The 144179-nt window shown below is 37.5% G+C and overlaps 9 protein-coding genes, 1 long non-coding RNA gene and 2 pseudogenes across 15 annotated transcripts; 6 read left to right on the forward strand and 6 right to left on the reverse strand.

Annotated features, from left to right (window-relative positions):
* Positions 1-2351: 2351 nt before the first annotated feature.
* Positions 2352-6880, reverse strand: trappc6bl (trafficking protein particle complex subunit 6B, like). The gene is made up of 7 exons (XM_082179016.1): positions 6780-6880; positions 5952-6043; positions 5761-5828; positions 5294-5411; positions 3806-3889; positions 3588-3681; positions 2352-3368 (listed from the first exon to the last, which is right to left on the reverse strand). The coding sequence occupies exons 2-7, from the start codon at positions 6039-6041 to the stop codon at positions 3337-3339; spliced, it is 486 nt and encodes a 161-aa protein (XP_082035142.1). The 5' UTR covers positions 6042-6043; positions 6780-6880; the 3' UTR covers positions 2352-3336.
* A 772-nt stretch (positions 6881-7652) lies between these two features.
* On the reverse strand, positions 7653-13334 carry LOC309505631 (uncharacterized protein). Its single transcript, XM_082179043.1, has 4 exons — positions 13116-13334; positions 11398-11839; positions 9427-9705; positions 7653-8681 (listed from the first exon to the last, which is right to left on the reverse strand). The coding sequence occupies exons 2-4, from the start codon at positions 11798-11800 to the stop codon at positions 8212-8214; spliced, it is 1152 nt and encodes a 383-aa protein (XP_082035169.1). The 5' UTR covers positions 11801-11839; positions 13116-13334; the 3' UTR covers positions 7653-8211.
* Positions 13335-16987: 3653 nt separating this feature from the next.
* Positions 16988-27741, forward strand: LOC309505884 (calcium-activated chloride channel regulator 3A-1-like; annotated as a pseudogene). The gene is made up of 12 exons (XR_014211627.1): positions 16988-17556; positions 17785-17922; positions 18013-18154; positions 18373-18478; positions 18565-18733; positions 19487-19714; positions 20422-20562; positions 20671-20878; positions 24735-24999; positions 25103-25267; positions 27017-27241; positions 27380-27741. The product of XR_014211627.1 is annotated as a calcium-activated chloride channel regulator 3A-1-like (transcript).
* A 3109-nt stretch (positions 27742-30850) lies between these two features.
* Positions 30851-96466, forward strand: LOC309507064 (calcium-activated chloride channel regulator 3A-1-like). 2 transcript variants are annotated; one of them, XM_082181156.1, is made up of 14 exons: positions 30851-31134; positions 31370-31507; positions 31605-31746; positions 31968-32073; positions 32160-32328; positions 32940-33170; positions 33276-33500; positions 33629-33809; positions 33939-34045; positions 94460-94675; positions 94773-95037; positions 95122-95286; positions 95381-95605; positions 95758-96466. In XM_082181156.1, exons 1-14 carry the CDS (start codon positions 30982-30984, stop codon positions 95802-95804), a joined length of 2370 nt encoding a protein of 789 aa, XP_082037282.1. In that variant the 5' UTR covers positions 30851-30981; the 3' UTR covers positions 95805-96466. The 2 variants fall into 2 exon arrangements, with proteins under 2 accessions (XP_082037282.1, XP_082037281.1); XM_082181155.1 differs by lacking the exons at positions 94460-94675; positions 94773-95037; positions 95122-95286; positions 95381-95605; positions 95758-96466 and adding exons at positions 34152-34367; positions 34592-34856; positions 34948-35112; positions 38528-38752; positions 38899-39443 and having other exon boundaries at positions 30853-31134.
* Positions 44455-45889, forward strand: LOC309507116 (calcium-activated chloride channel regulator family member 3-like). Its single transcript, XM_082181252.1, has 5 exons — positions 44455-44654; positions 44875-45012; positions 45110-45254; positions 45348-45453; positions 45539-45889. Exons 1-5 carry the CDS (start codon positions 44505-44507, stop codon positions 45657-45659), a joined length of 660 nt encoding a protein of 219 aa, XP_082037378.1. The 5' UTR covers positions 44455-44504; the 3' UTR covers positions 45660-45889.
* LOC309507148 lies at positions 55676-57982 on the reverse strand. Its single transcript, XR_014209046.1, has 2 exons — positions 57759-57982; positions 55676-56346 (listed from the first exon to the last, which is right to left on the reverse strand). It is a non-coding gene; the product is annotated as an uncharacterized lncRNA (long non-coding RNA).
* On the reverse strand, positions 74616-77221 carry LOC309507123 (uncharacterized protein). Its single transcript, XM_082181260.1, has 3 exons — positions 77172-77221; positions 75515-75739; positions 74616-75362 (listed from the first exon to the last, which is right to left on the reverse strand). Exon 3 carries the CDS (start codon positions 75322-75324, stop codon positions 74923-74925), a length of 402 nt encoding a protein of 133 aa, XP_082037386.1. The 5' UTR covers positions 75325-75362; positions 75515-75739; positions 77172-77221; the 3' UTR covers positions 74616-74922.
* On the reverse strand, positions 79356-80981 carry LOC309505791 (uncharacterized protein; the record flags this gene model as incomplete). Its single annotated transcript, XM_082179249.1, has 5 exons — positions 79356-79634; positions 79751-79808; positions 79887-79966; positions 80181-80444; positions 80973-80981. 5 exons carry the CDS (start codon positions 80979-80981, stop codon positions 79416-79418), a joined length of 630 nt encoding a protein of 209 aa, XP_082035375.1. The 3' UTR covers positions 79356-79415.
* Positions 84050-88859, forward strand: LOC309507066 (TRPM8 channel-associated factor homolog). Its single transcript, XM_082181160.1, has 8 exons — positions 84050-84136; positions 84447-85180; positions 85257-86245; positions 86337-86431; positions 86577-86790; positions 87243-87482; positions 87603-87940; positions 88293-88859. The coding sequence occupies exons 2-8, from the start codon at positions 84564-84566 to the stop codon at positions 88533-88535; spliced, it is 2736 nt and encodes a 911-aa protein (XP_082037286.1). The 5' UTR covers positions 84050-84136; positions 84447-84563; the 3' UTR covers positions 88536-88859.
* A 9378-nt stretch (positions 96467-105844) lies between the features above and the next one.
* On the forward strand, positions 105845-123456 carry LOC309507068 (calcium-activated chloride channel regulator 1-like; annotated as a pseudogene). The gene is made up of 14 exons (XR_014211628.1): positions 105845-106059; positions 106302-106439; positions 106532-106683; positions 106777-106882; positions 106968-107124; positions 107235-107465; positions 107593-107818; positions 107908-108088; positions 108993-109100; positions 109189-109404; positions 109478-109742; positions 109827-109991; positions 110089-110313; positions 110397-123456. The product of XR_014211628.1 is annotated as a calcium-activated chloride channel regulator 1-like (transcript).
* A 2290-nt stretch (positions 123457-125746) lies between these two features.
* On the reverse strand, positions 125747-133210 carry pnkp (polynucleotide kinase 3'-phosphatase). The gene is made up of 17 exons (XM_082181180.1): positions 133071-133210; positions 132916-132962; positions 132443-132697; positions 131210-131473; positions 130940-131019; positions 130804-130861; positions 130580-130687; positions 129444-129515; positions 129257-129305; positions 128537-128607; positions 128178-128270; positions 127452-127548; positions 127293-127354; positions 127011-127120; positions 126839-126926; positions 126284-126351; positions 125747-126131 (listed from the first exon to the last, which is right to left on the reverse strand). The coding sequence occupies exons 1-17, from the start codon at positions 133195-133197 to the stop codon at positions 126011-126013; spliced, it is 1770 nt and encodes a 589-aa protein (XP_082037306.1). The 5' UTR covers positions 133198-133210; the 3' UTR covers positions 125747-126010.
* On the forward strand, positions 133107-141077 carry LOC309507065 (TRPM8 channel-associated factor homolog). Of its 3 annotated transcripts, none has more exons than XM_082181157.1 (8): positions 133107-133240; positions 137004-137739; positions 137815-138806; positions 138891-138985; positions 139130-139343; positions 139438-139677; positions 139795-140132; positions 140507-141077. In XM_082181157.1, the coding sequence occupies exons 2-8, from the start codon at positions 137123-137125 to the stop codon at positions 140747-140749; spliced, it is 2739 nt and encodes a 912-aa protein (XP_082037283.1). In that variant the 5' UTR covers positions 133107-133240; positions 137004-137122; the 3' UTR covers positions 140750-141077. The 3 variants fall into 3 exon arrangements, with proteins under 3 accessions (XP_082037283.1, XP_082037284.1, XP_082037285.1); XM_082181158.1 differs by lacking the exon at positions 133107-133240 and adding an exon at positions 134296-135990; XM_082181159.1 differs by lacking the exon at positions 133107-133240 and adding an exon at positions 136552-136687.
* Positions 141078-144179: the final 3102 nt, after the last annotated feature.

Raw genomic sequence — 144179 nt, forward strand, 5'->3', positions numbered from 1 at the left:
CACACACACACACACACACACACACACACACACACACACACACACACACACACACACACACACACACACACACACACACACACACACACACACACACACACACACACACACACACACAGGAGGCAGAGAGGAGTGGGTGGGTTGTATTGTCCTAGTCTAGTTTATCATTTATATGCTCTTCTGTGAGATATTAATGCAATAGCCAAAGAAATGCAGAACAGCTTTTTCATCAGGCATTTCAAAGCAGTATCCCACGCATCTGTTCATCCTAACAGGGGGATCTGCCTTCCATCAGGCACTGACTATATATATATACAGTAGGCAACATCTGAAGTGAATCAAAACCTTTTATTAAAGTTATACATGAATTTTGAACAATACCCGTTCTTGTCTTAGGACAACTTTGATTCACTTTTTTGATCCACTTCAAATGTTTACTACTGTATATAGCATTTTTATATATAGATTTTTAAGCCAAGCCCTTCATTTAAAACATACTCTCTTCACTGTAATACAGTACTGAAAAAAATGTGTTGGCCTGCATTACAACGATAAGAATTTTGGGGGAAATGTGCTTTATTTTTATTATACAAATAAATTAAAGTGAATTTACTTTAAATTAAAATTAAATGCAATTATAATGAAAATAATGCAAAGCCTTGCAAAGTATTTTAATGGTCTTAAAACAGACTTAATTTATGCAACATATAATTTTCTATATAGTTTAACTTATATTTATGTAATTTATTATTTTTATCCTGTTTTGTCCTTTAAATTTGGGGTGAACTCAGTGTTATTTTAGTTTGAATAATATTTTGAATTAGCTTTTATTTTTATATTTTTAGTTTTTATGTTAATTTTAGTGCATTTGTCTTTTATTTTTTATATTGCTATTAAGATAATCTTATATTTAATTAATCGATAATTTTAGTGCTTCTACAAACTAATTTCAGGTTATTGCCAAAGCAACATTTCTTTTTTTTTTTTTTATGTAAGTTTTATTTGTATTTTATTTTATTTCAATTATTAATAATAATAATAATAATAATAATAATGGGTGAAATATGATCCAGATATTATTTGACAGTTTTTTACTTTTTATCTTGCGATAAAGATTACGGAGCCCCACACAAGACATGCAGACAAAATATATATATATATATATATATATCATGGCCACAAATTAGGAATTCATTCCCACGACTTATTAATTCGTGCCTTCGTTTTGATTTAACTAAAACTAGGGAACGAATTATTATGTTGTGTGCACAATTTACTTAAAACAAGGAAACGAATAGTGAACATGCTGACGTAGTAAGTCTTAGGACCTAATTGTTCATTTGTGGCCACAATATACATTTTTTTCTCTGCATGTCATGTGGTGGGCTCCGTCAAAACCTGTAATGCAAAAATACTGCAGAGAGCAAGTCCATCCTAAACCACCAAAAGTAAAGTGAAGTGAAGATGTGTATGTGCTGGATGTTTGTTTGAATGTGCTGTGGGACAGAAGGTGTGTTTGAAGTTGTCCTGCAGACTCTCTTCCACTAACCCTTTCATGACATGGCAGGAGAAGTGAGACAGCTGGCGCTCAGGCTGAGGGCGTTTATTTACCTCCACCGGCAGCAAAGGAAAAGCGCTCCACAAAAGAGGGCTCATGAATGGCCTCTCACTGGGGAAGCCTTCCTAAAGTTCTTTATGTGGGTCTTCCATTTAAGCACGGCACTTTTTGTTTGTTTCTTATAACAGCAGAAGCTTTTGGGACATATAACCGAGAGCGCATGACCTTACACACTAGGTCTGACAGGAAAAGAGGGAAAAATGCAAACAAGCTGCAAAATAACAGACTGGCATTCATAAACAGAAAAAAAGAGCATTAGTTGTGTTTTGTGTTTCTGAGATATTGACATTATGGGATAGTTGTGCAACATAATAAATGACGTAACAGAGTCTTGTGACTGACATGTTTTTCTTCGATGATTCTTCTGCAACATGAGTGTCATCTAGATTCTTTGTTTCTATGCTGAATTCATCTTTAGTATTTGATTTCCTACTTCCATAGAAACCTTTTCTCTCAAATATATGTCAAAACAATTGTTCAGGATATTTAAACAGTTTAAAAATATATTTAATCTGTGCTAAGATCATTTGAAATGTTTTCTTATATGTTCTAGTACTTTTTCTACAGTTTCTGTGATGGTATTTTCTAAGAACATTTCTAAGTCATTTTCTTTACTATTATTTAAACGCAACATTGGTGGATTGAAGCATCAATCTCTTTTGAAAATGAACAAAAAACGAAATGTTTTGGGTAACTTTTGGGTAGTGCTAAGAAACAAAATACATATCAGATATTATAGGGTGTCAGACAAATGGGTGTATGTTTATTGTTATATTGCATTCATTCTTTTTGGACATTTATTAAAATCCGTCATTCATTCAAAAAGCACCCTTTTTTTTATCCTTCTTTTATTTGAATGCATATAAATTCATCCAGAATTGTGCAGTAAATAAACAAGGACGGTACACAGAAAGCTGTACCGACTTTTAAACACAAAACTTGGGTTAACTGAAGTACCAGCTGTAAAGAGTTCTCAGATTAATTTAAGTGGACAAGATCATTCAAATGAAACTTTTATGATGAAATATTTTTGAGCTTTCACTCTAAAAAACTGACAAAGGTTGCCCTCTTCTGGTGGAATCAAAAATATTTTCTTTTTTTTACTTCACCAGTAAGAGATAACTGTTACATTCCCAAACATTAAACATATTTCTAAACTAAAAAGAGCTGTTTTTCTTCAAATAAATAATCAGATGTGTCATTACTAAATAACAGATTTAGATCGCTTGTTTGAGGAAACTGTAAATATGAACTGTCCCAAATATGGAGAAATAATTTACATTTACAATAACAGTAGAAAAGCATCTATATATCTAACATTTTTACATCTAAGTTTTTTTAATGTCTTATCAAACCAAAGTAAAATGGCCAAAATATGTAAAGTGACCTGAATCTGATATACAGTATAATGTGTAATAATTCAGAAGTTACAAAATGTCACATTTATGAAAATATGCTTTCATGATTATCTGTTTCAGTAATTTAGTTTGCAATAAGAAGTGCTGAAGTATTCAGAATATTTCCAAACACGTCATGACTGTATTTAAAGTGAAAAAAATATGTATAGAAATGTGTGGGAACTGTCTCACTGAAATATAACTTGAAACTGCTTTATATCAAAAATAATGTTGTAAACATGTAGAATCTATGTCCATCTAATTCACACTGACAAAGTTTTAAATGAAGAAACATTCGTGTTCATGGCTCATTAGTCCACCCTAGAGTTTCTGAATTACAACTTGGAATTTACCTATAAAGAACAGAAAAATGATTTACAAAGGCAGTGAAGACAGTTGCAGTCTCAGTAACAGTGTCAAATCACACTTTATCAGTGGATACACATCCAAATAGTATAACCAAATGTATTATAATTATTTATCTGTTTGTTTAATCATTCATATATTTAGTTACTAAGAGTTCAAATGGTTAGGAATATATAAGGTTGATTATAAGGTTAGCATAGACTTACATGATGGCATTATAGAGACCTCTGCGGTCACTACACCCTCCAAGCCCAGGTTAGAGAGAGCGCCCCGAATCATCCCACAGGAAAAGGCCAAGTACTGCAGAGAGGACATATATAGATCTATTTATATTTCACTTCTTATGGTTTAAAATGATAGACTAAATAAAATAAATGTCAGAAGAATATGATATAGTATGAATGGGCCTAAATATCATTCTCACTTTTGGTGCCTCCTCAAGGTATTGCTTTCCACTGGAAAACTGAGTAAGTAGTGAAAATTTATTATCCTGCAAGACATATGTGCCCTAGAACAAAGCCAGAGAAAATAAATTACAATAACACTACATGTGTTGCCACGTATTAAAATGCCCCTATTATGCTATGTTAAAGGTTACCAATTTTGTTTTGGAGTCTCTTAAAATAGGTTTACATTCTTTCAAGGTCAAAAAACACTTTGATTTTCTCATAATATACATTGCAGCATCACCTCTTTTCTCACAGTGTCTGAAAGGCTTGATAAAGAATTAGTTCTTTCTAAACCCCGCCTTTTGGAGAGTCTACTCTGCTCTGATTGGTCAGATGGCTCAGTCTGTTGTGATTGGTCTACTCTGCTCTGATTGGTCAGATGGCCCGGTCTGTTGTGATTGGTCTACTCTGCTCTGATTGGTCAGATGGCTCAGTATGTTGTGATTGGTCTACTCTGCTCTGATTGGTCAGATGGCTCAGTATGTTGTGATTGGTCTACTCTGCTCTGATTAGTCAGATGGCTCAGTCTGTTGTGATTGGTCAACTCTGCTCTGATTGGTCAGATGGCTCAGTATGTTGTGATTGGTCTACTCTGCTCTGATTGGTCAGATGGCTCAGTCTGTTGTGATTGGTCAACTCTGCTCTGATTGGTCAGATGGCTCAGTCTGTTGTGATTGGTCAACTCTGCTCTGATTGGTCAGATGGCTCAGTATGTTGTGATTGGTCTACTCTGCTCTGATTGGTCAGATGGCTCAGTCTGTTGTGATTGGTCAACTCTGCTCTGATTGGTCAGATGGCTCAGTCTGTTGTGATTGGTCAACTCTGCTCTGATTGGTCAGATGGCTCAGTATGTTGTGATTGGTCTACTCTGCTCTGATTGGTCAGATGGCTCAGTCTGTTGTGATTGGTCTACCGGTCACAACCTGTGTCAGAAACAACACGCCCATTATCACATCTGAATTTCAGCTCTTCCTCAACACTTGATACAGTGATACGAACAGTAATGATGAAGTCGGTTTCACTGTATCAATTCGAGCCTGAATCCTTATCCTTTAGAAGTCCATGCAAAGTGGATTTGCTTTGGCAGCATTAAAAAACAGCATCTTCTCCACATGTTGACGACACAAACCAAACCCTTTCAGGCCTCAGCTAGAACTACAGTGTTTGAGGGAGGAGCAAAGTACTGTAGCATTGTTTACAGGCAGCCAATGAAGTCCATAGGCTGGCATTATGCAAATTTGTTACAAAACTACGTAGGTTTGTGCAGGAAGTAAGACTGGAATTACTGACGACTTGTTTCAGGCAGTTCTGAATCAATACTTTCTTTTTAGAGACAATGACCCCCCCTATCATGCTCTTTACAACTTTGCAGACCTTTTATCTTCACAAACAGCTATATTACACACTACATGAAAGGTAATATCATAATAGGGCACTTTAAATACATTATTGAACCTTCAGACCTGATGGTTAGTCCTCAAGTTGTCGATTTGTTTTTTGAAGACGGTGCTCCAGAAGTCTTTACAGAGGAACTTCATAACGTCCAGGTCATCTTTGAAACTGGGGCAGTCTTTTGTAAACCTTCTCAAAAACATATGCAAAATCATGCCATCATTAGATTTATAAACTCTGGATTCCCCCAAAAAATAAATAATAGATTGTAGTGCATGTAAAAACAACGTGGGTTGCACTTTATTTTACAGTATGTGCACTTACGTGTACTTACAGTGTACTTACCTAAGAAAGTACTGGGTAAACATGGGTTACGGTTAGGTTTAGGGGTTGGTTCAGGGTTAGTACCTAGTTATAGCACTATAATAAGTAGGCTACATTAATAAGTACATAGTATGTACATGGGGAACAGGACAGAAAATAAAGTGCTACCACAACGTGTATCTGTATAACATAGTAACTCTGTACATCAGAATACCTTTCAATCAGTCCTTGTCCAACTCTGAAGCCCATTGCCTCTAGAGTAGATACACACGTCACTCTCTCCTTAACAAAAACAAATCAGAACATGATACAAATACAAAAGACACAATGCTATAACAAATCATCATTAAAGCATAGGAAAAAAATATGACTGGACATTTTGTAGACAGCAATGTAAGATAGTACCCTATCAATGTCCTCCCGGGTCGCATGCTCCTTGTACACGTGAGAAACAATCTCCATGTGGAGGAATTCAAACAGAGCGTCATCTGCCATATCTGAAAGAGAACATCCATGGAAAGTTCCTCAAACATCTGGAAACACTCTTACAGAAAAACTGCCATTTCTGGGTTTAACCCATTCAGGGCCACAGGCAAACTGAAGTGGCTCTACCACTCTTTTTTCCACCGGAGAATTTTTTTTTAAACGACTAGAGATGTTTTAAAAACAACTGGCATAGAAGTATACAATCTGAGAAATTGTTTTTGACAACTTGCTGGATAATGTGTCACGTGTGGATGTTTAATGGGAGAAATAGGGGGTCTGTGGACGAAAAGAAACCCAGTAAAAATAAGATTAAACTAAATAAATAAATAGATCAAATACACAAATAATACATCTACTGTAACAGAACAGTACTATAGTGAGTAGAAAAAAGACTATAAAATAGATTTAACATTATATACATTTTTTATATATAAACTTGTATACATAACGTTATACATTAGACCTTTACAGAAGCTGTCTTCAATGCATGTGTTGTTTATGTGAATTAATTAAATGATGTATGTCATCAATACCGATGTCTGCAAGCTTACTGCTAAAAGTCTGCTTTATACATAAAGCAAAAAATCCTAAAAATGCATTAAAATGCTCATAATCTGTATGATTGAGGTAAAGACAGCTGCTCAGCTAATGTTACTGCACCTCAACAATAGAACTGTAAATGTGCTAAACCTATTGACGATAAATATGATATGGCATTAACATAAACACACGTTTTAAAGTACTTACTCCTTGCACGTTTCTTCAGTAATCAAATAAAAATACATTTATGAAAAACACCCCCAGATGCACAAAATCCGTCTTCACTTCTTCAGTATAGTATCGCTGATACTGACAACCAATACTGCCACCTGCTGTTATGGAGAACTCCGATCCGACATCCGCGCTCACTCATTTAACCTTCAAATTACAATTTAATACTATCTCACTACCGTTTCAATGTATTTTTCATTAAATAAATGCAGCCTTGGTGAGCATTAGATACTTCTATCAAAAACATCGTAATGAACAGCGTATATATATATATATATATATATATATATATATATATATATATATATATATATATATATATATATATATATATAGCCTATATATATTAGCATTTACCTATTTATGTAATAAATAGATCTTATAATATATCATTTTAAAGCAACCTAATGATACATTTGTTACATATTATTATTAGTTTATTATATAACTAATAAATAATATATAACAGATTTATCATTAGGTTGTTTTACTAAATAATGCCAAAATATCTGCCAATTATAGTCAATTTCAAAAGCTACGTAAAATAAGTTGCTCTACTTAAGTACATTTAAATGTGGATTTAAAAAAAAAAATGTAGGCTACTACCACTTTTGTATGTTTTTAGCCAGACACTGACTTTTGGGACATTTTTCTGGCACAAAACCCATACTTGAACGTAAATGTGACTTCTCAGTACCCTGATGTACACTAGTGAGAAAGTTCTGATTTCTTTGTTTCTAATTTCCAATATTTCATTAGAAATGTTTCTAATGTTTCATTTCTAATGCCAGTGCCATTACAACTAATCCAACCCTGATTTATTTTGCATGTGAAAAATATCATGACACATTTCAGTGAAATATTACTTTATAATAAGAGGCAAGCAGTTATTGAAATGAACAGACTTATAAGTTCATACTAAACCACATATGAGTTGACATTAGACATAACATACACTCTTTTGTTAAAATCAGTCTTAAAGCGTGTCCCAAACATAATTGGAAGAAATTCATACTTTTGCACATCTTTACGCTTACCACCAATGACCTTTTTTTTCTCGGATAATGCAAGATGATTACAGACATAAAGCTACCTTGGTCCGAACTGCAATTTCAAAAGTTACTTACCATCTAAGATTCACATTGAGTGTTAGTTCGCAAACAAACCAAAGTAAATAAATAATAGCAATAAGTCTATTGTTCTATTTCTCCAAAGTGTTACTGATTAAAACATCAGAGCACTGAATATAATACTTTCCTATGAAACTGAAAAAACAAAACAAAAAAATGCACATGTTGATGTTTCAGATATTGCATCAGACAAGCAACATCCTAAAACATCTACAGGACAAAAGACTTGTGGTGGTGTTCCTACCGAATGCATAACGTCCCAATTACATGAACATCACTCAATCGTGCTTACACAATCCATTCTGCACAACAGCGTTCTTGGTTGAGGATGAAATCTCTAAAGAAGGTGGGCTAGAAGTGCTTTCTTTACAGCCCTTCATGGTTTGAGAAGTCTCAATGTTACTGCCCGATTGAGAAGGTGACCTTTTGTGGACTTCCACGAGAGAGACCTTCCAAGGAGAAGCTGTTGGTTCAATTTTGGGCATGAGGAACATGGGACATGGCTCAAGAGTCTGCGTTTGAGCTTCATGCACGTTCGGACTAACTGAAGAGTCCGTCTCTGGGGAATCGAGCTTGGGTTGGTGGTTCCTGGTGAAATTGGAGAGCTGCTCCAGGACCTGGATCTGGCGGTCCATCATTCCCAGCATGCTGCAGTGGAAAGCTCTCTGCTCGGCCAGCTGTTCTCCAAGCCGGTGGTTCAGGATGGTGAGCTGCTGGAGGATGAGGCTGCTGGTCTCCTCAGAAGTTCCTGCTCAGATGAAACAAGAAAAACTGTGACTCATGAGGTCATTAGGGGTGTGTTCACACTTGGCATGTTTGGTTCGATTAAAACAAACCCTGGTGTGATTGCTCTGCTAGTGCTGCTCATTTGAATAAGTGTGAACGCTTCCATCCAAAAAGATGGGTCTCAGTCTGCTTCCAAACGAACTCTGGTGCGGTTCAACTGAAATATGAACGCAACACAGACCAAAGACACCTAAACGAACCAAAAACGGGACATGATGTCAAAAGATGCGACCCTAAGAAGGACAGAATGCTCAAGCATACCTGTCTTTTCTAGCCATAGTTCGGTACAGACATCAGAACCGCGTCTCCTCGAAGCAGATCTTCATTTGAGTGTGTGTGTGTGTGTGACGGAGGGATTCCTGCTGCTGTTTTGACTACTTTACACATTTTATATGCTCTTCACGAGTTCTCAGCTGGTCAAAATACCATTATATGCAGGCTACGTACATAAGACACGCAGATATCCCAGCACACAGCATTGTTTTGAATGTTCGGTAAGTTCCGTCACGAAATATACGTAATAAAAGCCGACCAATCAGGTTGTGAACATATCCCTATGCCTTTAGGTTCGGTGTTAAAATGCCAATGTGAATGCTAAGTGGACCAGGACTAAATGTTTTTTTTTGGTTAGGACCAAACGAACCAAACAACAAGTGTGAACACACCCTTAGTTTGTTGTACCACACAGAATTGAACCAGTATGTCACCTGGGAAATCGTCGTGGCCGCAGTCGGCGGCGTCTCTTGTACTTTCTGTACTGTTGGGAGTGCACAGGGATGGTGGTTCGGTCTTCACTGCATAGAGGTATTCTCCTGACAAGCCCAGGGTCATTACTTCATCTGGTCCTACAGCCCAGCTTGGAGGCTCAGAACCAGCCATGTCATCTGGATTCAGGCTCTCGTCAACATCAGGTTCAAGTTTAGACATGCTCTCAGGATCACAGTTCGGGATTATGCCTTCGGGGATTACGCCTTCGGGCCAAGGACCTGAAACAGGAGACAAACAGGACCAATCCTCATCTCGTACAGTGATCACAATTAAAATGGACACTAATATAAGGAGCAACTCTAGAGAGACTCCAATGACATTTAAAGCGATACGCCGCCCAAAAATGAATAAAGGTCTGGAACAACATGAAGGTGAGTAAGTAAAAATGTTTTGGTTGGAATATCAAAACTGTATCAAAGTCCGTGTGCAAACGGGAAGTCTAACCGATATGATACTGTTGCAAACTACAAAAACATGAATTTGTGAAAACGGTGACGTCACATGCATGCGTATTATGTGTTCAGTCTATAGGCACATAGTGTTTCTTTACAAAGTGACATCGCCATCTACTGGCCTGGTATGAATAATACAGTGTTTTTAGATGTTTTTGTGGATTCATTTGACAAATTTGTTGTCTGTATGCGAAACACGCAAAGGAAAAAAAAATATTTTTAGAACACCGATGACATGTAAACGTACCCTTGGTGTTATTCCAAAAACAGGGTTGGGAAATGCTGGTCTAATTATTGCCCTGAAAACAAGGCAATAATACCAAGAACCTGATCAAATTAAAGGAATAGTTCACCCAAAAATGAAAATTCTGTCATCATTGACTCTCCCTCATGTTGTTCCAAACCTGTATGACTTTCATTACTCTGCAGAACACAAAAGAAGATATTCTGAAGAATGTTGTCAACCAAACATGGTTACCACCAACTTCCATTATATGGACACAAAGACATTTCTCAAGATATCTTCTTTTATGTTCCGCATAAGAAAAAAAAGTCATGTGGATTTGTAATGAGGATGAATAACATGAGGATAAATAAATGATAACATCATTTTCTTTTTTGGGAGAACTCTCCCTTTAATATATTGTATAAGACCATAATTCTCAATTGGAAGGTCATGAAGTACAAATAATAAAATGTAACTAAACATATAATTGTGCAAAATTACTATAAATGATTAAGCATCAACTTATAATTGAGAGCATAAAACGGTTCTCATATCTTTTTTATGACGTCAAAGGATGCATGTTAAGGCTGTGAGGAGGTGTGACATGCCGCCATGCATAACAACTATGAACAAACCTGGATAAAGTAAGAAAATACGACTGGGTGGCCACATGTTCTAAGGTAAAAATGTAATAGTTTACCCAAAACTGAATATTCTGCCATCATTTATACACCAAAACACAGGTGGCTTTATTTCTCCTGTGAAACTCTTTTTGTGTTCCACATACAGGCTCTTTCGACTACAAAGAAAGTAAACTGGGAAATATGCTAATTTGATACCAATGATGTCAAACCTGGTGCAACAAGTCTTGATGGACCATATTTAAATATATGTGAACATGAATGGGATTATCAGTGAATAACAACTTGCACCTCACACAAAATGGCATGACTTTAGAAGATTTGGAATAGAGTGCACTAATCATAAGGACCACTTTTGTGGCGTTTACATTGAGCCTGACAGCATCCAATTACATCCTCACATTCACTGTAAGGAGAAGAGCAGCATCAACATTCAGCATCCCATTCTAACATTAGTGTTCCACAAAACACGAGGGTCTGGAATGACATGAGGGTGATTAAAGGACAGAATTTTCATTTTTGGATTAACTATTCCTTTGCATATAGACAAATAAACTGCAAGTCATGCAAAAAGGTAATGGGCAGCAGTACTGTCATCCAGGTCTGCGAGTGACTGTCCGAGAAGGTCGTGACCATCCGTGAGGTTGTCCTCCCTGCTTCCCGTCTTTGGTCTGCGCACCAACATGTGATCCAGCATATGAAAGTAGCGGAAAGACTCTACGGCAGAGAGGCGTGCAGCTGGACTTCGGTAGCTGGCCAGTTTGATCTTACGGTACTTATGTTTAAGGCTCTTCCAGCGGTTACGGATCTGGGTGACGGTGAAGTGGATGCCCCGCTTTGCCAGACTCAGACGGAGGCGTCGGAAGAGGGATTCGTTGCGCTGGCGCTTCTTGTCCAGCTCGTGGACCAGACCCATCTGCTCTATGAGGGCCAGCATGGCAAACGTGTCCGGTTCTGTCCACCACTTGTTGGGCTTCTTCTCATTCAGGTTCATGGTGTCCTTCCTGTTTGAGGCCCCTAAACATGCAACCCACTTCAGAAAGAGGGCAGATTAATAAACTCGTTCAGATGATCTAACTCTCATTAGAGAGTAAAATGTATTTAAAAAGTGTATCATAAATTGATCATATGTTACATATCAAATGTATCATAAATTTAAAATGTATTTAAAAAGCATCATCATGAAATCAAAATAGACAATTCTTTTTATTTATGGAATATTGTAGTATTTTTTTTATTTTTATAAATGATTTATTCCTTTGACATCATTTTTTTTTTTATTATTCATGTGCCCTCATAATCTTTAATCAAAAAAGATTAAATACTCCCTCATGCAACAACATCTCTTCTCTTCTCTGATGATGTGTTTACTGGCGCGAGGGCAAAATATAATTAAAAAATATTAAACAAGGAAATATTATGATGTAAAAGAATAAGAAATATTTTAATATAAGGGGAAGTTCACACATAATGCACTGAACTGCTTTTTTTCTATGTAAATGTTTCATTTATCATTGTGTTTTCCATTTCGCGTATGGTGTTCCAAAAACGTGGCACTTTAAATAAATAAATAAATAAATAAATAAAATAAAAAACGTGTCTAGAAACCTTGCGTTTTTCTTCATTTTACTGTTTTAATGTGAGAATGGCCCATAGTTAAAAAAAATTTACACTGACCATGTAAAGACTTTCGTAAAAAGTGGAGCGTACCAAATACTCAAATCGGCATGAAACAGAAATTGCAATCGCATTTTTTGGTCTATTGTGATGTATATCTGAGTGAAACGACTTCTCAAAAGAGAGACAAAAATGTAGAGCGGAACTTAATTGTATCTATTGAAAATGTATTCGATTGTCGTTTGAAAATTGCTACAATCTCATGTGAGTGACAGGATGCTGGAGGGGAGGGATTATAATTGTCCAGCCCTCATGCCGGTGCACACCTCATAGATTATGAGGGCACATGAATTTAAAAATAATGATAATAATAAAATAATGACGTGCACAAATAAGTCAATTATAATAAACTCGTGTGTTCCATAAACAAACAAGCATTGTCCATTTTTATTTCATAAGATATTATTACATTTGTTTAAATATATATTTTTCTATTAAAAACTTGTGTCAATCATAACATTTGTAAAGGAAAAAAACAAAACAATTATTCATTTTGACTAGTGGTCTCAGATATTTGGACCCCAATGCAAGTCATTATTGTACGTTATACATAATTAGGTCTAGTCATTATTAAAACAAGTGAAATTCAGTATAAACCTCAACAGCAATAAGCATTCCCAGTCTACACAGACCTGTTAAGTTGTAGGCCTCCTGCACATACTGTAATGCAGAAGGGATTCATCGAAAACGCCTCCGCATCGACCGAAACGCGGTAAATTGGCGAAATGACAGGCTGCGTAAAAACATTCAGACAGTTGTTGATTGTGAAATATTTTGAATGGTATCAAGACACTGAGAACATCTGTTTACTTCATACTGTGCCTTTTCCCTCTTGGTTTCACATAGAAATAGAACCAGTGGGTAGAATGACCATTAGCATGAAACATGAAATCTGACAGAGGCAGACATTAGCGGTCCGAATGATGTTTCCAATTAATCAGATACGATAGTTGTACAATTATTATGACTCTTCATTGTGTATTTTTAATTGAACGGCATTTAAAAATAACAATAGTCGTTTTTCTAATGTTAATTATTGTCCAGAACGGTACATGTTGGTCATCCAGCCGGTGTTGTCATGTGATAATTGTTACTTTTCACAGCGCTGATTTGGATGGACCAATGACAGTCGTTTGTGAATATTTGATAATGAGTTTTGTAAATACTCGAGTACAGATTATTATGGTGGATTCTTGTTTTGTCTTTCATATAGGAATCTGTGGACTGAATATAATTTCATGATTAACGTTATACATTTAGGTGTACAAATGTCCACCATAAGACATAACAAACCCTGAGATTTGGATGGGGCACAATGATCTATTCTGCTTTCTGGGCCATCAAGCGCCCCCTGTTGGAAGTATCCTACTTTGATAGAAAACAGTACCCGTTAGCTTTGCTTTGCAGTGCGATTTCTGCTGCTCCCGCTTGTGGTTGAAGAATATTACATTGTGACCTCGTTACTGCCACCTTGTGTATCGGAGTAGTGTTGATATTCTCATAGAGGTTCAACATAAAAAAATAAAAAAATAAAAAGGCAAAATTTACAAACCAGTCATTCTCTAATGACAATAAGTGGGAAAGTTACTGAATGGAAACATTTAAAAATTACTATACACCAACTGTTACCATACTACACATACTTTTATAAAGATCCATTACTTAAGGGATAGTTCACCCAAAAATTTTTAAATCTTTTATCTTTTAAAAATCTTTTAAATCTGTTATTTACTCACACCTCATGCTCTTCCAAACCTGTAAGACTTTTGTTCATCTTCAAAACATAAATGAGGATATTTTTAATCTGAGAGCTTTCTTTCCCTCCATTGACAGTCAACGCAACTACCACTTTAAAGATTCAAAAAAAAAAAAAAAAAAAAAAAAAAAACATCATAAAACTAATCCATATTAATTGAGCAGTTTAGTCCAAATTTTCTAAAGATACATGATCACTTCATGAACAGATTGAATTTAGGCTTTTATTCACATATACATTGATCAGCGAAACATAAACAGAAGCTCAACCGAACCAGCTTGAAGCGCAAGAACAACCTCATTGGTTCTTGCTGAAGCTCATATGTGCTGCGTAACACGAGAATGAACCTCATTGGTTCTTACGGAAGCTCAAACGTGCTGCATAACACACGAGAATTAACCTCACTGGTTCTTACGGAAGCTCAAACGTGCTGTGTAACACGAGAATGAACCTCACTGGTTCTTACGGACGCACAAATGTGCTGCGTAACACGAGAATGAACCTCATTGGTTCTTACGGAAGCTCAAACGTGCTGCATAACACGAGAATTAACCTCACTGGTTCTTACGGAAGCTCAAACGTGCTGTGTAACACGAGAATGAACCTCACTGGTTCTTACGGACGCACAAATGTGCTGCGTAACACGAGAATGAACCTCATTGGTTCTTACGGAAGCTCAAACGTGCTGCGTAACACACGAGAATGAACCTCATTGGTTCTTGCTGAAGCTCAAATGTGCTGCGTAACACGAGAATGAACCTCACTGGTTCTTACGGAAGCTCAAATGTGCTGCGTAACACGAGAATGAACCTCACTGGTTCTTACGGAAGATCAAACGTGCTGCGTAACATGAGAATGAACCTCACTGGTTCTTACGGAAGCTCAAACGTGCTGCGTAACACGAGAATGAACCTCACTGGTTCTTACGGAAGCACAAACTTTCTGCATAACACGAGAATGAACCTCATTGGTTCTTACGGAAGATCAAACGTGCTGCGTAACACGAGAATGAACCTCATTGGTTCTTACGGAAGCTCAAATGTGCTGCGTAACACGAGAATGAACCTCATTGGTTCTTGCTGAAGCTCAAATGTGCTGCGTAACACGAGAATGAACCTCATTGGTTCTTACGGAAGCTCAAATGTGCTGCGTAACACGAGAATGAACCTCATTGGTTCTTACGGAAGCTCAAACGTGCTGCATAACGCGAGAATGAACCTCATTGGTTATTTCTGAAGCTCAAATGTGCTGCGTAACACGAGAATGAACCTCATTGGTTCTTACGGAAGCTCAAATGTGCTGCATAACGCGAGAATGAACCTCATTGGTTCTTACGGAAGCTCAAATGTGCTGCGTACCACGAGAATGAACCTCATTGGTTCTTGCTGAAGCTCAAATGTGCTGCGTAACACGAGAATGAACCTCATTGGTTCTTACGGAAGCTCAAATGTGCTGCGTAACACGAGAATGAACCTCATTGGTTCTTGCTGAAGCTCAAATGTGCTGCGTAACACGAGAATGAACCTCATTGGTTCTTACGGAAGCTCAAACGTGCTGCGTAACACGAGAATGAACCTCATTGGTTCTCACACATCAAGCAAACATGCTTGAGCTTATGTTTACCACAACTGTTGATGAAAGTTTAAATGTGAATAAAATCCTAAATTCAATCTGTTCATCATAAGTGATTGTGTATCTTCAGAAAATTTGGACTAAACCGCTCAATTCATATGAATTAGTTTTATGATCTCTTTATGAATTTTCGTAGCTGTCAATGGAGGGACAGAAATCTCTCTGATTTTAATAAAAACATCTTACTTTGTTTTCTGAAGATGAATGAAAGACTTATGGGTTTGGAACGACATGAGGGTATGTCATGGAACGACAATTAATGACAGAATTTTCATTTTTGGGTGAACTAACCCTTACAGTACTGAGTATGTATGCTGTGCACTAGGGGCGTCCCTAGTCCCTTTTTAGGAGGCCTTCTTCAACCCACCTAAAAAATTGTGATTAGCTCCGTAATCTGTTCACAAGTTCGTGATCACCTCAGTCCCCTTTATTCTGCGGCTCCTCCCTGTCTTTTAGTCAGTGTGTCAGCATGTTCTTCAGTCTGCAGCGGCAGCAGATGACAAGGTGTGTACTTTTATTGATAGATTATCATGGCGCCTAACATCTCTGCAGTTTTTTGTCATAAATACAGTTTACATAATGTGATGCTGGAGCAATATAAAAAAAAAAAAAAATAAATAAAAAAAAAAGTTTCCCATCCACTGTAAAGGTTTCGCTGTGTTCACACCCCTCATCACACTACAGTTGTAAATGTAACATGAAGACACTTTAGACAAGTTTTTTTATTTTTTTTATTAACATTTTTAAATTAAAACGTGTTGTTGTGGATGTGGCATTAGATTATCGTGCACAGACATTATTAAAGACAGTCACACTGTAAATCTGAACAACATTTGTGAATCTAAGCTGATTTGACAAAAGATTTCAAGACAGTAAGACAATAAATCAGGAAAATATTTTTTTACAGTGCAGTGACAGACAGAACTCAGTCAATGCACTGATTTAAACTGCTAATCAGAGTGAATGACAGAGACAGAAAAACATCATGTGGAGTTATTTTGTGACCCAGAAGCTGATTGTGACATACATTTATTAAGAGTATTTGTGGTTTTTGATGTCACTTTGAATTACAGAAGTTAAGTGACAAATTGATAGGTTAATGTGCCACTATTTATTTATTTTTAAATTTTTTAAATCAGCTTTACAATCACAGGAATGAATTACATTTTAAATTATATTCAAATAGAAAACAGCTATTTTAAATTATAATAATATTTCACAATATTATAGTTTTTTTGTCTTCTTTTGTTGTCTGTGTGAAAGTACCACTGTAGGTGCTTTCCTATAACAGTCATGTAAAGTTAAATAAGCAGCTATTGATATCTGATGGATAACATGCTGCCCCATGGCACTGTAATAAATGTGTTGTTTATTGATATGACCCAGTCCCTTTATCATTCAGTTCATTCCAGTAAATGACATTCCATCTGTGATCAGGCCCTTCATGTGATCAGGCCCTTCAAGTTAATCTTTGATTTGACATTGTTCAAAACAGGGGTTCGGGAGTTGCTGTTCATCTAAACTCTACAGCTATGGACTCAAGAACGGTGTTTGTCCTATTATGGACGTTGCTGTCGTCCACCTCCACTGGAATCAAACTAGATGTAGATGGTGGTTATGTTGACATTATCATTGCGATCAGTTCAAAACTACCACAGGATAACACGCTCATTGATAAAATAAAGGTGAATGTGCTTATTTTTGTCTATTTAACAAACTTTATGTGCATTCATTGTTTTAGAGGATTTTGTGAAAGATGTTATAAAAGATTCTGTTTTTTTTTATCTTAGAAATATACAGTATTTAATCACAATTTGTTGACAGTATTTGTGAATGCACAAATTAAATAATAATTACTTTTGAATAAATACACTGAGCAGAGTTTTTTTCTCATTTCACTTTCCTTCTGACAGGACATGGTCACTGAAGGGTCGCTTCATCTTCATCAAGCATTGGATAAAAAGGTCTATTTTAAAGATGCTACAATACTGGTTCCATCTCACTGGAATAGTAAGGAGTTTACCAGAGCAAGCAAAGAGTCCTTTGAAAAGGTATTATGGCATTATATCTTGTAAAATATTAATTTCCATTCATTTCATTCACATATGATATTGCTGACCCGATCTCTATGTCAAACACAGGCCAAAATAAAAATCGATAACGCTGATTCAACTGAGCCATATACTCATCAGTATGGTGAATGTGGAATAGAGGGAGAGTACATTCTTTTCACTCCAAACTTCCTGCTAAACGACACTGTCATTCAGGTTTACGGATCAAGAGGTGACCATTGTCTATCCTCCTTCTACATTTATACGTTTATAGTCAAATAAGACTATATTTGTTACGTTTGGCATGTTTGAGTTTAATTTGAGTTGGACTTTAAGTTGGTTTTGCAGCTGTTTTCTGTTGTTTCTGGTGTTTTTGTCATTGCCTCAACTAACCGTGACAATATTAATATGGTAGTCTGTTTTACTAGCAGTTTATTTGTTTGTTTGCAGGAAGGGTGTTTGTGCATGAATGGGCTCATCTGAGATGGGGCGTTTATGATGAATACAGTAAAACAAAGCCATTCTACTACTCAAATGGCCGTATTGAAGCTACAAGGTCATAAACTGTTAATTAAAAGATGGAATATTTTTTTAAATGTCCTTGGAAATTACAATCACTATTGATTTCTTGCTTATTTTTAGGTGTAGCAAAAGCATTGAAGGACAGTATTATGAACGTACTGCTGATGGATCTCTTCAAGCGTGTCGCATTGATCCACAAACTTCCCTACCTGATGTGAATTGCACGTTTTTTCCAAACAAAAATCAAAACACAGACAGCTCCATAATGTACCTACCAAGCCTGGATTCTGTAAGTACAGATTTTCCACACATTCCAGTAAATTATTTTAGTAACTAATTAAACTTACAGCGTACAGAACCTGAGTTCTGTCCTGGGGCCTTTGAATGTTTTCTTCTGTTTGACAAGTCATTTGGACGTTACATCCCACAATTATTATCTACATATACATTTCAATTTGCAACATCTGCTTGACAAGTTACATTGTGAAACATACATTTTTAATTACTAGAAGCTAATATTAATTTTTAGTTTGTCAGACATTACAATGAGATATAAAGTTGAAATTATGTGACCCGAGGACACAGATAATTACCGAGCCCCTAAAGGGACCTTTGCAAAAAATAAAAATATACAGACTTTCTGGGCTGTATATGGGCTGAAATGGGCTGATGGCACAATACAGCTGTGTCCATTGTCCTATTCGCCAAGTTCAAGGGTTCATAAAAAAAAGGCTGGTACAGTAAAAAGTGTTCAAAATGTGTCTTTCGTTTGGGCAGTGCGTCATATTTCAGGTTATGTCCACTTTAACGAATTTAACTCTGTGATTTAACGATATTTTCTTGTAAGCATGAGATAGTTTCCCGTGAGCATGAGATAAAGTTTCTTTTCTCAAAATATTGTTGCAAAGGTCCCTTTGGGGGCTCCGTAGATATTTTTTTTTTTTTTTTTTTTGGCTAAAACAAGACATCTTATACTGATATGCTGAGTGAAACTGAATGTTTGGTGACATATTTTTGTTTAGTGACAAATTTTGTTTTTTAGGTGATCACATTTTGTCAAGCAAATGATCACAATTATGAAGCCCCTAACCTGCAAAATGAAAAATGTGGCAACAAACCAACGTGGGCCGTAATATTTGAGGATTCTGTGGATAAGGACGCACTTCGTTCTCTGAAACCACTGCTGTCTCCACCAGCACCATCTTTCAAAGTTGTGCAGCGAATGCAACGTGCCATTTGTCTCATCCTTGATGTCTCATCAAGCATGACAGTGCCTGCATTATTTTTACTTTTACACACTGAATACCAATAGTCTAAAAAATAAAATTAAAGTCCAAAAAAAACATGACATTTTTAGTTGTTTTTTTTAATGATTATTTCACCCATTGTCTAGGGCTCTAGAATCCTTTGAAAGCGGCAGGCTGCCACACATTTACTGCAGTATTATATTGAGGATCAAGCCAATGTTGGAATTGTGACCTTTAGTACTGATGCTTCTATTCTGAGCCACTTGACTACTATTGACAACGACTCCACGCGAGAGAAGCTCATCAAACGGTTGCCAGAAACAGCAAATGGATATACATACGTGTGCAAAGGCCTCAAACTAGGCTTACAGGTGCCATATTAATTTGTAATTTTATGTTTGTAATATGTGAAGTGTAGGCTACAGTATACTGTATATAGTTTATTCTAGGCAAATGCTTTCTATTTTCTAACCATCAGGTACTTAAAGAAGACAATGAGGATGTATTAGGAGATGAAAACAGATGGTGAGGCGACGGACAACATTGATAGTTGTAAACCGGAGGCAATAAACAGTGGTGCCATTATACACACAGTAGCTTTAGGTCCCAATGCAGTTACAGCACTGGAGGAAATGACAAAAAGTACTGGTCAGAAAAAAAAAATATATATATATATATATATGTCTATTATAAGTAAATAAGCATTAATAAGTATCTTATTACAGATTAGTATGTAATGCAAAATTGTTCCATGATTAAAATAGGGGGGATATTTTTCTATACCGGGGATAATTTCAACTCCAACCAGTTAATAGATGCGTTTGCGTCGCTTACATTATCAACTGGAGATTACACAAAAGAACCAGTTCAGGTTTGGCAAGTGATCGCTCATTGCCCATGATACAATTATTACTTTAAGAGTGTCATCGATATTGAGTATTTTAACTTTTTTTTATTATTTTTTTTTATCATTCTTTAGCTAGAGAGTGTTGGAAAAACAACATCAGACTGGTTCAATGGGACAGTGGATCAGACTGTTGGTAACAAAACCAGCTTTGTAATAATCTATGAAAAAAGTGTTCCTATCATTTCCATACAGTCAGCAAGTGGCTCAATCTACAGTGAGACACATGAGTCATGAAGGATCTCTGAAAACAGTCACCTTAAAACTTCCAGGAACTGCTGAGGTATGACAACTTTTATGAACCAGATATTCATTTTATAGTTCAGACCATAAAAATGTAGGCTAAACATGAACTATTATCATAAAATAAAAGACATCTGGGCCAAGAGTTTTAGATAAACGTTATCAAAATATGTTTAACAACAACTTCAGACCAGGGTGGGAATTATGTTATTTTAGGGGCAAGGCCATTTGGCCTCCACCTTTTCTTTTTTTTTAGGGGCACCAAGGCCATATGACAGGGCACAAAGGCCATTGAGTACAATTCGATGGTTTTCCCATTCAGATTGATACCATAACATCCTAATTTGGAATAAGACATGGATTATGACTTAAAAAAAAAATTATAATAATGAGAGAGAGAGAGAGAGAGAGAGAGAGAGAGAGAGAGAGAGAGAGAGAGAGAGAGAGAGAGAGCGCCATTACATCCAGAAGATATACACCCTCACACAACAATAGAAACAACATAAATGCCAATAAAAGCATTCAGAAACACCACAAATGCCAATAAAAGCATTCAGAAACAACACAAATGCCAATAAAAGCATTCAAAATATTCATTCAGTCCTCTATATCATGTGAGAATGTGAGTTATTAATTATGATTATCAAAGTTTACATTCAATATAGGCTATAAACAAATTTTGTGTAAACATGTTATAATTTGCCTATACACATACTTACATATATATATATACATAACATAAATTGTAAGAATATGACTAATAGTAAAGACTAGTACTAATAAATAAACATTAGGCCTATGCTAAAGTTATTAAATAGCAGTCCCAAACTAGTTTTTGTTAATACAATGTTGGTATGAGCCACTACAGTCATTTAAAAATATAAAAAATAGTGGCATTTTGGGGTTAATATGGAAAGGACAGTTACCATGGTGAATACACAATATTAACAATAACTGTTAATGAAACATGGAAACTGCTCCTGGTGAATAGAATAGAATGAAAATCATACCTGCATTACTTTTATTTCGTGTAATTTACAACGTAACGGCGTTGCATGCTCGTAGTTTCTTTTGCACTTGATCAGTGAGGCGATACAGTGCGCGCGCCGCCGCATTTGCTCGTGCAATTGAAGAGTGTGCGCTACGAGAACAGGATAACGGCTGACAGGACAAGTCAGTTTTTCTGAGGTGAAAAACTTTATCTCAGCGTACACTTATGTCACTGCCTGGTAGTTCCTATTGTGCTGGGTTTTCTGAAGTAGTCATGATTCGCCTCTCATAACATAACATGCTCTAAACACGCACGCAGAGTGGAAAAGGAGGCGCGGGGAGCAAGGATCACAGCGCAAATTTGAACTATATCGATATGCGATATGGTCTAATTCCATATCGCATTTCAAAAATATATCGATATATTTTTTATATCGATATATCGCCCAGCCCTACACTGCACCTGCGCGAATCCACGAACTAATTGAAGTTCAGAGACTACTTGGGTGGCTCGCTGTAATTCAAAGCAAGCCCACTATGCCGCACTGGCGCTTTATACATGGAACTTGGACAGGGCCAGGGCACACAGGCCACTGTGGCCGTACGAGGATTTTTTTTTTTCACGGGGCATGAAGGCCAAAGTGTAGGGCAACGGCGGCCATGGCCGCGTGGCCGCGGTATAATTCCCACCCTGCTTCAGACTAAGACAGAGTTTATTAAATATGGTCAACAACAACTTTGGATTTTGGACACGATTTGGCTGTCTGAGACAAATTTTGCAAATCCTAAAAGATTCCTCTGATCAGGCTAAAAGTCTTTAATTGTTAGTTTAACATGTTCACCGACAGCCGATTAATGACAGTTGCGGTCATTTGACTCACAGTCCAGCAGTGTGACTTCTTTTACGACGACCGTCAAATTGTCTTAGTTTTTCAAGCCATAATTTCAATCCTGCGTGTAATGCAGCCCACTGTCACCAAACATGTCATTGATTAATGATGTAAAACTCCGGACAAGTTTTCCTGTGTGCGTCTCTTTTTAACACATTTTGACTGTCGTAGTCTGACATTAATGAAAACTGAGATCTTACAGTGTGACATCGATTACAGTGATGATCATGTTCGTACTGTCTGACAAGCAACAATCGTAAAGGACTATTATAAATTGTAGCCTACAGTGTGCACCCGGCTTAATTGTGCGTTCACACCGGACGCGAATAGCGCGTCAAATTCGTGCCTGCCTCGTCTAGTTATACGCTTGACCACTTTGGGCCCTATTTTAACGATCTGAAACGCAAGTGTCAAGCGCAAAGCGCAAGTAACTTTGTGGGCGGGTCTTGGGCGCTGTTTCTATTTTCCCGGCGGGATAAATGCCTCTTGCGCCCGGCGCAAATCTAAAAGGGGTTGGTCTGAAGTAGCTTCATTATTCATAGGTGTGGTTTGGGCGTAACGTGAAATAAACCAATCAGAGCGACATCTCACATTCCCTTTAAGAGCAGGCGCGCTTGTTCTAAAGCGGATTCCTATTATAACGGTGGATTTGCCAGGCGCGCGCCAGGAGCGGTTCACAGCCAAGGGGAGCAACGTTCTCGTCAGGGACATTGGTGATGGAGAAAACCACCCAAATTAACTTCGGTTAAACAGGCGTATGATAATTTGGGTAAATGTGTAAGCTAGATGTATGCTTTTATAATAAATTGTCTGTCTATCTATCTATCTATCTATCTATCTATCTATCTATCTATCTATCTATCTATCTATCGTAATAATGTATGATTTGCAAAAATGAAAACTGCTGCTTCTGTGTAGATGAGAGAATCAAAGTGCGCGTTGTGCACACGCTACATTGATTATGGCCAAGCATGCACCCTTAAAATAGCATATGAATAACATGCGCAACGCGCCACTGACTTTAAACAATTTTTTCCTGGTTAGTGGCGCAATTGTTTTCTAAACCTGCAAAATAGCATGAAGGAACGTTTGCGCCGGAACACGCCTCCTCTTTGCGCTGAACCGCCCTGGGGAGCGCAAGTGTATTTCCTAACTTACCGACGTGCGTCTGTGGAGGGAAAAGTCCGCTTTGCTCGGGCGAATTCGCGTCAAACGCGTGAATACACAAAAAGCACAACATAATAATCATTCGCGCGTAACGCGCTTAACACGCCAGATGCTCAATTCGCGCCATTCGCGCGAACTTGACGCGCGAATGAGGCGTATTCGCGTAGCAGGAATTTTTTACGCGCGTGCATTGACTTAAAGCAGGGCTCAGTAGTTTCGGGATTTCTTCGCTGTATTCTCGCTTTTTGCTCGCAGGTTTCTCTCTAGAGCTCCCCCTACAGCTTCGGAATAGATATTTGACAACACTGTTGTAAAAACTCGTTGGCGATTCTTAGACACCAGAGGCTAGTAGATCAACAACATCAAAGCAGATGGGACATTCTTTAAAACGTCTTCTTCATTTGGGTTCAAACAGCGTTAAGGAGCGCCATAATGAAATGCATTTTAGCAGATTTCTTTTGGCCGTAAAGCAATTGTTTACATCGCGAGACCTGATATCACGCGATACTTCCTGGCGCGGCGGCCGGCGGCCCGCCGGCTCAAAGTTGCAAGTGCGTATTTTCCGCTCACGGGCACCAGGGGGGTGCGAAACGACCACCATTCAACCCGAAATAAGTAATATAACCATTCCAATGACTCCGAAGCTGTTCAGTTAAGGTAAAAAAGTTACTTAGAGCACCTTTAACATTGAAATCACTTGCGCCTGACGCGCTATTCGCGTCCGGTGTGAACGCACCATGAGTTTATCAAATATGTTCTACAACAACTTCAAACTAAGACTGATGATTCAGCTAATACACTTACAGCAAACCCTTATTTTTCTGCTTTTACTATCCATGTATTTGCCAGACTGGGGACTGGAAGTACAGCATCCAAAGTCCAACACTTCAGTCTCTGACTATAACAGTAACAAGTCAAGCGGCGCATGCTGATGTTCCCCCTATCATAGTCAAAGCCCGCATGAACCAGCAGTTCAGTGACGGCACTAAACCCATGATAGTGTTTGCTGAGGTCAGTCAGAATTACAAGCCTGTAATAAAGGCTGATGTGTGGGCTACGCTGGAGTCCCAATCTGGGTCCGTACAAACACTACAACTCCTGGACAATGGAGCAGGTAAATTACCCATCATTTTTGTTTCAAGTGTGCACTCAACTTAAAATATAAATAAATAAGGTACATTTCCAAATTATATAACTCAGAGATCCATCTTTTTCAGGAGCTGATGCTTTTCAAAATGATGGCATCTATTCCAGATATTTCACAAAGTTCAATGATGGGAGAAGCAGCTTGAAAGTGAGAGTGAAGAATCAAGATGGACAAGCCAGATTTACTTTCCAAAAAAGGGGTGGTGCCCCATACGTACCTGGATACGTGGTAAACGGTAAACCTTTGGTGATTTTGAAAATACATTTAAACTTGGATCATATCTGAAAAAAACATTTGCATTCAGACCAACAGCACAATCGCAAGTGTGATATTATTGTTATACAGCAGTTCAATAAATATTTTTACATTTAATTTTTGCCAGCAACAATAGTTCCAAATGAAGCTAAAGCAGAATTGTTTGTAAAGTCACTTGTTTCGCTTCTGAATAAATTGTTTTTTGAACGAGTGAATTCTAATCGACCGAACGTGCCCGGTGAAGTGTATTTCACAGGGTAAACCACCATCTTAAGTGAGACTCCATTCCAAAGGTACACTCCATGATCAGTTAGAAGGGCACTGCAAATGGCATCTACGGATTATAAGGGTTACACCGATACAATACTTTACAGGAAGTGAAAAACAAAATTGTCTCCACCAGTTATTGCGCATCTCTCCAGCACTTTAAAGTTTGTATAAAATAAAAAAAATAAAGGCCTGGTTTCACAGACAGGGTTTAGATAAAGCCAGGATTAGGCTTTAGTTCAATAAGGGCATTTATAGCTTTTATAAATGTGCCTTAAAAACAAAACAAAAAAACATTACTGGTGTGCATGAGACAAAGCAATGGCACTGACGTATTTTAAGAGATGTCAGTACAAGTTGCTTTCAGTTAAAACATCTCAAATATGCATTTTAGTCTGGGACTAGCTTAAAGGAACACACCGACTTTTTGGGACTTTAGCTTATTCACCGTATCCCCCAGAGTTAGATAAATATTGTATAGATTTGTATTTGTACATGCTGTGACTATACAAATCACAACATGTAAATAGGAAAATGTTGGTGTTATTTTGTCACTTATTGGGAGCAGTATGCTAGCTGGAGCCGTTTACCTCCAGTCTTTGTGCTAAGCTAGGCCAGCGGTGGGTGCGTCAGACAGAGTTATGGCACGCACGGAGATGAAAAGGGTATGTATGGACTTATCTAACTCTGGGGGATCCGGTGAATAAGCTAGAGTCCCAAAACGTCGGCGTGTTCCTTTAAGCCTTGTCTGTGAAACTGGGGGGAAAAGAAGTTGAGGATCTTATTGTTTTTAATTAATCCAATGTGTGTTTTGTAAACAGCCTTTCTCGGGTATAAAGTGTGCAAGACACAAAAATCACAATGCAACTTCCATGATTACTATCAATAAGATAAGACATATCCATGAAACCAAATTACATTATTTTATATATTAAACATTGCAACATATATTTTTCACATTCAAATATGACAATTTATAATCATTAAATTAATAATACATTTTTACAAATACATACGGATGTATTATATACACATGTAGGCTATGTTACAAAAACATATGGTCATTTATATTATAATTATTTACAGAAGTATTACTTGGCCATCATATCTCAAACTGTTTGATGACGTTGCATTTAGTCAAGTGAAGTGATCTTCAACAGGTATCCTGTGCTCAGTGAATAGAGATAAGTGGACACTGTGTAGGGACCTTGATTTTTGGAATGTAGCTTGACTCAAAGTTTAGTTCCTCAGTGAATGATTGTTTGGAACAAATCATTTAAGATGATGATTCAATTACTCACTTGTAAAAAATACTTGTATCTATGTAACCGGCAGAAATTAGTGTCAATGAATCCATGCACAAATTGGAACTAAGAATATAAATGTCAATATAGTTAGCTACACAGCTGCTTGAAGAAAAACTTCAGAATCAAGCAGATTCAGGTGGTTTCTCTAATTTCAGGTGTAGTGGAGCTGAACCCTCAAAAGCCTCCAGTTTCTGAGGAACCACTTGAGGTCGGAAGCTTTACCAGAACAGCCACTGGAGAGAGATTTACGGTGGATTTAATGGGCTCAACTCCACCAAATTTCCCTCCTAACAGAATCACAGATCTGAGTGCTGAGATCCAGGACGACTCTGTGCTTCTCAGCTGGACGGCTCCTGGTGAGGACCTCGACCAAGGGACAGGTAAAGCACACAATTACTATACCAGAATTTAAATACAAGGTTTTGAACATCTTCACTGACAACATAAAATAGTAGTCTCAAATTTTGATCATGAAATGTAAATTTTATTGTCTTCATGGCATGTTTCTTTCCTTTAAGCGAAATCCTATGAGATCAGGTGGAGCTATGACCTTCAAATGCTTCGAGAAAGCTTCAGCAATGGTCATGCAGTCAACACAACTGCCGTCTCACCGCACGAGGCTGGATCAGTTGAACAGCATTCATTCAATTTCAGTTTCACAATCCACAATGGCACAACAATGCTCTTTGCAGTTCAGTCTGAAGATGAAGAAAAAGCTAAATCTCAAACCTCCAACATTGCTCAAGCTTCAAAGATCCTCCCTGATCCAAAACCCCAACCTGATCCAGAACCCCAACCTGATCCAGAACCCCAACCTGATCCAAAACCCCAAGGAATATCAAACCCAGGCATGAATTTGACAGTTCTTGTCATTTCTTAGTGTGTGGTAACTATGGTCATATGTTTTGTTGTTGCTGTAACCACATGGGCAGTGAGACGCAGAAAACGCCTTGGTTAAAGCATTATCTGGAATTAACAATCTGATGCACACAATCAAATCAATCCTTATGTGTATATTGAATATTTCTTACAATAATCATCTCTATCAAACAGACTTTCTGACTTTCTGAATATTTTTGCATACATGTATTGCTCTCATTCAGAATTCTCATTTATAGTTGATTCTCAATCGATTTATCTTACTCTGAAATGTGAGCACCTTTAAATACAAATGAACAAAAACATTTAATAAAAGGCTTGTATTAAACTTTCATCATGATGATTTAAAGCACATTTTTAGTTGATTCATTCTTTGAATTTTAAATGGCGACCTATTATGCTATTTTTCAAAGTGGCCTCTACTAGACTAGGTTGTCATGCTTAAATTCTCAAAAAACACTTAATTTTTCCACATTATTTGACATTTTTGCAGCACCTCTCTTCCCAGACTGTCAGTAAGTCTCAGTTTAGTTCCTGTCTATATGAAGCCCCTCCTTTTGAAAACAGACTCTGTGCGTGATCCAATATGGTGGCTCCCGGCTGCTAGACTGCAACACTGTAAACAGCTCCAAGATTAAGTTTTCAGATATCATTTTCTCTCTCTTTTCACTCACTTTTTTCCCCATTTCACATTTTCGCCCGTTACAAAACTGGACTACAACATTATACAACCTGGATCATTCATTAAAGGTAGACTATCATTCACCAACACATGCAGACTTTTCAACTTAATGTATTACTCTTTAATTCAGACAAACCTCATTGGTTCCTGTGGAAGTTCAAACGTGCTGTATAACACACGAGAATGAACCTCACTGGTTCTTGCACGTCAAGCAAACATGCTTGAGCTTCTGCTTACCACAACTGATGTATGCGTGGATTTATGTTTATATGTGAATTAAAGCCTAATGACATCTCAGACTGTCTGATGGCAGATATGTAAAGATAAGGGTTTTTCCTACTTTTGAGCGATTTGTTACTGTTTTGTACATGTTGTCATATTAATTATAATTCAACTCGATTTTGTTACATCGATCACAATATTATTGTTGATAATTGTTCACAGGGGCACTTATGATTAATTTTGAACTAGGGCAGGGGCTTGAGAAGTTTACCAAGCTGTGAGGACTTACGCTTCTGAGAACCCTGGAAATGTGAAAAGAGTCCATTCAGAATCTAGACCATTTTTTGGAGGGTTGGTGCAATGTTTGAATTTATGACTGAATGGCAAGAAGAAGAAAAAAATGCAATATTTTATTATGTCCCTTGTAACACGATATCACAATGAAGCAGTATCTATTGAGATTATCAGAAAGAGCTTTATTGCCCAACATGTTTGCACACACAAGGACCGAACCAGCTTGAAGCGCGAGAACAACCTCATTGGTTCTTGCTGAAGCTTAAACGTGCTGCATAACGCGAGAATGAACCTCATTGGTTCTTGCTGAAGCTCAAATGTGCTGCGTAACACGAGAATGAACCTCATTGGTTCTTACGGAAGCTCAAACGTGCTGCGTAACACGAGAATGAACCTCATTGGTTCTTACGGAAGCTCAAACGTGCTGCGTAACACGAGAATGAACCTCATTGGTTCTCACACATCAAGCAAACATGCTTGAGCTTATGTTTACCACAACTGTTGATGAAAGTTTAAATGTGAATAAAATCCTAAATTCAATCTGTTCATCATAAGTGATTGTGTATCTTCAGAAAATTTGGACTAAACCGCTCAATTCATATGAATTAGTTTTATGATCTCTTTATGAATTTTCGTAGCTGTCAATGGAGGGACAGAAATCTCTCCGATTTTAATAAAAACATCTTACTTTGTTTTCTGAAGATGAATGAAAGACTTATGGGTTTGGAACGACATGAGGGTATGTCATGGAACGACAATTAATGACAGAATTTTCATTTTTGGGTGAACTAACCCTTTCAGTACTGAGTATGTATGCTGTGCACTAGGGGCGTCCCTAGTCCCTTTTTAGGAGGCCTTCTTCAACCCACCTAAAAAATTGTGATTAGCTCCGTAATCTGTTCACAAGTTCGTGATCACCTCAGTCCCCTTTATTCTGCGGCTCCTCCCTGTCTTTTAGTCAGTGTGTCAGCATGTTCTTCAGTCTGCAGCGGCAGCAGATGACAAGGTGTGTACTTTTATTGATAGATTATCATGGCACCTAACATCTCTGCAGTTTTTTGTCATAAATATAGTTTACATAATGTGATGCTGGAGCAATATAAAAAAAATAAAATAAAAAAAAATAATTAAAAAAAAGTTTCCCATCCACTGTAAAGTTTTCGCTGTGTTCACACCCCTCATCACACTACAGTTGTAAATGTAACATGAAGACACTTTAGACAAGTTTTTTTTTTTTTTTTTAAATTAACATTTTTAAATTAAAACGTGTTGTTGTGGATGTGGCATTAGATTATCGTGCACAGACATTATTAAAGACAGTCACACTGTAAATCTGAACAACATTTGTGAATCTAAGCTGATTTGACAAAAGATTTCAAGACAGTAAGACAATAAATCAGGAAAATATTTTTTTACAGTGCAGTGACAGACAGAACTCAGTCAATGCAGTGATTTAAACTGCTTATCAGAGTGAATGACAGAGACAGAAAAACATCATGTGGAGTTATTTTGTGACCCAGAAGCTGATTGTGACATACATTTATTAAGAGTATTTGTGGTTTTTGATGTCACTTTGAATTACAGAAGTTAAGTGACAAATTGATAGGTTAATGTGCCACTATTTATTTATTTTTAAATTTTTTAAATCAGCTTTACAATCACAGGAATGAATTACATTTTAAATTATATTCAAATAGAAAACAGCTATTTTAAATTATAATAATATTTCACAATATTATAGTTTTTTTGTCTTCTTTTGTTGTCTGTGTGAAAGTTCCACTGTAGGTGCTTTCCTATAACAGTCATGTAAAGTTAAATAAGCAGCTATTGATATCTGATGGATAACATGCTGCCCCATGGCACTGTAATAAATGTGTTGTTTATTGATATGACCCAGTCCCTTTATCATTCAGTTCATTCCAGTAAATGACATTCCATCTGTGATCAGGCCCTTCATGTGATCAGGCCCTTCAAGTTAATCTTTGATTTGACATTGTTCAAAACAGGGGTTCGGGAGTTGCTGTTCATCTAAACAATACAGCTATGGACTCAAGAACGGTGTTTGTCCTATTATGGACGTTGCTGTCGTCCACCTCCACTGGAATCAAACTAGATGTAGATGGTGGTTATGTTGACATTACCATTGCAATTGGTTCAAAAGTACCACAGGATAACACGCTCATTGATAAAATCAAGGTGAATGTGCTTATTTTTGTCTATTTAACAAACTTTATGTGCATTCATTGTTTTAGAGGATTTTGTGAAAGATGTTATAGAAGATTCTGTGTTTTAATTTTTTTTATCGTAGAAATATACAGTATATAATCACAATTTGTTGACAGTATTTGTGAATGCACAAATTAAATAATAATTACTTTTGAATAAATACACTGAGCAGAGTTTTTTTCTCATTTCACTTTCCTTCTGACAGGACATGGTCACTGAAGGGTCGCTTCATCTTCATCAAGCATTGGATAAAAAGGTCTATTTTAAAGATGCTACAATACTGGTTCCACCTCACTGGAAGAGTAAGGAGTTTACCAGAGCAAGAACAGAGTCCTTTGAAAAGGTACAGAGAATTATGGCATTATATCTTGCAAAATATTAATGTCCATTCATTTCATTCACATATGATATTGCTGACCCGATCTCTATGTCAAACACAGGCCAAAATAAAAATCGACAACGCTGATTCAACTGAGCCATATACTCATCAGTATGGTGAATGTGGAATAGAGGGAGAGTACATTCTTTTCACTCCAAACTTCCTGCTAAACGACACTGTCATTCAGGTTTACGGATCAAGAGGTGAACATTGTCTATCCTCCTTCTACATTTATACGTTTATAGTCAAATAAGACTATATTTGTTACGTTTGGCATGTTTGAGTTTAATTTGAGTTGGACTTTAAGTTGGTTTTGCACTGTTTTCTGTTGTTTATGGTGTTTTTGTCATTGCCTCAACTAACCGTGACAATATTAATATGGTAGTCTGTTTGTTTTACTAGCAGTTTGTTTGTTTGTTTGCAGGAAGGGTGTTTGTGCATGAATGGGCTCATCTGAGATGGGGCGTTTATGATGAATACAGTAAAACAAAGCCATTCTACTACTCAAATGGCCGTATTGAAGCTACAAGGTCATAAACTGTTAATTAAAAGATGGAATATTTTTTTAAATGTCCTTGGAAATTACAATCACTATTGATTTCTTGCTTATTTTTAGGTGTAGCAAAAGCATTGAAGGACAGTATTATGAACGTACTGCTGATGGATCTCTTCAAGCGTGTCGCATTGATCCACAAACTTCCCTACCTGATGTGAATTGCACGTTTTTTCCAAACAAAAATCAAAACACAGACAGCTCCATAATGTACCTACCAAGCCTGGATTCTGTAAGTACAGATTTTCCACACATTCCAGTAAATTATTTTAGTAACTAATTAAACTTACAGCGTACAGTACATGAGTTCTGTCCTGTTTTCTTCTGTTTGCCAAGTCATTTGGACGTTACATCCCACAATTATTATCTACATCTACATTTCAATTTGCAACATCTGCTTGACAGCATTTGCAAAATATTAAGTTTGAATTACAAGAAGCTAATATACTTTTTTAGTTTGTTAGACATTACAATGAGATACAAAGTTGAAATTCAGTGGCCTGAAGACACAAAGATAATTATAGAGCCTCGAAAGAGACCTTTGCAAAAAATAAAAATATACATACTTTCTGGGCTGATACAGTAAAAGGTGCTCAAAATGTGTCTTTCGTTAGGGCAGTGCGTCATATTTCAAGGCCTTATGTCCACTTTAAGGAATTTAACTCTGAAACCACAGAAATTGTAACACGTGAGCAAAAATAAATAAATAAAAATGTCCCGTGTGCATGCAAAAGTTTCTTGTGAGCACGTGAAAGTCTGTATATTAGGGTCTCCATAGAAAAAGAAAAAAAAACGAGACATCTTATGTTTGGTGACATTATTATTATTATTTTTTTTTTTTAGGTGATCACATTTTGTCAAGCAAACGATCACAATTATGAAGCCCACAACCTGCAAAATGACAAATGTGGCAAACCGGTGTGGACCGTAATATTTGAGGATTCTGTGGATAAAGACGCACTTCATTCTCTAGAACCAATGCAGTTTTCTCCACCAGCACCAACTTTCAAAATTGTGCAACGATTGCAACGGGTTGTTTGTCTCATTCTTGATATCTCAGGAAGCATGACCACAGTATGCAAACATTAAAAAAAACTTCATTTGAAACAAGAGTGTCTGCATTATTTTATCCTTTACACACTTGAGTACCATACCAATGAAATGAGTTCCGTTTTCTAGGACTCCAGAATCCTTCGACAGCAGCAGGCTGCCACATATTTCCTGCAGAACATCATTGATGATCAAGCCAGTGTTGGAATTGTAACCTTTAGTACTGATGCTAATACTGAGAGCCCCTTGACTACTATTGACGACTCCACACGAGAGAATCTCATCAAATCGTTGCCGGACCAATCAGACCTTGGATCAACAAACATGTGTAAAGGCCTCAATCTGGGCTTAGAGGTGCTATATTAATTGTTAATTTTATGTTTGTAATATGTGAAGTGTATATATATGTGTGTGTGTGTGTGTGTGTGTGTGTGTGTGTGTGTGTGTATAGTGACGAATGCTCTCTATTTTCTAAACATCAGGTACTTACAAAAGACAATATGGATGCATTAGGAGATGAAATCATTTTTCTGACAGACGGTGAGGCGACGGACGACATTGATGGTTGTAGTCCAATGGCAATAAACAGTGGTGCCATTATACACACAGTAGCTTTAGGTCCCAGTGCAGCTAAAGCACTGAGGGAAATGGCGGAACGCACTGGTAAGTAAAAAAATAAATGAATAAGTATCTGTATCTGAGTAAATGATAATACTAATATTGAGTACAAAAAAGAGTAAATGATAGTGCCAATTTAGTATGTAATGCAAAATTGTTCCATGATGAAAATAGGGGGAAAATTTATCATATCCACTGATGACATCACCTCCAACCAGTTAATGGATGCGTTTGCTTCGCTTACATTATCAACTGGAGATTACACAAAAGAACCAGTTCAGGTTTGCCAAGTGATCGCTCATTGATGAAATTATTACTTTAAGAGTGTCATTGATATTGAGTTTTTTTAATGTTTTTTTAATTTATTTTTTCATTTATATCCTTTAGCTAGAAAGTGTTGGAGAAAAAACATCAGGCTGGTTCAATGGGACAGTAACAGTGGATCAGACTGTTGGTAACAAAACCAACTTTGTAATAATCTATGAAAAAGATGTTCCAAGCATTTCCATACAGTCACCAAGTGGCTCAATCTACAGTCAGACACAAATGAGTCATGATATGTCTCTGAAAACATTCACCTTAAAAGTTCCAGGAACTGCAGAGGTATGACAACTTTTATGAATCAGTTATTTAAGTTTATAGTTCAGTCCATAAACATGTAGGCTAAACATGAACTATTATAATACAATAAAAAGACATCTGGGCCAAGAGTTTTAGATAAACATTATCAAAATATGTTCAACAACAACTTCAGACTAAGATGATTCAGCTAAAACACTTACAGCAAACCCTTATTTTTCTGCTTTTACTATCCATGTATTTGCCAGACTGGGGACTGGAAGTACAGCATCCAAAGTCCATCACTTCAGTCTCTGACTATAACAGTAACGAGTCAAGCGGCGCGTGCTGATGTTCCCCCTATCATAGTCAAAGCCCACATGAACCAGCAGTTCAGTGACGGCACTAAACCCATGATAGTGTTTGCTGAGGTCAGTCAGAATTACAAGCCTGTAATAAAGGCTGAAGTGTGGGCTACGCTGGAGTCTGAATCTGGGTCTGCACAAACATTACAACTCCTGGACAATGGAGCAGGTAAATTACCCATAATTCTTGTTCCAAGTGTGGACTCAACTTAAAAATATAAATAAATAAGGTACATTTCCAAATTATAACTCTCTTTCAGGGGCTGATGCTTTTCAAAATGATGGCATCTATTCCAGATATTTCACAAAGTTCGAAAAAGGGAGAAGCAGCTTGAAAGTAAGAGTGAAGAATCAAGATGGACAAGCCAGATTTACAAACAAAAAAAAGAGTGGTGCCCCATACGTACCTGGATATGTGGTAAACGGTAAACCCTTGGTCGTTTTGAAAATACATTTAAACTTGATCACATCTGAAAAGAAAAACTTACATTTAGACCAACAGCACAATCGCGAGTCTGATGTTATACAGTTCAATAAAAACTTGAGTAACTTGAGTTTTAGACACAATACTGCTAGTTACGTTCTATTTTTTCTAGCAACTATAGTTGCAACTAAAGCCAAAGCAGAATTGTTTGTAAAGTAACTTCTTAATTAATCAGTTTTTGAACAAGTGAATTCTGATCGACTAATCCAACATCTTAAGTGAGACTCAGTTCAAAGGGCACTGCAAATGGCATTAGGGATTATAAAGCTTACACCGATACAATACTTCACAGGAAGTGGAAAACAAAATGTGCCCACCAGTTATTGCGCATCACTCCAACACTTTAAAGTTTTTATAAAATAAAAAAATAAAGGCCCGGTTTCACAGACAGGGCTTAGATTAAGCCAGGATTAGGCTTTAGTTCAATTAGGGCATTTAAAGGTGCTCTAAGTGATGCCGGGAGTGTTGACATTCGAATTGTTGTCAAACAAAACGGAGGCTAGCTAGACCCTCCCTCCTCCTCAACCCGTCTCCTCCCTCCTCCCCTCCCTTCCGGCATAAAGGAAAGTCAAAGTAGTCACTAAAAACAAAGTTAAGTTTTACTGATACTTCATTCAATGTGTAATGTCACCAAGTTAGATAAATGCTTTTATATATTGCAGAACAGAATGCAGAAAAAGAGAAACATTGTCTTAAAATCGTTTCGCCACCTGAGGTTATAACTATAGCTCACATATACAAGGACGCAATAATAGCAAGATAACATTAGCTTCGCGTTTCCCAGTGAGCATAAACAACTGCAGCGGCGTAAACAAATTTTGTCAAAGTTGTCAATAGCCTATAAATGAACATTCAAATCCATAACAAACTGTGGGTGAAAACAATCATTCACACAAATTGTCGCCCTACTGTTAATTTGCTTGACCATTTACAATAGAGATTGATCGCTAGCTGAAACATATATGTTGTATTCACCAAAGCTAACGCTGACTGCATAGTTCTAGCTAATTACATCCTTGTGTTGGTTTGGCGAACATGAACGTCAATTTAGAAAGAAAAATGGATTTACCTTTTCTGCAAAAACAGAGCAACTGAATGTTGGATTGGAAGCCCTTCTGCCGGCGGAGTTCTCGCCATATTTCGAGGGTTTTTCCGATGTAAATTCGGGACTTCGCGCGTTCCTTATCCTTGTCCCTCTTCTTTACAATTTGTTCATCGGAACGTCGTCTCTTTGGTCGTGTGTCGGCCATAATTCAAACTTCCCTCTTCATGCTTCTCTCTCCTCCACACACCCCCTTCATGTGCACGCGCACTAACCCCCAAACCACACCCCTCAAATACTTCTTGTCGGTGATTGGCTGGAGCACTGTTTGTTGCCGTTTGTGGAGCCTGTGGTGTCTAGAGAGACCGCGTTTTCGCGTGACATCACTTAGAGCACCTTTAAGTAGCTTTTATAAATGTGCCTTTGAAAAAAATATTACGTGCACCTTGAGACAAAACAATTTCAGCTATTTTACGATTTGTCAGTGCAAGTTGCTTTCCGTTAAAACAGCTCAAACATGCATTCTATCTGGGACTAGCTTAAGCCTTGTCTGTGAAACCGGGGGAAAAAGAAGTTGAGCCTCTTATTGTTTTTAATTAATCCAATGTGTGTTTTGTACGCAGCTGTTTTTGGGTATAAAGTGTGCAAGACACAAAAATCATAATGCAACTATCTTGATTACGATCAAATAATATCATAGACATATCCATACAACCAAATTACATTATTTTCATATTAAACACCACAACAGATATTTATCACATTCAAATATGACAATTTATATTAATTAAATTAATAATACATTTTTATAAATACACCTGGATATTGTAGGCTATATTACTGGAATATAGGGTCAGGGTGAATTTAAAGTGAGTTTAATAAAAGGAATAAACATAATAACAAATCAAACATGGAGAACAGAGAACCAAGGAACCAGAGAATGAGTGCACCAAACATACATCCGTGTAGGACAAGACTTGACAAGGAACACAAGAAAAACTAGGGTTTAAATACACACGGGGTAATGGGCAAACAAGACACACCTGGAAAAAATCAAAAAACTAATCAACAAGAAAACTACAAAGGACTATAAAAAATGGTGCAGAAAACAAAATAACATAAAAGTCCACACAAGACCATGGCAAAACAGGCTGGGATCATGACAATTACACAAATGTATGGTTATTTATATTATAATTATTTACAGAAGTATTATTGGGCCATCAAATCTCAAAATGTATTGAAATGTTTGATGACATTGCATTTAGTCAAGTGAAATAATCTTCAACAGGTATCCTGTGCTCAGTGAATATGGAGAGCAAAGGGACTATTGGCGCTTTTCCACTGCATAGTACGGCTCGGTTCGGCTCGGTACAGTTCGACTCAGCGCGGAACGGTTCGGCTCGCTTCGCTTTTCCACTGCGTGGTACGACTCGGCTCGGTACGGCACGGTTCGGTTCGCTTTAGCTCGGTTGCTTTTCCACTGCAGTTAGTACCGCTTCAAAGTGGGTGGGACTGATCGTTATAGTTGCCGTCTCTACTGCCATGACATCATCATATTAAATGCGAATTTTTCATTCCGTGTTTCCCCATCCACTCCTCGGCAACCAACGAGAGGAGCGTCTGCACCTCGTCCACTGACCACGATTCAGCCATTTCTTTTTTTTAAAGTTTATACTCTCTTTTTTGAAGCAAATACTTTAAAAACAGGTGCTAAAGCGTTGGCTGTTGTCTACTGACTATTTAAATCTAGCGGGTTTAGTGTCTCGTGTCGTAAATACAATGACGCTGGTAGTGATGATTCTGTCTGACCAATCAGTGATCTGCAGTGTTTTCACGTCACATTTTAGTATCGGTACGGTACGCTTGGAACCTCAACAGAGGTGGTACCATTTAAAGCGAGCCGAAGCGAGCCGTAGCCTACCGTACCGTACCATGCAGTGGAAATGCGCCATAAGTGAGCCGAACCGAGCCGTACCGTAACATGCAGTGGAAAAGCGCCAAAGCGTGCCGTACCGAACCGAGCCGTACCGTACCATGCAGTGAAAAAGCGCCATATGTAGGGACCCTGATAATTGGAATGCAGTTTGACTCAAAGTTTAGTTCCTGAGTGAATGATTGTTTTGAACAAATCATTTTAGGTAAAGATTCAGTTACACACTCGTTCAGAAACTTGTAACCTGCAGAAAGAGTCCATAAATTCATGCACAAACTGAAACTAACAACATAAATGTCATTATATTTAACTACACAGCTGCTTGAAGAAGAACTTCAGACAGAATCAAGCAGATTCAGGTGGTTCCTCTAATTTCAGGTGTGGTGGAGCTGAACCCTCCAAAGCCTCCAGTTTCTGAGGAATCACTTGAGGTCGGAAGCTTTACTAGAACAGCCACTGGAGAGAGTTTTGAGGTGGCGCTTACAGGCTCAACTCCACCAAACTTCCCACCTAACAAAATCACAGATCTGAGTGCTGAGATCCAGGACAACTCTGTGCTTCTCAGCTGGACGGCTCCTGGTGAGGACCTCGACCAAGGGACAGGTAAAGCACACAATTACTATACCAGAATTTAAATACAAGGTTTTTAATTTCTTCACTGACAACATACAGTAAAATAGAAGTTTCAAATTTTGATCATGAAATAATGTAAATTTTATTCTCTTCATGGCATGTTTCTTTCCTTTAAGCGAAATCCTATGAGATCAGGTGGAGCTATGACCTTCAAATGCTTCGAGAAAGCTTCAGCAATGGTCATGCAGTCAACACAACTTCCGTCTCACCGCACGAGGCTGGATCAGTTGAACAGCATTCATTCAATTTCAGTTTCACAATCCACAATGGCACCACAATGTTCTTTGCAGTTCAGTCTGAAGATGAAGAAAAAGCGAAATCTGAAACCTCCAACATTGCTCAAGCTTCAAAGATCCTCCCTGATCCAGAACCCCAACCTGATCCAGAACCCCAACCTGATCCAGAACCCCAACCTGATCCAAAACCCCAAGGAATATCAAACCCAGGCATGAATTTGACAGTTCTTGTCATTTCTTTGTGTGTGGTAACTATGGTCATATGTTTTGTTGTTGCTGTAACCACATGGGCAGTGAGACGCAGAAAACGCCTTGGTTAAAGCATTATCTGGAATTAACAATCTGATACAAACAATCAAAATCAATCCTTATGAGTAAATTGAACATAACCATGCATCCAACTACTTAAGAATATTTCTTAAAATAATCATCTCTATCAAACAGACTTTCTAACTTTCTGAATATTTTGGCAAGTACATGTATAATAATTGCTCTCATTTAGAATTCTCATTTATAGTTGATTCTCAATCGATTTATCTTACTCTGAAATGTGAGCACCTTTAAATACAAATGAACAAAAACATTTCTGTACAATAAAAGGCTTGTATTAAACTTGTCATGATGATTTAAAACACATTTTTAGTTAATTAATTCTTTGAATTTTAAATGGCAACCTATTATGCTATTTTTCAAAGTAGGCTCTACTAGACTAGGTTGTCATGCTTAAATTCTCAAAAAACACTTTATTTTTCCACATTATTTGACATTTTTGCAGCACCTCTCTTCCCAGACTGTCAGTAACGCTCAGTTTAGTTCCTGTCTCTATGAAGCCCCTTATGAAGCTCACTTTTGAGCGATTTGTTACTGTTTTGTACATGTTGTCATATCAATTATAATTCAAATTGATTTTGTTATATTGATCACAATATTATTGTTGATAATTGTTGACAGGGACAATTTTGATTAATTTTGAACTAGGGCAGGGGCTTTAGAAGTTTACCAAGCTGTAATGACTTACGCTTCTGAGAACCCTGGAAATGTGAAAAGAGTCCATTCAAAATCTAGACCATTTTTTGGAGGGTTGGTGCAATGTTTTAATTTATGACTGACTGGCAAGAAAAAAAATTATGCAATATTTTATTGTGTCCCTTGTAACACGACAATATCACAATGAAGCAGTATCTATTGAGACTATCAGAAAGAGCTTTATTGCCACCAGAGCATGTGAGCGGAGTGGAGCGGAGAGAATCTCCGCTCATCGCTCACGGAACTGTTCACCCCTCCGCTCCCCCGCTCTAAGCTACATCAGACCGCTCCGCTCATTATCGCTCAGCGCTCAACGAGGTTTGTTTCGCGCTCCACTCAAATCGCCCCCCGCTCGCTCCGAAAAAGGAAAAAAAATCTACATGTATATCACTTTTAGCTTAGACCACAGCCTTACCTCCTAAACGACTAATGAGCAACAACAACATTTTTCAAATTGAAATGTTTTATTTCAAATTACAGGCCTATGTAAGAAGTAATATAGCCTAAACAAAAAGTCCTGTAAAATTAAACGAATAAATGGGCCTAATAATATAAATAAAAATTATATAAACAAAAATATACATAGGCCTATACATTTTTTAAAAGTAAATTAACTACAAGGCCAGAATTTTGATAAGTGAACACGATAAAAATTTTTATTGGCTTCCATACACAGAAACTGCTGTAAAATTAAACGAATAAATGGGCCTAATAATATAAATATTATTACGGACGACACAAATTCGGCTAAATAAAACGAACCATTAGGTCTACTTGAATGAAAAAACGAATTTGTTTGAATATTACGCTATATTTAATTTACACTTTGTTACAAGTTACCGTATTCAATTTGCTAACCTTTTGTTGCGTGTTCGCGTAGGTCACGTTCATGTTTTCGAGAGATGTGTCTTTTGAGATTCCAAAATGAATCTTTGCTGACTGAAACGATGTCTCCATATTCGTTTTCTTGTACCACATTATCATTGTTAGTTAGTTTTATATTAATAGTAGCCTACACCTGTATGACTTCTCATTTTCCTTTTTGAAGTAGCCTACTTTTTGAACTCCATTATTGAGCCGAGTTTTGACTGAAAATAGTCTACTGTTGATGACTGTGCAAGACAGATGGATCCTGGTTTAGGTTTGACTGAGCATGCTTCAGACTCGTGGTGTGAACTGAGCGAAATTGGAGCGAAATTGGAGCGGGAAAAAAGGCGACGCTCCGTCCTTTTAAAAATGCCGCTCTGCGCTCTGTCCAAGATCCGCCCGCTCCCGCTCCACTCCGCTCACATGCTCTGATTGCCACACATGTTTGCACACACAAGGAATTCTTTTATTTTTTTGGTGACAGAAGAAGCTTCCAGTACACAGAGACAACAACAGTACAGAGATAGTATACAGAATAAGAAGAAGTAGGGTATTTTCAAATAAATATAAGTGATATTGCATATTGTTGTCATTGCACAGTGGGGAGAGCATTTACTGTTCATGAAGCAGATTGCCTGGGGGAAGAAACTTTTCTTGTGCCTGGCTGTTCTGGTCTTTGCTGTAGTGCCAGACAGCAAAAGTTCAAGAGAAGGTGGTTTGGATGTGAGGGATCCAGAGTGATTTTCTGAACCCTTTTTCTCACTCTGGACGTATATAGTTGTTGGCGGGTGTACAGTTTTCTAGGGTTTATAGAATACTACTTTGCTTCCTGAGAAGTTGACCTAATCCTTGAGGCCGATACATTTATTTTTAAAAGCATCATTATATTTGCATCATCAGTCCATAAGCAGGGGCATGACTTGAGCTAATAATAGTCCCATGTTTTGTTTTTGTTTGTTTTCAATATGGTATTTTGTCATTTTTGAAAGTCTAGTGGCAATTGGGATGATTTAATGTGCAATCTAGAGTACACACATTACCTGTTGAGCTTGTATTTTAAAGCAGAACAACTTAATTATGAACTTTGAGCATTCGGATCATTTCCCCACTTTAATACTTGACAATAATGACAAGGTAAAAAAAATAAAAAATAATAATAGATGTAGAAAGTTAATTTTATAATTGTTTTCAAGTGTCTAGTTGAGTTTTTACTTAACACACACTCATTTAACCTGCTTCCTGTTTAACAGGAAACCTTATGTCCTGTTTTCTATGCACTCTTTTGAGCCCATATTGAAGGGGTGGATTCTTGAATCCACTGCTGCTTCATATCCTTTTGAGTGGTTTGTAATCAAGTTATTAATCAATATTTATCCTTCCTTCCAAATATTAAACGATTTGAATGAAGCTTATGAGATTTAAGTAGAATTACGTCTGTTCACTCTCTCCTTGTTTTTGAGAGAAGCACCCACCCAAAACGTCTAGCTGACAATGAAAGCCGGTCACTGGAGTCACTCAGGCATGTCTCGTATGGGACCAGTTCAAAGTCAAAGCATTAACTTTACTTTTCATCTTCAGTCACTATAAAGAATAAATTATTCTCAAATGTAATTTGAGAATAATGACAAATATTGTCTGAACCTCTTACTAAGAGAAAGTACATCTTAGTATGTTTTGGGAACATTTCCTGATCAGAGCTAGAGCTCGACCAGCTCCAACCTTGAAGAAGCTGTGTGTGTGTGTGTGTGTGTGTGTGTGTGTGTGTGTGTGTGTGTGTGTGTGTGTGTGTGTGTGTGTGTGTGTGTGTGTGTGTGTGTGTGTGTGTGTGTGTGTGTGTGTGTGTGTGTGTGTGTGTGTGTGTTAGTACCCTTTGTTACCTGACGTTCGTGAGGTGAGCAACTGGCACCCAGGGCAGATGAAATGACCACCTGATAGACAAACTGTCTAGAAACTAAGATTCGTGACCTCGGTCACTTTGTGCCTAAACCGGGATCCTGGTTGTCATCCTGATAATCAATGGAAATATGCTTCTGAATTGTGTGTGAAAATTTTGTACGTTACCTATGCCTTAAACAGTCAAAATCATTCAATTATTCATGTGATGGTTGTTTAGTGACCTTATGTGTACCATAAAGGCCTCATTATACTTCTGCGTCGGACCTACGCCGGAGCCTATACGCCGTAGGCAACGTGTTGGTTTTAATTTATACTTCTGCGTTGTTGTCCGCGTTGACGCGCACCTAGGGAGCATGTGAAACCCCGAGGGAGGGGTTCTGGCAGACCAATCACAGCACTTGCGTCCGCGTAGAATTGACGAAACAAACTATTCTTCTGTAAAATATTATTTAATTGATTGCATCTCTGACTCCAGGGGCCCTATTTTAACGATCTAAAACGCAAGTGTCAAGCGCAAAGCGCAAGTAACTTTGTGGGCGGGTCTTGGGCGCTGTTGCTATTTTCCCAGCGGGATAAATTACTCTTGCGCCCGGCGCAAATCTAAAAGGGGTTGGTCTGAAGTAGCTTCATTATTCATAGGTGTGGTTTGGGCGTAACGTGAAATAAACCAATCAGGGCGTCATCTCACATTCCCTTTAAGAGCAGACGTGCTTGTTCTAAAGCGGATTCCTATTATAACGGCGGATTTGCCAGGCGCGCGCCAGCAGCGGTTCACAGCCAAGGAGAGCAACGTTCTTGTCAGGGCCGTAAAACACAGAGAAGTGACATTGGGGATGGAGAAACACACCCAAATTAACTTCGGTTAAACAGGCGTATGATAATTTGGGTAAATGTGTAAGCTATATGTATGCTTTTATAATAAATTGTCTATCTATCTATCTATCTATCTATCTATCTATCTATCTATCTATCTATCTATCTATCTATCTATCGTAATAATGTATGATTTGCAAAAATGAAAACTGCTGCTTAGATGAGAGAATCAAAGTGTATGCGCGTTGTGCACACGCTACATTGATTATGGCCAAGCATGCGCCCTTAAAATAGCATAATGAACAACGTGCAACGCGCCACTGACTTTAGACTAGGTTGTTTCTGGTTAGTGGCGCAATTGTTTTATGGAACAGCAAAATAGCAAAAGGGATTGTTTGCGCCGGAACACACCTCCTTTTTTGCGCTGAACCTCCCAGGGAGCACAAGTTCATTCCCTAGTTTAGCGACGTGCTTCTGTGGAGGGAAAAGCGCGCTTTGCGCGGGTGCAAAATAGGAATGATACATGCGTCGGTGTACAAAGTCAATTGCGCAGGGTGCAAGATAGGGCCCCAGGTCTTCATTCATCATATCTGGTCCCTTAACTGTAAATTTCCCTACAGTATCAATGCACTACAACATTATATTGCACCAAGTAAACTAATTAAGAGTCAGCCAACATTTTACAAATGTACCAGCCTTGAGAGCAAATTTAGTATATGAAGTATATCCATATGTTTTAAATGGGCCATGATGTTGGCAGAATAGTCACACCCCTGCATGACACTGAAGCACACACCCACTTATCTCTGATCAGCATTAAGATCATTTGTGAAATTGTTCAAAACGGGGTTTCAGGAGTTGCTGTTCATCTAAACTCTACAGCTATGGACTCAAGAACGGTGTTTGTCTTATTATGGACGTTGCTGTCATCCACCTCCACTGGAATCAAACTAGATGGAAATGGTTATGTTGACATTACCATTGCGATCAGTTCAAGAGTACCACAGGATAACACGCTCATTGATAAAATCAAGGTGAATATATAGTTTATTTGTCTATTTAAAAAAGAATGCATTCATGGTTTTAGTGCCTTTAGTGAAAGATAATATTGTTTGCAGTTTTTAAAGAAACATTTAGAAAGAAATATATAATCAAGCTTCATTAACAGTATTTGAATAAACAAATTAACGTATAATTACTTTTTATAAATACTGTACACACATTTTGAGTTTTTCTCATTTTTCCTTCTGACAGGACATGGTCACTGAAGGGTCGTTTCATCTTCATCAAGCATTGGATAAAAAGGTCTATTTCAAAGAAGCTACAATACTAGTTCCACCCCACTGGAATAGTAAGGAGTTTACCAGAGCAAGAACAGAGTCCTATGAAAAGGCACAGAAAATTATGCCATTTTTATTTCGTGTCAAATATGAATCAATTCGATCATTTCATTAACATACTGCTGACGCAATTTCTATGTGAAATGCAGGCAAAAATAATAACTGACAATGCTAAATATGGTGATGAACCCTATACTCATCAGTATGGTGAATGTGGAGCTGAGGGTCAGTACATTCATTTCACCCCAAACTTTCTCAGAGACGACACACTCATTAAGTCTTATGGGTCAAGAGGTGAATGTCATTTGTTATCCTTCAACATTTATCCAGGTTAATGCAGTAATCTGTTTGTTGTATTAACAAGAATGTTTGTTTGTTTGTTTGCAGGAAGGGTCTTGGTTCATGAATGGGCTCATCTGAGATGGGGCGTGTTTGGTGAATACAGTGAAACAAAGCCATTCTACTACTCAAATGGCCGTATTGAAGCTACAAGGTCATAAAACTTTAACAAAAAGAAAGTATATTATTAAAATCTCCTCAGAAATTATTTCAACCATTGATTTCCTGCTTATCTTTAGGTGTAGCAACAACATTGAAGGTCAGTTGTATGATGAATCACTTCAACAGTGCCACATTGATCCAGAAACTTTACTACCGACTAAGGGGTGCAAGTTTTTTCCTAACAAATATTTTTTTTAAAACAACTCCATAATGTTCATGCCAAGCCTGGATTCTGTACAGATTTGACATGTTTCCAGACATGCAAAATTTATCTTTGGTCATTTGCAGTGCATTGCATGCAAACATATGGAATGAAGTAATTATTCAAAATATTTGGTTTCAGGTGATCTCATTTTGTCGTGAAAACGAGCAAAATTATGAAGCCCCAAACTTGCAAAATAAAAAATGTGGCAACAAAGTAACAATAGTTATATATTACTCAGTAGAGAATAGGAACACTATATATATATATATATATATATATATATATATATATTAACATATTATGATTTACTGTATGTCTGATATATCAGTTAAGATTTATCTTTTTTAACCTTTTTTTAATCATGAAGTGTTTCACCACCTTCCACTTGACAAGTCATGTTTGATGTCATTGAGAGCTGCTCAATATATTTCCTGAGACCCTGTGAGAGAGCTAATAAGACATCATGTAATGTACATTAGATATAAACACATCACTATGCCTTACAGCATCTTAACACTGTCATGTCTGAGGAGCTCTATGGGTTTGTAGGAATTTTCCTGTATGGCTTTATGGATGGGCTGATTGTGGCATTTGAAAAATCATAAGGGCCCTTTGGGTTCAGTCATGGCATTGTTTATGAGGATTTTATAGTGTCATTAGATCTCATTGTGATCATTCAACTGTTATCGTGCTTTCTTTTTGTGGTAATTATATGGCAACTATTCAGTCATATAGTTATATATGCAATGATGCTGTACAAGGAAAAATCATAGTCTAAATTAAAATGCAACTACTGGAAAATGAAAATAGATTTAGACACAATAAACCTCATGGTAGTATAACACAAGTTATGTAAAGGAAACATGATGAAGTCAGTGTGCACCATGGGCCTCATTTATAAAACATGTGTCCTATATGAGTGCGTGTACGCTAAAATCCAAGCCAACGTTCATATTTATAAAATCAGTCTTAACGTGCAAATGTACTTAGTGTAACCAGTCCTACTCCCCTCTAGAGCGCCTCTAGAAGCCAGGGTAGTGAGGTATACACACATGCAGCTCTTACTGGCCTGTTACACTCACCCTACAGTTTTTTGTGTGTACGGTCGGTCTCTGAATCACACGTATGCACATTTGAGAAAATATCAAATGTAGGACGGTTTCTACACAAAGTAGAATGTCCAAAATATTTAAAATCACAGATAACTATTATAGTATTATTATATACTTTCATGCCATATGTATCAAATTGTTATATGAATACATTTAACTTCTTATTATATATAGCCTATATTTCATTTACATGTATATATGTTTTTGAAAGAAGTCTCTTATGCTCACCAAGGCTGCATTTATACAAAACTACAGTAATATTGTTAAATATTATCACAACTTAAAATAACCGTATTCTATTTTACTATATATATTTTCAGTCACATAATCCTTCAGAAATCATTCTAATAAGCTAATTTGTCAATGTTGAAAACAGTTGTAGTTTAACATTTTTCAAGGATTCTTTAAAGAATACTGAGGTTTTAAAGAACAGCATTTATTTGAAATATATTCATGGATTTCATCAGGTCCCTTTCCACAGGTGTATTAATCAAGCACAATGCAGTCTGCATTCATAATCTAGGTGCTTGATTTTATACACCTGTGGAAAGGGACCTGATGAAACCCATGAATATATATATATATACGGTATGTAAAGTTAATTCTTACAGTGAAGAAGTTTCTGTCACTTTTCAAACTATTAAGCCACATTCAACTTGATGCTAACTCATTTCTGATGCTGTTGAGCCATAATTACTCAACAAAGTTTAAGAAACGTTGCAAGAGGGTTAAACTGATAAGGGCCTATTCTATTGCCACACTTTTTGTGGCAATCACAAAGCATGGAAGCATACCACGACTACTTCTAAACCTATTATTGTGATTTTTTTCTTGCCCGTCGTCACATCTTGGCTTTTCTCACACTATAGGAACAAAACTTTTAAATCTATGATTTTTTTTAATCAATATGTTTGTGGTCTCTTACATTTTGAAAATCTGATAAGATTTTAAAAGTCTTTTAGTGTGGGCCAGCCTTAAGCTGGGACTCCAGAGATTTATAGCGCACAAATACAACATTTAGAATATAAGTTTTCTGAGATTTAGAAAACAATCTAAGCTATAAATAAAGTCTTGTTTTACAGACAAGAAAACCCCCAAAACAAGATAAACAAGATATCTAGATAAACAGTTAAAACAAGATATCGTACACTTTTAAATCCTCCAAATCTTCTGAACCAAATTTGCTCAATCCTGCTCTTGGAGATCTACTTGTCTCTGGGTTCTCGGTTCTCTGTTGTGTTAGCAATGTAACAACTCACCCTGTTCACATATGCATAGCCCTTTGGAATGATGTGTGTCTGGAAGAATGTGGATTTGCCCACTGAAAAAAACAAAAACAAAAAAAAACAAGGGTTATCATAAAAATGGGTCATCTGTAAGGAGTAAGAGGAAAAAACAAACACTGAAAAAAGGCTCACATCCAGGGAATCCCAGTGGCGGTTCTAGAGGTGGGGCCGGGGGGGCCGGTGCCCCCGTGTCACCAAGCTTGGCCCCCCCTCTGGCCCCCCTAAATTTGGAATCGTAAAATCACACCAAACAACTGCGCATTTTATCAGTTGCGGTGCCTTCATCTAGGCTACACTGCAGCACGACGTATATTCACATCAAATGTTAACGCAGAGGAACGGGACACTGCAGTTCACAAAAGTTCATTATTTGCATGTGCTTTAAAGCCTTGCCGGTTAAACATGTCATTCGCTGCTGATGCGCTGTTCAAATATGCGTACACTCGACGCGCACATGCACTAAAAGCCTGTTACTGGACTAAGTTATCTTTTGAGTCTTATATTGCGCTAATACTGTCCAATACAGACAATGTTTACATAAACAAAGTTGGTTATGTCTAAAGTGAAAGCAAACAGAGAAAATTAATTAAAATCTGCTTGTCATATGCGTGTATATTAGACGCGTCGCGTGCAGTTCTTAAAGAGACAGTAGCCCTAATAATAAACATGCTGCCGCTTGTCCTTAAAGAGATAGTTCACCCAAAACCAAACAGTTGCTGGTCCCCATTGACTTCCATACATAGTAGGAAAAAAATATCCTATGGAAGTCACAGGGGTACATCAACTGTTTGGTTACTCACATTCTTTCAAATAACGTTTATTTTCAACAGAAGAAAGAAACTTTTTCAGGTTTAAAACAACTTAAGAGAGTAAATTATGACTTTTTGGGGGGAGAACTATCCCTTTAATGTTAATAAAATAACAAAACACACAGAGGAAATCATTCACTGCTCTTGACTGAGAACTTTAAGTCTGTTGTGTTTTATTTTCATATGTGTTCATTTAATTACTTTCTTCAATTCTACTGTTAAATACACCTATAGCTGAAAAAATAAAGCACTGTTTATTTCATTTGTATATTAAGTTGTGTATGTGTAATATGTATCTCTGTTCTTAATTTTTATAACAAAGAAAATAGTGACAAAGATTTTTATTTTCGCCACTTTGGCCTAAATGTCTGCCATTCTTTTTTATTTTATATTTTGTTACCTATATTTTGTTACCTATAAGGCTTTGCTTTTAAAATAGGGACATTAGTTTGGCTGTAATGCTCAGTCACATGCAAAATAGTAAAACCAACATGAAATAAGAATCGTGATAAAATCGTGATTTTCCTGAAAAAAAAAAAAATTGTGATATGATATTATTGCCAAATCACCCACCCCAGGGGTATAAAAGTGCCTAGATGTGCTTAGATGCTAAAAATTTGTTATTATTGATCATTATATCACTCTACAATTAAACATAATGAAACATTCATTTGAATTGAAATTGTTTTATTAGCTTTTTCTAGAGATTGCAGTCATACATGACATGGTGAAAAATGACTTGAAATAATACTGAAAATAGGTTAAGATGAATGTTAAAGGTGTGCCCCCTAAAAGCACAAGTGGCCCCTGCCTGGCCCCCCCAGTTACTGTGGTCTAGAACCGCCACTGCCCACTGCTACAATGACTTCCAGTTTGGTAGATGTGAGGGATGTATCAGGAGGATTGTAAAGATGCATTTTGGAGTCTAATTTCCTCTGGACAATGATAAAAAAAACACAAAACATTATTACAGATATTTAGTACAGTAATGTCCAAAAAGTTTGGGTATTTAAATATTTTTAAAACAGATGTGTTAAAAACAACACAACCTGTGTTATATCTTAACACACCTGTGTGTCTAGTTAAGGACAACACATTTTGTGTTACTTTTAACTCAACCAGTGTGTTATTGTTCTTAACACAGGGAGTGTGTTAAAATAATTAACACGCTAATGTGTCATAAATCACACAATTTGTGTCATAGATGTGCTATTTTTGACCAGTTAAAATGAACACAAAACAAACAAAAAAAGCATTTTAAGAAATATATTTATTAAGTCTTAACTGCTACATTTTATTTATTGCGAAAATGTCAAAACCGGTACCAAAAGTCGTTCACATGACGATGTGTTGCAGTCACAGTACTCTCTTTCAGTATATAATAGTTTTGAATGAGGTATAGAGCAGAATTTAAGTTATTAATCCATGAAAATGTTCATTTTCTCTGTGTGAAGGCGCGCGCGCTGTCGTAACGCTTCTTGAGGGCGCAATTTTTGAATTTGAATTCATCATCACGAGCGCGGGATTTGACAGTTACGGACTGCGCTGCTGTGATAGCCTGTGAAATGAAGATGAAGATCACTCACTGGATAAAGGGCTGAATTTGGATCTCTTTCTTGCAAACGTATGGATTCTAAAGATTTGGATTATATCAAGCTAATAAAATTGATGACTTTTGTGAATTTATGTTGGGTTTTGGTGTATTATTGTTTTATTGGAGAAAACGCATTTTGTGTCTCACTGTAAATAAACTAGCTGCTAAATATTACAAAATGGTTAAACGATTAAATAAGGTATTTTTAAGGTTTTATTCTTGTGTATTTTTTTTTGTGTATTCTTGTTTAACTGCATGTAAGTTAGACTAATCCTCCGAAACGAGTTTCCAGCAGAAAGCACGAACAGAGCGAAATGTTATTAGCCTATTTCTTGAGTAAACTGCATTTAATAAATGCGACTGAAAACGTAGGCTAATTGATAAGACATTTGAATGCAACAGAGTCAAAACATTAATGCCACGATTTTAATATGCATAAATAAGAATACGTTCAAATATGTAGGCCTACGTCGGTAGAGTTGTTCATACGTAAATAATTTACGTTTTTGTGCTTTTAATACGTAAATATTTTACGTTTTAGTGCTGTAAATACGTCAGTATTATACGTTTCTGTGTGTATATAACGTAAGTAAATGTAGTTATGGTAGAATTACACTTTACATAAAAATACACACGTATTCTCATGAGATCACGTTGCAATTTACCATCACTTTCGGTTGAATTCCCTTTTTTGTTATCCTACTAAAACGGAGCAAGAAAAACACTACCATGCCCTCTTGTGGCCAAACCAGAGAAAAGCTATTACACGTGATTTACATTTACAGTAATATAATTTATTGTAAAATGTGCACAGTAACTCTTAGTAACAGTAACAAATTCAATCAAATTCGGTTCAAAGGAGCCGTTCTATTGGCTGGTGCCTAGCAAATGAAATGGGACTTCTATTGTACATGATGATGAAACGAAACCCGCGTCCTCGGAACTCTATGATATTTATAACGAATTGGGTGTTTTTTTTTACATTTTTATAACTGTTGGTCCATTAAGCCTCATTAAGGGTTTTCTTGGTTTTCTATGCGTTCATATTCTGTGCTCGATTGCTTTTCTGTATGCTTTATTTGTATGGTGTTTACTGAGTTTAATAATATAATTGATTTATTTTAATATCAGTCTTATGCATTAAGCCATGTTAGCGTTTCAGAGCGTCCCCCAGGACTCGGGTTTCGTGACATCATCGCGTACAATAGAAGTCCCATTTCATTGGCTAGGCGCCAACCAATAGAATGGCTCCTTTGAACGCCCCGTCCCCCCCCCCCACTCCCGCCCCCTTTCTCTCTCTCCGCCACTGAGTTACAAGTGCACAAGTTAGTTTGGCACCTAATATATCGCGAAAAGAGTAGCAAAAGTCAAGGTGTGAAATTTGAAATTGCATTGACAGATTTGAGAAGTTGCAAGTGCCTAATTGAGGTTGTACTGCGAATGTGAATGTATATTAAATGCAAATATATATTATAAGTTTGTGTCTGTTATTGTATTTCTGTGAATGGCATTTTACTCATTACACATACAAGTACGAATATTTATTGTACAAGTTCTCAAATTCACCTCTACGTGCTCTCGAGTTTTGCTACTCTTTTACCTTCATACGTTTTCGACTACCTCTGGAAGTGGTCGAAAGTGGACAAGCTCAAAACGTTTTAGACCCTGTTTACACCTCTATTTAGCGCCATCCACTTGTGATCTGATCTACCAAAATGCATCTTAAGAGAAATACATCTACTACACAATTTTCAAATGCTGCCATTCAAAGGTTTGGGGTCAGTAAGGTAATAAATTAATAATTGTATTTAGCAAGGATGCAATAATTGATCAAATTGTAAAGACATTTATAATATTACAAAATATTTCTATTCCAAATAAATGGTGTTTTTTTGTTGTTGTTTTTTACTTTTTTTATTCCTGAAAAAATTGTATCACGGTTTCCACAAAGCTTCCACAACTTTTTCAACATTGATAATAATAAGTAAAAAAAAAGTTTCTTGAGCAGCAACTCAGCATATTAGAATGATTTCTGAAGGATCATGTGACACTGAAGACTGGAGTAATGATGCTGAAAATTCAGCTTTGAAAATGGTTCTTTTAAATGATAATAATCATTCACAATATTACTGTTTTGACTGTATTTTTGATCAAATAAATGCAGCCTTGGTGAGCATGAGATTTCTTTCATAAACACTAAAATAATTTGTTACATTTATATAGCGCTTTTCTGGGTGCTCAAAGCGCTTTACGTAGAATGGGGGAATCTCCTCAACCACCACCATTGTGCAGCACTACCTGGATGATGCGATTGCAACCATATTGCGCCAGAATGCCCACCACACACCAGCTTATTGGTGGAGAGGAGACAGAGTTATGAAGCCAATGAGTATATATGGGGATTCCATGATGATGGACAGAGGCCACTGGGCAAATTTGGACAGGATGCCAGGGTTAAACCCCTACTCTTTTTCGAAGGACAATCTGGGATTTTTAATGATCAGAGAGTCAGGACCTCGGTTTAACCTCTCATCCAAAGGACGGTAGTAGTTATAACCCTACACCATGTGTCAAAATGATTGATGGCTTCCGGTTGTCATTGACCTTCCGGTTGACCTTCCGGTTGACCTTCCGGTCCCTATTGTTATGGATTGACCTATTGACCCTTCCTATCCGTCGATCATGTGGTTTTGACAGTTAGTTTTGACCTATTGCCCCTTCCTATCCCTTCGATCATGTGTTTTGACAGGTTGACCTTCCGGTATCTATCCGGCATATGTTGTTATGGTTTGCCGTATTGACCTAGCTATTCTTTAATCATGTGGTTTTGACAGAAAGTTTTGCCCTATTTGAACCTTTTTAGCCCTAGATCATGTGATTTTGACAGAAGCTTTTGCCATTTAACCTTTTTAACCCTAGATCATGTGTATGACAGAAAGTTTGAAGGCGCTGTTAGGATATGTGTCAGCATCTCCTCCGCATTCCAGAGCACATTGTGAGCCCCTTTGGAAAAGTGAGATGAAAAAGACTGTTTTTCCTGAATACCTCACCAGCCAGAGTAGTGTGTGTGTGTGTGTGTGTGTGTGTGTGTGTGTGTGTGTGTGTGTGTGTGTGTGTGTGTGTGTGTGTGTGTGTGTGTGTTTGCGCGCGCGTCCTCTGACATGATCCCCTCCACATTCCTGAGGTAACAGTGAAAGTGAGAAAAAGAGAGTTGCCCTAATCATGTTTTATATTTCACACAAATAATATACAATAATATCTTACTAAAAATCTACTGAAACCATTTAATTCAGTTTTAGATAAACAAAACAATAAAAATCATATTACATAAAACATCCCGTTCTTTATAAGTGTATAAAATAAAATGGTTATCTTGGTAATTTAACTAAAGTTGAAAACCATTCAGTTCTTTATAAAAGTATAAAATGAAATGCTTATAAAATAAATATCTTATTGATCCAATTGTTTTAGATAAACAAAAGAATAAAAATTATATTACATAAAACATTCCGTTCTTTATAAATTAAAATAATTATATTGCTAATTTAACTAAAGTTGAAAAACATTCTGTTCTTTAAAAGTATATAAATAAATTGCTTATAATATAATATAAAATCACAGAGTGGTTCTCTCTCTCCTCTCTCTCTCTCTCTCTCTCTCTCTCTCTCTCTCTCTCTCTCTCTCTCTCTCTCTCTCTCTCTCTCTCTCTCTCTCTCTCTCTCTCTCTCTCTCTCTCTCTCTCTCTCTCTCTCTCTCTCGTCTCTCTCTCTCTCTCTCCTCTCTCTCTCTCTCTCTCTCTCTCTCTCTCTCTCTCTCTCTCTCTCTCTCAGCTCCGTCTATCGTTCTCTGACTCAGAGGGGCCTCTGTTTAAATTAAATCTTTAAAGTTTGAATACATACGCATCTTCTATTTATCTTTTAGAAGATTACTGTAATGATTTTGTTTAACGGTAACCTAAAGTATCATTGTTATTAAACAATGTCTGTTCAAAAACTTTAGATGGTTGAAAAACTGTACTTAGTCAATCATAATTTTTTGTCCATGCGGGGGTTTCAATTTTTATGTTGGGGGCTTTCCATAGAATCCATAGAATATTGCATATTCTATCCCGTAAACCTAAACACGACCATCGCAGAAAACTATAAAATAAATAATTTAATATCATTTCTAAGCTGTGTTGTGTGCGCACACACGCGGTTCAAAAAAATCTCTATTTTAAATTAAATTATTAATAAATATATAACCAATGAATAATAACATGTTACTAAAATGTATTTAAAAAATGTAAACAAAGTTTTAGCTAAATAAATATATAAATAAAAACACCTTACATTTCCAGAGAGGCGAAGTAGTTCTTTATGCAACGATAAAAAACAATCCAAAAAGCAAATAGTTGACCAGATGAGCCTCGGGGGGACAATGTCACAGTAAATCTAGTCTGCGTTCCAGAGTACATCCAGAGTTTTATACTAAATTCATTTAAAAGCATAACCTTATAAATTAGATATTTTAAAATTAAAAGACTGTTTAAATCAAATCTTTAAGTTTTATTAAAATCATATCTTCTATTTATCTTCTTAGAAGACTTATGTTTTTTTTTTTGTTTTTTTTTACTAAACAGCGTCTGTTCAAAAACTTTAGATTTAAATAAAAGCAAAAATTATGCTTAGATCTTATTTATACAAAAATATTTCAAACAGTATTTTTGTCCATACAACATGAAACATGTTGTCAAAGTTTGTCACAATGTTTTTGTTGTTGTTGTTGTTGTTGTTATGTTGTTTTTAAGAAATCCGAGGACTCCACGTTACTCTTATTTAGACTAAGTTTGTATCATTTGGAAAATCACCACACAATTTCAGAAATGCGATGATGTGTGATAAGTAAAGTTTGTCTTGAGCGAATATTTAATTTGACTCGTCTTGATTCAAAGCATGATCTTACTGGTAGCTATGATCTATTACACGTATAAGATCATTTTTACTTGTATCTCCCGAACTATCCTTAATCAGTGTGGAAACACACAAGGTGAAACCCTTTACTGAGAATATACTATCGGTTATCTACTCAAAATATATGTAGAAGTTTAAATCCGGTGTTTAAAATCTGTCTGGTGGCCGCATGAACAGACTTTGGGTAGAGCTATAGCAGGAAGCATCCCCTTTGACCTCCTCAGTTGTGGAGTTTTTTTATATTTTTTTATTAAAGACCCTACTACAAGTTAGTTCTCCCAAAAGAATTTCTCCCATCTAGCGGTGAAATTGTATTCTGCATTTAAACAAATAGTGCTCTCTAGCGCCTCGCTTTTTGCAACTGCGTGTTGCAACTGCGGTAGCCGTTATGTGTCAAGAATCTATGACAACATGTCTTCCAATAGCACTTCATCGAGTTTAATTGTACATGTTCTACTGTTATGCTGCCAATATAATGATTTACACAAGCAAGCAATGAAAAAAAGCTTGTAATTCAGACCGTAACTTTGACTCACCCGTCGAGAAGAAAGCAGACAACTTCCCTTTCAAAGTCTTTCTCCTTCATTAGCTCTTTCCACCTGGGAGAAGCTATCCCGATATTTATTTACATACCGATAAATACAATTTTTGCTTTTTGGCCACGAGGATTCCTTCTCCTGTGGCTCGGCATAAGTATGATCCAGCATTATATTGTACCGTGCAGTGCAGCCTTTTCAAATTTGCCGGGGGCAGTATCAATGCCTCTCATATGGTCTAGCGGTTAGGATTCCTGGTTTTCACCCAGGTGGCCCGGGTTCGACTCCCGGTATGGGAAGACAATTTTTTTATATTGCCAACAAAATTCAAGTTATTCAAGTTCATCAATAATAATTTTTAGTCATTCATAGTCTTAGAGGCCTACACGAACTGCAGAAACAAGAAGAAGATATGTAAAAACTCATAAATGCTGTTTCAGTACTGAATCATTTTCACAAATACAATTATATTGAATTCAGAAAATTTCACTATGGAATATTTACTTTATCTATCATAATTTCAATTTAGTATGTCATCATTTAAATTTTTCATCTCATAATTATGGCGCATAGTCATAATTTAAATTTCAACTTTTTTAAGTCATAATTATTACTTAATTCAGAATTACAATTTTTGTCAATTACGCCTTTTTTTCTTTTTTTTTATGTAATACTTAAAACGTTTTTTAAGTCATGTGCTGCTGACTATAGTAGTGTTGCACCTGCATGTCCACTAACTCGCTTGTGAGAGTCAGACTGTGTAAAGTAAACTCTCATTAGTGTTAGTAGAGTATTAGTGGACTGGTAGGGTTAGAATAAGTTGAGATATAGTTGAGTTACTTATAGTCAGTACTAGAATATCTGTTGGGGAGCATCACAATAAAGAGTTAGCAGATATTGAGCACAGTCTATTTTTTCAGATATTTAAATGACAAAATAAAATGTTTCAACCGATTGAATCTAGGCCTTCAGAAGTCATAACTTCAGGGGTAGGCCAGTTGGCGAAAACACTGCGTGTGTAAAAATCAAATACTGTATTACACTTTTCAAAGGATAATCTAGCTAGAATAAAAAGTTAAGTGTCACAAAGTCTGACACAAGGCCATTAGCTGGTTCTTTTTGTTTTATAAATGTATTTTGCTTATTTCTACAAACATCAACCTAATATATATGGACTTACATGATTAAACAAGATAATCATGCTACCCAATACGTCTGACACAACATTTGTAAGAAAAAATTGTGAAATACAATCAAAAATACAAAATTAAAATATTGAAAAAATTTTGACAGTCCTACATAAATGCATGTTGATTACTAAGCTTCAGACGTAGCGCAACCACGCAATGTTAGATTTCTCTAACACTGCGATGTCTCACTCACAACGCACAACATTGTAAATAAAATAAAATATTATGGAAGTCATTTCCAAACTGTAATTGTAATTCTACCATATTTTATTAATATTATGTTGATTTAAAGTTTTTGTTTGTTTGTTATTAACTAATACCTTCATCTTTTAACTAACATCCAGCACAAAATTAAAGAGATGTATGAGCTGAGGGTGTTCTCTGACCCCAAATAAACAGATAATGGAATGTTCACAATATACAGTTAGATATCTCCTACTTAGTATCTTTGGGTGTATCTTTGGGTGTATTTTTAGACACCAGAGTGATGCAAAGTTCCACACCCTATGGACCAACTTTTTAAAAAACAAAAAATACCCATACATAAATATATATAACATACACCAATCATTTCTTAACCAAGCAACTGTTTCTTAAATTATCAGACACTCACCGCACCGATGTTAACATCACCATATATTGTTTTTTCTACCATGATTGTAGCAACTATTGTCCCACCATTCATCTGGTCAATTGTTAAGTTAAGCCGATTAGGGTTCTGAATTAATGGCCGTCCGAATGATGTAGAATTATTATTATTAGTATTATTATGCTGTCGTTGTGGAAGGTTGTTAGGCTGTTGATTTGTCATGTTTCCAGAATGTGTTTGAACGCTCAGCGTTTTGTCACCATCTGTTAAAAAAATTTACAATTAATTACACAACCAAAACCATGCAAACATTATAGTTATTGAAGATTGAGAAACATACTGACTACTAACAAAGTAAATTATAAATCTTTTCCTACGTTTGATATTCTTTTTTCTGATTTTTTTCACTATGGACTTGATCCTTTTTAATGCTGTTTTCTCTCCATATTTATTCTGTAGTTCCTCTACTGTGTCTTCCAACCTCCCTGACTGTTGTTCTTCTCCAGCTGTGTTAACCAAAGACAAACAGTTAGAAGAATAAAATGTATGTACAATAGCAAAAATCATTTTGGTCATTAGTTGTTAGGGTTAGATACACCTGCAGACACATTCATACACCAGTTCAAAGTCAATGAACCGGCTGATGCTGCAGGTGTTAGAGCACATGATGGACAGTGAACAGACGCACAGCAGGTTAAACCAGAGTTAAAACAATAGTCTATGTTAGGACAATAACAATAATAGTCTATGTTAGGACAATAGTATGTTCACAGGAGCCACTGAGAGCGAGTTCCAGCTGATAATGGTCATAAAGTGCGAAATAATGTGCAAGAATATAAACTAAACATTTCATATTTGACAGCTGTTTTGAGAAATGTTAAACAACGACAAAAATAATCAGGCAAACTAATCAACTTTTTTCCTAATTTCACCATTTTGAACTTAAAATAGGCCTAGATAATACATGTGATTTAATGTGATAGGAGAAGAAACAAATAACAGCCATTTTCATCATATTAGGCATAAGATTAATAATGAATCTGTAGTAATGAACCTTCAGTAAATTAAGACTAGACAAAGTTCCTTTTTAACTCTTATGGTGAACAATTCACCCATGTTTAATCAGATTTTGTCACTGGATTGAGTGAAAATAATAAACTTCTCCTTTGTTTTTATTCATCAAGTTAAATGTAAAACCTGTTGTTACTTGGATGATAAATATCTTCGTTTTATGATAGGAAAGTACGGACAGCGCCTTTGACCAAGCCTCTACATATGGGGCACTTGCTCAGAGAAGGCGCACATTCTTTGCACACAACAAGGTGACCACAGGGGATGAAGACAATGTTCACTTCCTTATCCATGCAAACTTTGCATGTGCGCTCCTCTTGAAGTCTTCTTAACTGTTCCTCCATAGACAAGTCTGAAAGATCTTGACTCGGGGATGCTGCTTCATTTGTCTGGGCCGTCAGGCCACACTCAAATTCCATCTCTAAAGCAGACTTCACCACAGGATTGTTCTCTTGTTCTCTCACAAATTCTCTTGAGTCGCTGTCTCCATTAGTCAATAGCTGTTCAAATAGTCTTGGAAATCTCGCTTGAATCTGATGAACAAACTCTTGGCCCTTTTCTTGCAAGAGGTATTCACATCTTGGAAACCACTTGGCATGTTCTACCCATGGATCATCACCAGACTCCCAACATCTGAGTCCACCATCGCAACAAAAGCACTTCACGTCATCATTACGACCAACATAGTAAAAACCAGCCATAGCCAATTGGTCTGGTCGAACAGTTATTCTTGAGGGCCAGTAGACAAATGTGAGCAACCTTTCTTCACACTGTTGCATTGCCGATACATTGAAAAGGCTAGATAAAGGTACATTATCTGCACGGTCACCTCGAACGAAGCGGCAGTTGGGGTAATGCCTCTGGTGTTCTGATACTGCCCGATCTCCCGGTTCCCAGTTGCTAAGCTGGCCTCCACAACTGAAGCAAGCCACTCTGTCGCCCTGGCCAAGGTAGTAGAAACCAGCTTTGGCAAGCTCGGCTGGAGTTACTGTAGCAAGAGGCCAATTCTGAAAGGTGTCAAGGCGTTCCTGTTCCTGACGCATGCCAGGATTGTGACAAGCCAAAGGTCGCTGGTGAGACATATCCTCAACTCCACGGGAGGAAATGGGACTGGAGAGGGTCAGGTTGCTGAATGCCATGTTTAAGTAAACTCCTCCGTTTGGCCTGAAACGAATGCCGTGGTGGTCGATGTTACGGCTGTCACAGGGGCGGAAAGAGGATGGCTACGTTGCGAAGCGGGGGAAAAGGCAGAGTGAGAGGACGACAGGAGGTTTGCGGTGGCGGGTAAACTCTGGATGAAGACATAAAAATGTGACCACTCAAGCCCTTCTCTCTGTCGGACATCCCATGACTAGTGTCTAGTCGTCCTCTCACATAATCTTATTAAAAAATTAAATGAACCTCCTGAACAGATAGAAGGTCGACGTAGGGGGTATGAGCTTCCATGAAGCAGGAACCGATGCTAAGAACAAAATCGAATTTTGTTCAACACCACAAAATGTCCTTTTTCTGTTCTGTACACAGAGGGCAAATTAGTTGTATCATTTGAAAAATCACCACACAATTTCAGGTATTCACATCTTGGAAATGGTTGCCACTTCGGGAATACAGTAATTCAAATGCAGAAAACAAATATTGGAATATTTAATCTTTTAAATCATGTAGTATTTTTAATTATTCTAAATATTATAATACTATTTTTGTATTTTTTAATTTTTATTTCAACATTATACTTTCATATATTGAAGTAGTGAAAAAAATGACCGACATTACGTACATAAAGTAAAACAACATTTACAGATGGTCTAACCAGAATAGAAAATCTCTGCAGGCTATCATGTCTTGCTCTAGGCTATAGTTGACCAGACTTTCAACTATTTCACCAACGTCTGTTTTTGCATTTTTTGACACCAGTGACACACAGAGTTCCGTTACAAAAGTACATATACAGAGAATTTCGTCAATTTCGAATTCGTCACTACATGCACTCAACACATCAAGAACTTTTCTGAGGATCACGCCGATCTGCTCTTTGCCGTTAAAAAACATGGGGGTTACATCAGTCCATGACTTTATCAAGCCTCTTACGACATCCATTTCATTTTTGAGATTTGTCACACGTTTGCTATCCTGCGCACAATCGTTTTTCATACCACATGCAGCGTCGATAATCCTGTGCATCAAGCCAACCATCTGGCCTCTAAAATGATCTTTAAACATACAGTCCAACGCCTCTCTTAAAGGACACTCTTTGCCCGTGGCGCACTCACACGCCGGATGATACTTGTGCCCAGCATCGTCAGAACTCAACGGGGCACCGCTCTCCATCAGGTTTTGCGTCGCCATTTTAGAAGTTTTCAGCTTTTCGTTCCTGGAATGTTCCTGGAATCTCCTGAGTGAGTCCTTGCGGCACAGTCGTCCAGGGTTTGTGCGCTAATACTCGGAAGTTTTTGGGTCAGAAGCGTGACTTGTAGAAGCGTAGTTTGCGTCAGGTTCAGGCAAACAGGACTTTCAACTTTTGTTGCAGTAGCGCAGCAGTCCGCGGCTAGTAGAGCTAGAGTAGAGCTAGAGCGTGCGATGTCCTGAAATATTTATCAGGACAACAGCTCAGCCCGCCCCACTGTTGTGTAGAATGTACGGGGGTACAGGAAAGCCATAAATAACTAGTTCCTGCATAACCAACAAGTCCTACATGTCGCCAGAGAGAAGTTTATTATTTTCACTCAATCCAGTGACAAAATCTGATTAAACATGGGTGAATTGTTCACCATAAGTTCTGTAACAAACATTTAGAAATTATTTCATTTTGCGCATGCTTTAAGTTAATTTGACTATGAAGATGTTAAAGTTCATAGACCTTAAGAGCATTGAGTTAAAATTAAAATCAATATCGCATTAAACGCATCATTACCGAATTCAGGGGAGTTTAATAACTTCAATAGTTATCAAGCACCAGCTGATTTAAGTTTTTCTTCAAACAAAAGTAATTTTCGGATAAATCATCGTACACATACATGTGTTTTGTTGTATGCACAGATTTTGAGGGTCGCTTATAGAAAGAGGTGTCCTTGTCTTTGTTTCGCGGTCTTTTTAAAACATAGAACCAGAGAACAGAGAACCTTGTGCGGCATTCTATATCCGCATAAAGGGTTGAAATATAAAATATACATTTTAGCGCTATTTAAAACTAGGACGGTATAATAATATAATGTAAATGTCTCACATGAAGATGATGGTTTAAACCATCATTTTATCAAATCAAGCCAATTCATGCGAATACTGTCGTATATGAACAAAGAGAAGACCTAGAGTTCACTAACATTACAGCTAACTGTAGTAACATATATCCGGGGGAAAGTGTAAAGACCTCATACATGCCAAACTATCTAAAATGGAGTTGATAAAAATAACTATATAGAGTTCCAAATGACAGTTATTTTTGAGCCCGACACTTTTAAGCGCTCCAAAGTTCTAACTAGAGCGGGGGGGGGGGGGGGGGGGGGTTAAAAGGGAACTTTGTCTAGTCTTAATTTACTGAAGGCTATGGATGTTAGGTAAATGTTTATTAAATTAATTCACAATATGTACAGATTCATTATTAATCTTATGCCTAATATGATGAAAATGGCTGTTATTTGTTTCTTCTCCTATCACATTAAATCACATGTATTATCTAGGCCTATTTTAAGTTCAAAATGGTGAAATTAGGAAAAAAGTTGATTAATTTGCCTGATTATTTTTGTCGTTGTTTAACATTTCTCAAAACAGCTGTCAAATATGAAATGTTTAGTTTAGATTCTTGCACATTATTTCGCACTTTATGACCATTATCAGCTGGAACTCGCTCTCAGTGGCTCCTGTGAACATACTATTGTCCTAACATAGACTATTATTGTTATTGTCCTAACATAGACTATTGTTTTAACTCTGGTTTAACCTGCTGTGCGTCTGTTCACTGTCCATCATGTGCTCTAACACCTGCAGCATCAGCCGGTTCATTGACTTTGAACTGGTGTATGAATGTGTCTGCAGGTGTATCTAACCCTAACAACTAATGACCAAAATGATTTTTGCTATTGTACATACATTTTATTCTTCTAACTGTTTGTCTTTGGTTAACACAGCTGGAGAAGAACAACAGGGAGGTTGGAAGACACAGTAGAGGAACTACAGAATAAATATGGAGAGAAAACAGCATTAAAAAGGATCAAGTCCATAGTGAAAAAAATCAGAAAAAAGAATATCAAACGTAGGAAAAGATTTATAATTTACTTTGTTAGTAGTCAGTATGTTTCTCAATCTTCAATAACTATAATGTTTGCATGGTTTTGGTTGTGTAATTAATTGTAAATTTTTTTAACAGATGGTGACGGTCAAATGCTGAGCGTTCAAACACATTCTGGAAACATGACAAATCAACAGCCTAACAACCTTCCACAACGACAGCATAATAATACTAATAATAATAATTCTACATCATTCGGACGGCCATTAATTCAGAACCCTAATCGGCTTAACTTAACAATTGACCAGATGAATGGTGGGACAATAGTTGCTACAATCATGGTAGAAAAAACAATATATGGTGATGTTAACATCGGTGCGGTGAGTGTCTGATAATTTAAGAAACAGTTGCTTGGTTAAGAAATGATTGGTGTATGTTATATATATTTATGTATGGGTATTTTTTGTTTTTTAAAAAGTTGGTCCATAGGGTGTGGAACTTTGCATCACTCTGGTGTCTAAAAATACACCCAAAGATACACCCAAAGATACTAAGTAGGAGATATCTAACTGTATATTGTGAACATTCCATTATCTGTTTATTTGGGGTCAGAGAACACCCTCAGCTCATACATCTCTTTAATTTTGTGCTGGATGTTAGTTAAAAGACGAAGGTATTAGTTAATAACAAACAAACAAAAACTTTAAATCAACATAATATTAATAAAATATGGTAGAATTACAATTACAGTTTGGAAATGACTTCCATAATATTTTATTTTATTTACAATGTTGTGCGTTGTGAGTGAGACATCGCAGTGTTAGAGAAATCTAACATTGCGTGGTTGCGCTACGTCTGAAGCTTAGTAATCAACATGCATTTATGTAGGACTGTCAATTTTTTTTTAATATTTTAATTTTGTATTTTTGATTGTATTTCACAATTTTTTCTTACAAATGTTGTGTCAGACGTATTGGGTAGCATGCAAGGCCGCATTAATGCACGGGCTTACCTGGGCTGAAGCCCATGGGCCTCCCAAGTTCAGGGGCCTCCCATGTTCAGGTTCATGATGAGCTGAAAAGGTCAAATTTTTTTTTAACTTGTCAGATTTTGTCGCTGTATGTCGCTAGTCGCTTGTGGGCGTTGGTAGTGCTGTCGCTCTAATGTTGTTGTTATGGTGCGTTCACACCAAGCGCGAATAGAGCTTCTGGCGCGAGTGATTTCATGTCAATGCAAACACGCGTTTACGCGCGTCTAGATGTCCCGCGGCGCGAATGAGGCGGCCACATCTATACAAAACACCATCACAAGTGATATTATACAAATATATAATTTTAATTTGACTAGGAATTAGGCTCAAAAGAAACAGTATGCTGTTGGGAGAGTGTTTTTATATTACCACACAGCAGTGTTCAGGGATTAAATCATTTACTAGATTAACGATCGATCAATCTACAAATTAAACTCACTCATACTGTCATAAATTACTAAAACGTCATCCGAATTTGACAAATAATAAATTGTCTTGTCCCTAATAGTCAACATAATGCAGGGGAAACTGTAAAATGAACTGCATCATAAAACTACAACACTCGAACTATAAATGTATGAATTAAACTCACTGAGACTGTCGACAGTTTCTTTTCCATGCATTATTTTATTATATCCATGTTTGTGGTTAGTTACAGTCAAATCATATAAAACAGTGAAATCGCCCTCGAACACTTCTGTCTTGCCTGCACTGCACTCGAGACGGTGACGGGAGCTGAGCTCCACTGAAAGGCTTCTTTCCTATTGGTTGGGAAAATCGCTTCTCATTTGCATAAAGTTGAAATTTAGTTGCTGTGTGTGGTTGTTAAATAAAGTGTCTTGTGTTTATGTGCTCAGTGATATGTTAATAACAATATTAAAATTAAAAACAATATTAAAAAAACTCACTGTTGTAGTTCTCGAAAGAAACTAATGCATTTTGTGATGTAGATTACCTAGATAGGCTTTTACACTTTTTTTAAATGAGACTCTATAAATCGAGGGGATGGGGGGCCTACAAAACCTCTCAGCCCCGGGGCCTAACATTAGGTTAAGGCGGCTCTGGTAGCATGATTATCTTGTTTAATCATGTAAGTCCATATATATCAGGTTGATGTTTGTAGAAATAAGCAAAATACATTTATAAAACAAAAAGAACCAGCTAATGGCCTTGTGTCAGACTTTGTGACACTTAACTTTTTATTCTAGCTAGATTATCCTTTGAAAAGTGTAATACAGTATTTGATTTTTACACACGCAGTGTTTTCGCCAACTGGCCTACCCCTGAAGTTATGACTTCTGAAGGCCTAGATTCAATCGGTTGAAACATTTTATTTTGTCATTTAAATATCTGAAAAAATAGACTGTGCTCAATATCTGCTAACTCTTTATTGTGATGCTCCCCAACAGATATTCTAGTACTGACTATAAGTAACTCAACTATATCTCAACTTATTCTAACCCTACCAGTCCACTAATACTCTACTAACACTAATGAGAGTTTACTTTACACAGTCTGACTCTCACAAGCGAGTTAGTGGACATGCAGGTGCAACACTACTATAGTCAGCAGCACATGACTTAAAAAACGTTTTAAGTATTACATAAAAAAAAAAAAAAAAGGTGTAATTGACAAAAAATTGTAATTCTGAATTAAGTAATAATTATGACTTAAAAAGTTGAAATTTAATTATGACTATGCGCCATAATTATGAGATGAAAAATTTAAATTATGACATACTAAATTGAAATTATGATAGATAAAGTAAATATTCCATAGTGAAATTTTCTGAATTCAATATAATTGTATTTGTGAAAATGATTCAGTACTGAAACAGCATTTACGAGTTTTTACATATCTTCTTCTTGTTTCTGCAGTTCGTGTAGGCCTCTAAGACTATGAATGACTAAAAATGATTATTGATGAACTTGAATAACTTGAATTTTGTTGGCAATATAAAAAAAATTGTCTTCCCATACCGGGAGTCGAACCGGGCCACCTGGGTGAAAACCAGGAATCCTAACCGCTAGACCATATGAGAGGCATTGATACTGCCCCCGGCAAATTTGAAAAGGCTGCACTGCACGGTACAATATAATGCTGGATCATACTTATGCCGAGCCACAGGAGAAGGAATCCTCGTGGCCAAAAAGCAAAATTGTATTTATCGGTATGTAAATAAATATCGGGATAGCTTCTCCCAGGTGAAAGAGCTAATGAAGGAGAAAGACTTTTGAAAGGGAAGTTGTCTGCTTTCTTCTCGACGGGTGAGTCAAAGTTACGGTCTGAATTACAAGCTTTTTTTCATTGCTTGCTTGTGTAAATCATTATATAGGCAGCATAACAGTAGAAACATGTACAATTAAACTCGATGAAGTGCTATTGTAAGACATGTTGTCATAGATTCTTGACACATAACGGCTACCGCAGTTGCAACACGCAGTTGCAAAAAGCGAGGCGCTAGAGAGCACTATTTGTTTAAATGCAGAATACAATTTCACCGCTAGATGGGAGAAATTCTTTTGGGAGAACTAACTTGTAGTAGGGTCTTTAACAAAAAAAAAAAAAAAAAAAACTCCACAACTGAGGAGGTCAAAGGGGATGCTTCCTGCTATAGCTCTACCCAAAGTCTGTTCATGCGGCCACCAGACAGATTTTAAACACCGGATTTAAACTTCTACATATATTTTGAGTAGATAACCGATAGTATATTCTCAGTAAAGGGTTTCACCTTGTGTGTTTCCACACTGATTAAGGATAGTTCGGGAGATACAAGTAAAAATTATCTTATACGTGTAATAGATCATAGCTACCAGTAAGATCATGCTTTGAATCAAGACGAGTCAAATTAAATATTCGCTCAAGACAAACTTTACTTATCACACATCGCATTTCTGAAATTGTGTGTGATTTTCCAAATGATACAAACTTAGTCTAAATAAGAGTAACGTGGAGTCCTCGGATTTCTTAAAAACAACATAACAACAACAACAACAACAACAAAAACATTGTGACAAACTTTGACAACATGTTTCATGTTGTATGGACAAAAATACTGTTTGAAATATTTTTGTATAAATAAGATCTAAGCATAATTTTTGCTTTTATTTAAATCTAAAGTTTTTGAACAGACGCTGTTTAGTAAAAAAAACAAAAAAACAAAACATAAGTCTTCTAAGAAGATAAATAGAAGATATGATTTTAATAAAACTTAAAGATTTGATTTAAACAGTCTTTTAATTTTAAAATATCTAATTTATAAGGTTATGCTTTTAAATGAATTTAGTATAAAACTCTGGATGTACTCTGGAACGCAGACTAGATTTACTGTGACATTGTCCCCCCGAGGCTCATCTGGTCAACTATTTGCTTTTTGGATTGTTTTTATCGTTGCATAAAGAACTACTTCGCCTCTCTGGAAATGTAAGGTGTTTTTATTTATATATTTATTTAGCTAAAACTTTGTTTACATTTTTTAAATACATTTTAGTAACATGTTATTATTCATTGGTTATATATTTATTAATAATTTAATTTAAAATAGAGATTTTTTTGAACCGCGTGTGTGCGCACACAACACAGCTTAGAAATGATATTAAATTATTTATTTTATAGTTTTCTGCGATGGTCGTGTTAGTTTAGGTTACGGGATAGAATATGCAATATTCTATGGATTCTATGGAAAGCCCCCAACATAAAAATTGAAACCCCCGCATGGACAAAAAATTATGATTGACTATAAGTACAGTTTTTCAACCATCTAAAGTTTTTGAACAGACATTGTTTAATAACAATTATACTTTAGGTTACCGTTAAACAAAATCATTACAGTAATCTTCTAAAAGATAAATAGAAGATGCGTATGTATTCAAACTTTAAAGATTTAATTTAAACAGAGGCCCCTCTGAGTCAGAGAACGATAGACGGAGCTGAGAGAGAGAGAGAGAGAGAGAGAGAGAGAGAGAGAGAGAGAGAGAGAGAGAGAGAGAGAGAGAGAGAGAGAGAGAGAGAGCGAGAGAGAGAGAGAGAGAGAGAGAGAGAGAGAGAGAGAGAGAGAGAGAACCACTCTGTGATTTTATATTATATTATAAGCAATTTATTTATATACTTTTAAAGAACAGAATGTTCAAAGGAGCCATTCTATTGGTTGGCGCCTAGCCAATGAAATGGGACTTCTATTGTACGCGATGATGTCACAAAACCCGAGTCCTGGGGGACGCTCTGAAACGCTAACATGGCTTAATGCATAAGACTGATATTAAAATAAATCAATTATATTATTAAACTCAGTAAACACCATACAAATAAAGCATACAGAAAAGCAATCGAGCACAGAATATGAACGCAACGTGTTTAATTGTACGTTAAGCATTTTCCTCCCATAGAAAACCAAGAAAACCCTTAATGAGGCTTAATGGACCAACAGTTATAAAAATGTAAAAAAAAAACACCCAATTCGTTATAAATATCAGTCTAATAGAGTTCCGAGGACGCGGGTTTCGTTTCATCATCATGTACAATAGAAGTCCCATTTCATTTGCTAGGCACCAGCCAATAGAACGGCTCCTTTGAACCGAATTTGATTGAATTTGTTACTGTTACTAAGAGTTACTGTGCACATTTTACAATAAATTATATTACTGTAAATGTAAATCACGTGTAATAGCTTTTCTCTGGTTTGGCCACAAGAGGGCATGGTAGTGTTTTTCTTGCTCCGTTTTAGTAGGATAACAAAAAAGGGAATTCAACCGAAAGTGATGGTAAATTGCAACGTGATCTCATGAGAATACGTGTGTATTTTTACGTAAAGTGTAATTCTACCATACCTACATTTACTTACGTTATATACACACAGAAACGTATAATACTGACGTATTTACAGCACTAAAACGTAAAATATTTACGTATTAAAAGCACAAAAACGTAAATTATTTACGTATGAACAACTCTACCGACGTAGGCCTACATATTTGAACGTATTCTTATTTATGCATATTAAAATCGTGGCATTAATGTTTTGACTCTGTTGCATTCAAATGTCTTATCAATTAGCCTACGTTTTCAGTCGCATTTATTAAATGCAGTTTACTCAAGAAATAGGCTAATAACATTTCGCTCTGTTCGTGCTTTCTGCTGGAAACTCGTTTCGGAGGATTAGTCTAACTTACATGCAGTTAAACAAGAATACACACAAAAAAATACACAAGAATAAAACCTTAAAAATACCTTATTTAATCGTTTAACCATTTTGTAATATTTAGCAGCTAGTTTATTTACAGTGAGACACAAAATGCGTTTTCTCCAATAAAACAATAATACACCAAAACCCAACATAAATTCACAAAAGTCATCAATTTTATTAGCTTGATATAATCCAAATCTTTAGAATCCATACGTTTGCAAGAAAGAGATCCAAATTAAAGGAGAAGTTCACTTTTAAAATGAAAATTCTGTCATCATATACTCACCCTCATGTTGTTTCAAACCTGTATGAATTCCTTTCTTCTGCTGAACACAAAGGAAGATATTTAGAAGAATGTCAGTAACCAGACAGTTTTTGGGTCCCATTGACTTCCATAGTAGGAAAAAAATATACTATGGAAGTCAATGGGACCCAAAAACTGTCTGGTTACTGACATTCTTCTAAATATCTTCCTTTGTGTTCAGCAGAAGAAAGAAATTTATACAGGTTTGAAACAACATGAGGGTGAGTATATGATGACAGAATTTTCATTTTAAAAGTGAACTTCTCCTTTAAGCCCTTTATCCAGTGAGTGATCTTCATCTTCATTTCACAGGCTATCACAGCAGCGCAGTCCGTAACTGTCAAATCCCGCGCTCGTGATGATGAATTCAAATTCAAAAATTGCGCCCTCAAGAAGCGTTACGACAGCGCGCGCGCCTTCACACAGAGAAAATGAACATTTTCATGGATTAATAACTTAAATTCTGCTCTATACCTCATTCAAAACTATTATATACTGAAAGAGAGTACTGTGACTGCAACACATCGTCATGTGAACGACTTTTGGTACCGGTTTTGACATTTTCGCAATAAATAAATTATTGTGATTACACGAATGTTGTTTTTCTTCATAATTGTAGCCTATGTAGTTTTAAGAAATTGTTATGGGTAGGTTTAGGGGTAGGAGTAGGATTAGCTGCTAAAAAAATCTTTTAATGCTATATTGTTAATACAATTGCCATTTCCCTACACATCTCTGTACGTTTTATCCTTTTTATATTCTGTATAAAATGGGTAACGTTATGTTTAGGTTTGGGAGGGTTAAGGGATCTTCCATTTATCTATAAAACGGTAAAAGGTAAATTATACAGATATCTTAATGATATGAAAGATTCGTAAATATTTAACGTTTTGTAGCTGTAAAAACGTAATAATGTTACGTTTAATTGTTGCAGATACGTCCATATCATACGTTTCAGCATCTATCCAAACATATAAAACGTACGTTTTCTATCTTTGAAAATTACGTATTAATACTACGTATTAACAATGAGACCAGGCTGCAAATTGCGTGACTACTGTGGTGGCTCACATTTTAAAAATTACAAATTGTACTGTTCATGTTTCTCACTCTGTTAGTGTGTCAAGTCAGACTTTTCAAACTGGTTGTGTACTTGCTTTAAACTGTGACTTAAGAGAAGAGCGTCTCTTTGGTGAAGTTTTACACATAGTTCCACAATGTGAAAAAGAAATTGTTTTAGTTTTTCTTAGAGTATATCACAAATGTACTTTCACCCACACTTGTATGCAGTCCAAAGAACAAATTAATACAAAGTGATTAATTTGAGAAATGCTACTGATGTAAAACCTCTTCACATGATTTCCAAAGAAAACCTTTTTGTAAATCCAAGATATAAAATTGTTTAAAAATGTCTTTATGAAATTCAAATGACATATGAATGCTGACTTTGTGAAAATGTAGCAGTTAAGACTTAATAAATATATTTCTTAAAATGCTTTTTTTGTTTGTTTTGTGTTCATTTTAACTGGTCAAAAATAGCACATCTATGACACAAATTGTGTGATTTATGACACATTAGCGTGTTAATTATTTTAACACACTCCCTGTGTTAAGAACAATAACACACTGGTTGAGTTAAAAGTAACACAAAATGTGTTGTCCTTAACTAGACACACAGGTGTGTTAAGATATAACACAGGTTGTGTTGTTTTTAACACATCTGTTTTAAAAATATTTAAATACCCAAACTTTTTGGACATTACTGTACTAAATATCTGTAATAATGTTTTGTGTTTTTTTTTATCATTGTCCAGAGGAAATTAGACTCCAAAATGCATCTTTACAATCCTCCTGATACATCCCTCACATCTACCAAACTGGAAGTCATTGTAGCAGTGGGATTCCCTGGATGTGAGCCTTTTTTCAGTGTTTGTTTTTTCCTCTTACTCCTTACAGATGACCCATTTTTATGATAACCCTTGTTTTTTTTTTGTTTTTTTTTTCAGTGGGCAAATCCACATTCTTCCAGACACACATCATTCCAAAGGGCTATGCATATGTGAACAGGGTGAGTTGTTACATTGCTAACACAACAGAGAACCGAGAACCCAGAGACAAGAAGTAGATCTCCAAGAGCAGGATTGAGCAAATTTGGTTCAGAAGATTTGGAGGATTTAAAAGTGTACGATATCTTGTTTTAACTGTTTATCTAGATATCTTGTTTATCTTGTTTTGGGGTTTTTCTTGTCTGTAAAACAAGACTTTATTTACAGCTTAGATTGTTTTCTAAATCTCAGAAAACTTATATTCTAAATGTTGTATTTGTGCACTATAAATCTCTGGAGTCCCAGCTTAAGGCTGGCCCACACTAAAAGACTTTTAAAATCTTATCAGATTTTCAAAATGTAAGAGACCACAAACATATTGATAAAAAAATCATAGATTTAAAAGTTTTGTTCCTATAGTGTGAGAAAAGCCAAGATGTGACGACGGGCAAGAAAAAATAATAATAGGTTTAGAAGTAGTCGTGGTATGCTTCCATGCTTTGTGATCGCCACAAAAAGTGTGGCAATAGAATAGGCCCTTATCAGTTTAACCCTCTTGTAACGTTTCTTAAACTTTGTTGAGTAATTATGGCTCAACAGCATCAGAAATGAGTTAGCATCAAGTTGAATGTGGCTTAATAGTTTGAAAACGGACAGAAACTTCTTCACTGTAAGAATGAACTTTTTATATATATATTTATATATATTTCAAATAAATGCTGTTCTTTAAAACCTCAGTATTCTTTAAAGAATCCGTGAAAAATGTTAAACTACAACTGTTTTCAACACTGATAAAATGGTTCTTGAGCAGCAAATTAGCTTATTACAATGATTTCTGAAGGATTATGTGACTGAAAATAGAAAATAGTCAAATAGAATACGGTTATTTTAAGTTGTGATAATATTTAACAATATTACTGTAGTTTTGTATAAATGCAGCCTTTGTGAGCATAAGAGACTTCTTTCAAAAACATATATACATGTAAATAAAATATAGGCTATATATAATAAGAAGTTAAATGTATTCATATAACATTTGAAACATGGCATAAAAGTATAGTTATCTGTGATTTTAAATATTTTGGACATAAGGGGCCTCATTTATAAAACTTTGTGTAGAAACCGTCCTACATTTGATAATTTCTCAAATGTGCAAACGTGTGATTCAGAGACCGACCGTACACACAAAAAACTGTAGGGTGAGTGTAACAGGCCAGTAAGAGCTGCGTGTGTGTATACCTCACTACCCTGACTTCTAGAGGCGCTCTAGAGGGGAGTAGGACTGGTTACACTGAGTACATTTGCACGTTAAGACTGATTTTATAAATATGAACGTTGGCTTGGATTTTAGCGTACACGCACTCATAGGACACGTTTTATAAATGAGGCCCATGGTGCACACTGACTTCATCACGTTTCCTTTACATAACTTGTGTTATACTACCATGAGGTTTATTGTGTCTAATGACTTAATGGCTGAAAATCTATTGTCATTTTCCAGTAGTTGCATTTTAATTTAGACTATGATTTTCCTTGTACAGCATCATTGCCCCCTCATATAACTATATGACTGCATAGTTGAATTACCACAAAAAGAAAGCACGATAACAGTTGAATGATCACAATGAGATCTAATGACACTATAAAATCCTCATAAACAATGCCATCACTGAACCCAAAGGGCCCTTATGATTTTTCAAATGAGAAAAACTCAAAATGTGTGTACAGTATTTATAAAAAGTAATTATATGTTAATTTGTTCATTCAAATACTGTTTATGACACTTATATATTTCTTTCAAAATTTTTCTTGAAAAACTGCAAAAAATATTATCTTTCACTAAAGGCACTAAAACCATGAATGCCCCTGCTTATAGACTGATAATGCAAATATAATGATGCTTTTTAAATAAATTGATTGGGCTCAAGGATTATGTCAACTTCTCAGGAAGCAAAGTAGTATTCTATAAACCCTAGAGAACTGAAGAAAAGTTTCTTCCCCCAGGCAATCTACCTCATGAACTGTTCTCCTTACTGTGCAATGGCAACAATAAAGCATTATCACTTTTTTATATTTATTTGACAATACCCTACTTCTTCTTATTCTCTCTCTCTCTCTCTCTCTCTCTCTCTCTCTCTCTCTCTCTCTCTCTCTCTCTCTCTAAATATATATATATATATATATATATATACACTCTCTCTGTTGTCTCTGTGTACTGGAATCTTCTTCTGTCACCAAAAAAAGTAAAGAATTCCTTGTGTGTGCAAACATGTTGGGCAATAAAGCTCTTTCTGATAATCTCAATAGATACTGCTTCATTGTGATATCGTGTTACAAGGGACATAATAAAATATTGCATTTTTTTCTTCTTCTTGCCAGTCAGTCATAAATTCAAACATTGCACCAACCCTCCAAAAAATGGTCTAGATTTTGAATGGACTCTTTTCACATTTCCAGGGTTCTCAGAAGCGTAAGTCATTACAGCTTGGTAAACTTCTCAAGCCCCTGCCCTAGTTCAAAATTAATCAAAAGTGCCCCTGTCAACAATTATCAACAATAATATTGTGATCGATATAACAAAATCGAGTTGAATTATAATTAATATGACAACATGTACAAAACAGTAACAAATCGCTCAAAAGTCGGAAAAAAACCTTATCTTTACATATCTGCCATCAGACAGTATGAGACATCATTAGGCTTTAATTCACATATAAACTGAAAACTTGATCTTGGAGCTGTTTACAGTGTTGCAGTCTAGCAGCCGGGAGCCACCATATTGGATCACGCACAGAGTCTGTTTTCAAAAGGAGGGGCTTCATATAGACAGGAACTAAACTGAGCGTTACTGACAGTCTGGGAAGAGAGGTGCTGCAACAATGTCAAATAATGTGGAAAAATTAAGTGTTTTTTGAGCATTCAAGCATGACGACCTAGTCTAGTAGAGCCCAAAAACAAGTTCACTTTGAAAAATAGCATAATAGGTCGCCATTTAAAATTCAAAGAATGGATCAACTAAAAATGTGTTTTAAATCATCATGACAAGTTTAATACAAGCCTTTTATTGTACAGAAATGTTTTTGTTCATTTGTATTTGAAGGTGCTCACATTTCAGAGGAAGATAAATTGATTGAGAATCAACTATAAATGGGAATTCTAAATGAGATAGCAATACATGTATGCAACAATATTCAGAAAGTTAGAAAGTCTGTTTGATAGAGATGATTATTGTAAGAAATATTCTTAAGTAATTGGATGCATGGTTATGTTCAATTTACACATAAGGATTGATTTGATTGTGTGCATCAGATTGTTAATTCCAGATAATGCTTTAACCAAGGCGTTTTCTGCGTCTCACTGCCCATGTGGTTACAGCAACAACAAAACATATGACCATAGTTACCACACACAAAGAAATGACAAGAACTGTCAAATTCATGCCTGGGTTTGATATTCCTTGGGGTTTTGGATCAGGTTGGGGTTCTGGATCAGGTTGGGGTTCTGGATCAGGTTGGGGTTTTGGATCAGGGAGGATCTTTGAAGCTTGGGCAATGTTGGAGGTTTGAGATTTCGCTTTTTCTTCGTCTTCAGACTGAACTGCAAAGAACATTGTGGTGCCATTGTGGATTGTGAAACTGAAATTGAATGAATGCTGTTCAACTGATCCAGCCTCATGCGGTGAGACGGCAGTTGTGTTGACTGCATGACCATTGCTGAAGCTTTCTCGAAGCATTTGAAGGTCATAGCTCCACCTGATCTCATAGGATTTCGCTTAAAGGAAAAGAAACATGCCACGAAGACAATACAATTTATATTATTTCATGATCTAAATTTGAAACTACTATTTTATGTTGTCAGTGAAGATGTTAAAGAAATGAAAAACCTTTTATTTTAAATTCTGGTATAGTAATTGTGTGCTTTACCTGTCCCTTGGTCGAGGTCCTCACCAGGAGCCGTCCAGCTGAGAAGCACAGAGTCCTCCTGGATCTCAGCACTCAGATCTGTGATTTTGTTAGGAGGGAAGTTTGGTGGGGTTGAGCCTGTAAGCGTCACCTCAAAACTCTCTCCAGTGGCTGTTCTGGTAAAACTTCCGACCTCAAGTGATTCCTCAGAAACTTGAGGCTCGGGAGGGTTCAACTCCACCACACCTGCAATTAGAGAAACCACCTGAATCTGCTTGATTCTGAAGTTTTTCTTTAAGCAGCTGTGTAGCTAACTATATTGACATTTATATTCTTAGTTCCAGTTTGTGCATGGATTCATTGACACTTTCTGCCGGTTACATAGATACAAGTATTTTTACAAGTGAGTAATTGAATCATCATCTTATGATTTGTTCCAAACAATCATTCACTCAGGAACTAAACTTTGAGTCAAGCTACATTCCAATAATCAGGGTCCCTACACAGTGTCCACTTATCTCTATTCACTGAGCACAGGATACCTGTTGAAGATCACTTCACTTGACTATGCAACGTCATCAAACAGTTTGAGGTATGATGGCCAAGTAATACGTCTAAGTATATGGTAATATAAATTACCATACGTTTGTGTAATATAGCCTACAGTACATGTGTATATAATACATCCATATGTATTTGTAAAAATTTATTATTCATTTAATGAATATAAATTGTCATATTTGACTGTGAAAAAATATCTGTTGCGATGTTTAATATGAAAATAATGTCATTTGGTTTTATGGATATGTCTTATCTTATTTGATCATAATCATGGAAGTTGCATTGTGATTTTTGTGCTTTGCACACTTTAAACCCGGGAACAGCTGTGTACAAAACACTCATTGGATTAATTAAACACAATAATAAGATCCTCAACTTCTTTTTCCCACGGTTTCGCAGACAAGGCTTAAGTAAGTCCCAGAATAAAATAAATATTTGAGTTGTTTAAACTGAAAGCAACTTTCACTGGCATATCTTAAAATACGTCAGTGCCATTGCTTTGTCTCAAGATGCTCACCAGTAATGTTTTTTTTCTTCTTTTTCTAAGGCATGTTTATAAAAGCTACTTAAATGCCCTAATTGAACTAAAGCCTAATCTTGGCTTTATCTAAACCCTGTCTGTGAAACCAGGTCTTTATTTTATATTTTATACAAACTTTAAAGTGCTGGAGAGATGCGCAATAACTGGTGGGCACATTTTGTTTTCCACTTCCTGTAAACAAAGTATTGTATCGGTGTAACCCTTATAATCCGTAGATGCCATTTGCAGTGCCCTTCTAACTCATCATGGAGCGTCCCTTTGGAACGGAGTCTCACTTAAGATGGTGGATTAACCTGTGAAATACACTTCACAGGGCACTTTCGGTCGATTAGAATTCACACTTTCAAAAAACGATTTATTCAGACGTGAAACAAGTGACTTTACAAACAATTCTGCTTTAGCTTCATTTTGAACTATTGTTGCTGGCAAAAAATTAAATGTAAAAATTTGTATAGAACTGCTGTATAACAATAATATCACACTTGCGATTGTGCTGTTGGTCTGACTGTAAGTTTTTTTTTCAGATGTGATCCAAGTTTAAAAGTATTTTCAAAACAACCTTTAAAAAGTGTTTACCGTTTACCACATATCCAGGTACGTATGGGGCACCACCCCTTTTTTGGAAAGTAAATACTGTTTGAAATATTTTTGTATAAATAAGATCTAAGCATAATTTTTGCTTTTATTTAAATCTAAAGTTTTTGAACAGACGCTGTTTAGTAAAAAAAACAAAAAAACAAAACATAAGTCTTCTAAGAAGATAAATAGAAGATATGATTTTAATAAAACTTAAAGATTTGATTTAAACAGTCTTTTAATTTTAAAATATCTAATTTATAAGGTTATGCTTTTAAATGAATTTAGTATAAAACTCTGGATGTACTCTGGAACGCAGACTAGATTTACTGTGACATTGTCCCCCCGAGGCTCATCTGGTCAACTATTTGCTTTTTGGATTGTTTTTTATCGTTGCATAAAGAACTACTTCGCCTCTCTGGAAATGTAAGGTGTTTTTATTTATATATTTATTTAGCTAAAACTTTGTTTACATTTTTTAAATACATTTTAGTAACATGTTATTATTCATTGGTTATATATTTATTAATAATTTAATTTAAAATAGAGATTTTTTTGAACCGCGTGTGTGCGCACACAACACAGCTTAGAAATGATATTAAATTATTTATTTTATAGTTTTCTGCGATGGTCGTGTTTAGGTTTACGGGATAGAATATGCAATATTCTATGGATTCTATGGAAAGCCCCCAACATAAAAATTGAAACCCCCGCATGGACAAAAAATGATGATTGACTAAGTACAGTTTTTCAACCATCTAAAGTTTTTGAACAGACATTGTTTAATAACAATGATACTTTAGGTTACCGTTAAACAAAATCATTACAGTAATCTTCTAAAAGATAAATAGAAGATGCGTATGTATTCAAACTTTAAAGATTTAATTTAAACAGAGGCCCCTCTGAGTCAGAGAACGATAGACGGAGCTGAGAGAGAGAGAGAGAGAGAGAGAGAGAGAGAGAGAGAGAGAGAGAGAGAGAGAGAGCGAGAGAGAGAGCGAGAGAGAGAGCGAGAGAGAGAGAGAGAGAGAGAACCACTCTGTGATTTTATATTATATTATAAGCAATTTATTTATATACTTTTAAAGAACAGAATGTTTTTCAACTTTAGTTAAATTAGCAATATAATTATTTTAATTTATAAAGAACGGAATGTTTTATGTAATATAATTTTTATTCTTTTGTTTATCTAAAACAATTGGATCAATAAGATATTTATTTTATAAGCATTTAATTTTATACTTTTATAAAGAACTGAATGGTTTTCAACTTTAGTTAAATTACCAAGATAACCATTTTATTTTATACACTTATAAAGAACGGGATGTTTTATGTAATATGATTTTTATTGTTTTGTTTATCTAAAACTGAATTAAATGGTTTCAGTAGATTTTTAGTAAGATATTATTGTATATTATTTGTGTGAAATATAAAACATGATTAGGGCAACTCTCTTTTTCTCACTTTCACTGTTACCTCAGGAATGTGGAGGGGATCATGTCAGAGGACGCGCGCGCAAACACAAACAAACACACACACACACACACACACACACACACACACACACACACACACACACACACACACACACACACACACACACACTACTCTGGCTGGTGAGGTATTCAGGAAAAACAGTCTTTTTCATCTCACTTTTCCAAAGGGGCTCACAATGTGCTCTGGAATGCGGAGGAGATGCTGACACATATCCTAACAGCGCCTTCAAACTTTCTGTCATACACATGATCTAGGGTTAAAAAGGTTAAATGGCAAAAGCTTCTGTCAAAATCACATGATCTAGGGCTAAAAAGGTTCAAATAGGGCAAAACTTTCTGTCAAAACCACATGATTAAAGAATAGCTAGGTCAATAGGGCAAACCATAACAACATATGCCGGATAGATACCGGAAGGTCAACCTGTCAAAACACATGATCGAAGGGATAGGAAGGGGCAATAGGTCAAAACTAACTGTCAAAACCACATGATCGACGGATAGGAAGGGTCAATAGGTCAATCCATAACAATAGGGACCGGAAGGGCAACCGGAAGGTCAACCGGAAGGTCAATGACAACCGGAAGCCATCAATCATTTTGACACATGGTGTAGGGTTATAACTACTGACGGTGCTTTTTGACAGTATAGTGTCCCCATCACTATACCGGGGTGTTAGGACCCACACAGACCACAGTTTTCACAGGAGGTCTCCCATCCAGGTATTGACCAGGCTCAGCCCTGCTTATCTTCAGTGGGCAACCAGTCTTGGGCTACAGGTTGATATGGCTGCTGGTAATAATCTTACAGACCCCAGACTTCTGAACAGTAGTGTATGTAGAAGGGTGAGCGTGTCATTAACCTGAATGGGCAACTGAAGTGTCTGTAGAATATCCTCAGCTTTGGACTTGAACACCTCCGGTCTGAGTTTTCCTCGAGATATTCCCATCTGATTGGTGAAAAATACCACCTAAACAGAGCAAAGCAAAGTAAAACCAACTGGACATTTATTGATGCTCTAACTTCCGTTATGAAACATTATCTTATACTGACAACATCAACAAGTGATAGTGGATTAGGAAGCACCTTGTATCCTTTCTTCAACAGACTGGCCAGTCTGGGCTGAATCTCTGGGAAGAGAATCCTAAACAAGAGTAAAACATCATCAAGTGAGAGACAACAAACAGCTGCAGGGTAAAGCAAGTTCTTCAACTAGACTCACTTCCAGTCATCTGGACTTGTGGGAAATACTTTCCCAGACTTTGTAGTGATAATGCAGCCGTCAATGTCAAAACCTGCAACCTGAATCACACACAACAGCATGAAACATTCTAGAAGCATAATGGTTTTGATGGTTAAACACTGTGTGCTGAACAAACACAGTGTGCTGAATAAACACTGTGCTATGTGCTGAATAAACACTACATGCTGAATAAACACTATATGCTGAATAAACACTATATGCTGAATAAACACTATATGCTGAATAAACACTATGTGAAAGTTCATGTCTTACTTTGGAGCTTTCTGGAATCCCTGCTGCAGTGAACAGCATAAGGCTGCCGATTTGTTGCCAGTGACTCTGAGAGCAAGTGGAAGACGGAGAGCTGGGTTTGATAGTTGGTGAGTCCAGGTTTTTATCACTCTCTCTCTCAGCAAATGCTTGTAACTGCTTAAGCTTTTTCTCAGATGAGGTCTGTTCATCTTCATCATCCTCATCGTCACGCCCTCGTTTCATGCGAGGGACGTCCTTCTCTGGGCTACGAGGTCGTTTTGTTGCCTGAGAAAAAAGAGCCAAGGTTTTATGGGATATTTCATTTGATTTTATGTCATAAAATAACAATAATAATAATAATAATAATAATAATAATTTAAAAGAAAAAAATGGGTTGAAAGTGTTTGAAAATGTCTGTACCACAGAAATGAAAAATGTAAATTTCCCACTAATATAAAATAAAATTTTCTTTTATGAATTTATACACTCCTGCAGACTTGAATTAACTAACCTTTTATCTTTATTAATGTATTCTTCAATATTGTTTCTAAAGCATAAATACAATATTATTATAAACACTTCCAAAAAAATAAATAACTGCAGAAATACAATTAATGACATCTATATAAATTCAGAATGAGGAAATGCATTATAGCCATTCAATTGTGATACAGATTTGCCATGTGCCAACATTTATATTTCCTTCTGTAAAACTATGTTAGATAAAGTTTATCTATTATTATCAAAATATATTTAAAGGTGCTGTAAGCGATGCCACGCGTTTTTTAGGCCCAAACATTTTTTGTCACATACAGCAAACATCTTGGGGGTTAGTGCGCGTGCACATGAAGGGGGTGTGGAGGAGAGAGAAGCATGAAGAGGGAAGTTTGAATTATGGCCGACACACGACCAAAGAGACGACGTTCCGATGAACAAATTGCAAAGAAGAGGGACAAGGATAAGGGACGAGGATAAGGAACGCGCGAAATACCGAATTTACATCGGAAAAAACTTCGAAAGGTGGCGAGAACTCCGCCGGCAGAAGGGCTTCCGATCCACATTCAGTTGCTCTGTTTTTGCAGAACAGGTAAATCCATATTTCTTTCTAAACTGACGTTCATGTTCGCCAAACCAACACAAGGATGTAATTAGCTAGAACTATGCAGTCAGCGTTAACTTTGGTGAATACAACATATAACGTTATGTTTCTAGCAGCTAGCGATCAATCTCTATTGTAAATGATCAAGCAAATTCACAGTAGGGCGACAATTTGTGTGAATGATTGTTTTCATCCACTCTTTGTTATGAATTTGAATGTTCATTTATAGGCTGTTGACAACTTTGACTAAATTTGTTTACGACGCCGCCGTTGTTTATGCTGACTGGGAAACGCGAAGCTACGTTATCTTGCTATTATTGCGTCCTTGTATGCAGAGCTCGAATTGAGTCAAGTCTTATGGGGGGTCCCCAAGTTTTTTTTGGGCGGGGGGTTGGTTAGTCTCGCAATATACACTTTATACAAAATATACAGTATATTTGATCATAATATGCGTATATATACTATTTATTAAAAACGCTGGATAAAGAATTGTGTATATATATATAATTCTTCTTTTAAATTACTTACTAAAGTAATATGGATTTAGAGGGTGAAAATTTCTAACCTCCCAAACTCAAAATTTTCTAGTGACTGATAACATCTAAATTTTGCAATTGGCCCAAGTGAAATTCTGTAAATTAAATTTTATAATTTACAGATTTTCACTTGGGCCAATTGAAAAATTTAGATGTTATCAGTCACTAGAAAATTTTGAGTTAGGGAGGTTAGAATTTTTTTACAGTGTACTTAGTGTATATATATATATATAAACTCAGTCTCTTTTGCCACAACTGAAATGGAGAACTGAACATAACTATATATAATGTGTTACATAGAAATGTAGAAAACACGTTTCGGCCCAGATCCGGCCCACATCTGGCACTTGTGGAATGCGGATCTGACCCACATGCAGCGTGGAATGATGACAGTTGGGCGGCTCACTCCTGTTTGCCAGATCTGGGCCACAAGCAGGCCATAGCAATGCCACATGTCAGCCAAGAGCAAAGAAATAAACCAGAACTGGACCTTATCTGAGCCGCAAAACCTGTGTATATTAAATATGGAGTCATTTCAGCCTTAATAAGCCTGTTAACAAGCAGAATCACTGAAGGAAAGAAGAGAACAGAAAAAGAGTCGAGCAGAAACACAAGAACTACAACTGACTTCAGCCACAGTCTAAGATGAACTGAAGCGAAAAGGAGACATTAAATCTGTGAAGATCTCAGCAGAGGAGGATTAAACAACTCCACAAACAGCATCTTAGACTGTGGCTGAAGTCAGTTGTAGTTCTTGTGTTTCTGCTCGTCTCTTTTTCTGTCCTCTTCTTTCCTTCAGTGATTCTGCTTGTTAACAGGCTTATTAAGGCTGAAATGACTCTATATTTAATATCAGACTTTGTGGCTCAGATAAGGTCCGTTTATCAATGACAGCCTTTAGATTTCGATTGTAAAACTAATTAAAATATAAACTAATGGTTTAAAAATGTGTTATTTGTTAAGTGACCATGGTATAAGCGGGTTAATGCCCTGCGAGGTGTCCATTGTCAGGTATTAATGGACTTCGGCGGAGGCAACCGTCCGACGCGCATTAATACCTGACAATGGACACCTCGTCGGGCATTAACCCTTACTTATCCATCTTCATCGAGATCTCTAGCACTCCTGTAGAACCAGGAGGACTATTAATAATGAAAAATTAGTAACTTAAGCCTAAGTGTTTCCAATTTATGCAAGGAATACAAAAGCCCCGGCATGGAGTGGACAGATATAAAGTAGAAAGATATACAGAGAGAAACAATTACCCCTCAAAAAAGTCAGTAAGAAGCTTTCTTTTCCCGACTGGGAGTGGAGGTTTATTTTTCTCCATTTTTTAAAAAGCTAAAATTAGCTTCACCGGAGCGGCGCCAAACAAACAATCCTGTCAGTCAACGATGTCATGCGCGCGCACAGCGCTCTTTAGATGTGGGGCGGGGCGTTTACATTTTAAAGAGACAACTAGCTATAAACAAACTTAAAATAAATTATTGTAAATAATCAATTCACGAAATGTACTGTATCCATTGCATGCATTTAATCAGATTTGTCATTATTATTTTTACTAAAATAAAAATATCTGAGGGACCCCCCTAATTCTATTTTTTATTTCTTATGGGGGGTCCCTAATACCTTATGGGGGGTCCCGGATCCCCCCAGCCCCCCCTCAATTCGAGCACTGCTTGTATGGGAGCTATAGTTATAGCTTCAGGTGGCGAAACGATTTTAAAATAATGTTTCTCTTTTTCTGCATTCTGTTCTGCAATATATAAAACCCTTTATCTAACTTGGCGACATTACACATTGAATTAAGTATTCAATGTAAACTTGTAAACAATGTAAACTCAGTAAAACTTAACTTTGTTTGTAGTGACTAGACTTTCCTTTATGCCGGAAGGGAGGGGAGGAGGGAGGAGACGGGATGAGGAGGAGGGAGGGTCTAGCTAGCCTCCGTTTTGTTTGAAAACAATTCGAATGTCAACAAGAAGTTACGACTCCCAGCATCGCTTACAGCACCTTTAACTTATTAAAATGCAGCAAAAATACTGTTGTCGAAGAAATGTGCAGAAATGTGTTTACAAGAGCAATTTGGGAGGATGACTGCACAAAAAACCAAACAAAAAAACAGAAAGAAATAATAATAATTACAATTTATTGGCTTTTTTAAACACTGTCCTTTTAATTTCAACAATGCAATTTGTTGTAGTTTTACTTCTTTTTTTTTTATCATACTGAGAGATGGAAAATAATATGTTGATAATAGCCACAAAAACATTCGCACAGTAGTTAGGCTACACAAAGCTAGAAGGAAAGTCATTTGAGCTTGCTTGTATCTACAGATAAAGGTGAGTGTGTGCAATTTAATATCAAGTTGCAATTTTTACATCTGTAGTCACAATTGGGATTGGATGGGAAGTAAAGTTTCAATTGTGTGTTTATTTCAGATTTGTGTATACTACTGTATATTAAATGTAATTCATAAAAAAAAAAAAAACATTTACAAAATTACATTTCCATTTGTTTTTAAATAATGAAACTTGATTTTTTCTCTCTCTCTCTCTCTCTCTCTCTCTCTCTCTCTCTCTCTCTCTCTCTCTCTCTCTCTCTCTCTCTCTCTCTCTCTCTCTCTCTCTCTCATTTTCTGTCTTTGTGTAGGACTGAAAACCAATCGGTATAATTTTTCTGCATGCACTCTGGTTGAACAGACCCAGTGTTCAGACCCTTTAAAACTGTGTGTGTTTTGAATTGACTTACTAAAACAACTAATTCACCATGGCACGTGAAAAGGACTACTACAGTCTCATGTATGGGCTGCAGGAGCTTGATTTCCAAGGAAAAGCAGTGCCCAGTGATCTTGTACTTATAGGTGAACATGCCTTTCCACTTGCCATGAATCCAAGAGGTCAGGTGTTAATGGCTGCATCTCTTTACGGTCAGGGACGTATAGTGGTGTTGGGACATGAGGAATACCTAACACGCTTTCCTGGCCTCATAGAGAATGCTTTAATGTGGCTTATGCCATGTACTGGTGATGCCGGCATTGTAGGAATTCAAAGGAGTTTACGTTCAGTAGTTGAAAACTTGAACTATTGCCCTATCAAGACAGAGCTAGGAGGCTTCCGTAATGAATTAGCTATATATATCACAGATGCTTACTGTGTCGAGACCTGTGCAAAGGATCTGGTTGCTTTCCTCAAAGCTGGAGGTGGTTTGATCATTGCTGGCCAAGCATGGAGTTGGTCTCATGATCATCCACAAGAAAACACTTTAAAGAACTTTCCAGGAAACAAGGTGTGCAGTGTTGCAGGAATTTATTTCTCTGAACTCCCAGGAGAAGTTGGCAACTTTCCTGTTCCAAGAAACATCCCTTCTAGTTGGCTTTCTGTATCGTAAGTTCATCACACATTTTTGCTTTTTACCCATTCTTTAAAAAACCATTCACTATTTGTCTTGTCTTTTTTTCAGAATAGGCAAAGACTTCAAAGATGATCTAGAGTTCCTGCTACAAGGTGTGTCCGAGTTTGACACCCAAGGAGGGGCTATAGCATCTGAAGTGATGGTGCATGGACCATTAGCATTCCCCATTGCAGTCACTCCTGCTGGAAAAGCATTCATTGCTGGTGCTTATTATGGACAAGGTCGAGTAATTCTGGTATCCCATGAAGGCTACCTGGGCCGGGACTCTCTGTCCACATTCATGATCAATGCTATCAAGTGGCTTGATGGTCGGAAGGGTGTTATTGGGATCCTACCCAGCCTCAAAGCAGCCCATGGGGTCCTAAGCAAATCAGGTTTAGATTGCCAGTTGACTGGCTTCAGAGAAGATCTAAGCGTCTACGTCTGCACTTCCTACAGTGATGCCCAATGTGCAGAGATCCAAGAATTTGTTGCTGAAGGTGGAGGACTTCTGATTGGGGGTCATGTCTGGTATTGGGCTCAGACCCACCGTGGCTGCAATGTGATGACCGAATACCCAGGAAATCATATTCTTAACAAGATGGGATTGTGTCTCTTAGGCAATACCTTGGGTGGAGGGTTATATAAGGCCCTAGATATAGAGCATAGTTGTAGAGAGGGGTACCACTTTCGTAGAATGCTGCAGCGGTTTGCTGAACATGTAAACCTGGGGAAAGAATTGACTGCTCATGAACAGGGCTGCTTGAAGCAGCTGGGCAGTGACTGTGCCAGCTACCTTCGTATGTGTTCTCATGACAGTGCCGCCTACACCTCAGTAGTAGCAATTCTTAGTGACATAGTGAAGGAGGTAGGTGTTCCACAGGTGTGCAGTAATTGTCCTGTCGAATGTGCTAAAGACCACCTGATGCTCCAAATTGGATCTGAGGTATACAAAGTGTCACCTAATCCTGATGCCCTTTTTCCATACATCATCAAGGACAGACCCAACTTGCCCACTGTGTCTAATGCAAGAGTTCGGATCAGTGCTAACACTGCGGGTATGAAAGATTTCTTGCCAAATGCAGGAGGAAAAATGTTATTCCTTGTTTAGTTTGACTATTTTAAGCGCTATAAAATGACTTGTTTCAGGTTGTGAAGAATGGATAAGCACAGGCTTATATCTTTCTCATGGAATGAAGACGTACATATCAGTACCTCCAGAGATTGTTGGGAAAAATTGGCAGGTAATCAATAAAGTCTACTCTTATACATGTTTCCAATCAAGGAATGGTCCTGTATGTAATAGCTAAATTTGTCATTCTTGATAAAACCATATTACACATAGGGCTTGGAGAGCATTTTATTAACATGAGGAGATACTCTATGTAGGTGCAGCTTGGTTGCCAGACAGATAACATTGGTGGAGCAAACATCCTGAAACGGGCTCCTGTGGTCCATGAGCGATTCCCTTTGGACACAGGAAAGGTCCAGGTCTGGAATTTGTGGGGAGGGCTCATCTACCTAATAGCACCTCCCCAGAGCAAAGTGGATGGGGTGGAAATTGTCGTGCAGGTCTCAGTACAGGCTCCATACTTCAAATCTGGTAAGAATTCTGAATTAATATTCATTGAGCATCACAGTGAGGTTTCTATTCAGAACATTTAAAGGTGCTCTAAGCGATGTCACACGTTTTTTAGGCCAAAACATTTTTTGTCACATACAGCAAACATCTCCTCACTATCCGCTAGCTGCCTGTCCCCTGAACACGCTGTAAAAAAACGCAATCTCTGTAGACAGCCCAGGCTCCACAAACGGCAAGAAAAACAATCTGGGCTAACCCGCACCACAAAACATAACAAACTGTTCCAGCCAATAACCAACAAGAAGGATTTGGGGGTGAGGTTTGGGGGGTTAGTGCGCGGATGAGGAGGAGGGAGGGTCTAGCTAGCCTCCGTTTTGTTTGACAATACTTTGAACGTCAACAAGAAGTGACGTCACCCAACATCACTTAGATCACCTTAAAAGGTACATGGTAAAACTCGTTCTATCCCTCAGGAGAGACTAGTGTAGCTGACTGGGTGAGCGGGATCCGTTCGGCACCTGCCCCCTGGGCAGAACTTGAGTTTGAGAACATCATCATCACATTAGAATCAACATTTATAAGGAATCTGGACTGCCCTGATGAGGTGGCTACACTCTGGGATACCATAATGAGAAGCATAACTGACCTGGCAGCAAGGCCTGCCAAGTTGCCCCGCAAGGAGCGATTTGTTGCAGATGTTCAGATCTCTCACGGTCAGTGGTACTATTGCTGGGATGAAAAAAAACATCACTATTACAACAGAATCATGCCATTATTACCTATTATATTCTCACAATTCTGATGATAACACGTCCCCCCTTTCACCCCTTCAGGTTTCATGCATGCTGGATATCCCATCATGATGCAAACCAACTCTGCCCCAGCACTAATAAACGTAAAGGAAGCCTATAAAAGTGGTCTTTGGGGAGCCATTCATGAGTTGGGTCATAACCAGCAGCGTGGAGTTTGGGAGTTCCCTCCACACACCACTGAGTGCACCTGCAACCTGTGGTCCTTGTACGTACATGAGGAAGTTCTGCAAATGAATAGCGCTAATGCTCATCCAGCCATCACTCTAGAAAACCGTCAGGCTCGTGCCAAGATGTATCACAGTGGCGGAAAGGATTTAAAAAGCTGGAGAATGTGGACGGCACTCGAGACTTATATGCAGGTAAGAACAGACTGTGTATAATATTTTAACAGTTTGTTTAATCAGTTAAATGCATGTGTTTTTAAAACATTGTTTGATAATGTACATTTTTGGTTACATCATCATTGCCAGTATTGTAATTTTTTAAAGAGAGATTAAAGCAATAATGGATTATTTGTGAGCCCTAGAAATAATAATTCATTATTTTAAGGTTAATTTTTAAAAACAAAACAAAATCTTATGCAGAATAAAAAAATAAAAAAACGTAATTGTAATTGTTTATGTAATTATTATAAAAATATAGTTATATAAATATAAATCATATATATTTATACCCATTTTTGTGTGTAATCTTTCTTTTATTTTTTTCAAGCTTCAGGAAAAATTTGGCTGGGATGCTTTTAAGAAAGTTTTTGCTGCCTACCATACTATGAGTGGAGTGCCAAATGACAATGCAGGCAAGATGAATCTGTATGCTGAGACCTTCTCCAAGGTGGTCAACATGAATTTGTCCCCCTTCTTCAAAGCGTGGGGTTGGCCCATCCAGCCCAGCACAGAAGAGAAGATCTCTCATCTCCCTGAGTGGAATGACCATCCAATGAGCCAGTACGCATAATAACATCTCAGTTTTAATATAATTGAGGGGTTAGATTAAGTATACGAGATGATATATGCTTATCTGGAGATTCATGGACATTACTATATTCATGTCTCTCATTTGAATGAATTGTGTGTAGTGAAGTGTGTAGATGAGCAATTGATTCATATCAATATATAAGGCACAAACTTATACATATAATTTAAATATTCTGAATGGCTATTGAGCAAGTGGGCTAAGGTTTTATATCCTGAACATGCATGTTAAAAACACAACATATACACAAATACCAAAAACTACATGTATGTACTACAATTAAAAAACTGTCAGTATGGCATGGCATTTTGTATTGGTGTACTTTCCTTTCTTATGCAAGATAATTAATCAAAAATATTATTTTAAAAGATACTGAATGGTGCGTAATGTTGATGTGATTTGAAAATACAGAATTAAGCCTTATTGCTAAAGTTTATTTGAAAGTGTTAATCTAAGCTATGCATTGGCCGCTGAACAGCTCATTCACTGGTGCATCAGAGAATGGCTGAAGGAAGTTGACCATCTCATCTAGGCTGCGTTCCACAACAACATTCAGCTCTGTGTTGAGGACAGTGCACCCTGGCCTGGTAGACCTGGAGGATGGCCATAGCATGTAGTGAGGAGGCAACCTGCCCCACAGCTCTATAGTTCTTTGCCACCAGAGTAGAAGAAAACCTACAGGCTTTGGAGGGGGGCTTAGGGTCTCCACGCCAGGTGGAGGCGCTCTGGGGACACAGTAGCATTGCCACAGAATGCTCCACCGGGGGGAGCCCAGCGGCCAGCGCACCCTTTGGCCGTGGCCTCATCGAGGGCAGAGAAGGCGGAAGAGGCCGTCAGGTTGTTCCACACCGTCAGCCTCAAATCACCCTCCCTTACGAAAAAAAAGTATACTTCAAGTTTATTTTATGAAGTATACTTGAGTAATGTTCAAGTACATTTTTAAGTATACTTTATGTAGTAAGTATACTAATGTCAATATGTACTAGTAGTAAACTTGTAAGTGTACTATTTGAATACCGCTTGGGACTAAATTGGCCCACTTGAAGTATATAAAAGTATATGTTTAAGTGTACTATAAGTGTAACAGTAGTAAACTTTAAGTGCACAACTAGTTCATAATTATGTTTCTCATTTGTACTGCAAGTGAACTTATGAGTATACTAGTAGTTTACTATTTTAATACTTGTAGCAACTTTGAAGTATACTCTCAGTAAACTACTAGTTTAGTAGTTTTATACTACAAGTTTTATTTTAATGTACTCTCAGTAAACTACTAGTTTTCTTTAAGTGAACTTAACATTATACTTATAGTTTACTATTTATATACAATTTTTGCAGTTGCAGTAGGCCTATACTACTATGTTCAAATGTAATTTTTTTATACTTGAAAAATACCTTTAACTCTACTTTAATTTTAAAAACATTGTTTTAGCTTCATGCATCCTTTTTTATCAACACTTGAATGTCAGTAAGTTTCATAAAGGCAACATTTTAAACAAAATAGTTGAGAAAATCACATTTTTGTCAAAGACTACGCCTTGATCAGATCCAGAACGATGATCAAAACACAGGTGGAGTAGATCGAGTCCAACACCCCCAAAGCTTCACAGTCGTTTTCTCTTCATGGGTTAGGCCTACGCTTCATTTCATTTGGAAACATTAAGCAGTTTTGATTTACAAGCTGTTTAATGTTTGATATTACATTATTTTACATTTGAGTGAGAAATCTTCTATCACTTGTTTCAGCTTCTTCTTCTCCTGTGTTTTGATCCAGATATTCTGTACTAGAAGACAGTGTTGCCAGATTGGGACGGTGTTTTCCAGCCCAAAAGCTCACCAAAACCCGCCCACTACAAGAAAAAACCGCCCAAAATTTTACTGCCAAAATAATGTGATATAATGTCATTACCATGTCATTTAAGGTTGATAAGCACAATTTGTATCTCCTTAAAAAATAACGATTATAAAATAAAATAAAAAATAATAAAAAATTCCTGGAAAACAGATCAAAACAGGGCAATAATTAAGGAGAATTCGCCAATATGACTAAAATGTCCAGGTGGACACTGTCAAAACGGCAATCAAGAAATGAACCGATGACTTTAACTTAACCCTCGGTACACATTGCAGAACATAACGCAGAATTTAGCAGTCAAAACAGATTCATCGTTGATTCAAACCTTTTTCAGCAGCTGTCAGGGACAAGTAGAGTGCAGTCTGGATAGTGTAAAAGTTGCAGATGTCTGGTTAGGCTAGTGTGCACATGACCATGGACAGAAGTCATCCCATATTTGATTTCAATTCAAGTCATTCAACTGTGCTCTCCTTTATATTCACCATCGAGTGATCTCCCTCCACATGTGTACGTTTTTAGAGTTGCTCACTATCTCACTCTTCACTGTAGATACAACTTACTGTAAAGTAGGCTATGTCACTTTGCCTTAGCGATCACTTGAATATACAGCTACAACTTCTCGCGCTCAATCGCGTCTGCCAGCGGATCGCTGATTGGCTAAAAGTGCGTGCTCGTCGGTGATGTCAACACTAACGCCAGCTGACTCTACATGGGCGTGTGTGTACAGTAATGTCATGATGACTGATTTTATGGACTACATGCACACTTTAGTTTCGTTTTTTAACCAATTAGACTTTAAAATGTAGATGTTTGAAAACCGCCTAACTAACCCCAAACCAGCCCAAATTTTGACCACCCGCCCAAACCCTTTTTTACCCGCACAATCAAATTCAAAACCGCCCAATTGGGCGGGAACCCGCCCAATCTGGCAACACTGCTAGAAGATGTGTCATAGCGCCCCCTACCGTATACCAGTGAAAACATGGATAGCTGGAAAATTCCATAGACAGTATATAAACTGGACACAGCGACCCCATTGGATTCAACGGAGACAAGTGAAGTCAAATAGAAGCACTAACTTCCTGATGGTCGAGCGTACTGCGCAGACTCAAACTGAGCTCGACGACGTAGATGTGACGTGAGCAACCCGTTTATCTACTACTAGCTGTGCCGAGAGAAATCTGAATCATTCCCTTCCGAAACTTGCAGAGACGGAGAATGTGAGTAGGAGGTGTCCATGAGCTAGAAGCAGGAGAAACTTTTGCCAAGTATTCTGATTAATTACTTTGTCATTTTGCCTCCACGTCCCCCCGATTGCGCGCGAGCTTCTCCTCCTGTCCATACGGTAATCTCTCTACTGTGCGACAGAGAGTCGAGTGGTTATGACGCAATCGTTAGCCTATTTTTACAAAAACTGCTTCTACGGGGCCATAACGTAAGATACAAGGTAATGGAGCCTTTTATACATTTTCGTGTTTCTTTAGAAATAAATAATGGACAAATGGAGTCTTTAAACGCCTCAGATGTAAAGTTATTCGCTGTCAAAGTGACGCCAGAGCCCGTCTACGGAGAGCCTGTCCACTCCCTATTAAGCCCTATTGTACCGAATTTTGGTTGTAGTACCACCAGAGTTCCACTGGGGGCGCTCGCCATGAGTGCAAAATGAATGGGAGTCAATGGGGCTAGACGGCTAAATTTGTCTCTTTCACCCGATTGCCGTTGAGAAATCTCAGATGTGATTGTAGATTTTGCAAGTTCAACATGGGTTTTAGGTCGAAAGTTGAATGAACGAGTACTTATGTCGTTTTGATTTCTTACAGGTTGAGTTGTTGTTGCCCATAACACGCTAGCATTCTGCTAATGACGTCAGCATTCTGACGTCATTGACATTTTGAAAGACTTTTTTAAATCAAATAAGTGACTCTAAAAAATCTAACACCCAGCAATGTGTAATTTCTTTGCATCTCCTTTCGAATACAACATTCAAATTACTAGACAAAAAATTATATCCTGAGAAAAGTGGATTTTGAGGGGTATACCGCCATTGACCTCCATTCATTCTGCACTCGTCCTGTGAGCGCCCTCATATGGAATCAGAGTGGAACTGCAACCAGTTCAGAAGCCGGAAGTGTAGTGAGAGTGAAACTTCTCGCCATATTAGACATTCTCTGGTGACGCCAAAATGAATGGGAGTCAATGGGATGCTAACAGCAGGTGATGGTCCGCTAGCCAATGGCGGCGCCCGGGGCTACTTCAAAATAATATGAAACCCTGCCCCCCTGGAAAATTCAGTCAATGGTGGGGAAAAGTTAAATTAAAGTAAATATGTACACTACCAGTGGACTAGCCTACACAAAAATTCAGATACGCAGAATTAGAAACATATCTGTTTTATATCAATATTTTAATCAATATTTTCAAACAAAGTTTCATAAGACTGTATATGAAAAAACTATGCAAAAAAAAAAGTATATTTAATAGGCTACTCAATCAAAAGAGTTAACACAACTACAAGCCAAGTATACTTTGAATAATTATAGTACAAGTACAAGTATAGGACAAATATACTTGGACTTTTCTCTCAGTATAAGTCAAGTACACTTAAGTGTAATTAAGTATATTTTTGAGAAGTATATAAAATGTAGACTGAAAGTATGCTTTCATCTTTTTAGTTGAAAAGAAGAATACTAATAGAACACTTGAATAAACTTATTTTCCATGCTTATTTTATTTACTCTATAAGCTATTCCACCCAAAAGTTTGTTACTATATAAAGCTGAACATGTTAGTTTATAAGACGGTGTGTAATATTATGTTTTTTAAAAAGTATTTAATAAGCTACTCAATCAAAATAGTAAACACAAGTACAAGCCAAGAATACTTAGAATACTTAATTATACTTTTAAGTATATCTCGATCAACAAGTATAGGCCAAATATACTTAGACTTTTCTGTCAGTATAGTCAAGTATACTTAAGTGCAATTTGAAGTATATTTCTGAGAAGTACATACAGTATATTTCTGAGAAGTATATAAAAAGTAGACTGAAAGTATACTTTCTTATTTTTAGTTTAAAAGAAGTATACTAATAGAACACTTGATTAAACTTCTTTTTCGTAAGGGCTGGCCACCAGCCAAAGTATCCCCTCTCATGGAGGGAATAGATTGGGGTGTGGCAGAAGGGGACTCTACCTCTACGAAGGTCATTGAATCTCGAACGCAACATTGAGATGGTCATGTTTTTGCAATGAGTACATGACGCATCCACGAATGCTGCCTGAGTGTGATTTAAGCCCAAACACGCTAAGCAGCGTTCGTGCCCATCAGCAGAATTAATCTGTCTACCGCACCTAGAAATACACGGATGAGACATCTTTAAAAAGACGCACCGCCGCGTACAGCTCTTTTAGAGAGGATAAAACTCAACAGCAGTGCTGAAGCACCCAGGGAGAAAACACACACTGTTGGCAGATCACTGCACAGACCAACAGCAGGAATGAAATCTTGCTGGAACACGCCGTAATACCAACACCGCTGAAGATAATCTTGTATCTCAGAACTCGTAGACAGCTTGCAGTGAAAGTTGCGCTATGCAAATTCCTCAGACCCATGGGATTGTTTTGCCATTGGCTCGTTTTTTTAAGAACTTGAAAGGTGATAGGCTTCTAAACGAAACCCCCATTCGTCAGTCACTGACGTGACTCGAAGTGACTGAACAAAACGGAACTAATGTTACTTTTCTGAGAATTAGTAACTTGTAACAAATTGATTTGTCACATAATATAGTAGGCCTAAATCATATTATGAATGCTTGTTTATCCAGTGCATTTTTCTTATGTTCTATGTTGTAATTATGGTTGTAAATTTATCACAGCCAGTGATGACATTCTCTCTAATCAGCTACTGAATGGATTTTCTTCACTTACAATACCAACAGGAGATCAAACAAAAGACCCAGTTCAGGTTTGACAAGTGATCACACTTTGCCCATGGAAAATTATTTTAATATTATTATAAATATGCTCATATTTAATTTGTATCACCACTTTAGATAGACAGTGTGGGAATAAAAACATCAGACTGGTTCAATGGGACAATATCAGTGGATCAGACCATTGGTACCAAAACCAGCTTTACAATAATCTATGAAAAAAGTTTACCTCACATTTCCATACAGTCACCAAGTGGCTCAACCTACAATCAAGAACAGATGCGTCATGATGAATCAACAAAAACAGTCAATTTAAAAGTTCCAGGAACTGCACAGGTATGACAAAGTAATTATTACAAAGTACAATTTCATTAACTTTCCTAAAACTTTTTCATTAATTATTCATCTAATAATACTATTGTGTGTTTGGTAGACTGGGGACTGGAAGTACAGCATCCAAAGTCCAACACTTCAGTCTCTGACTGTAACAGTAACAAGTCAAGTGGCGCGTGCTGATGTTCCCCCTATCATAGTCAAAGCCCACATGAACCAGCAGTTCAGTGACGGCACTAAATCCATGATAGTGTTTGCTGAGGTCAGTCAGAATTACAAGCCTGTAATAAAGGCTGAAGTGTGGGCTACGCTGGAGTCTGAATCTGGGTCTGCACAAGAATTACAACTCCTAGACAATGGAGCAGGTAAATTACCCATCATTTTTGTTTGAAGTGTGCACTCAACCCAGATTTACACTTTTTATCCAAAAGTGCTTTATTGTTTTACAGGAGCTGATGCTTTCAAAGATGATGGTGTCTATTCCAGATATTTCACACAGATGAAAAATGGGAGAAGCAGCTTGAAAGTAAGAGTGAAGAATCAAGATGGACAAGCCAGATTTACTTTCCAAAAAATGGGTGGTGCCCCATACGTACCTGGATATGTGGTAAACGGTAAACCGTGAGATTGAGACTCCTAAAGGAAACTGTTCAAACTTTTCTCAATTTTCCTCAACTAATTTTTTTCATGTTGTTCCTCTAATTTCAGGTGTGGTGGAGCTGAACCCTCCAAATCTTCCAGTTTCTGAGGAATCACTTGAGGTCGGAAGTTTTACCAGAACAGCCACTGGAGAGAGTTTTGAGGTGACGCTTACAGGCTCAACCCCACCAAACTTCCCACCTAACAAAATCACAGATCTGAGTGCTGAGATCCAGGACAACTCTGTGCTTCTCAACTGGACGGCTCCTGGTGAGGACCTCGACCAAGGGACAGGTAAAGCACACAATTACTATACCAGAATTTAAAATACAAGGTTTTTCATTTCTTTAACATCTTCACTGACAACATAAAATAGTAGTTTCAAATTTAGATCATGAAATAATGTACATTTTATTGTCTTCGTGGCATGTTTCTTTTCCTTTAAGCGAAATCCTATGAGATCAGGTGGAGCTATGACCTTCAAATGCTTTGAGAACGCAATGGTCATGCAGTCAACACAACTGCCGTCTCACCGCACAAGGCTGGATCAGTTGAACAGCATTCATTCAATTTCAGTTTCACAATCCACAATGGCACCACAATGTTCTTTGCAGTTCAGTCTGAAGACGAAGAAAAAGCGAAATCTGAAACCTCCAACATTGCTCAAGCTTCAAAGATCCTCCCTGATCCAAAACCCCAACCTGATCCAAAACCCCAAGGAATATCAAACCCAGGCATGAATTTGACAGTTCTTGTCATTTCTTTTTGTGTGGTAACTATGGTCATATGTTTTGTTGTTGCTGTAACCACATGGGCAGTGAGACGCAGAAAACGCCTTGGTTAAAGCATTATCTGGAATTAACAATCTGATGCACACAATCAAATCAATCCTTATGTGTAAATTTAACATAACTATGTACATCCAGCAACTTTAGAACATTTCTTAAAATAATCATCTCTATCAAACAGACTTTCTAACTTTCTGAATATTGTTGCATACATGTATTGCTATCTCATTTAGAATTCCCATTTATAGTTGATTCTCAATCGATTTATCTTACTCTGAAATGTGAGTACCTTTAAATACAAATGAACAAAAACATTTCTGTACAATAAAAGGCTTGTATTAAACTTTCATCATGATGATTTAAAGCACATTTTTAGTTAATTCATTCTTTGAATTTTAAATGGCGACCTATTATGCTATTTTTTAAAGTGAACTTGTTTTTGGGCTCTACTAGACTACTGTAGGTCGTCATGCTTGAATGCTCAAAAAATACTTAATTTTTCCACATTATTTGGTATTGTTCCAGCACCTCTCTTCCCAGACTGTCAGTAAGGCTCAGTTTAGTTCCTGTTTATATGAAGCCCCTCCTTTTGAAAACAGACTCTGTGCGTGATCCAATATGGTGGCTCCCGGCTGCTAGACTGCAACACTGTAAACAGCTCCAAGATCTTCAAAGTTTTCAGATAACATTTTCTCTCTCTTTTCGCTCACTTTTTTCCCCATTTCTCATTTTCTCCCATTACAAAACTGGACTATAACATTATACAACCTGGATCATTCATTAAAGGTAGACTATCTGTCACGGTTCACGAATGCATTGTTTCCTGCTTGTCTCGTGGTTATGTTGTTACACGTGTGTGGGTGTGTGAATGGGTGTGACCGGCCATCATTGTTCATCAGCGATCAGATGTCATCACTCACGGCGCCAGCTGCAGTCAATCTCATCATCCTTAAATACTCACGCAACTCTCATCTCCTTTGTCAGATCGTTGTCGATGTCTCCCGTGCTGTGTGTGTTCCCGGTCCTGTGATCTCGTCTCCAGTTTATGCCTCCTTGTTCCTGTTCGGTGTTTCCCGTGGATTTCACCAACGCACCCGAGTCACGTCACCTCATCTGCACCACTGTTGACCATCGAAGTCCCTGCGCCACCCACCAGCTGGTTCACTTCTACACTGTTTGAACTATTCTCTTCAATAAACGAGTTACTCGCAATTTGCTTCCTGTCTTCAGTTATGACAGAACGATCTGACCACGCAATGGAAGCAGCGAGTGATTCACCCCCTTCCCTGGAGGAATTCCTTGCCGACAGTGTTCATCGAATGGATGCCCAAGAGCAGAATCTCAACGACACGGGTCGGGCAGTTCAGGCTTTGGTGGCGCAGGTGTCCGAGCTCACCCAGCAAATCCAACGTCTGCAAGCTCCCACTGCTCCGCCCACGCCGCCCGTTCCCCCCACACCACCAGAAAGCCCCTCCCAGTCGGAGCCCCGTCTTCCAGTCCCAGAATCCTACTCTGGTGAGCCCAGTTACTGCAGAGCTTTTCTAACACGATGCTCCATGCATTTTTCTCTTCAACCCAGGACTTTCAGCAGTGAGCGAGCCAAGGTCGCTTTCGTCCTGACGCTGCTGACTGGGAGAGCGGCGCTATGGGGAACGGCGGTGTGGGAGAACCAAGACCCATGCTGCGCCTCGTTCCAGACACTCGCCGCTGAAATGAAACAGGTTTTTGATCGGGCCGTCGCCGGGAGAGAGGTGGCCAGAGTACTGGCCGATCTGCGTCAGGGAGAGAGATCAGTTTCTGACTTTTCCATTGAGTTTCGTACGCTAGCGGCTGAGTGTCAATGGAACGAGGAGGCGCAGTGGGACATGTTCCTGCATGGGTTGGCTGACCGCGTCCAGAAGGAGATCTACGCCCTGGACCTGCCTACATCGCTCAATGGACTGATCGAGCTGGCGCTGAGAGTAGACGCACGACTATCCCGCGTCGAGAGACGGGTTCTGCCCAGTCGCATCTCGGGAGGAGCTGAGAGCACACGGTCCAGCGGCGGGGACGCGGTCAGCCCTGTCTACGATCACGAGCCCATGCAGGTAGGGCGAGCTCGGCTTTCCCGGGAGGAGAAGGAAAGGCGGAGATCCCAGGGCCTCTGCCTATACTGCGGTGGAGCAGGCCATTTTGCATTCAGTTGTCCGTTAAAAGGTCAAGCCCGGTAGTAAGTATGAGGCTACTATCGGGTGGGATCTCCGCCGAGAAGACCTCATCAACATCTACTCTCCTTCCGGTAAGACTGAGATGGTCAACCAACACTCACGACTGTCAGGCACTTCTGGATTCCGGGGCAGAAGGTAATTTCATGGACTACACATTTGCGCTTCAGTTTCAGATCCCTCTCAAGCCCCTCACACACAAGATTGCTGTACACGCCCTCAATGGTCAAGAACTGCCCACCATTTCGCTCATCACTGAAGATATCACTCTCATCACGTCAGGCAACCACTCCGAGACTATTTCTTTTCATATATTGGACTCACCTCTCGCACCCATTGTTCTTGGACATCCATGGCTCATCCGTCACAACCCCCGAGTGGACTGGCTACTGAAATCTGTTTTAACCTGGAGTACTAAATGTCATGAGTCTTGTCTTGTGTCTGCCTGTCCGTCTGTCCCTGTTTCTGTGTTTCAGGGGGAAGCAGTGGATTTGTCTAACGTGCCCGCGGAGTACCTCGACCTGAAGGAAGTGTTCAGTAAGTCTCGAGCTGCTTCTCTTTCTCCGCACCGTCCCTATGACTGTGCCATAGATTTACTGCCAGGTAAGTTTCCGCCTAACGGGCAAGTTGTATTCGCTTTCTGCTCCAGAAAGGGAGGCTATGGAGAAATATATTTCTGATTCTCTAGCAACGGGGTTCATCCGCCCTTCCTCTTCTCCAGCGGGGGCGGGGTTCTTTTTTGTGGGGAAGAAGGACGGAACTCTGCGACCTTGTATTGATTACCGGGGGTTGAACAGCATCACGGTAAAGAATACTTATCCTTTGCCGTTGATGTCTTCAGCTTTCGAGAGGTTGCAGGGAGCGTCGATCTTCACGAAATTGGATTTACGTAATGCTTATCATTTGGTTCGCATTAGGGAGGGGGATGAATGGAAGACCGCTTTTAACACCCCCAGGGGGCACTTTGAATATTTGGTCATGCCTTTCGGGTTGTCCAACTCCCCAGCGGTCTTCCAGGCACTCGTCAACGACGTGCTGCGAGATATGGTCGATCAATTCATATATGTTTACCTGGACGACATATTGATTTTTTTCATCTTCTCTCCAGGAACACGTGCAGCACGTTCGACGAGTGCTTCAGAGGTTGCTAGAGAATGGGCTTTTTGTCAAGGCGGAGAAATGCGCTTTTCATGCACAGTCTGTTCCTTTTTTAGGGTACATCGTTTCGACTGAGGGAATGCGTATGGACCCTGAGAAGATTAAGGCTGTGGTAGAATGGCCAAGTCCAGATTCCCGTAAGGCCCTGCAGAGGTTTCTGGGGTTTGCCAACTTCTACCGGCGTTTTATTCGCAATTTCAGCCAACTAGCCGCGCCTCTGACCGCCTTGACCTCCCCCAGAACTACGTTCAGGTGGTCAGACACAGCCGAGGCTGTGTTTGCCAAACTAAAAGGTTGCTTTTTTTCAGCCCCCATCCTAATTGCCCCTGATCTATCACGTCAGTTCGTGGTGGAGGTCGACGCGTCAGAGGTGGGGGTAGGTGCTGTGTTGTCTCAACGTTCCCCCTCAGACGACAAGATGCATCCTTGCGCGTTTTTGTCCCATCGTTTATCTCCTGCCGAACGTAATTATGATATTGGTAACAGAGAGTTGTTGGCAGTCAAGTTAGCATTGGAAGAATGGCGCCACTGGTTAGAAGGTTCGGGGGTACCTTTTATCGTCTGGACTGATCACAAGAACCTGGAATACATTAGAACCGCCAAAAGATTGAACTCCAGGCAGGCTCGGTGGGCACTTTTTTTCGGTCGTTTTGACTTTACTCTCTCGTACCGCCCGGGTTCCAAGAACATCAAACCTGACTCTTTATCGCGCATTTTTGTCCGTTCCGAACGCCCGTCTACTCCCGAGTGCATTTTACCTGAGACCTTATTTGTCTCCACACTCACATGGGAGATCGAATCGAAGGTCAAGAAGGCCTTAGAAGGGGTAACGCCTCCGCCCGGTTGCCCACCGAGTCGGTTATTTGTGCCGGAGGGATTACGGTCCGACGTCATTCAGTGGGGGCATTGTTCCAATGTGGCTTGTCATCCAGGAGTTAATCGCACTAAGTTTTTAGTCAAGCAACGATTTTGGTGGCCACTTATGGCTCGCGACATTCACAGTTTTGTTTTGGCTTGCTCGGTTTGTGCCACTGGTAAGACTTCCAATCGACCTCCTGATGGGTTACTTCAACCGCTGCCGGTCCCTTCGAGACCCTGGTCCCATATTGCGCTATATTTTATCACCGCCCTCCCGCCCTCCCAGGGCAACACGGTAGTTTTGACCGTGGTGGACCGGTTCTCGAAGGCGGATCATTTTATTCCCTTGCCCAAATTACCCTCAGCCAAGGAGACAGCGTTGACCGTCGTAGATCACGTCTTTCGCTTACATGGCCTCCCGACAGACGTGGTTTCCGACAGGGGACCCCAGTTTGTGTCCAAATTTTGGCGAGAGTTTTGTAGATTATTAGGAGCGACTGTCAGTCTGTCCTCAGGGTTTCATCCCCAGAGCAATGGTCAAACCGAGAGAGCCAACCAAGATTTGGAAAGAGTGTTGCGATGTTTGGTCTCCAAGAATCCTTCCTCATGGAGCCAACATCTGTCAATGGTGGAGTACGCCCACAATACGTTACCAGTTTCATCTACGGGCCTATCTCCGTTCGAGTGTAGTTTAGGATACCAGCCACCTATTTTTCCCAGTCTGGAAACCGAAGTCGCGGTCCCCTCTGCTCACGCATTCATCCAGAGGTGTCACCGCACATGGACTAGAGCCCGGGAGACTCTACTCCAAGTGGGTGCGCGCACCAAGGCTAAGGCCGATCGCCACCGGTCTAAGCCTCCCGAATACGTCGTTGGTCAAAAGGTGTGGCTTTCTACCAAGAACATTCCTCTCCGCTCCGTCTCTAATAAACTTGCTCCTAAATTCATTGGCCCGTTTACTGTCACCAAGATCATTAGTCCGGTGACAGTCCGCCTTAATCTTCCTCCAGCGTAAAGGAGAATTCATCCTGCCTTTCATGTATCAAAGATTAAACCTGTGTTTCGTTCTCATATTAATCCGCCTGCCCCGGTTCCCCCCCCGCCGCGACTCGTAGATGGGGAGCCTACTTATTCGGTTAATCGTATTCTGGATTCAAGACGGAGGGGACGCGGTTTTCAGTACTTGGTGGACTGGGAAGGTTACGGTCCGGAGGAGAGAAGTTGGGTACCTGCGAGAGACATCCTGGATCACTCTCTTATCGATGATTACAATCGACAGGTAAGGGAGTCTGGGGACGCCAGGAGGCGTTCCTAGGAGGGAGGGTACTGTCACGGTTCACGAATGCATTGTTTCCTGCTTGTCTCGTGGTTATGTTGTTACACGTGTGTGGGTGTGTGAATGGGTGTGACCGGCCATCATTGTTCATCAGCGATCAGATGTCATCACTCACGGCGCCAGCTGCAGTCAATCTCATCATCCTTAAATATTCACGCAACTCTCATCTCCTTTGTCAGATCGTTGTCGATGTCTCCCGTGCTGTGTGTGTTCCCGGTCCTGTGATCTCGTCTCCAGTTTATGCCTCCTTGTTCCTGTTCAGTGTTTCTCGTGGATTTCGTTCTATGTCTGGATTACTCACCACCACCAACGCACCCGAGTCACGTCACCTCATCTGCACCACTGTTGACCATCGAAGTCCCTGCGCCACCCACCAGCTGGTTCACTTCTACACTGTTTGAACTTTTCTCTTCAATAAACGAGTTACTCGCAATTTGCTTCCTGTCTTCAGTTATGACACTATCATTCACCAACACATGCAGACTTTTCAACTTAATGTATTATTCTTTGATTCAAACAAACCTCATTGGTTCCTGTGGTTTCAAACTTTATACCACACGAGAATGAACCTCACTGGTTCTTGCACGTCAAGCAAACATGCTTGAGCTTCTGTTTACCACAACTGATGTCTGCGTGGATTTATGTTTATATGTGAATTAAAAGATAAGGGTTTTTCCTACTTTTGAGCGATTCCTACTTTGAGTGTTGTCATATTAATTATAATTCAAATGGATTTTGTTTTATTGACCACAATATTATTGTTGATAATGTTGACGGGCATTTTGATTAATTTTGAACTAGGTTTACCTAACTGTGATGACTTACGCTTCTGAGAACCCTGGAAATGTGAAAAGAGTCCATTCAAAATCTAGACCATTTTTTGGAGGGTTGGTGCAATATTTTAATTTATTTAAAAAAATTATGCAATATTTTATTGCGTACCTTGTAACACCATTTTACAATGAAGCAGTATTTATTGAGATTATCAGAAAGCTTTATTGCCAAACATGTTTGCACATTTTTTTTTATTATTTTTTTGGTTATAGTACACAGAGACAACAACAGTACAGAGCAACAGTACAGAGATAGTAAATCCAAAAATGCAGATATATGTGAATAAGGTACACACACACACACACACACACACACACACACACACACACACACACACACACACACACATATATATATATATATATATATATATATATATATATATATATATATATAGAAGAAGAAGAAGAAGTAGGGTATTGTCAAATAAATATAAGTGATATTGCATATTGTTGTCATTGCACAGTGGGGAGAGCATTTACTGTTCATGAGGCAGATTGCCTGGTGGAAGAAACTTTTCTTGTGTTTACTGCTCTGTAGTGCCAGACAGCAAAAGTTCAAGAGAAGGTGGTTTGGATGTGAGGGATTCAGAGTGATTTTCTGAACCCTTTTTCCTCACTCTGGACGTATATAGTTGTTGGCGGGTGTACAGTTCTCTAGGGTTTATAGAATACTACTTTGCTTCCTGAGAAGTTGTTATAATCCTTGAGGCCAATACATTTATTTAAAAACATCATTATATTTGCATCATCAGTCTATAAGCAGGGGCATGACTTGGGCTAATAATAGTCCCTAATGTATTGTTTTTGTTTGTTTTCAATATGGTATTTTGTCATTTTTGAAAGTCTAGTGGCAATTGGGTTGATTTAATGTGCAATCGAGAGTACACATATTACCTGTTGAGCTTGTATTTTAAAGCAGTTCAACTTAATTATGATTTTTGAGCATTTGCATCATTTTCCCACTTTAATACTTGACAATAATGACAAGGTAAAAAATAAAACAATAATAATAGATGTAGAAAGTTAATTTTATAATTGTTTTCAGGTCTCTAGTTGAGTTTTTACTTAACACACACTCATTTAACCTGCTTCCTGTTTAACAGGAAACCTTATTTCCTGTTTTCTATGCACTCTTTTGAGCCCATATTGAAGTGGTGGATTCTTGAATCCACTGCTGCTTCAATATATATCCTTTTGAGTGGTTTGTAATCAAGTTATTAATCAATATTTATCCTTCCAAATATTAAACGATTTGAATGAAGCTTATGAGATTTAAGTAGAATTACGTCTGTTCACTGTAACATGCTCTCTCCTTGTTTTGAGAGAAGCACCCACCCAAAACGTCTAGCTGACAATAAAAGCCGGTCACTGGAGTCACTCAGGCATGTCTCGTATGGGACCAGTTCAAAGTCAAAGCATTAACTTTACTTTTCATCTTCAGTCAGAGAATAATGACAAATACTGTCTGAACCTCTTACTAAGAGAAAGTACATCTTATCAGTATGTTTTGGGAACGTTTCTTGATCAGAGCTAGAGCTCGACCAACTCCAACCTTGATGAAGCTGTGTGTGTGTGTGTGTGTGTGTGTGTGTGTGTGTGTGTGTGTGTGTGTGTGTGTGTGTGTGTGTGTGTGTGTGTGTGTGTGTGTGTGTGTGTGTGTGTGTGTGTGTGTGTGTGTGTGTGTGTGTGTGTGTGTGTGCGCGCGCGTTACCCTTTGTTACAGGACCTGACGTTCGTGAGGTGAGCAACTGACACCCAGGGGAGATGAAATGACCACCTGATAGACAAACTGGTGTCTAGAAAATACGTTTCGTGACCTCGGTCACTTTGTGCCTAAACCGGGATCCTGGTTGTCATCCTGATAATCAATGAAAATATGCTTCTGAATTGTGTGTGAAAATTTTGTACGTTACCTATGCCTTAAACAATCAAAATCATTCAATTATTCAAGTGATGGTTGTTCAGTGACCTGTGTTAGAGTGTAATTGCTATTGTATTGTGTGTGTACGCAGAGGCAAGGCAAGGCAAGTTTATTTATATAGCACATTTCATACACAATGGCAATTCAAAGTGCTTTACATAGAAGAAATTAAAATAATAAAAAGAAACAAGAATAATTAAAACAGTTTAGAAAAATCAAATGAAATACAATACAGTACAGTCGGACGAACAGCGGCACAGTGCTCATTCAGTAAATGCATAGCTAAACAGAAGTGTTTTGAGTCTGGATTTGAATGTGACCACTGTAGGAGCACATCTGATCTCTTCTGGAAGCTGGTTCCAGCTGCGGCTGGCATAATAGCTAAAAGCAGACTCACCATGCTTAGAGTGAACCCTTGGTATTTCTAGCTGATATGATCCTAATGATCTGAGTGATCTGTTGGGTTTATATTCAGTGAGCATATCTGCAATGTATTGAGGTCCTAGGCCATTGAATGATTTATATACCAGTAATAATACTTTGAAATCAATCCTAAATCTAACTGGGAGCCAGTGTAAAGACCTGAGGACTGGTGTGATATGTTCATATTTTCTGGTTCTGCTCAGAATCCTGGCGGCAGCGTTCTGTATGAGCTGCAACTGTCTTATGGTCTTTTTGGGAAGGCCAGTGAGGAGTCCATTACAATAATCCACCCTGCTGGTGATGAAAGCATGCACAAGTTTCTCTAAGTCTTGTCTGGAAACAAAGCATCTAATTCTTGCAATATTTTTCAGATGATAGTATGCTGATTTAGTTATTTCTTTGACATGACTACTGAAACTAAGGTCTGACTCTAGTGTCACGCCAAGATTCCTGACTTGATTTTTAGTTGTTTGACCCCTAGAGAGAAGGTATGCGTTCACCTTGAGAACTTCATCTTTGTTTCCAAACGCAATAACTTCAGTTTTGTCTTTGTTTAATTGAAGAAAGTTTTGACACATCCAACTGTTGACCTCATCAATGCATTGGCACAGGGAGTCAATGGGGCTGTAATCATTAGGCGATAGGGCGGCCTATACGAACTAGACCTACGCCTATGAGTGTTGAAGCTAACTTCTGCTGATAAAACTGCAAACTATTCTTCTGTAAAATATTCTTCAGTTGATTGCATCTCTGACTCCTGGTCTTCATTCATCATATCTGGTCCCTTAACTGTAAATTTCCCTATAATATCAATGCACTACAAGATTATATTGCACCAAGTAAACTAATTAAGAGTCAGCCAACATTTTACAAATGTACCATCCTTGAGAGCAAATTTAGTATATGAAGTATATCCATCTTATGTTTTAAATGGGCCATGATGTTGGCAGAATAGTCACACCCCTGCATGACACTGAAGCACACACCCACTTATCTCTGATCAGCATTAAGATCATTTGTGAAATTGTTCAAAACGGGGTTTCAGGAGTTGCTGTTCATCTAAACTCTACAGCTATGGACTCAAGAACGGTGTTTGTCTTATTATGGACGTTGCTGTCGTCCACCTCCACTGGAATCAAACTAGATGGCAATGGTTATGTTGACATTACCATTGCGATCAGTTCAAAAGTACCACAGGATAACACGCTCATTGATAAAATCAAGGTGAATGTATACTTTTTTGTCTATTTAACAAAACATGCATTCATGGTTTTAGTGCCTTTAGTGAAAGATAATATTTTTTTGCAGTTTTTAAAGAAAATTTAGAAAGAAATATATAATCAAGTTTCATTAACAGTATTTGAATGAACAAATTAACGTATAATTACTTTTTATAAAAACTGTGTTTTTAATTTTTATAAAAAAATACACACATTTAGAGTTTTTCTCGTTTTTCCTTCTGACAGGACATGGTCACTGAAGGGTCGTTTCATCTTCATCAAGCATTGGATAAAAAGGTCTATTTCAAAGAAGCTACAATACTAGTTCCACCCCACTGGAATAGTAAGGAGTTTACCAGAGCAAGAACAGAGTCCCATGAAAAGGTACAGAGAATTATGCCATATACGTGTTAAATATTAATCAATTCGATCATTTCATTAACATACTGCTGATGCTATTTCTATGTGAAATGCAGGCAAAAATAATAATTGATAATGCTAAACCAGCATAATGGTGATGAACCCTATACTCATCAGTATGATCAATGTGGAGCTGAGGGTCAGTACATTCATTTCACCCCAAACTTTCTCAGAGACGACACACTCATTAAGTCTTATGGGTCAAGAGGTGAATGTCATTTGTTATCCTTCAACATTTATCCAGATTAATGCAGTAATCTGTTTGTTGTTTTAACAAGAATGTTTGTTTGTTTGTTTGCAGGAAGGGTCTTGGTTCATGAATGGGCTCATCTGAGATGGGGCGTGTTTGATGAATACAGTGAAACAAAGCCATTCTACTACTCAAATGGCCGTATTGAAGCTACAAGGTCATAAAACTTTAACAAAAAGAAAGCGTATTATTAAAATCTCCTCAGAAATAATTTCAACCATTGATTTCCTGCTTATCTTTAGGTGTAGCATCAACATTGAAGGTCAGTTGTATGATGAATCACTTCAACCGTGCCACACTGATCCAGAAACTTTACTACCGACTAAGGGGTGCAAGTTTTTTCCTAACAAATATCAAAAAACAGAAAACTCCATAATGTTCATGCCAAGCCTGGATTCTGTAAGTATAGATTTGACATGTTTCCAGACATGCAAAATGTATCTTTGGTCATTTGCAGTGCATTGCATGCAAACATATGGAATGAAGTTATTTGAAATATTTGGTTTCAGGTGATCTCATTTTGTCGTGAAAACGAGCACAATTATGAAGCCCCAAACTTGCAAAATAAAAAATGTGGCAACAAAGCAACATGGACTGTTATATTTGAGGATTCTGTGGATAAAGACGCACTTCGTTCTCTGAAACCACTGCCGTCCTCTCCACCAGCACCATCTTTCAAAGTTGTGCAGCGAATGTATCGGGTTGTTTGTCTCATCCTTGATGTCTCAGGAAGCATGAAAGTATGCAAAAACATTAATTTCACTTGAAAACAAAGATGCTTCCATTATTATAACCTTCAATTCTCTGATATGAGCTTAATCATTTTGAAACCTGAGAAAGCATAAAAACTGGTATCATATTTTCTAGGGCTCCAGAATCCTTCGACTTACAGCAGGCTGCCACATATTTCCTGAGGAACATCATTGATGATCAAGCCAGTGTTGGAATTGTGACCTTTAGTTCTGATGCCTCAACTCTGAGCCCCTTGACTATTATTGACAACGAGTCCACACGAGAGAATCTCATCAAACTGTTGCCAAACGCAGCAGATGGAGGGACGTACATGTGTAAAGGCCTCAATCAAGGCTTACAGGTACCATATTAATTATATGTATGATGTGTTAAATAAAGCCTACAGTTTGTTTTACGCTAATGTTCTGTATTTGTCTTTAAAACTTAAAGGTACTCAAAAAAGACAATGGGGATGTGATCGGAGATGAAATAATTTTTCTGACAGATGGTGAAGCGTCGGACAACCCTACTAGTTGTGTTCCGTCCGCAATTGAAAGTGGCGCCATTATACACACAATAGCTTTGGGTGATAAAGCAGATAAAGCACTGAGGGATATGGCTGACAAAACTGGTGAGTGACATTGTCACATAATGACGTGCAATGTTCCAGAAAAAGTCACAATTAAAAAATTCACGATGCCTACTTAGACAATTGCTGTTTTCAAACTGCAGGTCGCGCAAGTGTGACAATTGTGTTGCGTTAACGCTGTGTCAGAAATACGAAAAATATAAGTTCTGAAATTCAATCAACACTGATATCAGTTTGCAAAACTTACATATTTCTAATATCGACCCACAAGCTCGTTGGGGATATTTTGGGGATATTTAATTTAATTTTATCAATCAATAAATTCCTCTTGAAACAAATTTTGTTGTATTATTTTAATTTAATACTGTGAAGCTGCTTTGATACAATCTGTATTGTGAAAAGCGCTATACAAATATACTTGACTTGACTTGACTTGACTTGACTTGACTTGACAAGCATTTCGTTTCTGCACAATCTACACAGCATCCAAAAATAAACATCCATTACAGTTAGTTTCACTCTTATGAACCCGGTTCTTCTAATGAAATAATTTTTTTAAAAACTCACAAGCTCAATCCTTGAATCCTCACCGAATCCGACAGAGCAGCTGAATGAATCAACGTATGATTCACTCAATTGAACTCCAAGTTCCATGTAAATGATTTTTTTGGGTGGTTTCGAGTTTTATTAGAGCAGGTCTACTTCTAGGTGGATCTTAACATGAATAAGTTTGGGAACTAACAAAGCATCAAAGCAATGACAAATCTACAAACATATGATGCTAGTACAATAACAAATGAGCTCAGAACTAATGTTACTTTTCTGAGAATTAGTAACTTGTAACTAATTTATCCGTCACATGGTATAGTAGGCCTAAATCATATTATTCATATTATGAATGCTTGTTTATCCAGTGCATATTTCTTATGTTATATGTTGTAATTAGGGGGGAAATTTATCACAGCCATGTGATGACATTCTCTCTAATCAGCTACTGAATGGATTTTCTTCACTTACAATACCAACAGGAGATCAAACAAAAGACCCAGTTCAGGTTTGACAAGTGATCACACTTTGCCCATGGAAAATGACTTTAAGATTATTATGAATATTCTAATATTTAATTTTTATCACCGCTTTAGATAGACAGTGTGGGAATAAAAACATCAGACTGGTTCAATGGGACAATATCAGTGGATCAGACCATTGGTACCAAAACCAGCTTTACAATAATCTATGAAAAAAGTTTACCTCACATTTCCATACAGTCACCAAGTGGCTCAACCTACAATCAAGTACAGATGCGTCATGATGAATCAACAAAAACAGTCAATTTAAAAGTTCCAGGAACTGCACAGGTATTACAAAGATTTCATTAACTTTCCTAAAGCTTTTCATTAATTATTCATCTAATAATACTGTGTTTGGTAGACTGGGGACTGGAAGTACAGCATCCAAAGTCCAACACTTCAGTCTCTGACTGTAACAGTAACAAGTCAAGTGGCGCGTGCTGATGTTCCCCCTATCATAGTCAAAGCCCACATGAACCAGCAGTTCAGTGACGGCACTAAACACATGATAGTGTTTGCTGAGGTCAGTCAGAATTACAAGCCTGTAATAAAGGCTGAAGTGTGGGCTACGCTGGAGTCTGAATCTGGGTCTGTACAAGAGTTACAACTCCTAGACAATGGAGCAGGTAAATTACCCATCATTTTTGTTTGAAGTGTGCACTCAACCCAGATTTACACTATTTATCCAAAAGTGCTTTATTGTTTTATAGGAGCTGATGCTTTCAAAGATGATGGCGTCTATTCCAGATTTTTCACAGAGATGAAAAATGGGAGAAGCAGCTTGAAAGTGAGAGTGAAGAATCAAGATGGAGAAGCCAGATTTACTTTCCAAAAAAGGGGTGGTGCCCCATACGTACCTGGATATGTGGTAAACGGTAAACCGCGAGATTGAGACTCCTAAAGGAAACTGTTCAAACTTTTCTCAATTTTCATCAACTACTAAATTTTTTCATGTTGTTCCTCTAATTTCAGTTGTGGTAGAGCTGAACCCTCCAAAGCCTCCAGTTTCTGAGGAATCACTTGAGGTCGGAAGCTTTACCAGAACAGCCACTGGAGAGAGTTTTGAGGTGACGCTTACAGGCTCAACCCCACCAAACTTCCCACCTAACAAAATCACAGATCTGAGTGCTGAGATCCAGGACAACTCTGTGCTTCTCAGCTGGACGGCTCCTGGTGAGGACCTCGACCGAGGGACAGGTAAAGCATACAATCAATACAAAATAAATGTCGGGATCACAAAATACTGTATAGGCCTCACAAGGTGTTTCTTTCCTTTTAAGCGAAATCCTATGAGATCAGGTGGAGCTTTGACCTCAAAGTGCTTCGATTCAACTTCAGCAATGCTCATGTATTCAACACAACTGCCGTCTCACCGCAGGAGTTTGGATCAGTGGAACAGCATTCATTCAGTTTCAGTTTCACAATCCAAAATGGCACCAACATTTTTTTTGCAGTTCAGTCTGAGGACAAAGTAAATCTGAAATCTGAAATCTCCAACATTGCTCAAGCTTCAAAGGTCCTCCCTGGTCCAAAACCCAAAGAAATGTCATATCTAGACCTGAAGTTTATGTTTATTGCAATTTCTGTTTGTCTGGCAACTGTGGTGATTATTGGTATTGTTGCGGTAACATCATGGGCATTGAAACAAAGAAAACTTTCTGTTTCTTAGACTACAACCAACATTAATAACTGAAGGAAAGAAAATCATTCTGTTGTACAATTACTTTACTGAATTTAGTTGTACACCACATGCTTGGCAAAAATATAAAATTCAAAATACAGTTTGGTAAATTTTGTTTAGATTTGTTCATATTGGAAATGATTGTCTAACCTGATTAAAAACATTATGATTCCCACAAGTTTAAATTATGTCCATATGAACAAAATGATCTGTGCACTCCCATGATAAATGAATAAATAAAAATGAATAAATAGTGATATATTACTCAGTAGAGAATTTTACTGAGTAAAATTATTTCGCTTACGAGGATTTCGCTTACTTATATATATATATATATATATATATATATATATATATTGTGGTGAGATCTGGTATTACTCTCACTTTCCTGAATAACCCCTGGTATCTCTGTGTCTAGGTGGTCTTTTGCTGTCAGGTCAGAATAGATATAACTCCCTCATTAGCTCGTTATAATTTATACCAGTAAATCTAGGTGTAGTCCCTACACTCCCAAGGAAACAATAATAGACATTACTAACCAGACATATGAATTAAATTCATGCTTACCTTCCAGCTGAATCGCTCTTGGAACCCTTGTATATCTTCGATGATAAAGGATTAATGTATTGCTCTGTCTATTGCTATTAGAACTGTTTGTAAAAGCTGAAGTAAGACTTCACAGTGATTGTCTTTAGAAATAAAAATTTATTTATACAAAAGATTAAAACACTGTTAATACAAAAATCAATACTTGTAGCAAATCAAAAAGAAAATGTTACAGGATATAAAACTTCAGCTTATTCAATCTCAACAGGGCAGTCCTGTATGAGTGAATATTACAAAAACTAATTACCTTATCAGCAGTTCAAGCAATTCGAGTAAATATGAACTTGTTCTCATCCGAGGTTTACCAAGTTACATCAATACGGCAGAGCAGTTCAAACCAAAAAGAAATTCAGCCAGGATAATACTAGAAGAGGTTTGATTCCTCTCTAGGTATGCATTCGACATCAAAATCAAAAATGCAGCCACGTACAGTCAAAATGCAGTCATATTTATACGGAACTGGGTTACATTGTTCTAATACAGTTTCTTGGGTTTTTTCCAGAGGAACTCAGTCTCATGACTGAGCCTTGCAACATCAATCGTCTCTTGCTTCAGACGGGGGTTTTCGCTGATATCTCTGTTTCCCATATATGGGTATTCTTGCGTCCTTTCCGTCCTCTGCGCTTTGGACTTCTATGTATGTGTGTGTGCGTGCATATGTGTCTGGGAGTGTGTATGTACGTTCGGAACACCTATTAGAATTCACAAATCCCACAACACCCCCTCTCGGACGTACAAGGGCACTGCCATATACATTGCTCTCATCATCTCCATCTCGTTGCTCTCTAACAAAGTTCCTAGGGTAAATCACATCCAAATTATCAATTTTAATTCTGTAAACAAACTGAGAAGGCATAATGAAGTCCACACAGCACTCATAGGATCTATACATTAACTCATTTTCCCGATGGAAGAAGCCCATCGTAACTTTTCCGTGCTGGGTCAACAGACTCTCGATGCTCCTGCGGAACCACCGCTGGGACACAGGTTTCCACCTGAACGAGTCCCGATGTCTCGGGGCCTGATCCAATTTTACCAGATCCTCTGGGTAAAGAGCCAGCTCGGAACCACTGTCCGCCAAGCTCTCGTCCAACACCCTCAGCTCCCACCGGGCTTGTGTCAGGCGCCACAGACAGATTTAGTAGATCAATAATAATAAGTACATAAACAATCTGGCCGTTATAACGCGCCTGTTTAGTACAAAACCCCGAAACAACCTTCTTTTTCCAAAGGTAGGTTTTAATGTCAACACAGCACGTAGTCTTGGTCACACTGTTCCCAATCAGTAATTCAGTTGCTTCATCTAAATCGATGATCAGCCATTTCATCGCAATGATAAATTTCATTGCTTCATAGGTTAAGTAATGAGTGCAGCCTGGATCCGTAAAATTAGCCCCTCGATCATAAAAAGCAAAAAGTCTTCATTTCGGCCATGTAATAACCCTTGGAAAGTATACATGATTGACAGAAGTTTGTAAACTCAAAGCAACCCCGTTTTTGTATGCTTCAATTTTCAACGGGTAACACTTAACCTTCAGACAGTCATCACACATTTTATATATTCCCTGTCCGTTGGCAATTCTCCGCCCATCCGGACCCTATTACAATAACACATCAACACATCAACTTATAGGCTATGATTATTATCGTGATAATAACACATCAACTTATGTTATAACAGGCAAATACAGTAACCCAAAGTTCCCAAAAACAAAAATTGCCATCAACTGTAATTCCTAAGTCAAATCTCATTTTCTTGTTATTCAAAAAGAAATAAAAGAAAATAAACTATAATAAATCAAAACATTAAAAATTATCATCAATTTCATACTAGCAGCAGTTTGTTGTTTCCTTTCCTTCCAAATATATATATATATATATATATATTTTAAACAAATCAAAAAGATAGTAAGATAGAGAAAGGGAACATAAAACAATAATTATCAAACCTTCTATGTCCTCCCATAGGAAGGCTGTGTCTGTCATTTAGACAATTGTTGGAAGCCAGGGGGCCCTCCTGACTTACAACAATGTCATTGACTTTGACACATCAAATCTCATGCCGAAAGATCGTTTATAAAAACTTGGTTGTTAACTTGGGTTTAAAAATTTGTAATTAAATCAACATTAAACAAAAACAACCCAACATCACAAGTGAATAAAGAGGGGGTAAAAAATATATATATAAAAAATCAAAAATTAAAAATGTCAATTGACAATATATATTTCCCTTCTTTGTTTTTGTTTTTTTCAGTTTGTCCACGACAATCATAATAAAATGCCAACAAAATCATAATTATGTTTCGTTTTCTTTTGACTCCACAATCAATCACAAAAATACAAAAAATGAAACAAAATAGTGATCAATCAATTGTTTCAAAATAGAACAAAGTAAATAAATCCCTTCAAATTCTATATGACCACTGTTTTGTCACTGTTTACTTTTTCGTACTTTAATAATACAATAATCTATTCCAGAAAAAAAAATCTAAAATCTGAAACACAAAGGAATAATCATTTATATCCAGAAAAAATAGCAAGAAATAATAACTTTGGTTCATTCACATTTACGGAAGTCCCCGCCATCATTAAGATAATGAAATACAGCATTGCCAAGTTTCCACCAATGGTCTTAAGGCTGTATGTCATCAATAATTTAGAATAATCAAAAACATCTAGGTAAGGAACACAAGTTCCAAACCAGCATTTTTGAGCCAAATCATTTTAATATAGCACTGTGCAAAATTATACACAGCGATGGCCACGGAAAATATCATTACTTCGATAATTTCTCATTCGCCAAATAATCTTATTTGCGCACTCCTCAACAGCTAAGACACTAAATTCAGTAATAACGAATAATTGTTCAATACATTATACTGGCCAAGGCTTAAACACATAAAAACGATTTGTTCGGGCATGCGAATGGTTGATATTCCAGATATCCAATAAGAAATCAACCGTAAATTTATAGAGATAATACACACTATCTCCTTTTGGCGGTTCATCGCAATGCCATGTAAAATTGGTGCCATTGCCTGCCAACGTCTTCAGCTGTTGTTGCGCCCAAAGTTTATCAAGGGATTACACTTCGATCCTTTCCCCATTACCAACTTTGTCTTCAAATGTCCGTAACCTTGCCACGCCATGTGACCCCCTTATAGCCCCTGTCGCTATAATAGGTCACACCTCCGTTTCTGACTCACTGTCAGTTAGTGGAAGCGAGGCCTTCCTGTTCATCACTGAACCAGACACATCCGAAAGTTTCTTGCAAACCAGCCACATTTTGGACGATTTAGTAATCATTACCTTTATTACAATTATTGCTATGATAATTGTTAGGCAGATTATACCCATTTTTAGAAAATACCATGATTATACTATTAGGTCCCAAACAGAAAGCGCAAACTCTCTCACGTTATCTACGACCCATAAAACAGCTTTTACTGTATCTCCAATTAACGTAAAAAAGATCCCACACATTTGGTTTGAGTAGTTGCGAATTGTAATCCGATACGTTAATTAACGTCGGTGCCGTCGAAATTCCTTTTGAGAAAATTGTTGACCGGAAAGAAAAAATCCTTTCAATTCAGATTCGCTATCAACTATCCTGATTAGAGAACATTTATATTGTCATAATTTGATTCTTTGCAATTAACATTAATGGAGCATCACTAGTAATTGAACTAATGTCACTCCATTCTTTACTGCTGCCAACCTTCTTTGATCCTATTCTCCTTAGATTTTTTTTTTTTTTTCAAAATACATGTTCCTTATCATACATCCAAGTAATATTCGGACTTTCCATAAGTCAAACATCTCAGAGCTTCAATATTGCTCCTCAGTTGGAAACCACAAATATTTGATTTCCTCATCTCGTCTGAATCAAACCTGCCCCAAACCAAAATTCCATCAACTCGACTTTAATCTTTTCTTGATCATTATCTAAATTCTCTGGTCTCAAGCTGTTTCTTGAAAATGGACTAGAAGATCTAACATTAAATTTTAAAGAGGCCATCATTACCCTATAATTACCATACCTTTGTTCCAATTGTTTCAACATTGGTAGATAATACTTGGTACTCTAAAATCCATGAGCTAAATTGTGACTATGTAGACCCATAGTTTAGTTCTTCTTATACGAGATTGAGATTTGGAATATATCCTCATTAGCTCTATACTCAAATTAAACAACCTGCATGTTATCTTACGATTACTGGTTCTATCCAACCCTAATCGCATCACTATGGTTCTTCCAGATGCCTTGATTAGTATGGGTAACTCAGACAACACTAGACCAGCCCATACAATACAAAACAATAGCCGATCTACATTGCCGTTCAGTTATATTTTTTAAACATATTCAATAATACCTGAATGATTCGCTAGCTCCAAAGACAAACCTGGCCGGGGTGCATAACTTAAGGTTATTTGATGAAGTCTACTTCCACCTACCCCGTTGGCCCACAATGTGTCATTGATAGTCCATGTCGTACGTTTGCCTTCTGCTTTCACCATGTCATTATCTGGGTCCTGTAATCCCATCCCTTCATGCCATAGCTTAATAATATTAGCACCATGCCCCTCGAAAATTTTATCATCCCAAATCGAGGTATCATTCAAGTAACATACCCATGCGAATGCTGTTTCATAAGCAGACATACATTGCTTGTCAATGTCTCGACATTTCTCGTGATTTTCACACATTCCAATGGGCATAATCAGTTTTTCACATGTCACCCATTCTAATTCCACATAAGCTGGTTTAGGTCTATTTTTGTATACACCTATTATCAATACATATGGGTTTAGGCCCTTAGGCCAATAACTTAGTTGCAATGGGTTCCGGTTATCCACCGTTTATCCCATTTATTCTTACTAATTATAAACTTCGAGCCTGTCGAGGCAGATTTTCCACTCTGCCTACTGCTCTTTCTTTTATCGTCTATTGACAGGGCAATTGATTTTTAATAACTACCCTTGCCAAGCCAAGATCTCTATACCATTGGGACAATTTGTTTAGTTAAACAATCCCAATCATTCATTTTTGATATCCGTAGCAATGGAGTATTCCATAATCGATATATGACCATAGTAGACATCAAATTAAAAACATCCGAAAGATTATACTTAAGGCCCTGTAATTTGACGTGCGTCCGATTATATCCTTTTAAGTAATTCCATTGTAACCTAGTTTTATTATTAACAATCTTGTCTCCATAAATACTAGGCACCATTGTGGCACTAATACGTTTAGTACCTGTGCAGTTCCAAAATGACTTATCTATATCCTTTATAAATCCTTTAAACATATTCTTTATCATTTTTGGTCCATATTTAGTACCATCAAAATTCACCGTCTGCTTATAACAGATTTTTCTTACAACTTTCTCAACAACAGAACAGGAGGCTACTCCTACCTCATTTGTTTGATTCTCTACTGTGATGCCAAATCCAACTATAAAGAGACAGACTACCAGAACCATCATTAGGGCCAACAGTAACAGTCCTACTTCACCCCGGTCATGAGGCAATTCCTGATACTTCCCCTTTAGTCCGGTTCCTCTTTTCACCATCCTGTTGCTGAAAAACACAAAAAGATATAGATGCACAAAAACCTCCTAAGCTTTCCCTATCTGATCTATAATCCATGCGGTCATTCTGCTCAGTTTGTTAGGTTTTCTGATAATTGTCCTTTCAACTTTGACCCCCTCTATTGATTTGCCTATACTTAGGTAATCAGAGGTCATGGTGATAGAAACTTTCACCTGCCATAATTCACTGGTCCTATGTGAATCTAGCTTGACTTTTATTCTTTCTGTCCCTGAGAATGTCTGTTGTGACCTTGCTCTGACAGTCAGTGAGGTTTCCCGTACAAAATGACTATATTCTCTAGCCATGTATATCGGTTATTACTCCTGAAAAGACATTTTTGTTATCAATTCAACCAGTAAGTCATTCATATTTATTTCTTTATACATTCCTTCCTCTTTAAACTGAATTGAGTAATCATTGTCATGAAATGGATCCCTTACAACCTTTTTCCAAAGGTTCAAGTCAGTATCTCTTTTCAGTGTTTCCTCTAAAACACTGTCCCTTAACATTGGATCAGAGTCCAATGGCATCGGGCCACCTGAGCTTAGCAGCCTTCCCCACAGAAAGGCTTTCTCGCTATCATAGACTAAAGCCATGGGATTTATGTCCCATTTACACTTCAGTTTATCATCAATTAAGCAGCCTAGACTTGTTTCAGTTTTTCTAGACTGCCAAAATTCTTTCAGACTTGTAAGTATTAACAATCGTTTTCCGATCATTAACTTACACCTAGAGCACTTACTTAGTTGCCCTTGGTTGTCTAGAGTGCATCTACACTCTTGACCTCTAAGACTGTACTTTATCTTACAGTCTATACAAGCTTTACAACCACAATTCCCCGTGGTTAATTCATATTGCCAGACTGACCAGCGTTGTCTGGACAACCGGCACAATCCACAAATGCTCACATCTCCGCCCGCGCACGATCCCATTGATCTGCCGGAAAAATACCACTCAGGTATAATTGTCATTTGGCTTCTAAGCCAATGCTGACTCCGACCTCCCTAGGTCCTTCCCTCCGAGAGGAGCTGACAAATCTCCTGTTTGCCACAGATCACACAGTCAGTAGGTTTCCTACGGATTGTCGCAGTTCCTGCTTCACAATCCTTATGTCACATCTTCACTAAGAAAGAGTCACTAAAGTCTTTACACACTACAACAGTGCCCTCTGCTGGACACTTAGCGTCTGACTGGAAACTTACTTTTGGTCTGTATACCTTACTCATCGTGAATATTAATATTTGCTCCCCACAAGATTCCTAATTGACCAAATTCGCTTCAAGCCTAACGGTTGTGCTTGAAGTTAATTCAACTAGGCCTACTTTTTCGGTTCTCGTTTTACCACGAAAACGTACTTGTTTTTGTTTTAATATAACTAAAACCTGTTTTGCCCTTTCGACTTAGGGCTTTTGCTTTTGTCGGTCGATTTAGGAATTTGATCAGTCTTCGAAATCCTACAATTAAGGAAATAAGTTCATAAATCTAAATCCCTAAATCTCCTAGATTTAGATTTTTCAAAAAATCAGTCCTTAAACAAAGGTATTGCACGTACAACCAATCCGCTACCCTGTATTTATCCGCTACTCGGATGGTCGGTTTTCAACCGCCTTAATTAAAATAATACCCTGCTTTTTTGCAAAAGGTCTCCACTTCATGGCCAGTTAAGTTATGTCTGTTATCGACTCGAACTCATTCGTGCGAACCCTGCTATGTTATCAACCTCTTAAGGCTGTTCAGGACAACAGTAGCCTACCTGTCGCCTGTTAAAATGGGTAGATCTCTATAAAGGTAGAGCAGTTATCCACAATAACTAGGAAGTAAGCGTTTTTTCCTTTTTTGTTTTAGAACTAAACTAGTCTAGCGAAATCTGAACTAATTTCAACGTTCTATTTCTCAGTTTTGATTTTTCCCAAAATCAATATAAATACTGGTTATAACCTTCCTACAATCAGGGCAATTTAACTTAATTTTCTGATCATTAGTTTTTAAGTTCTGAAATATGTAAGCCCATCTGCTGACAATATTTCGCAACATACGTCGTTGGAGGGTGAAACAGTTTATCATGCAGTTTCTGCAGTAAGTCCCCCTCGCTCTGTTTAGTGATCGCTCGTATGCGGATGTATTGGTCAAATTCCTTGTTCCCAACTGCCGCAGGCGTTGTCCTGTATTCTGTGGCTAGACTTATGCAATACTTTCGGTTTCACAACCTTGTAATTTTCGCTTATGCTCCTCCACAGTTCCACCTGACGGTTTGCCTTTAGCGTTATAGAAACTATTCTGTTCCCACCTATCCAGGTGTTCAACCAATCATAGCTAAACAAAACCACTGTCCGTTATTAACAAACAGTCCATGTGGTTATTTTCTTTAATAAATAACAATGCCTTCTCTACCGCTGTGACTTCAGCTTCCTGTGCACTTTTGTCATCTTCTATCTTCCTCTTTCTCTGTGGATAATTTGACCTCTCTGCTTAACAAGGAAGCCCCACCATGTTTGTCCTTTATCTGAACTTCCGTCAGTAAAGTAGCACAAATGTGCTTGATTTATTATGGTCTTTTTCTCCTTTTTAGGAGTTTTAACATATCTAAATTCTATCTGATTGTCACAGATTAGCCTCATTTAGTCCATTTAGACCAGGTAAAAGTGTGAATGCGCTTGTTTTCATTCACTAAATTATTTTGCTAATAATTCTATTCCTTCACGTTTAGCAATGACTATTACTAATTTTTCTGCAGCCAATGATTTAATAATCAGCAAATTTCTAGCTACCATAGCTAATATATCTACAGGTAACACATTTTCCTGTCTTTTTTGGTTATCTGTTGTTTTTATTTTATTTATTTTTTTTATTTTATTTTTTTTATTTTTTTTTGAGATCCTCTTTAGTTGATTTTAGCCAAAATCTTATCATCATTTAAACCATTTGTCGCGTTTCTTGCATTAATTAAATATCTGTTTAATAAAGCCTCTAATAATTAAATATTACCCCTTTTCTAGATAATTCTCTTTATTGTTTCTTTTATCTCTTCATACACGGATTTATTTATCAGATATTGATTTTGCAGAACCTGAATTCCTCCCATTACGGTATATTCATATTTATCTGATAGTTTTCCACAATCATTATTGCTTATATTTTTCAAGTAATTTTTCTAACTAGTTTTTGTCAATAGGGTCTTGTTTTATAACCCTATTATTTCCTGAATCCAGGCCGACTTTTTTAGGCCATCTGATTGTTTCATCATTATCAGTATCTTTTTCCTTAATTTATTTAATTAGAATGTTGTCATTTAGACGCATTAAAGTTGTGCTGTAACTATACACTGCAATCCTTCCCAGGAATATCTATCTCTGGTCACTGATTTCATTTTATTACTGAAACCTTAATCATTATATTCACCTTCAAATTTTATCGCTCCGTTAGGAACTTTCGTTACACTGGATACCTTTTCTAGGTTATCTAACATAAATTTGATTCCCTTTTATCGGCCATATAATCCTTATTTTTTGTCTCCCCATGTCAGAGGCAGTGGGATTATACTTCCCTACTTCTAGTTTTCGGTTCTGCTATTTTGTTTCGTTTGTTTATGTGGGCTTATTTCTGCTCTTCAGTCAGTTTTGCCCATTCTTTAGGCTCTATAAATTTAGTTCCTTTTCCGGTCTTCTTAGCTGGCCTAACCTGGGGTTTTAACTTTTTATATAAAGTTTCAGGATGTTCATACCTTACTGTCCTAGCCTCATTTTTATCCTTCGATTTACTTTTAGTTTTCTGATAGGCAGTTTCCCGTTTCATCCTATCCCCCTCTATTGGTTTATTTATGTTTTGGCCTAAGCTTTCTCTGGTCCTATTACTTCTAACCGTTTCCCTGTCATATAGGTCCGCTAAACTAGACATTTCTGACCAGTTGGTAACTGTGGCTAGCCTTTTAAGTCTAGCTAAATCTCCTCCATTTGTCCACCCTTGGGGGGCTTTCTCGGAAAGACATGGCCATCAGCCTCTGGTTTTAACCACTTCTGTCTTTTTCCGTAATTCAGTCTCCTTATCTATACCTATCCCTTTGGAGTGGTATGCATTAAGGTTTTCTAGTTTCATGGATATTCCTGTATGATATTTAATCATCAGTCTTACCAGGCTAGTTGAGGCACCTAGGGTTTTCCCCAGATCAGCCACCATTTTTGCCTTAATCATATTGTTATCTTTTGCCCCTTTGAATTTCATATTTTGTAGGAGCTGGATGACTGTAAAACGGTCTTCCTTAATCTGTCTAGCTGGACCGCGCCTAGGTTTAGAGACCACTTTTTCTTCATATTCAAATTCTGACTGTGTCCTCTCCTTTTTAACTGACAAGGGCTTCTTAGAGCACCTGCTTTCTTTTCTCTTTATCAGAGTCTGAGGTGTATGAGCTGGAGGAAGAATCAGAAGGTTCCCCTCCCTTTTTCAACCTCTCGTCTATACTCTTTCCTTGCTAGATCTCTGTTACTAAAAGGGGAAGGTGATACTTCCTTTTTTCTTTTAGGTGAATTAGCTTTCTGTGGTTTTCTTGGAACTCTACACTTATTGTAAGGGAGAAAACCTTGCTATGCGTGGCCTCCCTTAATTTCCACAAGCCTTTGATCATTGGAACATATCTAATAAAATATAACACAATGTGTTTTGCATTTTATCTAGCTGTTCTGCTAACATGTGACATTTTACTCTTTTGCTGGTTCCCGATATATTTAGGATATCATTAGCAGTAAGTTCATAAACAAACTGCATTACTATCTGCTCTGGCCCCTTGTGTGCTGTTGAATGTGAATTCACTGAATTAAGCACTTGACCAGTGCAAGTTAGAAATGTTATACCTCCCCTGGTATTATTTCCTCTTTTATGCGTGCTGATTTTCCATTCTTTAGACGGGCTTCCAGATTTTGTTAGCACTATCTCTGCGAGTTATTTTCTCGTCTTCGGTATTTTCTGAGCCGAAACTATGATCAGGCTCCCTACCTATCTGCACTTTGTGTTTATTATCGTTTAACTCTCTCCCTGTTGAAGCTTTGTACGATCTAAACCCTGTCTCTCTTATTTCCCCTGATATTTCCCCTGTCATCAGGGATCTGAACCCGGTTACGACATCTTTGTGTTTAGGAATCGTTCCCGTTTCTAAGAGCATTTTTTCATAGTTTTTATCCATTTGACCATAGTCACATCCTGAGGCCCCTTCAATTTCAGTGTACTCTGAAGGGGTGGGGAATTCAGCTGTGATCAGAGCTTCCTGATCTGTAACGCCGTTTCTAGTTACTCTTATGTCTATTCCTTTAACAATTGGTACTGTGGTATCACTGTCCCCAATTTTCTACAGTAACCTTTTTACTTCGACTTTTACTGCTAACGCCTTGGACAAATTTTTTTTTAATCCAGCTTCATTAGAAGTCTATAAAGTATCGTCAGTAGCCAGTAGTTCTTCATTGCCTACTTGCCCTGCGTTTTTTAATGTCTTGTTGAGTTGATCTTGTGGGAGCAAAATTATATTAATTATTCTCTCCATGACTGTGTGAATCTGGCTTCTCCTCTGAGGATTTTGGTAACTATCTCTTTATATGAGGTTTCTAAATGGGTACTCTATGGTCCCACAGCGCTGCCCTCGAGATCTCTTGTTACCTCTGTCGTGCCTAACCATAGAACCTTATCTCAGGCGTCCCCGTGATACTTTCTATGGTTAGGAGGAAGTATCTGTTCCTGTAACTTCCTCAAAGCACTATGGAGACATTATTTTGCATTTGGATTTGGCCGTCGTCTTAGTACTTAAATTATTATTCCCTTAGGTTCTTGTGGGTATTATTGGGCAATTAGAAATTGACCCAATCCCGGACGAGCCCCCATGTGGTGAGATCTGGTATTACTCTCACTTTCCTGAATAACCCCTGGTATCTCTGTGTCTAGGTGGTCTTTTGCTGTCAGGTCAGAATAGATATAACTCCCTCATTAGCTCGTTATAATTTATACCAGTAAATCTAGGTGTAGTCCCTACACTCCCAAGGAAACAATAATAGACATTACTAACCAGACATATGAATTAAATTCATGCTTACCTTCCAGCTGAATCGCTCTTGGAACCCTTGTATATCTTCGATGATAAAGGATTAATGTATTGCTCTGTCTATTGCTATTAGAACTGTTTGTAAAAGCTGAAGTAAGACTTCACAGTGATTGTCTTTAGAAATAAAAATTTATTTATACAAAAGATTAAAACACTGTTAATACAAAAATCAATACTTGTAGCAAATCAAAAAGAAAATGTTACAGGATATAAAACTTCAGCTTATTCAATCTCAACAGGGCAGTCCTGTATGAGTGAATATTACAAAAACTAATTACCTTATCAGCAGTTCAAGCAATTCGAGTAAATATGAACTTGTTCTCATCCGAGGTTTACCAAGTTACATCAATACGGCAGAGCAGTTCAAACCAAAAAGAAATTCAGCCAGGATAATACTAGAAGAGGTTTGATTCCTCTCTAGGTATGCATTCGACATCAAAATCAAAAATGCAGCCACGTACAGTCAAAATGCAGTCATATTTATACAGAACTGGGTTACATTGTTCTAATACAGTTTCTTGGGTTTTTTCCAGAGGAACTCAGTCTCATGACTGAGCCTTGCAACATCAATCGTCTCTTGCTTCAGACGGGGGTTTTCGCTGATATCTCTGTTTCCCATATATGGGTATTCTTGCGTCCTTTCCGTCCTCTGCGCTTTGGACTTCTATGTATGTGTGTGTGCGTGCATATGTGTCTGGGAGTGTGTATGTACGTTCGGAACACCTATTAGAATTCACAAATCCCACAACAATATATATAATGTTCCTATTCATTAACTAGCCTGTGTGTACATATTAACATAATATCATGACATACTGTATGTCTGATATATCAGTTAAGAATTTTTGTCTTTTTTAACCTTTTTTTAATCATGGAGTGTTTCACCACCTTCCACTTGACAAGTCATGTTTGATGTCATTGAGAGCTGCTCAATATATTTCATGAGATTCTGTGAGAGAGCTAATAAGACATCATGTAATTAATATACATTAGATATAAACACATCACTATGCCTTACAGCATCTTAACACTCATGTCTGAGGAGCTCTATGGGTTTGTAGGAATTTTCCTGTATGGCTTTATGGATGGGCTGATTGTGGCATTTGAAATCATAAGGGCCCTTTGGGTTCAGTCATGGCATTGTTTATGAGGTTTTATGGCGTCATTAGATCTCATTGTGATCATTCAACTGTTATTGTGCTTTCTTTTTGTGGTAATTATATGGCAACTATTCAGTCATATAGTTATATAAGGGGGCAATGATGCTGTACAAGGAAAATCATAGTCTAAATAAAAATGCAACTACTGGAAAATGACAATAGATTTTCAGCCATTAAGTCATTAGACACAATAAACCTCATGGTAGTATAACACAAGTTATGTAAAGGGGGGTGTGCACCATGGGCCTCATTTATAAAACGTGTACTATGAGTGCGTGTACACTAAAATCCAAGCCAACGTTCATATTTATAAAATCAGTCTTAACGTGCAAATGTACTTAGTGTAACCAGTCCTACTCCCCTCTAGAGCGCCTCTAGAAGCCAGGGTAGTGAGGTATACACACACGCAGCTCTTACTGGCCTGTTACACTCACCCTACAGTTTTTTGTGTGTACGGTCGGTCTCTGAATCACACGTACGCACATTTGAGAAATCAAATGTCACATTTGAGAAATCAAATGTAGGACGGTTTCTACACAAAGTTTTATAAATGAGGCCCCTTATGTCCAAAATATTTTTATGCCATATGTTTCAAATGTTATATGAATACATTTAACTTATTAATATATAGCCTATATTTTATTTACATGTATATATGTTTTTGAAAGAAGTCTCTTATGCTCACAAAGGCTGCATTTATACAAAACTACAGTAATATTGTTAAATATTATCACAACTTAAAATAAGTTAATTCTTACAGTGAAGAAGTTTCTGTCCGTTTTCAAACTATTAAGCCACATTCAACTTGATGCTAACTCATTTCTGATGCTGTTGAGCCATAATTACTCAACAAAGTTTAAGAAACGTTGCAAGAGGGTTAAACTGATAAGGGCCTATTCTATTGCCACACTTTTTGTGGCAATCACACAAAAAAAAAGGCACCCACCCACTGACACTACAAGATAATCATTCTGATTTTGGGCCCAATTCTCCCCTTCCAATAATCCAGATTTTTCGGTTCTGCAGTTGGATATTATTGGGGTTGTGTGAGGGGAACCCTGATCAGATAGCGAGCTGACAGAAGACAGAAGCATAACACGACTACTTCTAAACCTTAGTCTTTTTTTTCCATGAATTTTCTGTAAAAAGCAACCCTAAAACTATTATTGTGATTTTTTTCTTGCCCATCGTCACATCTCGGCTTTTCTCACAACCTTTTAAATCTATGATTTTTTTTTTTTATCAACATGTTTGTGGTCTCTTACATTTTGAAAATCTGATAAGATTTTAAAAGTCTTTTAGTGTGGGCCAGCCTTAAGCTGGGACTCCAGAGATTTATAGCGCACAAACACAACATTTCGAATATACGTTTTCTGAGATTTAGAAAGCAATCTAAGCTATAAATAAAGTCTTGTTTTACAGACAAGAAAAAACCCAAAAAACTTAAATAACACCCAAACACTGGAAAATATTGAAGCAAGTTGTTTTTGATCAAACTGAAACAAGCAATTGTTTCCTCAATATTTTTTTTATTATACACTTTTATTAGTGTCTTTATAACAGCAGGTTGATTTTAGCATCTATGGGTAAATTTACCAAACAACATTTAAAAAGTAACACATTAAAGTCAGTGAAAGACAAGTGTAAAAATGAGAAACACAATATTTAAATTAGCATTGTATTATCAATCATGTTCCGAATTTTCAATGAATTTTTCTTCTGCTAAGTTGGGTTGTTCAGCCTTTTTCTTCATTTTTCACTCAAACATCAGACTCAGCCCTCAGAGAACTGCCTGAAGAGGAACTCTGATCTTTTGTCACTGAAATTAGGCACAAAATGAATCTGCAGGATTTCAGAGAAGGCCTCAGACAAACTGGGTGCCACAAATTTTTTCCTACAGAGAACAAGAAAAAGTCAGAAACCAAGCTGCTCAGTAATAAATTAGTAAATAAAGATAAAAGATAAAGAAGCTCGTTCAAAGGTGTGATTTCCTGGCAATATGATCTGGTACAGTGGAATAAACTCAGCTTGCTGCGGTTCACTCACTTGTAGCTGTGAAACACCATGTCATTGACATGAACATGCTTTGTGGCAGAAGGAATCATCTCACGAAACTACAGCAAAAAACAAACAAGATGACGTAAATCAGTGACTGACTTTGCATTTCTGGACTTTTCGCATGTTTACAGTTAGTAAAATGGGTTTTTTTATATAGAATTTTATATTTAAAGTCACCATGAAACAGAAGTTGAGATAGTCTTTTCTTCCCTATGGTGGCGTATATCTGAGTGAAAGGGCTTCTCCAATGAGAAAAAAATAAAAATAAATGTAGGGCATGACTTGATTTTGTCCATGTGGAATTGATTAGATGGTTGTGGTTTGCTATTGGTCGATCTCATGTGAGTAACAGGTTGTCCCACCCTCGCGCCAGCTATCACATCATCAGAGAAGAGAAGTGAATTTTCACATTAATTAAAAAATAATAATAATAATAATGATAAATAATTTATAATACCTGTAAATACTGCAATAATAAATAAGTATTGTTAATTTTGATTTCATGGTAACTTTAATGTAAAAAACGACAGTAAAGACAGATACCCTGTTGTTATGCTTTGCTTGTTCCAGACTGGTTGAGAAGTTGAAACACCTGCAGGGGACTCCAGCGCTTTGACTGACATCTACATATCTGTGGAGAAAATCATCGATGGTGCCATTTCAGTTGAAAAGACAAAGATAAACAAGCATCTGCTTTGGAAACAGAGGTAGGCACCTTTTTCTCGACTCAGGGTCAGGGTTAGTGTTATCCACCGCTACGCTCTGGCCTTCCTTCAGAGCGCGTTCACAGGCTGACACACACTGCTGCCAGGAGCCAAGCATGTCCTAGAGTTCATGTGCAGATGTCACAGCATTCAAAGGCAGTTAAAACAAGATATTATACACTTTTAAATCCTAAAAATCTTCTGAACCAAATTTGCTCGATCCTGCTCTTGGAGATCTACTTCTTGTCTCTGGGTTCTCAGTTCTCTGTTGTGTTAGCAATGTAACAACTCACCCTGTTCACATATGCATAGCCCTTTGGAATGATGTGTGTCTGGAAGAATGTGGATTTGCCCGCTGCAAAAAATCCCCCCAAAAAACAAGGGTTATATCATAAAAATTGGTCACCTGCAAGGAGTAAGAAGAAAAAACAAACACTGAAAAAAAGGCTCACATCCAGGGAATCCCACTGCTACAATGACTTCCTGTTTGGTAGATGTGAGGGATGTATCAGGAGGATCGTAAAGACGCATTTTGGAGTCTAATTTCCTCTGGACAATGATACAAAAACACAAAACATTATTACAGATATTTAGTACAGTAATGTCCAAAAAGTTTGGGCCAGTAAGATTTTTAAAAGAAGTCTCTTATGCTCACCAAGGCTGCATTTATTTTATCAAAAATAACACTAAAACAGTAATATTGTGAAATAGTATTACAATTTAAAGTAATTTAGTTTTCCATTTGACTACATTTTAAAATGTAATTTATTCCTGTGATGCAAAGCTGACTTTTCAGCATCATTACTCGTCAGTGTCACATGATCATTCAGAAATCATTCTAATATGCTGATTTGCTGCTCAAGAAACATTGAAAACCATAAGACATTTTTTTTTAGGACTCTTTGATGAATGAAAACAGCATTTATTTGAAATATATATTTTTTTTGTAACCTTATAAATGTATTTAGTGCCAATTTTGATCAATTTAATCCATCTTTACTGAATTAAAGTACTTGTTTCTTTAAAAAAAAAAAATCTTACTGACCCAAAACTTTTGAATGGCAGTGTGAAGTACCCAACTAAGGTACAAAACATAAATAACCATACATGTAAATAACACAATACATAAATAACACAACAGACTGTGGAAAACTTGCAAGTGAAATAAAATCGTTTACAGGGTCAAACTCTGGCAAGCTGAATTGTGCGGGTTTCCAGCCCAAGAAGTATTCCTCTGGGGTGTGAAACTGAAGACCAATGTTGAGGGCAAACTGAGGGCACAAGAGATAAGGGATAAAAACCTGTAAAGCTGTATTATGTCAAAAGCCCACATAATTGTAAAGTTTCCCTTTTTTGTTATTCTAAAATGGAGCAAGAAAAACACTACCATGCCCTCTTGTGGCCAAACCAGAGAAAAGCTATTACACGTGATTTACCTTTACATTAATATAATGTATTATAAAATGCAGTAACTCTTAGTAACAATAACAAATTCAATCTGCTTATGAGTAATGAAGACTGCAGTTAACGTCATTACCAGTCTGTCACTGCAGGAGAAGTCTTTCTTCTTTTTCCCTGGGGCCCAGTTAGCAGGACGTCCTGCTGCATCTGTAAATGAGGGAAAACCATTACTGAGCATGTAAATCTGAGATGTTATTTTGTACTATGTGCAGGAAATAAAATACATAAAATAAAAATTTAAAACAATGTTTTTGGTTGCACTTTATTTCAAGTGTGACTGCAGTCAGTGTAATTGGCGTGCCGAAAGGTAGCGGGACGTTTGAAAACGGAAAACATACGGAGAGCAGCAGCTTATGTTTCTGCTCTGACAGCCGGAAGATCACGCCGAACACGGTGAGTGCATGTCAGAAATCAGGAATGGTGAGAGGACATTGGGCTTGGTATGTTTTAAGTCTTCAAATCAAACTTGGGTCTTTAGCCGACAACGTGTAAATCCTGTCTAGCTAGTGCGCTTCCCATAGCGTTTACGCATTAGGTCAGTATATGGAGAGTAGGTAGTCTTTTGTGGCTGTTTGAACACATTTGACCACATGAGTGTTTACACAATGAAAGCAATCCGGTCGAATGCGTTTTCAACCACCTCTGGAAGTGGTCGAAAGTGGACAAGCTCAGAACGTTTTAGACCCCGTTTACACCTCTATTTAGCGCCATCCACTTCTGATCCGATCGACCAAAACGCATCTTAATACCAGGTGTAAACAGGGCCTTAGACTAGTATGAACTTGATTTAGCTCACCTCCAACATAGAAGCTCTGTGACACATCTATTGTCACTCCACCATTCGCCTGCAAAACACAACAGTGTCTTAATATACATAGCCTACTGGGACTGAACTTGCTGCTTGTATGTAATGTAAAGCAAATGATACTTTAAAATGCAATTCCTGTAATAGACAACTACAAATAACCACAATAGTGATTCACCTTCTCACACAGATGTTCCCACATTCCGATAACAGGCTTTCTGTAAATGCCAGGGGCTGTGGAAACAAACACCTGAAAAAAGACAACGTGTTCACATTCGTAAATAAGTTAAGAGAAATACATCTACAACACTCAATTTTCAAACTTGCTAATTGTAAAGACATTTATAATGTTACAAAATATTTATATTCCAAATAAATTGTGTTTTTTTGTTGTTGTTTTTTTACTTTTTTTATTCCAGAAAAAACTGCATCACGGTTTCCACAAAACTTCCACAACTTTTTCAACATTGATAATAATAAGTAAACAAAAAGTTTCTTGAGCAGCAACTCAGCATATTAGAATGATTTCTGAAGGATCATGTGACACTGAAGACTGGAGTAATGATGCTGAAAATTCAGCTTTGAAAATGGTTCTTTTAAATGATATTAATCATTCACAATATTACTGTTTTGACTGTATTTTTGATCAAATAAATGCAGCCTTGGTGATCATGAGATTTCTTTAATAAACACTAAAATAATTTGTTACATTTATATAGCGCTTTTCTGGGTGCTCAAAGCGCTTTACGTAGAATGGGGGAATCTCCTCAACCACCACCATTGTGCAGCACTACCTGGATGATGCGATTGCAACCATATTGCGCCAGAATGCCCACCACACACCAGCTTATTGGTGGAGAGGAGACAGAGTTATGAAGCCAATGAGTATATATGGGGATTCCATGATGATGGACAGAGGCCTCTGGGCAAATTTGGCCAGGATGCCAGGGTTAAACCCCTACTCTTTTTCGAAGGGACAATATGGGATTTTTAATGATCAGAGAGTCAGGACCTCGGTTTAACCTCTCATCCGAAGGACGGTGCTTTTTGACAGTATAGTGTCCCCATCACTATACCGGGGCATTAGGACCCACACAGACCACAGGGTGAGCGCCCCCTGCTGGCCTCACTAACACTAACACAGCAACCTAGTTTTCACAGGAGGTCTCCCATCCAGGTATTGACCAGGCTCAGCCCTGCTTATCTTCAGTGGGCAACCAGTCTTGGGCTACAGGGTGATATGGCTGCTGGTAATAATCTTACAGACCCCAGACTTCTGAACACTATAGTGTATGTAGTGAGCGTGTCATTAACCTGGATGGGCAACTGAAGTGTCTGTAGAATATCCTCAGCTTTGGACTTAAACACCTCCGGTCTGAGTTTTCCTCGAGATATTCCCATCTGATTGGTGAAAAATACCACCTAAACAGAGCAAAGCAAAGTAAAACCAACTGGACATTTATTGATGCTCTAACTTCCTTTATGAAACATTATATTATACTGACAACATCAACAAGTGATAGTGGATTAGGAAGCACCTTGTATCCTTTCTTCAACAGACTGGCCAGTCTGGGCTGAATCTCTGGGAAAAGAATCCTAAACAAGAGTAAAACATCATCAAGTGAGAGACAACAAACAGCTGCAGGGTAAAGCAAGTTCTTCAACTAGACTCACTTCCAGTCATCTGGACTTGTGGGAAATACTTTCCCAGACTTTGTAGTGATAATGCAGCCGTCAATGTCAAAACCTGCGACCTGAATCACACAAAACAGCATGAAACATTATAGAAGCATAATGGTTTGATGGTTAAACACTGTGTGCTGAATAAACACTGTATGCTGAATAAACACTATATGCTGAACAAACACTACATGCTGAATAAACACTATGTGCTGAACAAACACTACATGCTGAATAAACACTATGTGAAAGTTCATGTCTTACTTTGGAGCTTTCTGGAACCCCTGCTGCAGTGAACAGCATAAGGCTGCCGATTTGTTGCCAGTGACTCTGAGAGCAAGTGGAAGATGGAGCGCTGGGTTTGATAGTTGGTGAGTCCAGGTTTTTATCACTCTCTCTATCAGCAAATGCTTGTAACTGCTTAAGCTTTTTCTCAGATGAGGTTTGTTCATCTTCATCATCCTCATCGTCACGCCCTCGTTTCATGCGAGGGACGTCCTTCTCTGGGCTGCGAGGTCGTTTTGTTGCCTGAGAAAAAAGAGCCAAGGTTTTATGGGATATTTCATTTGATTTTATGACATAAAATAACTCTAATAATAATAATAATTTAAAAGAAAAAAAATGGGTTGAAAGTGTTTGAAAATGTCTGTACCACAGAAATGAAAAATGTAAATTTCCCACTAATAAACAATAAATGTTTCTTTTATGAATTTATACACTCCTGCAGACTTGGATTAACTAACCTTTTAGCTTTATTAATGTATTCTTCAATATTGTTTTTGTCCTAGCTCACTGTTTCTTGCATGTTTCTTCAAAAACACACAGAAAAATAAAACAGTGTTTCTAAAGCATAAATACAATATTATTATAAACACTTCCAAAAAAATAAATAACTGCAATAATACAATTGATGACATCTATATAAATTCAGAATGAGGAAATGCATTATAGCCATTCAATTGTGATACAGAATTGCCATGTGCCAACATTTATATTTCCTTCTGTAAAACTATGTTAGATAAAGTTGATCTATTATTATCAAAATATATTTAACTTATTAAAATGCAGCAAAAATACTGTTGACGAAGAAATGTGCAGAACTGTGTTTACAAGAGCAATTTGGGAGGATGACTGTCCAAAAAAAAAAAAAAAAAAAGAATATTATTAAATAATAATAGAAATAATAATAATAATTTATTGGCTTTTTTAAACACGGTCCTTTTAATTCCAACAATGCAATTTGTTGTAGCTAAACTTTAAAAAAAATCATACTGAGAGATGGAAAATAATATGTTGATATATATATATATATATATATATATATATATATATTTTTATTTTTTATTTTTTTGAAATATAAATCTTTTGTAACATTTTACATGTCTTTACTGTCCCTTTTGACCAATCTGATGCATTCTAGTTGAATAAAAGTGTTAATTTAATTTTTTTCCATTTTTCTTTACAAATATTTTTTTAAAACATGGATTATCTTGATACCTTTTTTGAAGATTTAGAAAAGAAATCCTGGATGCTCCTTTTGGGATAATTTGAGCTTTTCTGTTCATCTCTGCTTTCATCTGCTACATTTCTATTCTTCTGAGGAGAGGAAGACTTTTCATTTGAATTTCCAACAAATTCCACAGTGAACGGGTGGGACTGATCAACCAAGTACAGTGTGGAACCAGATGTCAGACATCCAGACTCGCCACGACCCAAAGACTGACCGTCCAGGGAAGATGGGTTGGGCCCGAGCTGTAGAAACACAGAATGGATTGTACTCACTTATGCTTTCCTAGAGATTTAAGTATTTAAAAAATAATTGGTTTCATAAAATGTACTCTCTTAGTAAATTGTAACATGCTGTTGTTTTTGTTTGTTTTTTGTTTTTGTTTTTCTTGTGTGTGTGTGTGTGTGTGTGTGTGTGTGTGTGTGTGTGTGTGTGTGTGTGTGTGTGTGTGTGTGTTTGTTACCTGCGTAACCAGAACTTCCTGTTTGGCATAGTTGGCCACAAGTTTGACTGTCAAAAAGAGAAGCACCACGTCATTCTTTATGATTATGAGCAGAACACAAACGTGACGCGTTCAACTTTTTGTATAATTAAGCTGGGTGTGATGAGAAAACCCACCCTGATGCCTCGAGCACTTCTTGTCTGAAATTCTGGATTCAGGGCCTCGACCAAACATAAGAGCTCGACCATCAGCCAGCTCCACCCGAGCTCCATTCACACTCACTAGTGCGCACTGCATCGCCATTCACAGACGAGAACAGCTGGACTGCAGGAGGAGAGAAGTTACAGTAAGAAATACAATGATTTAAGATTCAAATAAGTTAGTCTAAATGTAGGCCTGTGCTAAATTACCAATCTTCTGTACATTTGGTATTTATTTAGCGAGCTAATTATTAATATTTAACCAGATAACGTTAACTGAAAAGTGACCCATTAGCTACATGCCGTAACTTTTTAATACGTCTTTTAATGTTTCATGTGTAAAAACAATTATCTTAGTCGGACTTTGACACCAGAGGGATTCAAATAGGCTCAAGCTAACTTTAAAACCTGTGCAGTCTGTGTGAACCTAGACAGTTTCTCAAACTTATATTTCAATCAGGCCACCAAAATTTGACTAAATACACAAGACAAAATCCAAATAGCACTTACCTGTTGTCTAAAACTTTAACGTTTCTTGCGATTCATTTGTTGTACATACTTCACGGCTCCGGTTCGTAAATATTTCCGATGTGGAACAACGGCGCCCGTAGTTTGGTTCCCATGTCATTGGGAGTCGCAGTTAGTAATCTATAGTTTCTGCCACAACAGTTACAGGTTTTCTCAGTCGCTTTGGTGCATTTCTCACATCACTATTTACATTTGCACAACAGTAGCAGTTCTCAAAACAGTTAGTACAAACTGAAAAACCTAGTTGATAACCTGCAAAAGCGTGTCACTTGCTCACAATGGATAGCTCATTCCTCAAAAGCAAGTATTCATGTCAATGAAAGTGTCAGTGTCATCAAGACACCATTGTTTATGAACAAGATAGTCAAATGGCTTTGTCATTTTTTCATTATGACAGTTTACTCTGTAAATGTTTTCCAATGCAAAAAAAGTCAGATCTTGGTGACACTACCTGAAAATGCTCAAGAAAGCTCTATATACTATTTGCACAGCCATTTGAAAAATACAATAAAGTTACACATTACTGTATTTAGTGAGGTAACTGAGTACAAGACATATGTATGTTTCACATTTTTACTGCATATGCTCTTTGCAATTCTAATTTGTTCACAGCATTGTGCAAAAGAAAAAATACACCCTTATTTACAACAAACATAAACACCCTTTGGGTAGAGCTGTGCACAACTGTAAACAATATTGCAGTACATATTGGAACTGAACATACAACATACATAGTACTGTAATCATTCATGCACATCCAGACGTTCCTCTCTGTCTGGCCACATAATTTCATCTACATCACAGTGAATATCATCTCTTGCAATGCAGCGAGGAAAGTATTTCAGGAAAAAAAAAAGATTTAGAAAAATGTGTAAAATTAGCTTGAGAGATTTTGACAACTAGTTCAACATTTTTTTATGTAATGACTCAAGCAATGACATGAGGACTATTAGTTTTATATGGAATGACTATTCAGCATTCACAAGTATAGTTCATTTTGACTGACATGACATAAGCCAATGATAATGTTATAAAACAGCAGAGAGTTGTATGAAAGCAATTGATGCATGTCCAAAAGCATTTGCAATTTGTTGGAAGGAATGAGAAACTGCTACTATGATGTGCACAAATGACTAAATGTTGTGGAGGTTGAACTAACTGTTGTTCAAATGTAAATAGTGATGTGAGAAATGCACCAAAGCGACTGAGAAAAACTGTAATGTAGGTAAAGTTACTACTATAACAGTGTGGTGACATGGTGTTGGCCACCGCTGTCATTAACCAATTTTGTATTTTTCTCAGAACATACACACGTAGCCTATTTTATTGTATAGCCCACTAAAACAAACTGTATTGAAAGTTTTTTAAAAGCAGTTAATGATAGAATGTGCTTTGTTCTTGGTTCTAATTGCTCACAACCAGTGGGAAACTACAAAAGATAGATAGATAGATAGATAGATAGATAGATAGATAGATAGATAGATAGATAGATAGATAGATAGATAGATAGATAGATAGATATTTCATCTGGAATTTATAAAATCGCTGGATGTATGTTTTGCTATTGCTGTGTGATCTCAGTTGAGTTAGTGACAGGTTGTACCACCTTCGCGCCAGTAAACGCGTCATCAGAGAAGAAGAAAAATCATGTGCACAGATAAAACATTTATAATAAATACTGCTATATTTCATTTAAAAAATAAGACTTGTATAAGAAGAAAATAAGACAACAATTAAAAGTAGCCTGTCTGTTTTTTCTAGTATTTGTGTTGAAAGGGGGATTTAAAACTTTGTTTGTGTAGTGCCTGAAAAACAATACAAAGTGCACAGACAAAAGAATAGTGAGTCTATTCAGTTTGTTTACGCCGGTTAGATGATAAATCTTAAGTTTACATAAGTATTATCATGAGATAGGATATCCTGCTAATAATTATGGCTTGATAAACAGTTTATTTACTCTGCATAATCCAGTACCAACAGTTTATTTTAAAGTGGAAAGTGTTTTTGTCTTACAATTATGGAACCCCGCACATGACATATGGAAGAAAACATAGAATTTTTCATAGTCTGAAGCTAAAAATCAGAGTCTGTGCCCATCATACGCTTAGGCCTAGTGATTTTTTTGTGAAATTTGTCACTTATTACTGCTCAAAATCTGCAGACTGGCTTTGAAACAAATGAATAAGTTAATTATTAATTTGTGGCCATGATAACTTGTTTTTTCTCCCACACGTCATTTGGGGAGCTCTGTACGAAGCTACTCGTCTCACACAGGATACAAACTACAAATGCTGTAGGGAGTGGGTGATGGTGGTTTCTAGATAAACAAACAAAATGAAAAAGGTGTATTAATGGGCATGCTCCTAGGGTATGTAATTACAAAATTACATTTCTATTTGTTTTTAAATTTATGAAACTTGATTTTTTTTCTCTCTCCCTCTCATTTTCTGTCTTTGTGTAGGACTGAAAACCAATCAGTATAATTTTTCTCCATGCACTCAGTATTCAGACCCTTTAAAACTGTGTGTGATTTAAGCTTATTGATTTTCTGTGAAATTTGTCAATTATTGGCTTTCCTGTAGCTCAAACAGTAGAGCGTTGTCGCTTGCAATACCAAGGTCATGGGTTTGATTCTCAGGGAAAGCCAGAACTGAGAACTGATAAGAATGTCAAATGTGTACCTTGAAATGCAATGAATGTAAGTCTCTTTGCATAAAAGCATCTGCCAAATGCATAAATGTAAATGCTCAAAATCTGCAGACTGGCTTTGACTTTCGACAACTAGTGTTTATTCCTCTTGACCGTAAATCTGTGCAAAAATCTGGACAAAAGTTGTGTAGTGTATTCCAGTCTTTACCTAAAACAAGGAAACAAATGAATAAGTTAATTATTAATTTGTGGCCATGATATCTTGTTTTTTCTCCCACACGTTATTTGGGGAGCTCTGTACGAAGCTACTCGTCTCACACAGGATACAAACTACAAATGCTGTAGGGAGTGGTTGATGGTGGTTTCTAGATAAACAAACAAAATGAAAAAGGTGTTTTTATGGGCGTGTTCCTAGGGTGTGCTCCCGGTGAGCCATAGTCATAGCCACAAAAACATTCCTACAGTAGTTAGGCTTCACAAAGCTAAGAAGGAAAGTCATTTGAGCTTGTTTGTATCTACAGATAAAGGTGAGTGTGTGCAATTTAATATCAAGGTCACAATTGGGATTGGATGGGAAGTAAAGTTTCAATTGTGTTTATTTCAGATTTGTGTATACTACTGTATATTAAATGTAATTCATTAATTCAAACATGCACAAAATTAAATTTCTATTTGTTTCTAAATATATTACATGATTTTTTTTTTTTTTTTTTTTTTTCTGTCTTTGTGTAGGACTGAAAACCAATTGGTATAATTTTTTCTGCATGCACAAGCTCTGGTTGAACAAACCCAGTGTTCAGACCCTTTAAAACTGTGTGTGATTTGAATTACTAAAACAGAAGTAATTCACCATGGCACGCGAAGAGGACTACTACACTCTCATGTCTGGGCTGCAGGAGCTTGATTTCCAAGGAAAAGCAGTGCCCAGTGATCTTGTACTAATAGGTGAACATGCCTTTCCACTTGCCATGAATCCAAGAGGTCAGGTGTTGATGGCTGCATCTCATTACGGTCAGGGACGTATAGTGGTGTTGGGACATGAGGAATACCTAACACGCTTTCCTGGCCTCATAGAGAATGCTTTAATGTGGCTTATGCCGTGTACTGGTGATGCCGGCATTGTAGGAATTCAGGGGAGTTTACGTTCAGTAGCTGAAAACTTGAACTACTGCCCTATCAAGACTGAGCTAGGAGACTTCCGTAATGAATTAGCTATATATATCACAGATGCTTACAGTGTCGAGACCTGTGCAAAGGATCTGGTTGCTTTCCTCAAAGCTGGAGGTGGTTTGATCATTGCTGGCCAAGCATGGAGTTGGTCTTATGACCATCCACAAGAAAACACTTTAAAGAACTTTCCAGGAAACAAGGTGTGCAGTGTTGCAGGAATTTATTTCTCTGAACTCCCAGGAGAAGTTTGCAACTTTCCTGTCCCAAGAAACATCCCTTCTAGTTGGCTTTCTGTATCGTAAGTTCAGCACACATTTTTGCTTTTTACCCATTCTTTAAAAAACCATTCACTATTTGTCTTGTCTTTTTTCAGAATAGGCAAAGACTTCAAAGATGATCTAGAGTTCCTGCTACAAGGTGTGTCCGAGTTTGACACCCAAGGAGGGGCTATAGCATCTGAAGTGATGGTGCACGGACCATTAGCATTCCCCATTGCAGTCACTCCTGCTGGAAAAGCATTCATTGCTGGTGCTTATTATGGACAAGGTCGAGTAATTCTGGCATCCCATGAAGGCTACCTGGGGCGGGACTCTCTGTCCACATTCATGATCAATGCTATCAAGTGGCTTGATGAGGGTCGGAAGGGTGTTATTGGGATCCTACCCAGCCTCAAAGCAGCCCATGGGGTACTGAGAAAATCAGATTTAGATTGCCAGTTGACTGGCTTCAGAGAAGATCTAAGCGTCTACGTCTGCACTTCCTACAGTGATGCCCAATGTGCAGAGATCCAAGAATTTGTTGCTGAAGGTGGAGGACTTCTGATTGGGGGTCATGCCTGGTATTGGGCTCAGACCCACTGTGGCTGCAATGTGATGACCGAATACCCAGGAAATCATATTCTTAACAAGATGGGATTGTGTCTCTTAGGCAATACCTTGGGTGGAGGGTTATATAAGGCCCTAGATATAGAGCATAGTTGTAGAGAGGGGTACCACTTTCGTAGCATGCTGCAGCGGTTTGCTGAACATGTAAGCCTGGGGAAAGAATTGACTGCTAATGAACAGGGCTGCTTGAAGCAGTTGGGCAGTGACTGTGCCAGTTACCTTCGTATGTGTTCTCATGACAGTGCCGCCTACACCTCAGTAGTAGCAATTCTTAGTGACATAGTGCAAGAGGTCAGTGTTCCACAGGTGTGCAGTAATTGTCCTGTCAAATGTGCTAAAGACCACTTGATGCTCCACATTGGATCTGAGGTATACAAAGTGTCACCTAATCCTGATGCCCTACTTCCATACATCATTAAGGATAGACCCAACTTGCCCACTGTGTCTAATGCAAGAGTTCGGATCAGTGCTAACACTGCGGGTATGAAATATTTCTTGCCAAATGCAGGAGGAAAAATGTTTAGTTTGACTATTTTAAGCACTATAAAATGATTACTTGTTTCAGGTTGTGAAGAATGGATAAGCACAGGCTTATATCTTTCTCCTGGTATGAAGACGTACATATCAGTACCTCCAGAGATCGTTGGGAAAAATTGGCAGGTAATCAATACAGTCTACTCTATACATGTTTCCAATCAAGGAATGGTGCTGTATGTAATAGCTATACTTGTCATTCTAGATACAACCATATTACACATAGGGCTTGGAGAGCATGTTATTAACATGATGAGATACTCTATGTAGGTGCAGCTTGGTTGCCAGACAGATAACATTGGTGGAGCAAACATCCTGAAACGGGCTCCTGTGGTCCATGAGCGATTCCCTTTGGACACAGAAATGGTTCAGGTCTGGAATTTGTGGGGAGGGCTCATCTACCTAATAGCACCTCCCCAGAGCAAAGTGGATGGGGTGGACATTGTCGTGCAGGTCTCAGTACAGGCTCCATACTTCAAATCTGGTAAGAATTCTGAATTAATATTCAGTGAGCATCACAGTAAGGTTTCTATTCAGAACAATTAAAGGTACATGATAAAACTTGTTCTGTCCCTCAGGAGAGACTAGTGTAGCTGACTGGGTGAGCGGGATCCGTTCGGCACCTGCCCCCTGGGCAGAACTTGAGTTTGAGAACATCATCATCACATTGGAATCAGAATTTATAAGGAATCTGGACTGCCCTGATGAGGTGGCTACATTCTGGGATACCATAATGAGAAGCATAACTGACCTGGCAGCAAGGCCTGCCAAGTTGCCCCGCAAGGAGCGATTTGTTGCAGATGTTCAGATCTCTCACGGTCAGTGGTACTATTGCTGCGCTGAAAAAAAACATCACTATTACAACAGAATCATGCCATTATTACTAATTATATTCTCACAATTCTGATAACACATTCCCCCTTTCACCCCCTCAGGTTTCATGCATGCTGGATATCCCATCATGATGCAAACCATCTCTGCCCCAGCACTAATAAACGTAAAGGAAGCCTATAAAAGTGGTCTTTGGGGAGCCATTCATGAGTTGGGTCATAACCAGCAGCGTGGAGTTTGGGAGTTCCCTCCACACACCACTGAGTGCACCTGCAACCTGTGGTCCTTGTACGTACATGAGGAAGTTCTGCAAATGAATAGCGCTAATGCTCATCCAGCCATCACTCTAGAAAACCGTCAGGCTCGTGCCAAGATGTATCACAGTGGCGGAAAGGATTTAAAAAGCTGGAGCATGTGGACGGCGCTCGAGACTTACATGCAGGTAAGAACAGACTGTGTATAATGTTTTAACAGTTTGTTTAATTAGTTAAATGCATGTGTTTTAAAACATTGTTTGATAATGTACATTTTTGGTTACTTCTTCATTGCCAGTTTTGTAATTTTTTAAAGAGAGATTAAAGCAATAATGGATTATTTGTGAGCCCTAGAAGTAATAATTCATTATTTTAAGGTTAATTTTTAAAAACAAAACAATAAAACCTTATGTAGAATAAATAAATATAAAAATGTAATTGTAATTGTTTATGTAATTATTATAAAAAATATAATTATATAAATATAAAAATATATATATTTATACCCATTTTTTGTGTGTAATCTTCCATCATCTTTCTGTTTTGTTTTTTGTTTTTCAAGCTTCAGGAAAAATTTGGCTGGGATGCTTTTAAGAAAGTTTTTGCTGCCTACCATACTATGAGTGGAGTGCCAAATGACAATGCAGGCAAGATGAATCTGTATGCTGAGACCTTCTCCAAGGTGGTCAACATGAATTTGTCCCCCTTCTTCAAAGCGTGGGGTTGGCCCATCCAGCCCAGCACAGAAGAGAAGATCTCTCATCTCCCTGAGTGGAATGACCATCCTATGAGCCAGTACGCATAAGAACGTCTCAGTTTTAATATAATTGAGGGGTTAGATTAAGTATACAAGATGATATATGCTTATCTGGAGTTTCATGGACATTATTGTATTCATGTCTCTCATTTGAATGAATTGTGTGTAGTGAAGTGTGTAGATGAGCAATTGATTCATATCAATATAAGGCACAAACTTATACATATAATTTAAATATTCTGAATGGCTATTGGGTAAGTGGGCTAAGGTTAGGCTATATAACCTGAACATGCATGTTAAAAACACAACATATACATAAATACCAAAAACTACATGTATGTACTACAATTAATAAAACTGTCAGTATGGCATAGCATTTTGTATTGGTGTACTTTCCTTTCTTATGCAAGAGAATTAATCATACCTATTATTTTAAAAGATACTGAATGGTGCGTAATGTTAATGTGATTTGAAAATACAGAATTAAGCCTTATTGCTAAAGTTTATTTGAAAGTTTTAATCTAAACTCTGCATTGGCCGCTGAACAGCTCATTCACTGGTGCATCAGAGAATTGCTGAAGGAAGTTGACCATCTCATCTAGGCTGCGTTCCATAACAACATTCTGCTCTGTGTTGACTTTGAGGGCAGTCGCAGCACCGCTTAGGATGGGGCGGCCATTTTGATCGACGCAGCAGTAAGCGTTCCAGATGTACTCTGGGATGTTCACCCGTTTGACACTGTTTTTGATGATCCAGTTGTTAGAAGAAGGGATGGCACCAACCAGCACATAAGCCTGATGACAGTTTGCATTAAACAAGGTGGTCAGTTTAGACTCATGTTTTTTCCAAGCGTTCTGGTTCAGCGTTGGGTTTTGACATTGGTCAGGGTAAAGGTGGCATTGCGACTTGGAACTAACAGGAAGCAGGTACGATAAAAGAGAGCGAAAATTTAAAACAAATTCATCAACTTTTGAGGTGATTTTACGATGTTTTCGTCAAGGAAAAGCTTTTTTTTATATATTATGTATACCAAAGAGTAACTTTTAAGATTGGCAATAGATGTAATAATATTGTTCTTAATCAACACGTTGCTCCGCGATCGCTGACTGCACCCATGCACCATTAGAAAGCTTTCTCTCTCATCCTGTCAGATCCAAATATGGTCATTTCCTTTTAATCAGCAATCAATCGTGAAAGTAAAAGGGCTGAATGCGCAATCTCACTGGCTGATGATAAGCCCGTTTTCTCAAAATGACTTTTCTCTCATACTCCAAGTCCGAAATCTCCACTTCAGTAGCACCTACACCAAACTTTCTAGTCTTGTACCTAGTTATATTACGAAGATATTTACAGAGGGATTTGTAAATATATTATTCCTAGCCTGATTTAAATAACATTTTATTCCAAAAGACATGGCGAAAATCATTTTTTAAAAGATATTGACAGTATATATTATGATTTACAGAGTGACCCGGTGTGGGGGCGCGGTCATATGCCGCATCCTGACAGATGAGGCCAGGGAAGGACGAGCGTTCCGCAGCGACCTCCTCTGACAGGGGACTGGCGACAGAGAGTGGCGAGGCGAAGAGTCGCACAATGCCATCCGCGGCCTCTGGGGGCTCAGAGATGGGAATGACAGTTCTTTCTTGACAACGCCTTGGTTAAAGCATTATCTGGAATTAACAATCTGATACAAACAATCAAAATCAATCCTTATGTGTAAATTGAATATAACCATGCATCCAACTACTTATAATATACTACAATAATCATCCTTATCAAACAGACTTTCTAACTTTCTGAATATTTTTGCAAGTGTAACGGGTTGTATATAGTTGTTAAATTCCTGCATAAATGGGGACAGCGCCATCTGCTGGCGTCACTTGGTATTGCGCCACGGTGCTAAAAATAGCGAATTCTGGGTAATCCACAGCAGAACTTTTGATAACTGTTGTGGTAAGTCGCATGTTAAACGTTGCAGAGACAATAATAGCCTAAGTGCTTTAAATCTCACTACACAAGGTTTTATTTCACTGTATTTTTGTTATGATGTAACTAAGAGATGAATGCTGTTTGACGTCGAGTGAGTCATTAGTTTTAGAGTTGAATGTTAAATGTAGCATATGTTGCGTGGCTGCTGCTCCTCCGTCTGATTTACTGTGTGTTGTGTAGGGCTGTTCCATTCTCTGTCTGCGATGTCATGCCATTCCTGATTCGTTTTGGTTTCCCCTTGTGCAGGTAATATATTGAATTTGATGTTTATTTTTGTTGTGTGAAAAATGTATGTTATAACAGCAATATTCCTGTTGAAAACAATTTGCTGTTTTATATACTGTGTTTTCATATAGCAGAAATGCTTTAGAAGCTGGAGATTTTATTTATTTTATTTTATTTAACATTTTACTTTGGAAAAGACAAAGAATTGTGAAACATGTATATTTGTACTTTTGTTAAAAAAAGAATCATTCCACTATACGATCACATTTGAACCAGTTTAATAAAAAAGAGCAGAACTTTTGATAACTGTTGTGGGCTGTTCCATTCTCTGTCTGCGATGTCATGCCATTCCTGATTCGTTTTGGTTTCCCCTTGTGCAGATGACCCACATACACAACGAGACTGATACATAGAGGACCGTCACATAAGTACATGTATTGCTATCTCATTTAGAATTCTCATTTATAGTTGATTCTCAATCGATTTATCTTCCTCTGAAATGTGAGCATCTTTAAATACAAATGAACAAAAACATTTCTGTACAATAAAAGGCATGTATTAAACTTGTCATAATGATTTAAAACACATTTTTAGTTGTAAACTAGTAGTTTACTGAGAGTACACTAAAAGAGTAAAAACAATATATAAATGGTAAACTATAAGCATGATGTTAAGTTCAATTAAAGAAAACTTGTAGTATAAAACTACCAAACTAGTAGTTTTCTTTAAGTGAACTTAGCATCATACTTATAGTTTACCATTTATATATTATTTTTACTCTTTTAGTGTACTCTCAGTAAACTACTAGTTTAGTAGTTTTATTCTACAAGTTTTTTTTAAGTGAACTTAACATTATACTTATAGTTTACTATTTATATACATTTTTTGCAGTTGCAGTAGGCCTACAGTATACTACTATGTTCAAATGTTATTTTTTATACTTGAAAAATACCTTTAACTCTACTTTAATTTTAAAAACATTTGATTAGCTTCATGCATCCTTTTTTATCAACACTCGAATGTCAGTAAGTTTCATAAAGAAAGACAACATTTTGTTAAAATGTTGAGAAAATAGTTGAGAAAATCACATTTTTGTCAAAGACTACGCCTTGATCAGATCCAGAACGATGATCAAAACACAGGTGGAGTAGATCGAGTCCAACACCCCCAAAGCTTCACAGTCGTTTTCTCTTCATGGGTTAGGCCTACGCTTCATTTCATTTGAAAACATTAAGCAGTTTTGATTTGCAAGCTGTTTAAT

The sequence above is a fragment of the Leuciscus leuciscus genome (assembly GCF_965113295.1).
Source record: "Leuciscus leuciscus genome assembly, chromosome: 9".
NCBI lineage: Eukaryota > Metazoa > Chordata > Actinopteri > Cypriniformes > Leuciscidae > Leuciscus > Leuciscus leuciscus.

What these genes read in the sequence shown, in the direction of transcription:
- LOC309507123 (XM_082181260.1), bottom strand. Translation starts at nt 75,324, where the DNA reads ATGCTTCGAGAAAGCTTCAGCAATGGTCATGCAGTCAACACAACTGCC.
- LOC309507116 (XM_082181252.1), top strand. Translation starts at nt 44,505, where the DNA reads ATGGACTCAAGAACGGTGTTTGTCTTATTATGGACGTTGCTGTCATCC. An exon ending in CGCTCATTGATAAAATCAAG is followed by an intron (nt 44,655 to 44,874) that starts GTGAATATATAG and finishes TCCTTCTGACAG; the next exon opens with GACATGGTCACTGAAGGGTC. An exon ending in GGCCGTATTGAAGCTACAAG is followed by an intron (nt 45,454 to 45,538) that starts GTCATAAAACTT and finishes GCTTATCTTTAG; the next exon opens with GTGTAGCAACAACATTGAAG.
- pnkp (XM_082181180.1), bottom strand. Translation starts at nt 133,197, where the DNA reads ATGGCGATGCAGTGCGCACTAGTGAGTGTGAATGGAGCTCGGGTGGAG. An exon ending in ACAGAGCTTCTATGTTGGAG is followed by an intron (nt 128,608 to 129,256) that starts GTGAGCTAAATC and finishes CCTCATTTACAG; the next exon opens with ATGCAGCAGGACGTCCTGCT. An exon ending in GACCCTGAGTCGAGAAAAAG is followed by an intron (nt 126,927 to 127,010) that starts GTGCCTACCTCT and finishes TTTTCTCCACAG; the next exon opens with ATATGTAGATGTCAGTCAAA.
- LOC309507065 (XM_082181157.1), top strand. Translation starts at nt 137,123, where the DNA reads ATGGCACGCGAAGAGGACTACTACACTCTCATGTCTGGGCTGCAGGAG. An exon ending in TCTAGTTGGCTTTCTGTATC is followed by an intron (nt 137,740 to 137,814) that starts GTAAGTTCAGCA and finishes GTCTTTTTTCAG; the next exon opens with AATAGGCAAAGACTTCAAAG. An exon ending in AGATGTTCAGATCTCTCACG is followed by an intron (nt 139,678 to 139,794) that starts GTCAGTGGTACT and finishes TCACCCCCTCAG; the next exon opens with GTTTCATGCATGCTGGATAT.
- LOC309507066 (XM_082181160.1), top strand. Translation starts at nt 84,564, where the DNA reads ATGGCACGTGAAAAGGACTACTACAGTCTCATGTATGGGCTGCAGGAG. An exon ending in TTGTTGGGAAAAATTGGCAG is followed by an intron (nt 86,432 to 86,576) that starts GTAATCAATAAA and finishes TACTCTATGTAG; the next exon opens with GTGCAGCTTGGTTGCCAGAC. An exon ending in CACTCGAGACTTATATGCAG is followed by an intron (nt 87,941 to 88,292) that starts GTAAGAACAGAC and finishes ATTTTTTTCAAG; the next exon opens with CTTCAGGAAAAATTTGGCTG.
- trappc6bl (XM_082179016.1), bottom strand. Translation starts at nt 6,041, where the DNA reads ATGGCAGATGACGCTCTGTTTGAATTCCTCCACATGGAGATTGTTTCT. An exon ending in CCCGGGAGGACATTGATAGG is followed by an intron (nt 5,829 to 5,951) that starts GTACTATCTTAC and finishes GTTTTTGTTAAG; the next exon opens with GAGAGAGTGACGTGTGTATC. An exon ending in ACCTTGAGGAGGCACCAAAA is followed by an intron (nt 3,682 to 3,805) that starts GTGAGAATGATA and finishes TCCTCTCTGCAG; the next exon opens with TACTTGGCCTTTTCCTGTGG.
- LOC309507064 (XM_082181155.1), top strand. Translation starts at nt 30,982, where the DNA reads ATGGACTCAAGAACGGTGTTTGTCCTATTATGGACGTTGCTGTCGTCC. An exon ending in ACTCCTGGACAATGGAGCAG is followed by an intron (nt 34,857 to 34,947) that starts GTAAATTACCCA and finishes ACTCTCTTTCAG; the next exon opens with GGGCTGATGCTTTTCAAAAT. An exon ending in ACCTGGATATGTGGTAAACG is followed by an intron (nt 35,113 to 38,527) that starts GTAAACCCTTGG and finishes CTCTAATTTCAG; the next exon opens with GTGTGGTGGAGCTGAACCCT.
- LOC309505631 (XM_082179043.1), bottom strand. Translation starts at nt 11,800, where the DNA reads ATGAACCTGAATGAGAAGAAGCCCAACAAGTGGTGGACAGAACCGGAC. An exon ending in ACTCGCAGACCTGGATGACA is followed by an intron (nt 9,706 to 11,397) that starts GTACTGCTGCCC and finishes CTCCTGTTTCAG; the next exon opens with GTCCTTGGCCCGAAGGCGTA. An exon ending in CGGCCACGACGATTTCCCAG is followed by an intron (nt 8,682 to 9,426) that starts GTGACATACTGG and finishes TCATCTGAGCAG; the next exon opens with GAACTTCTGAGGAGACCAGC.